At 36.1% G+C, this 144,179-nt stretch overlaps 1 protein-coding gene across 1 annotated transcript; it reads right to left on the bottom strand.

Annotated features, from left to right (window-relative positions):
* Positions 1 to 136,654: 136,654 nt before the first annotated feature.
* Positions 136,655 to 141,104, bottom strand: LOC149261543 (beta-glucosidase 13-like). Its single transcript, XM_089422369.1, has 13 exons — positions 140,621 to 141,104; positions 140,438 to 140,504; positions 140,273 to 140,331; positions 140,118 to 140,193; positions 139,955 to 140,035; positions 139,782 to 139,869; positions 138,166 to 138,418; positions 137,961 to 138,076; positions 137,607 to 137,827; positions 137,453 to 137,484; positions 137,237 to 137,339; positions 137,035 to 137,143; positions 136,655 to 136,937 (listed from the first exon to the last, which is right to left on the bottom strand). Exons 1-13 carry the CDS (start codon positions 140,768 to 140,770, stop codon positions 136,769 to 136,771), a joined length of 1,524 nt encoding a protein of 507 aa, XP_089278495.1. The 5' UTR covers positions 140,771 to 141,104; the 3' UTR covers positions 136,655 to 136,768.
* Positions 141,105 to 144,179: the final 3,075 nt, after the last annotated feature.

Raw genomic sequence — 144,179 nt, forward strand, 5'->3', positions numbered from 1 at the left:
AAAAGGAAAAAGGAAAAAAAAATCTTGAAACCTTTGTCACTAGAAATGCTTATCGGCTACTATAATCAGACCTCCCAAGTGATTATGAGGATGTGGAGGCCTATATAACATGTAGGTATGTCTTATTCCTAAGTGTCACCATCTTAAAGGAAAAAGAAAACTACTTCAAGTAGGCTCTTCAAAATTTACAGGTTTTCTGGGTAAAAACATTTATCATTAATTTTTAGTCCTAAGCAACACTAAGGACAACTTTAACTCGGCTCACTGAAGTCTTTTCTATATGAGAAAAATATGCAATATCCATGAGCCACATTACCTCTTAAATTAAAGAGCACTAACAAGTGGGAACATCTTCCAAAACTTTCTTCTATTGTGCAGTATAGAGTCTGAATATATGGTGGTTAAAGTTTGTAACCTTACACACTTGGATTGAGTCATAGACATGGCTCCCTATTCCATCTCAGACAAACATACTAAATGTTGGATTAGATATGTTTTTCTATTCATAGATGGCTCTTCTAAGCATTGGATTAGATATGCCTCTGGATGGTTTCATTGTTCAATGCATTTAATTTACAATTTAGATTCAATGCACAATACTTGAGGTATAGAATGCACCAAGTTTTCTCTTTGAGCCATCTTGCAAGTTTCAACAATGGCATTCTCCATTCATGGTTTAACCAAAGATAATTATGATGTTTTTCATGTCTCTAATTCCTTTTTTTATTTTGTTTTCCATATTCGAGCGAAACAATAATTATTGAGATGGAGGAGCCTGTATCATTGACATTTTCACTAAGATACATGAATTAATTCACTAAGGAAACTATGTTATCTAAAATAATTACCACGAGTGTGTCATCGGAATTGCTAGTTGTTTTTTAATACAAAATTGCAGAGATGGGTTATATTAGATTTTACTTGGCCCATCAAATTGAGGAGGAAGCTTATAATAGGAAAATACATTAAAATGATGTATCGTACAAAGATACAACCAAATATCAAAACTCCATACTAGGGCTACCAATAGCACTTTCAAATCAACACATCATTTATTGGATGACAGTTATGGTTAAAAGATTTGAACCACACTTATAAACTAAATTGTAAGTTTGAAATATAAATGTAGATTTATGATTAATTTTGAAAAACTTCCATTTGAAAATTGTATGAGTTCAATTTTCAATCAATCTTCGTTTTTGTAGAGATTTTATTTTTAACAATTTTAGTGGTCCATTCCCTGTCTCCATGAGCAATTTGACAGGTATTTCTTCTCTGTAAGTTACATACAACTTTCTTCGTAGATACATAGATTAAATGACTAATAAATTTTCTGTACTTTTGAGTAGGGGTTGTTTCTAAAAATTCTAAAATATTTTAGGTTTGCTTACAGGCATTTGAAAAATAATAAGTTAAGTGGAGTTGTTGATAATCTAATAGATTTTAATTTGACAGACTTGTAATTTTATTTCCAAGTATTATATTTTTGCCTTTCTAGAAATGTAATTCTCAAATTCTTTTTAAGCTATATCTACTATATCTAAAGATCTCAAAATCAAATATCTATATCTATGGCCTTAAGACATGAGTTGATTCCCATTGTTCCTTGATTATGATGATGTTGCTTAAGCTCAAATGCATTTGTCATAGATCCTAATAGAGGTTTAATCAAGTTATGATAAATGTTGTGATTTCCCAACACATGCAAAGGTTCTTCTTAACATTGCAGAGCATTTTGGCTCTTCCAATGCCTCGCATATAACACAATTACTTCTATTACACACTTTGCATTCACATTTGCATGAGACCTAAATGGTATTTGGGTATAACAACTGCATTATATTTTGTTGATTTAATGTTAATTGTTTTAATGGCAAGGAGTGCATTGTAGACATACAAAGATTGGTAGTTATGTTAAGCAATCTTCATGGAAGTTTACATTTAGGAGTCTCAATAAAATCTCACTATCTTACCAGTTAATGATTTTTGGCTAGAAGTTAATTGAATCTTTAATTCAATTGTACACAATGGCTAGAAAATCAGCTAACCACAATGGAGTTGAAGCACAAGGAAGTTCTAGTCTGGGGAATTTCATTACAAGAGCTAATCAAGGTCTAAATGTTATGCAAATGTTTTGTTCTTGTTTCTAGAGCAGTGAACAAAGTGTTTTTCTTTTCATTAAAATCATTTACAAGGAGGCTTCCTAGTTCCCATATTATTAAGCTACTTATATTTTGAACTCAAAACTTACTTTATGTTTTAAGTCTATTGTTGTTATATATAAGTGTAGATATAATCCTTCTTGTATTTTCAATGCCTTTTATTTAAAGATAATATTATACCACATAATTCATATACCATGTATCATGTTCAATGCTACTTTTTGTGAATATTTATGTGCTAGAAACAATAGATATTGTTGATGTAGGTAAGAAGATCTATTAGAACAAGTATACCCCTATTATATAGGTTGAAAATGCAAACTAGAAAAGTAATTAAGAAACTACGCTTTTATAGTATAGAAGAAATAATGAAAACCATCACCAAAAGTGTTCCACTACATGGACCATATAAACCCAACTACTTCAAAAAGTGGATGCCTAAAGTGTGGCTATAAAACACAAGAAGAAAAATAAATCTATTTTTTGTTTATTCAATGAAAGTGCTATCGATGTACAATGCACAATAATCAAGAAAGGCCGTAGTGCCACAAAATGTGCTTGATGAAGCATATTGTGTGGATGTAAACATGTTCTACTAATTAGAATTGAATCCCTAACACATTTACAAGAAAATGCCTGAAATTGAAATAAAGATGTCTTCTACCCTATGAACACCTATAAGCATTGCATTCACCTTACTAATTGTGCTTGTCTATGGGTTTCAGGGATCACCACTATCCACCAACATCACATCCTTGAAATGAAGGGAGGTGTTAATATAATTAAAGAAAATAACTAATTTTTTACTATTAGCTCTGCTACATGTTGTTGATATTCAGAGGACAAAAGTGGGCTTGGTTCTTGGTTTTGCTCAAAAGAAGCTCATACCGATCACTTTCACCTTCCCCTCCACCTCTTCCATCCTCCTTCCACCTCCATTTCCCGGGGCTTGCTATCAGAAATCATATGAAAACCTTCATCCTTAAGCCCCAAGCGCTAAAGTTAAAATCATATATAACCTGTGCTCATATACTCGCACGCCTTCATAAACCCTCCTTTCATTCCTCCAAAACCCGGCGTAAATCCCTGTTCTTAAAGGCCTAAGCGCTAAGTTTTAAACCCCATAAGACCGCTTCCACACGACCCCACGCTTCCACGACCCTTCATCAGTCTTGAAAAATAGTTAACTCCTTTATTAGGTCCGAGTTTAGTCACCATCGCTGATTGCATCCATGTATAAAGGCTATACCCCTTGACTTCCGCCGATGTGATATTAAAAGCAGTTAGTTCCTTATTGGGTCTAGGTTTAGTCGCTAATCGCAATCACATCCATGTGTGTATAAGGCTCAAACCCCTTGACTTCCAACAATGCGATATTGCGATCTCTCCTCCGCCGTCCGATCAATCCCAACGAGATCCAATGGCCCTCGTCCATCCCAATCCCATATCTCCCGATACCTCCTGCCGAGAGATCTCCGCCATCCATTTATTCGATCGAACAACATTCGCTCGTTCCACTCCCGCAAGCCGCTCACGCGTTAACTCGCGTGAAAAGCAGTTTCTGCCCTATCCCATCTGTCACGTGTCGCCCGATAATCGCATCGCTCGCCCTTATATGATTACCGCTCACTCACCAAAAGCGGTGCGATCAATACCGCCCGCCGCTCAAACCATTTTTCCCAACTGTTAAATCTCTATGCATCTTCCACCCTTGATCATCATTGGATCTGACTGTATGAGATCCAAGGGACCTCATTCATCCTGCCCTCATATCTCCTGATAGCTTCTGCGAACCAATCGCCGTCGTTCATCTGCACAATCCAATGGCCAGCCTCATTCCTCCATTCAGTTTGTCCACCCGCCATGAAGTCCACGCTCCTTAACTGCTCTGTCCACCCAAAGGACGAGCATAATCAGTTTTCGGTACCGTTTGTAGTAGATCCTCAACAACTGCATTCAAGAGATAGAATGGCCGAGAAGTAAAAGGACATGCCTCGAGCAGATCAGAGCATTTATCAGTTATGGAACTTCTTCCATATAACACTCCACCTATTCAGGAAGGACAACCGAGCAGCAGAAAAGATCAAATTCATTTATTAAACCAAGCAGATTGTAGCAGAGACTCCATCAGAGAGTTAAAGCAGTTGGTGGTCCATTATGACCTCTCCACACTTAGAGTAGAAGAATATCTTTGTAATGAAACTCTATATATACCCAAAAAATAGATGTAATCGGGGTTGATGGTTGTAGTTTTGATGTAAGGTTCAACTTCTAGAGACTGTAACTACTTTGATACTTGCAGCGTCTGGTCTTCATTTTCATTTAATACAAGCTTCTTTTGTTGTTAATTGCTCACTTTCCATTTCTACTCTGTTCTAGGTTGTGCCTATTATGCATTTGTTCATGTGCTCTTGATATTTAGCATTAGAGGGGCTGTCATCCCACCTCTGTGTTGAAATCTAGTATGTATCATTGAATGCGTTATGCAAGTTTCTGTTTACTTAGTGCCAGAGAGCTGTCATCCTGTCTGTGCATTAGGAAATAGATTTGCAGACCTCTTTACTGGTTGCAGCTGGCCATCACATAGTCTTGTGCATCTGTTGGTGTAGTTAGTATTCTCAATGTTCACCTAATCCTCAAACTATGAGTAATTGGTGGTCTAAAGCCTTGTAGTCTGGTGGTGTTCACCCATGTTTGGAGTTAAGCATAGTAGAAGTGGTTATCTAGCTTGAACAAGCATCATTCCTTCCATTCATCTGTTTCCAACATTATGTTGAGTTTGTAATATTCCCGAGCATCTCCGAGATACAACCTAGGAGAGTTTCTTGGGGTGATAACAGTTACTAATTATCTTAAAAATATGCATAGTAATCCCTTGAAACATTTCTCTTAATTCTTAAGTGTGTAAAATCGTTGTTAAAATGAAGTTTTGTTCATGAAATGCACGACTGCGTATGTTTTTTTCATGAAGCACAAACATCATATGTCATTCCTCTTTAAGTGTTCCATTACAATTTTTGAGTGCCAAGAACCGCTTTGGATTGACTAATAGTGGATAGCAATACAATGCAAAGAAAATACATCTATTGAGACTAAGAAAGAAGATAAAGGGCAATCGTTGGTAGTCAAAAGTCAAAGCAAATGGTGGAAAAAGGCCTAAACCATTCAAAGGGAGACATGGGAATTGAGTATACAAATTTGGGTGCAACACATTAAGAGAGACAAAGAATATGTGTTTTCAACTGCTAATTCCCATTACTAACCCAAGACTCACTCAATCATGCCCATTATTTCAGTTCTCTATAGTCTCATAAAAAGGTGTTTGAATACAGTATGCAGTTAAGAAGGTAAAAGCAAATAAAGTATGTAGCACAGAATAGATAAGTGTGCTTGCAATGTTTCCATATTCCAACATATTTACTTTAAATATCATATTATTCTGCGCTCATTTAACATTTTTACATTCAATGGTAATGATATAAACTTAAATTGAAGAAATCTTAATGATGTTTCTATTGCAACTTATATTGATGCTTTTTGACTTCCTAGATAAGTATATCCAAGAGAATACAATTTCTTCATGAGCTCACCATAGTCCCTCAATGAGAACATCAAAACATTCACCGCCAAAGGGAAGATTTAACATGTCCATCACTAGAACTTTTACACCTGCAACAAAAGATACCCATCATCACAAGTTTGTAAAGTTTTCCAAACAATGGACCAATATATCTGATCAAGATGTTATACAATAAAACCCATGGCGACTCCAACGGTATTGTGATAAATAAATTATTTAACCGCCATTGGGCAAGGGCAAGGGCGTGGAGTCATAAAGAATTTTGAATAATAACCCATGCAAACATCATGTTTGCCAACTTATTAATTGACCAAGTATCTTGTTGCATTGCAACCTGTTTCAAACTATAATACAATGAATAAATTGTAATGCTCTCACTAGCAGCTTTTGAACGACATTTATGGTCATAGTGACAAGTGCTAACTTACACAAAATTAAATTTTATATATTCAAGTCATACGGAATCCAATGAGTTTAGACATATTAGTTCCACGGTTACCTCGTGTACCGTTTGTCTCACTTGTCTCTTCTAGCCCTCACCATTTCTAAATGAGTATATGAAGTTGAAGCTTGATCTCCTTTTAATATATACATTGTCACACAATGTTAAATTGTCTATAAAAACATATAATTAAATTTACATTGACATTGAGCGACATATCGACTTGTCCATATTAGCATTTCCCTCTCCAATCTCAGTTATTTATAAATATTTAAATTGGAATATTATATATATTCTTTGGCCCTATCATTATACCTATTATTTTATCACGGGAAAACTTGTACTTTTGCTCGCTTTGTTTTATTTAAATATCTTTTTATTAAATATTATTTATTGTGTGATGGAAATTTCAGACAGTTTAGTTTTATTGGGTTGAGAAGCTTTTATAATTTGATAGAAGAGGGATGCATAATATTTATTTATTTTCAATTATATATTTTTTAAAATTAAAATATAACCAAAAAAAGTTGATTATAAAAAAAATAAAAAATAAAAAATACTATACATGTTTGATTTATTTCGCTATTTTTAATTAAATGTGTTATAAGCTAGGACAATCATATTTATATTAATATAAATGTGGTTGATAAACACTGATAAACATATAATATAATAATTTATATTAATATTAATATTAATATTAACATTATTATTAATGTTAATATTATATGAATATTAATCCAAAAGTTAAAATAACTTTAGAAATTAATAATAGCACATATAAGAAAATATTATAAAAAATAATTGAACACAATTTAATAAAACAAAGGATGAAATTAAATAAAACATATTAATAAAAATTAATAACCTAAATATATAACATTATTTATGATAGAAAAATATGATAAAATAAACAATCAAATTAACAATGAAACATTAATAATAAAAATTAACAACCGAAATAGATATACAAAACCATAACATTAACGAATGTGAAATGTTGCTAAAATAATGTTGGTAATTAAAAATATAAAATAATGTTACTAATTAAGTATAAGCATAGGAAAAACTAAATACATTGAAGAGAACATAAATTTTGACATCAACAACAATTGTTGTCAATCACTAACAAGCATTCACGATAGTTAAGAAATGACGATTCTGACAATGTTGCTCACAATGCAACAAAGAAATGAGATGAAATTTTAAACATTACAGGACCAATGACAACAATCCAAAGTTTAGTAACATTGAAAGAAATAATAATAACAATAACACCACATTCGACAACAAAATTCAACTCTCAACACTCGACCACAACACAATTATTTCATAGCAGCCTCTTCCAAAACACACCCAGAGCAGTGGCAAAAGCAACACCAATTCAAATCAACAGGATAATGATCATGATACTTCACGCTTTCAAGCCAGTCCCTTCTCGTCTTCCTCCCTGATTCTCTTTGGTGCAAATGATATAAAGTTTGAACATCTTATTTCATTCCACTCAAAACACAGATATGCTCATCGACAAAATCAGGATGGAAGCCATGTCTTCTATCAAACCTTGCACGAATAAAAGTAACAAAACTAATGGTTTTTGTAATTGAATTAATTGCTTTGATGTAATAATTACCATCAATGTTCTCCATATCTATGAATCATTGACAAAAACATACAATTAAAATCAGTACATTCAAAGAGAACAAATTAACAGAAACAAAACTATACATTTATGATTTTGCTTGTTTCATATTGAAACATAAATATAAAAGGATTCAAAAGAAGGACAGAAAAAATGCAAACAACTACAATTCAAGAAATCAAACAACAATTGCTCTAAAATAGTCTATTTACTTAAAAAATAATTCATAAACACTAAACTGTATTGAAGATAAATACCCCAAAAATGATATTGACTTTAATCGCTCCTCCTCTTTCTTACTAAGTGTAACATATGCACTATATTTCATTTTTGCATAACGTTGAAAAGAAAAAGGCAATGAAATCCGCAAACCATCTATTGATTTCACTCTTGATATAGTTGTAAATGTTAGACCCTGCCTTTCTCTATCTCCAATATCTACAGTGGCTTGTTGCAAAGTCATCCCCTGTGATTTGTGTATTGTCAACGGCCATGCCATTTTCAAAGGAATTTTCCTCATATTCCCCCTAAGAACACATCAAATAGGCACACAAATTGGAAAATACTTATGAAATGGAACAACAAAATACTTTTCAAACATAATTGTAACAAATTATGGAAGTTGTGGCGGCTTTGAACCAGGCACAAAGAAAATATTTTCAATATATCCAAGTGCACCATTAATGAGACCAACTTCAACCCAGAAATTACACTTTAGCATCACGCATTTTCCACGACATAGCAGTACTTCATGCTCAAATATATCATCATCATTATCACATATTTCTTTTCTTCTACTATTTTCTGCAACACATCTCATAATATTTAAGAATTTTTCAATTGTGCAAATTGATGGGATATTTCATCAAAAATAAGTGAACAGAAGAATCAAACAAATTCCTTTGATGTCGATCCAAGCAAGTATCAAGACGGGTCATAAGAAAATCCCAATCAGCAAGAGAAGGCTCTGCATTTCTAATATTGGTTAAAAGATTGTGAAAATATGTTTGCCTTATTACATCTCTTCAACTTGTGTCAAAATTTTTAGAACCTCAGGCTACTCACCTGAATCCATGTTGTTAAAGTGAGAAAAGTGATGAGAGCCTTTCTAAAACTTACATATTTTACAAATTGGGCCCTTGTGCAATCTAACAAATTGTATACCAGGGTAACATTCATTACATACGTGGAACATATGCACAGAAGCCAAACTATGAATCTTCGACCGATACTTTTTACGCACATCAACCATTTGTTCGTTAAAATGATACTAAACACTTCCATTTTCTCTACGAAACACCAACCTAGCTTGGCGATCATGCGAAACAACTCGTGGAACTAGAATAATAGTTATATCATTTCTCTCTATAATAGAATGATAAATCATTCTTCAATAATCATGTGAAACAAATCATGAAATTGGAGTATTGGTTATATCATTTCTTTCTATAACGAAATGGGAAATAATTCTTCTATATTCATTACAGCTGACCAAATTCTGGTTCGAACAAAGAAAACAATGTTTGTAAGCATGAAATATTTACAAAACAAATCAAATTTAGATTAACATAAAATAAATAAATACATTTTATTCATTGTTGCATCATCAATGTGAAAGTGGTCGAACTGATATTGCTTGTGTTGCTTGCAAATTTCTTTGTCAACCACTATTCAGCTGAACAAAATTCTATGAAAAAACATCAACAAAGACATTTGTAAAACAATATAAATTTAACATTGACAACCACTAAACCTTTGAAAATAAATATGCATTAAGCACCTGTGCTCTGTGAAGAGGAAAATGATTCTCGCATTCTTTAGCTTCAAAAATAGTCTCTGTAGAAATACATTGACAAATATTGGTTCCAACATTTCCCAAATCATCAACCATTCCAGCAAGAATATTACTATCACCAAAAACATCTTACGCAACAATTTCTTCTGTAGAATCAGATTCCCTATCTTCCATTATAACATCTGATGCACCATTTCCACGGCCCCAAAGGGTCTAATCTCTATCATGGGTCCCTATGTAAACATAATATTCAAAAACATAGAACATCTAAGAAGTTATACAGAACAAGATCAAAATTTCGAGAGAACCAACAACAAAGCAAACAAAAACACAAACAAAATGTTTTGTTATGTACATATGAAGGTTTCTAAACTTACGATTACTGTTATTGTACATTTCATCATTTCTTGAAGTTTGACAAGTTGGTAATTGACCCTCGCATTCAGGAAGAAACAAAGGTTTGACTACTTACGAAATAATTGCCAGTTACTAATGATTTTGACACTGTTCTGAAAAAAACAATACAGGCAAAAAAAAAACAGTAAAAGGCTCAGATCTAGAAGAAACGAAAATGCAAAAGAAAAGAAAATTTGAACTCCCTACATTGTTCCAATAAGCAAATTACATACAGATTCAGGATGGGTTGCTATATTAACAATATAGTCACTATGAAGAAACTCTTAACCCTCTTCACCAACGTAGTCTCCCAAATTTTCAACCATTTCAGGGAATTCCTCATTCCTACAGTTCTCATGAACTCCAAAAACTGCATTTATTTCATTGTTTTCACAAGAAATTCCCTTGTTGTTAATATGAAGACTCTCTTTCGAAACACAATATTCTGAAAAAAAAAAAAAAAAAAAAGGAAGAGAGAGAGAGAAAAGTTAGTAAACCTTCAAAAAATATAAGTTCTTTTAGATGATAAACATTCAATGAGACGACAATCAAAACAAAATTTTCGCCGCTCTTTCTATACTTACGATTTACAGGTCCTCCTTCTTCATCATTCACTAAAGCTATTTTCTTTTATTGATACACATCTCTTCTCCGTTCTTTAATGACTTCCTTATTCTACTGATACCATTGTCATTGGTATTCACTTAAGCATTGTCATGAATCAGCGGAGGGAGGTTTTTCTGCGCCACTCTTGCTTCTTATTTCACTTAACATCTCTATGATAAAGTTAAATTTAGTTGAAAAGTCGTTTCGCAATTATGTTTCACGCTAATACATACTCTATAATCTTGAAATAACTAAAAACTAAGAAAAGTGTAGAGAAGAAATTTTTGAGAAATTATGTTTCCCATGGAAAACTTGGAATACATATAAAAATGTTCTCCTTACACATAATCGATAGAACAACATGTTGAAGAAATCAAAAACAAAGAAATACGAACCGCATTTGAAATTTACCATACGTATGTCATCAATATAACTTTAAAATCTGAATTACAATGATTTAAAAAAAATAAATAAATTCAAAACATACAAAAGGTTTTCTACATTATCAAAAAACAAACATGTTCAATCCTCAAACACTAAATCAATACATCCACACATAAACATTTCCATTTTCAATGACATCATCAAAATTGTCCACCGTTTGTAGATAGAACCATGAGGCTATCTCCTTAATATAACTTCAAAATATGAATCACAATGATGTTCAAAAAAAATATTTAAAACCAATAAACATAGAGATGGTGTTTAGTAATACACAAAAAATAACATCTTCATGCCTCAAACGCTAATTGAATACATCCACAGATAGTGGAGGTAGGTCAACAATAGAATCTGCATTAAGAATCAATGAAAAAAATATTTCCATTTTCAATGACATCATCAAATTATTCAATTGTTTGTAGATAGAAGCATGATGCTTCTAGCACGGACAATCCATCAAGAATTGATGTTTTTCATATTCCACTCAGTAAATCATACAACTTTAATTGCACTCCAGACCAACCGAGCATAAGGAATTTTTCTCCAACTATGCACAAAAGTACGTAACCTGCACATTTAGCATCTATATCCAAAGAGACAGATTGAAGCAACGACCATCTATGTCCCTAATCATCTTCAAAATATTCTAAACTTTACTCTTTCAATAGTCGATCAAATTCAAAATTTTCTACCTTTTCGATGACCAAACAGATGTTCCACCATTATTAACAACAAAAATAATTTGATTCTTATATAACCCTAATGACATACATTGTATGTCAAGAATAAGAACAAATAAATAACACCAGTTATTTATGTTCAACTCCAACAAGTAGATAGTGTAACCATAAGTATGGTAATCTTCATAATCTCTATCTAGATATACCTAATAAAACTTTTCTTCAAAGAAGATAGCCTCCTTTGGTGGAGTTACACCACCATATGGAAGCTTCGTCCTCTTCCAAACATTGTCAACACTACTGCAAATGAGAAAATGTGAGTCCATGTTTTCACAAACATGTTTCAAAAACACCCATTCATAATTTCCTAGACTGCATTTTTGAAATAAAGAGAAGAATCCTCACTCCCCAACACTAAGAAGTCCAACATTTCTAAATGTCTTCATAAAAGGGTTGACAATGAAATAGTTTTTTGTATGCAAATAACTTGTAGGCATGTTGAAGAGAATCATTGATCCCACTATACATTCAATTCTGTATGTAGAATGAAGAAAAGGAAACACCATAGTCGACAACCGACCACCATTGTTAAGGTATGATGCTAGGAAGCAATCATTGCAAAAACGAGTGGACAAAGAAATAAATCCTAACTCTTTCTCATGACATCGATCACAAGCCGCAAGAAAAAACGAGTTTTCCAAAACAAGACACCATTGTCTACAAACCAACTTAAATTTCATCAATATCGACAAAGGAAGCCAATGAAAGAGAAGCTCAATAATGTCAAAGGGGAGAAATTTCCAAATAGCAGTATCCATACCAAAAGCAACAACCTTTGCTGGCAACAAAGGAAAAGTTTCCTTTTGTACTGCAAAGAAAAGAAGAAAAATGTTAAATGACAATAGGAACAACATTCATTGATTATTTTAATCTGAAAATGGATTAGGAAAACAATCCATTTTCATCTTTACTTGCTTTCTATATACTTCAATATTAGACTAAACAAAATAGTGCAACTTAAAAATCCAAAATTATTGAAATTTATAACCACTGCGCAAGAACGATTTTTTGAAACATTTTTCTCAAAGATGGGCAAGTTAAATATATGATAATTACCGTCATTGTTAATTCAATTATTATATATATATATATATATATATATATATATATATATATATATAAAGGTTCAATATTTCAATATTAAGAAGGACAAACCCCCATAGTAAAAAAATGATTTAGATGAGCACATGATGCAAAACCTTTTCAATATAATATTAAAACGGACATTAATGATAAATTCATATTTGTGAAAGCCTAAGTTTGCAATTTATGAAGTTATCATAAGTTTGACACAAACATAAAAACTTTGTAACTATATTGAAGTTATCATAAGCTCGACACTATACCTTTTAAGTTGGCCTATTTTTTAAATGATAACTACTTATTAATAATCTAATAATACAAAAAGTATGGTTGGTGATTATTTTTCTTTAAAATGTTTGAAAAAATTAAAAGAATTCAACATATTGAGTACACATTTCAAAATGTCTCAGATTTAGTACACCCCTACACATTTCTCTATGCTTCCAAGTAGAACATTTATAAGAGAAATAATTTTATTGCATATTTATTTATATTATTATATTGAAAAGATAAAAATTATATATGTCTTTAAATAAATTTAACATAAAATAAAATAAACAAAATGTCTAAATGAAATACACAACTAAATTAATTTATTTCTAAAAATAACTATAAATTAAAAGTATAAACACTTGCCATTGCATTGCATTTCGTTTTTTCTTAAATTATTACTTAAATTTAAAGTCTCAATCATCCACAACATGAGAAAATTGATTTATCTACTACTATTATTATTACTACTATTATTTTTATTATTATCATTATTTGTAACTGTCATGACCTATTAAAAAATTATCATTAGGTTTTTATGCCACTAAAGTAAAAGGAGTAATTTTTTTAGGTCCATCTGTACAACATGCACCATATTTTATTATATTATATGAGAAGGTAACTTAAGGTATACTTAGGTTTATACAGTATCATGAGTTAAGCTATGGAAAAAAAATCATGGATTAATCATTGTTTATAATATTTTATTTTTTATTTTTAAGGGCTAATTCTAATCCGAAAGTATAATTTTAAAAATCAATAATAAAATTATTCAAATTTCTTTTGAAAAGTGAACTAATGACTTGACCTATTTTAAACTTATCATATGACAAGTTAGTGTCCTTATCACCTTGCAACATGAACTTTCATCTTTCCAATTCACTTCACACAATAATTTGACATCATGTCCAAGCATGAAATTTTTTCCATTGATTTTCGCAAGAACCTATATTCAATAATCCTTATGCATTTCAAAATATAAAAGTCAAAACTCAAAGCATGAAAATTTTTCTATTGATTTTCGCAAGAACCTATATTCAATAATCCTTGCATTTCAAAAAAAAATGAAGAAATTTTTGAAAAATTGAACTAATGACTTGACCTATTTTAAACTTATCATATGACAAGTTAGTGTCGTTATCACCTTGCAACATAAATAATTACCCATAAATTATTTATGGGTTATCATTGTCAGTAAATTATTCCCACACATTAATGTTTAGAAATAGAGTTTAAATGTAAAATAAAATCTGTATTTGCAATTGCTTTAAACTATACTAAAACCATTTAAATTATTATTATTAAATAAATGATGATCCATAAATTATTTACATGTGATCATTGTCATGCACTTTGAATTATTCCCAACCTATTATTACATAGAAAATTTTAAATGTAGAATAAAAGTTTATGACAAGTATTTGTCATGATGATATTTTCTACCATAAATTTTAAGGGTAAGGGATGCCACCTCTCGAGCAGAAATGTATGACAATATATTAGAAGGATCACCATAAAATCATTAAAAAGTGCCCATTATCCAGATCACCATAAAAAGAATCAAAGGTCGTGCTAGGATCTACTGCCATCTGGCTTGGAGTTCTCTTCGAGATTGGAGCAATTTTGGATCTACGACCTTTTGAGCTCAGGGTTCAGATCAACAGTTGAGGTGACAAGAAGGAAGTTTCCAATTGTATCTATGCTCATATAAATTAATGGGAAATCTGAATGCTTGGTAGGTAAGTGGGTTTAGACATCGAGTATGAACGCAAACGAAACCTTATGAAACCTTGGAAGTTAACCCTTAATTAAACCATACTTGTCACATATACGTTAACACCTTGAATAAATCAATAAAAAAAAATATTTTACTTACATGTCACCACTTATCTATTACTCTAAACATTATGATTTGATGTCACAACACAATATTACTATTGACATTATAGTTATGTAAGCCATTTAATTTATTACAACTCAATGGTATGAACCATTGAGCCCAACCATGGAACATTAATATCATGTATCACGGAGTTACGTATAGTGTAAATTCTTTTGAAGAGATTTAATTGCGACATGTATCAGGTCAGGTACCATACATTAGTTTTCGCAGGAAAACATTAAGTATCAGTACTAATTCATATGTTATGGGTGGCTCTCAAAAATTGTGAGGTACCCCTCCAGATGTGCATCAATCTGGAATGCCACATGGCGATCATCCAAGGATTGCCTCACCCGATGCTCATCCTATGGCTGTGATCACTTGTGAACGAATTAGGGTAACTGCCTTGCTAGTTTGCTACAAACATAATTCATTTTTCTCCTTTCCGCCAACTCTGATGGCTCTACATCCCTTATTTTCTAGTTGCTTCTCCCAGGCAAAGGGAGTGCAAAAACCAGGCAAAGTAAATTCTCCTTAGCACTCAAACCCTATTATGCACCAAATCACTCAATAAATATTTAGTTTCTCACTGGTTGGGTTGTTGTTGAATCCATTCGAGCATTATGGTTCTCGCATGGATAATACTCCATCACCACGAGCTCAAGTAAGGTCTACTCTTCTGTTTTATTGTTCGTCAGTTTTTCCTGTTTTTTTATTCTTTGAGTTAAATGCATTCTACCGAATTATTCCTTATAGGCATACTATTCTTGTAGGTGGATAGAACCCTCATTTTCCAGTTGCTTCTCCCAGACAGAGAAAGTGCAAAAACCAGATGAAGTAAATGCTCCTCAACACTCAAACCCTATTCTACACCAAATGACTCAAGAAATCTTTAGTTTCTCACTGGTTGGGTTGTTGTGTCATCCATCCAATCATTTTGCTTCCTACATGGAGAACACTCCCTTGCCACCTACTTAGGTAAGGTTTACTCTTCTATTTTATTGTTCGTCAGTTTTTCCATTTGCTGTAATTTTTGAGCTAAATGCCTTTTGTCGAATTATTCCTAACATGTAAACTATTCCAGCAGGTGGAGAGAACCCTCATTTTCTAGTTACTTCTCCTAGGCAGAGAGAGTGCAGAAACTAGGCGAAGTAAATTCTCCTTAACACTCAAACCCTATTCTGCACTGAATCACTCAGGAAATATTTAGTTTCTCACTAGTTGAGTTGTTGTGCCATCCATCCGAGCATTGTGCTTCCTGCATGGAGAATACTCCCTCACCACCGACTCAGGTAAGGTTTACTCTTATGTTTTATTGTTCGTCATTTTTTCCATTTGTTGTAATTTTGAGCTAAATGCCTTCTACCGAATTATTCCTAACAGGAAGACTATTCCTGCAGGTGGAGAGGACATTTACCAGGGTTGTCGGCTTCATTATGTTACCCAGAAATGTTGGTCGCTCATCTCCAGGTTGGCATTCTAGTAACTCTTGTTTTTATACTTGCCTGTCCTTAGAGGACCATGGGTGGACGAACTGTTTTGGGGAAAACCTTCCAGGTTTTGGTTCCCTCTCGTATGTACAATAATTTCCTTTTTATTTTTTGGGGTTGTTCATACTATCAACATTTGCCTATGAGATACCACAAGGTAGGCTCCAAGCCTTTCCTCAGCCTACTCGCGCTAAGGGTTTGGGCTTCTCAGAATTGATAATCATGTTCGAATTTGTATATTTTGAATGGTTCTGTGTTGATAGTGTTACACAGGTTGTGGCTCTGTTATTGGTTAATGTTATACACATAATGCTTATATAACTACCATAATTTTGTATATGGCTATGTTATTAACTTAGAAAAATATATCTCATTCTCTTTATTAATGAAGTTATTCCACGGAATATCATTCCTCGTGAATGTACAAAATGTTGAATTTAATTACAGGTCCAATCTATTTTTGGTTTATCTTTTCTTCTATAATTTTGTTTGAGATGGGGGCCGACAAGCTGACCTCCGCACATATTTCTTCTTTCCAGGTTTCATAAATTTTGTGTTATTTTCATTACGGTTTCTAGATTTGGTCCCTATAGCTATTTTCTTAGGTTTTTAATTAATGGCTAGGGACAAATTATACATTGCGAGCCCAAATGTGGCCACAAAGTGTTGTTATTTCATTCTTGTATTTTCTGGCACCACCGCAAGTTATTTGAGGTTTGCTGTGACTTGAAGTTATATATATGGATATAGAATGTTTGTTGGTTTAGGTATCCTAACCATCTTGGCTGGGCATAATGGAGTTAATTAAGTTATGGTCCTTTTAAAGTTTGGATGTTAATATATGAAATGTATTGTTATTATATTCCTTTTTTAATTCCCGTGAATGAGGGTTTCACCATTAGAAATGGTTTTCTGTTTTGGTTTTGTATCAATAATCAGTTTTATGTGGCTATTTTGAATATATTACAGATAAGTATAGTTTTCATTTGTTGGTTTTGTTTTGTCTTTGGTACAACCACTATTTTGTTCATTGTCTTTTACTTCTTGTCTTCATTAGGTTCACAATTCATTTATAAGATTCATATTTATGCTTGCTCATCCCTAGGGTATACGTAGTATCAACCCCAGAAACTAATCCGAGGTTGCATTGAACACAGATAGGTCCCCAAGTTGTTGGTTAGTCCAACTCTACGTGGGGACTAAACTAGGCACTAAACGAGATAATTATTTCACATTTTTTATTTATCTGATAATATTTCGACTTACTAAGATTCACTGATTATTTTGGTGTTCTATAAATTACCAAACTATCTGATTCAACTTAACTTATCTCTTAACATAAAAATGAAAAGGTTCCATAGTTGTTTCTTTAATGTGCATGCTTATTTTTTAATGTACATGCTTGTTCCTTTAAAGTAGAGCATACTATTACTTAAATCTTTCCTTTAAAATTTAAATAAATTTGCATATTATTATTATAGACCTCGGGACTACCTTTTCGCTAGGCCACTGCGAGGCTAGGCCAGAGGACTAACCTGGGTTTCTAAGGTACAAACCTATCATATTTTCCTATTAACATGCACAGTAGGCACACTAGGCACATTAGTTGTTTTCATATTAACATCTCTTGCACTAAATAGCTAGATTAACATGCCAATTCATACTTTGAATAGAAAATTTCATTCAATCTTCTTAGTCATTTGAAGATAGAAGATAGATGGCCATTGTAGTATTTTTCTGCAACTATAGTATTCATCTCCAACACCAAGCTTCGGAAGCACACCTCACCCATGCAATTCGCAATTCTATGCTAGTAGCTAAGTCGAACAAAGAAGAACAGAACAACCCAAGCTTCCATAAAATATGAAACTCGGCAAGCATACAAGTGTCTCATCATCCATGATGATGGAAAACGTTTTCCAATCCACCCCCACCCCACGTGTTTTAGCATCCACTTCTATAAAAATAACTAGTAAAGACAGGGAGAAGTAGTCATTAACCAAAGATTTTTTTAAACTTTTACCATACTAAATTATCTTTAATAATTTATTTGTAACATAGTAAACTAATTTGTCGAATGCTCAGTCAACTTAAAGGCAGACTGTACCTCGAATTATTTGCTGAAGGTATTGAGGTTTATTCCACTCTGGTGGAGTAAAATTGTGCGTTTGAATAAGGGAAAAAAAATAACTTCAAATAAGGAAAAAGTTTGTTTATTCCACCTTCGTCATCGAGTTGATGGAAGGAAAATATAGTAAGACAATAACATTTAACTTTAACATATTCTTTTAACAACAACATACATTTAATTAAAATCATTATAACAACATACATTAACAACATACAAGGTAGTTTTCGTGTATTCATGAACTAAGTTTGTTTATTTCATCCACTTCATGGAAGCCAAATATAGTAAGACAGTAAGATTTAACTTTAACTTTAACTTTAACGTGTTCTTTTAACAACAATTATAACTTTAAATTTAACTTTAACGTGTTCTTTTAACAACAACTATATTAATATTAACTTTTTCCTATATTAATGAACTAACTTTCAGAACGTGTTAATGCAATCGCCAACACTTCCACACTAAATCTTGCCACGTGTTTGGATGTTCTCTTTTTCTTTTTCACATTCATGGATTAAACACTCAAACGAAGAATATGTTGGGCATATTCACTCTTCATCAAATATGTCTGTCGATTATCAAAAAAGAAAAAAAAAAACCTACCCTCTTCCATGGAAATTTCACATATATACGCCTATCCGCTAAATATCAATAATCTCATTTATTTTTTACTTGCAGTTATAAATTCAATGTTCATGTAAAGTAACAAAGTTTTATGTCAAATTTAAAGTGAAACAAAGAAATAAAATGTAAAAAAACACAAAAAGAACAATTATATTTTCACTTTTAAATGTGAGGAAAATGTATAACTCTTAATAAGAATAATAAGAGGGAAAAGAGTAATTTACTTAATTTTCAATATAAAATTAATCTGACATTTAAAAAAAATACTAATAATAAAGAAAAATTAATGTGAGTCATAACTAAATTGAAAGTAGGAAAAAAGTAAAAAATAAAATTTGATTACCTCTAAATAAGAGTAATAAGAGGGAAAAGAATAATTTATTTAATTTTTAATATAAAATTAATATGTGACATTTAAAAAAAAAATAGTAATAATAAAAAGTAATATGGGCCATAACTAAATATTTCAATATATATGGTTAAGTAATATTTATGCATTCTTAATTTAGTTTCTCTTTGGTACTTGGGAGGTGTTGTGGCTCCTAGAGACAACCCCCATGTTGAGGAGAAGGGTCAACACCTATGACATCGTAGTGTATCTCAAGGATAGATCTACTATGCTAAAGAATTATATATAAAACTAATAAATATGGTTCAATTACCATATTTAGAGGAAAATATAATTTACACATGGATGATATTTCATTCCCAAGACTTAATGTTCAGTTATGTTGGCCTATACACAGAGAGTGCAATTTCATTGATTGTCGTAGCATAGATGAAAGAGGAAATAGAAGAGGAGAAACCTAGTGCATAGGGCTGGAGGGAGACAATCCTATGCACTAAATCCCAATAGAATCATGAACAAGATAAAGAAAATGAGGTTCAGAAACCATGGAGCGCATTTTAAGGCCTTCAACCCCACACATTACAGCTACCATTTTCCATAGAATAACATAGGTAAATCTGCTATACAAAATTGAATTCCAGCAACTACAATTACACAATTTGTGAGAGGAAAGAAACACATATGAAATAACAAGTATAGAGGGAATTACATACTACACATCTCAATGCTTAGAATCACCAAAAATGTCTTGATTAATATTCAAGAATAACGTAGATATAATAAGCTCCATAACTTGAAAAGCTTGGAGAAAAAATATGGCCTTTGGGATAGAAAATTCAACCTTTTATAATGAGATATTCCTCCCTTTTATAAGGAGAGACAAGACACGAAAAGTTAAAAAAAATATGTAATGCTACAATTGTCTAAACTACACAACTGCCTGAGCATACGACTAGCCTAGTTGTCCTAATTATTACCTAACAAATTTTATTCCTTTCTTGAAAATGAAATATTAAGAAAATTTTCAAAATGACATGAATATGTCATGATTGCCCAAATAAAATATCTCCATTTCAAACTCTTTTGATCTCCTGAGGTGGACCCAATCTCCATTAATTAGGTTCTTGGTGAGCCAGTGAACTAGCCACGCTTCTACCATTATATTCCTTCCACGGTTGCCTATCATTTTACTTGTCATTTTCACCCCCTAACTAGTTAAATTGACCCTTTTGGAGTTGGCCCCTCCTGTATGACATTTTCTTTCACCCATCAGGATAAAAATCCCTTTTAAAGTCACAATGGAGAGGTTTTACCATAAACGACCATAAAACAGCCCCGTAGTCTCTTTACACTTTGTAATTTAACAGATCTCGGGAATGAAAAGTTTCTTCCATCACCATCTCTTGGTGTTCCCTGGTCCCCTCGTATTTTTGAAATGCAATTAGAAATATCTATGGGATTTCAACATTCTGGGATTTCTCCATAGCTATGCCCCGCTCTGCACAACCTTACGCCACTTTAGAATTAACAAACGTTTATGGGGTTTTGACCCTCTAGGGTCTGTTGTTAGGGTGACATCATGTTGATGTCAACCAAGCCACATGTCAACCTATGATTGGTTCAGGTGTCATCCATATATGGGCCTTCTGGGTACCCGAAAACACCAAAATTGCTTGCGACGTGTCCACCTCCCAATGGGCTATTGTTGATGTCACTAATAACCAATGATATGTTTACACCTATTTGGTCATATGAGAGAGAAAGGGTCCCTTGATCCTTGGTTTTGTGAGGGATTTCCTTTGTAAATGGATCAAAGTGACCTACTCCCAAACTAATACTCGAAGCCCTCAATCCCAACACTTCTAAGAAATTCATTTAACAAAGGATACGAGGTTCGAGGGTTGTGAGGTTCAGACATCCAATTTACATTACAAGGTTTCGTCAACAGATGGCCCTTTCTTCGACAATTCATTGATCCCTAGTCCCCTCGTCCCCAGAGATTTTGGGAATTGTCAATTTACAAAGGTTACAAGGGTCCAGGGCCCAGGGGTTTTCACCCGGTACTATAAATTCCTTCTCCTTGATTTGTTTAGTGTTGGTTATGTTTCCCCCACTATGTTTATTGATATACTTCTTCCAGAAGCAGAATATGGCTAAGTGTTAGGATTTATTAGTCTAGTCTTGACTCATGTACTTCAACTCCTTTTGGTCGTTTTCTCTCCTCTTGGTTGGTTTGACTACCCCTATAGTTTGATTTAGGAGGCCATTTGTAGACTTCTATATACTGTTGGAAAGCTCTTCTAGAGGGATTTTTTATTGAGTGGATTTGATGGGCTCTTTGAACTCATATCCTACCTCGAAAATTGCTTCAAGCTTTGTTATTCTTTTCTCCTTGACCCTTTTGTTATATGAGAAATGAAAGGAAGGATGAGGTGATATGGAAGAGACACGTGGCAGAATCAGATTGTGTGGAAAGTAAGGAAGGAGGGTGATGCATCAAATGGTTTCACGCTAACCTTCCACACTCTCTTGGTGGTGGTCCTAATTACTGACGTAGTCACCACGATGGCCCAACAAGTGGCACGCCCATCTATCTTGCTTCGACAGGGTGCTTGGGCAGGCTGGGAGACGAGGCTCAACCCGCCCCTAGAAACCATCGTAGTCATTGATCTATCAAGTGTGACCTTTTGACCTTGAATGTCCAGTGAAAAGCGTTTCCTTTAACTATCATTCTTGTTACCCCTTAAGAGTTTCTTCAGGGGTGAGGCCAGTACAGGATGGATGGGGATCTACCCGATGAGTCACCAATGTTTAACCATGAAAATTTAAAGCGGGTGGAGGCCCATGTTCCATCATTTTCTGTGAGTTTTCTTCTTTTCCTTTCTTCTTCATTTTTTAAGTTGAAGCCTCAAATATTCATTGAGTTCATGCACCAAAACCCTCCACAGTACAACAATTTTAGGAAACCTGTAGACTAGTATCCTTGTTGGGCATGGAGTCAAAAATATATCAAATCTATGAAACCAGAAAATCTTCCTGAAACTTTATTTGTTGGAAATATACTCCTTATAAACACTGAAATCCAAAACTATAACTTCTAAAAATTGGAAATTAAATGCTCACATAGTGAGCTTATTTATGTACAACTACTATTTTTCTTGCTTACGTATAAGGCTTAATTTGCTCGAGTGAAGTCAACCTTACAATTATACCATCTCAACATGTGAGTATTAGATATTAAGCCACTATTCTCTTGAAATTTAGCAATTAAAATAGGCATGCACCACATGGAAACTTCAGACAAAACATTTGACACATACCTCAGAATTGATGTATGTTGTTTACCAAAGAAATATTCCATATAGTCAGTTATTGGGTCCTAAAATGAATGTGAGAAAAAATTGGTTGCTTCATTTTCTTGAACAATTCCCTGGCACGAATCTTTTTGCATAAGACAACCACAATCATTGCTTGGCTCTTCAACTTTGGGTTCATGTTGGAAATATTGTTGTTTTTCATCTTATTCCCACTTGCCTATAAGCAAGTCCTTTTGTACATCCTCCAGAGATATAAACAACGCACCTGCTACATTTCCTTCCCTAGAGTAGGCCCCATCAAAATATATTTCCAAACACAGTCAAGTTTCATTTCCTACTTGCTCATCTTATAGTCAACTGCGGGATCATAAAATTGATGAGATAAATTCACAACTGCTTCATTTTCTTGAACAATGTTCTGACATGAATGTTTTTACGTAAGGAAATCAAAGTTACTGCTTCGATCTTCAACTTTGGGTTCTTTCTTAAAAGATTTTTGTTGGTCATCTTCTTCCCACATGTCTATAAGAAAATCCTTTTGAAAATCTACAACAATCTTGTCCTCCTCTGAATCATATGAATAATAAATAGAAGAATATTCATCAACTTTATTACCAGATCCCTGAACTTCAAAAACAAAGACAGGTATAGACATGAGCAAGCAAAACTGGTTGGAAACTGCTAATATATACCCAGAAGAAGAATTTGTCTTCATTTGTTGGGAATCATTTCTACTTGTGGTTGTCTTTGGCTTATGATCATACCTTGTTCTCCATATGAAGGATGTAAGTCATAAATTGGAGCCTCTTTGTTAACCCCATTTCCAGCTTCCTCTTTTTGTATGACTTCCCATGATTGTGACTGTTGTTGTTCTAGAGCACCCAACTTCCTATCTGAGTCATACAAATGATAAAAGGGAGAACCATCAAGTTCATCATAATTAACTCTCTGAGCATTTTATGACATCATAAGAATGTCTACTTTTCCATTTTATTGATTTTTGGGAAACACTTCCTGATGTGGGCATTTGTTTTCTTGGGGTCAGGCTCCACAAATATCTTCAACAACATCATCAGTCTTAGAAAGATTTTCAACATTAAAATGTTCACAACATTCTTCAAACAAAGAATCCAGTGGAAATAAACGTTTGAAAAAGTATTTAAATGCTATGTGAAATCTCTTTAAAGAAGATATGTTGTCATGAGGTAGGGTTTTGTACCAAGCCCTAGTATCTTTATCCAAATAATACATCAACAACTTCATTTTCACATCTTCATGCACAATACCCTGTTGCTCCATGCATTCATGAAAGTCCTTAAGGTACTGGGTTGGGATTTCTTTTGTGCTCCCAATTAATGTAGGAAAATAGATATACCATTCTTGTATTAGAGGACATGATGAGGACAACCAATAACAGAAGAAAAATCTAGGGGGGCAATTTATTGGCCATGAATGTAGGAAGAGCCATTTTGAAAACCCCTTTAAGTGAGAGATCTCAACCCATACTTCCTTTGCTCACCAAACAAAGGAATGCACAAATTCATACCCAACAAAATATATTCTGATTCATTCCCCAACAACGACGCCAAAAGATGTTGCAGCTCCTAGAGAAAATCCCCTGGTTGAGGAGAAGGGTTTGTGACTATGACATATTAATGTATCTCAAGGATAGATCTACTATGCTCAATAATTAGATATAAAATGAATAAATATAGTTCAATTACCCTATTTAGAGGAAAAAGCAATTGACACATGGATGGAATTTCATTCCCAAGACTTAATATTCAGCTATGGTGTCCTATACACAAAGAGTGAAATTTCATTGGTCGTTGTAGCATAGGTGAAAGAGGAAATACAAGAGGAGACACCTAATGCAGAGGGTTAGAAGGACACATAATCCTATGCACAAATCCCTGTAGAACCATGAACAAGATAAAGGAAATGAGGTTCAAAAACCATGGCGTGCATTTTAAGGCCTCCAATCCCACACATTACAACTGCCATTTTCTATAGCATAACATAGGTAAATCTGTTATACAGGATTGAATTCAAACAGCTACAATTACACAATTTCTGAGAGGAAAGAAACACATATGAAGTAAAAAATAGAGAGGTAATTACATGCTACACATCTCAGTGCTCATAATCACCAAAAACTTCTTCATTAATCTTCAAGAATAACATACATCTAATAAGCTCTAGAACATGAAAAACTTGTAGAAAAACTACAACCTATGGGATAGAAAATCTAACCTTTTTTAATGGGATATTCCTCCATTTTATAGGGAGAGACAAGATAAGAATAGTTTAAAAAAATACGAAATTCTACAATTGTTTGAGCTACACAGCTACCTAAGCATATCACTAGCCTAGTTGTTCTAATTATTACTTAATAGGCTTGATTTCTTTCTTGAAATGAAACATTAACAAAATTGTAGAAATGAAATGAATGTGTCATGATTTTCCAAACAAAATATCTCCATTGTCCACACTTTTGATCTCCTGAGGTGGACCGAAGCTCCATTATATGGGTTCATGGTGGGTTAATGAACTGGCCACTCTTCTGCCAGTATATTCCTTCCAGGGTTTCCTATTATTTTACCTGGAGTTTTCTCCCCTTAACTACTTAAATTGACCATTTTCAAGTTGGCCCCTCTTGTATGGCACTTCCTTTTAGCCATCATGATCAAAATCCCTTCTAAAGTTGCAACAAAGAGGTTTTAGCACAGTGGAGGACTTACACTAGAAATGGTCGTAAAACAACCTTGTGGTCTCTTTAAACTTTGTCATTTAACAGATCTTGGGAATAAGAATTTTCTTTCGTCGCCATATTTTGGTGTTCCCTAGTCCCCTAGTTTTTTTTGAAATGTAATTAGAAATATCTACAGGATTCTGAGATTCTGTGATTCTAGGATTTATCCGCTATTGTTCCCTGCTCCCCGCAACCTTGTGCCCTAGCAAATTAACAAACTTTTATGGGGTTTCGACCCTCCATGGTATGTTGATGGGGTGATGTCAGGTTAATTTCAACCAAGCCATGTGTCAACCTATGATTTTTCCAAGTGTCATCCATATATGGGCCTTCTGGGTACCTGAAAACACCAAAATTTCTTGCCACGTGTCCACCTCCCAATGGGTGATTGTTGATGTCACTGATAACCGATGATATGTTTCCACCTATCTGGTCAGAGCAGAGAGAAAGGGTCCATTGATACTTAGTTTTGTGAGGGATTTCATTTGTAAATGGCTCGAAGTGACCTTATGCCAAACTAATGCTCGAAGCCCTCAATCACGACACTTCTACAAAATTCATTTAACAAAGGTTATGAGGTTACGGGGTTATGGGGTTCACGCCTATAATTTCTATTATAGGGTTTCATCGATACATGTCCCTTGCTCCTTGATGGGGCCAGCCCACATGGTCCCGCCGTCAATGCGCTGATGATGTTCAGTACCAGCAATGAATATAATAATAATAGGGATTTCAGATATATGTGTCGGTTGATTTTTAATCTGTGCTGTATTGATTTGAGTTACGGTGATTGTACCCTGGTTGCTTGCCTCATGGACATCTGTCCCTCCTCGGGATTCCACGAACCCGCCTTGGTTTGGGGTTTTACACCTTCGCGCTCATTTGGTTCTCGATGTTTCTCCCGATCATTTGCTCTGCGAGCTCTCGGTGATCCCTTGCAGCTTCTGTGGTTTTCTTTGGATTTTTCCTGAGGCTTGTCTGCCTGGTTTACTAGTTATGTGCTCCTGGTTGCTTTCTCGGCCTTAGTCATTTAGGCCTCGGCCTGGAATGCTTTTGTTCTTTCGGCGATTTATTAAAACTCTAGTAAGTTTTGCATAACTCTATTCTTCGGCTTGCATGTTGGTTGTTACTGTGAATTGGGGTTTTACTTTAATGGGTCCCCGCCTCTGTGCGTTGCTGTCTATGTCTCGTGAGAGGTTACAGTTGCTCTGCTTTGGTGGGCCTCCGCCTCCATGCGTCGCTATCTGTGTTTTATGAGGGTTTAAGTTATGTGATAGCTGTTTAATTCTTGGTGGTATTTCTTTTAGTACTGGTTCAGCTTCTCCACAGACTTCGGCAGTCCTGTAGCAGCGTTCTCCATTGGGTTCTCTGCCAACTCGTCTGGTAAGTCTCTGTTTTATGTCGGATATTTGCAATTCTCTTTTACCTGTATCTTATGTCTCGGCTCCTTCGTGAGCAGGAGGGTCACTTTGTGGTAGAATCGTGGCTATGGTTCGCCGGACAGGTACTGTGACACTGTGGTTCATTTCTCGTTCTTTTCCATTCCTTTTCACTTTTTTGGTATTGTTTCTTGGAGCCTAACCACTTTTGGTTGTTCTCTTGCAGGTGAAACCGCTCGAGGGTTTCGGTGTTTGATCTCTCAGCTATTTGAGCAAACACGGGTAGCTTCTCTGTTCGTCTGGTAGCTTTCTTGTATAGATGTTTCAATTTTATTGGGCTAAAATTTCTTTGCTGGCCTTAGGATGCTCTTTATCTGTACTTAACTCTCTGGTCGTTGGGCACGACGTTGGCTATGAATTGGGTCCTACGGGAATTGGCTTCTGTTTGCTTTTAGGGTTGATTACCCACGACTGTGAACTGAGTTCAGTCTTCTACTTTGGACAGTATGTAAATGTATGATGAATTTGGGTGGTTGTATTTTTGTAACCTTATGAACTTAATAATGGAATAGATTGGTCTTGCGTTCGTAATTTCACATACCTGTTACGAGGTCTTTTAATTATCTGGTTATATTGATTCGTGCTGTTACTTTTCGTCCTACTTGTCTATCTTCTTCTCCTGGTCCAGAACATGTAGCAGTACATTGACAGTATTCACATAATAAAATATTAACAAAAGTTACATAGCCATTGAGGACGTTGTAGGATTGTGTGTGCACAAAATAATAATTATATTTCTCTCTTTGTTTCTTTTCTTACACAGTCGAACCCTGTAATGTGCCTGTTTCCCTCCTTTAATAGCACTATTTTCAAACGGTTTTTTTAACTGCTGTTGGTTTGTTTTGTTGGTTACATCAGTTGTTCCTTATGTGGAACTTTTCATAGTTGGCTAGTACATTTTCTTTTCATGCTTTTACAACAGTAATGTAACTGTCTGGAAACAACGACTCTAACTAATTACTACTGCTCCTAATTAAAATTCATTACATTATTCTTAGGCAACTTTAATTTAAAAAAAAAAAAGGTAAAATAAAAAAAAAATAGATATACTATCCATCCAGCGAACTGTTTTCTCCATCCTCTTCATAAACCATGTCATCCTTGCTTCTGTCTTTTCCCTGTCAGCCAGATGCTCCTGCATCAGGCTCCCGGGGTAAAAGAAAATCATGGCTCCGTTCCATGAGTTCCTCCACCGAATAGCCAGCCTTCTGTATCTGCGCCGCGTCGAGCCACGAGTTGTCCTCCATTGGACGGTCTCTCCACTTGACGAGATATCGTAGATATTCTTTCCTATGTGTCTTCTTGGCTACCTGGGTACTGAGGATCCCTTCAATCTCATGGGACTGAGCCAAAGGCAAATGCTTCTTCCAAGAACTGTCTCCAATTTGGGTGTCCCGTTCTGGCCGCACCACACTGTCGTCCTCTGCTTGGGCATTATATGGGAACAGATCCGCCACATTGAAAATAGGTGATATGCCTATATCAGGTGGCAGCTGAATCTCGTAAGCGTTGGTGGAAAATTTACATAAGATCTTACATGGACCAATTTTCTTATATTTTAGTTTATTATACGTGCCCTTAGGAAACCGTTCCTTGCGCAGGTGTGCGAGAACCTCATCTCCAACATTAAATTGCACTTCTCTTCGCTTTGAATCTACTTGTTGCTTATACTTCTGTACGTTGTCCTGCAATTTTAATTTGACCCTTTCATGAAGTTCGCTCATTGCTTCGGCAAAGTCTTCCCCATCCGCGCTTCTCCGTTCCAACATTCCCAAATCTCGCAATTCATGTATTCCCCGAGGATGCATGCCGTACAAAATCTGGAATGGGCAGTGTCCGTTGCTATGATTGGGCGAATCATTATAAGCGAATTTTGCCTGAGCGAGAGCTCGATCCCATAACCGTGAATTTTCTCCAGTTAGACTCCGTAATAAATTCCCCAAGCTCCTGTTCACCACCTCCGTTTGTCCATCAGTCTGCGGATGATACGCAGAGCTGAAATTCAATTGTGTGCCCAACTTTTTCCACAGGGTGCGCCAAAAGTGTCCTGTGAATTTTACATCCCTGTCTGAAATGATAAATCTGGGTAGGCCATGTAGTCTAACAACCTCCGTGAAAAACAGGTGAGCCACGTACGTGGCATCACTAGTTTTCTGGCAAGGAATAAAATGAGCCATTTCTGAAAATCTATCTACCACCACCATTACCGAATCATATCCCCGCTGCGTTCTAGGCAGTCCTAAGACAAAGTCAATGCTGACTGAGTCCCATGGTCTGCTTGGAACAGGTAGTGGTGTGTAAAGTCCAGTATTCTGACTGTGTCCTTTTTCCAGTTGGCAGACTTTACACCTGTTCACATATCTTTATACATCCCTGCTCATTTTAGGCCAATAATAAAAATGTCCGAGTTGCTCCAAAGTTTTGTTGATGCCAAAATGTCCCGCTAGTCCACCACTATGCTTCTCCCGTACAATATTTTCCCTCATCGAACAGTCCAGGATACATAACTGCCCACCTCTGAACAATAATCCTTCCTGCAAATTATAGTCTAACCATGGGCTTGCATTCCTCAACACGGGATTTTGGCAGGCTTCAAAAGCTTCTTTGAAATCTGTGTCGGTTTGGTACAAATCCTTCAGATGTTCGAATCCCATCACCTGTATGCTACTTTCCTGTAAGAGAAAAGCTCTTCTGCTCAAGGCATCTGCCACTTTATTGGCTTGCCCACTTATGTGTTTTAACAAGAAAGTGAAACTCTACAAGTATTCTACCCATTTGGCGTGCTTATGGTTTAACTTGTGCTGCTGCATTACATATTGTAATGCCGAATTATCAGAAAATAATACGAACTCATTGCCCAGCAGGTAGTGCCTCCAATGTTTTAAAGCTTGGACCACGACATAAAATTCCTTGTCATACGAGGAGTATTTCTGCTGGCTCTCATTTAATTTTTCACTAAAGAATGCCACTGGTCTGTCTTCCTGACTGAGCACAGCGCCAATAGCTGTTCCACTTGCGTCACACTGAACCTGAAAGAGTTTATTAAAATCGGGCAGCCTCAAGATTAGCCTCTTCGTAATCTTCCGCTTCAAGAGCTGAAAACTGTCTTCTGCCACTCTGGTCCAACAAAAAGGCTGACTAGCCTTTTTTATGGTCTCTAGCATCAGCGTGCAGATTTCACTGAAATTCCTAATAAATTTCCAATAAAAACTTGCTACGTACCTCAGATAGGCTCTTCGGTGACGTCCAATTTATGATTGTTGCAATCTTTTCTGGGTCCATTTTCAATTCATTTTCTGCAACTACAAACCCCAGATAGACCAGCTCCTTCTGCAGGAAAGTGCATTTCTTTAAGTTTATCAGCAGTTTGTTCTGATGTAACTTTTCTAACACCCTTCGAACATGTTGAATATGTTCTCCTTTCGTTCTGCTAAAAATCAAGATATCATCAAGGTAAACTATCACAAACTTGCCAATAAATTCGTTTAACATCTCATTCATCAATCTCATAAAAGTACTAGGAGCATTGCTTAATCCAAATGGCATGACCAGCCATTCGTACAGCCCTTCATTGGTCTTGAAAGTTGTCTTCCACTCATCTCCTTCTCTAATCCTGATCTGATGATAACCACTCTTCAGATCAATCTTCATGAAATAAGCTACCCCGCTAAGACAATCCATCATGTCATCCATTCTGGGTAAGGGAAATCTATACCGAATAGTGATTTTATTAATAGCTCGCGAATCTGTACACATTCACCATTCTCCACCCTTCTTGGGTACGAGTACTGTTGGTACCTCACAAGGGCTCAAACTTTCTCTGATTAGTCCCTTATCCAGCAACCCCTGCACTTGTTTACGAATCTCTTCGTTGTCTTTCGGACTCATTCTATACGCTGCCTTGTTCGGTAAGCTTGCTCCAGGTATAAAATCAATATGATGGCTCATGCTCCTCTTGGGAGGCAACTTATCTGGTAGATCGTCAACTACAATGTCTTTAAATTCTTTTAACAGCTCCTGAATCTCTGCAGGCAATTCTGACTTTTCTGTGTTCAGCAACATCGTTTTTGTCCTCCTTACAATCGCATAATTGACCTCATTTTCCTCAATCTGCTTCACAAACTGTTTTCCTCCTATTGACAATGCTTTTGTTCCACTTTGTTCTGCTGCATCCTTCTCTTTTATGGGTACAAGCGTATGTTTGATCCCATCTTTCACAAATTTATAACAATTCGTCTTCTCATCGTGCATCACCTTCCGATCATACTGCCACGGTCTTCCTAGCAGTATATGGCATACGTCCATTAGCATAATATCGCAGACCACCGTGTCTTGGTATTTGCCAATGTGAAATTCAACCTCGCACTGTTCATCAACTAATAGTTGGTGGCCTTTCTGTAGCCACGACACCTTGTAAGGTGTGTGATGCTTAAGCTGCTTCAATCCTAGATTTTCCACCATTTCAGTGGCAACTAAATTGTCTGTACTTCCACTGTCTATGATCAATTTACAACATTTTCCATGTGATTTTCAAACTGTTCGAAACAGCGCCTTTTGCTAGGTCTGTTCAACCATCTCCTTGGCTGGCTTCAACAACACTTTGTTCAAAACTAAAGCCTCTCCTGTTTCTGACACGTTTTCTATCTCCCGGGGCTGTGCTTCAGATTCCTCAGGCTGCGCAACAAATGCTCCCCTCTGGCCAGTTTGCTCAGCTTCCGGGCATTCGAAGGATCTGTGCCCCCACTTATGGCACCTGTAGCACTGGACATTAGTCCCCCTTCCACGATCATTTCCTCTTCCCCGCTGATATGGCCGACCTCCTCTGGTGCTATCTCCCTTCTCTGCTGTCCCTGAAGCTCTGGAACTACTACCTTCTTCGCTGTTAGTGGCAGTTCTCCCTCTACCATAGGACTGTCCTCATCCTCTGCCATTTCCTCGCCCTCTCCTATTATTCTGTTTCCTGTTAATTTTTTCTTCAGCCTTTACAGCACCCTGAAAGGCCTCTTCTATATTTCGTGGAGAGAGAATACTGATCTCGTCTACTATTTCCAGTCTCAAGCCATTCAAGTACCTCGCTATTTTTTCTGGGGTATCATCCGTATATCCAGCCCGCAAATTTACACGGTAAAACTCCTCTGTGTATTCCTTCACAGTCATACCTTTCTGCCTTAAATTTTACACTCGTCGATAAAGTTCAACCTGGTAGTCTTTAGGCAAAAATTTGCCCTTCAGTTTGGCCACCATCCTTGGCCACTTTCTTATAGGTAACTTGTTCATTCGTCTCCTGTCCGCTTGGACACTATCCCACCATAAGGCGGCGTGTCCTTTTAACTTAGTCGCAGCAAATATAACTCTTTTGTCCTCACTGATCTCTTCATTTTCAAAATACTTATCTAATTCGCTTACCCAATCCAGCAAAACATCTGCGGATAGACTGCCATCATAGTTAGGGATCTCAAGTTTGGGTTTACTACTAGCTAACAGTACCGATCTCAACAGTCTCAACTCCGGGGCTTCTTCATCTGACCCATCTGTAGCAGTTGCTGCCTCTTCTTCACTATCATCCCCAAGTTCTGGGTCTCTTCGCCTACCTGCCTCTACTACTTCCAAGCGAGCAGTAAGGATCCTCAACTGTTCTCTCAAGCCCTCGTCTGCTACTCTGCGTGCACCTCTTCCACGTCCTCGTCTTTGTACTTCCATCTTCCTCTGTTTCCTTAAAATTCTGCTCTGATACCACTTGATGGGGCCAGCCCACGTGGTCCCGCCGTTAATGCGCTGATGATGTTAAGTACCAGCAATGAATATAATAATAATAGGGATTTTGGATATATGTGTTGGTTGATTTTTAATCTATGCTGTATTGATTTGAGTTACGGTGATTATACCCTGGTTGCTTGCCTGATGGACATCTGTCCCTCCTCGGGATTCCACGAACCCGCCTTGGTTTGGGGTTTTACACCTTCGCGCTCATTTGGTTCTCGATGTTTCTCCCGGTCATTTGATCTGCGTGCTCTCGGATTTCCCTTGCAGCTTCTGTGTTTTTCTTTGGATTTTTCCTGAGGCTTGTTTACCTAGTTAACTGGTTATGTGCTCCTGGTTGCCTTCTCGGCCTCGGTCATTTAGGCCTCGGCCTGGAATGCTTCTGTTCTTCTGGCGATTTATTAAAACTCTGGTAAGTTTTGCATAACTCTATTCTTCGGCTTGCATGTTGGCTGTTACTGTGAATTGGGGTTTTACTTTAATGGGTCCCCGCCTCTGTGCGTTACTGTCTATGTCTCGTGAGCAATTACAGTTGCTCTGCTTCAGTGGGCCTCCGCCTCCATGCGTCATTGTCTGTGTTTTATGAGGGTTTAAGTTATGTGATAGCTGTGTAATTCTTGGTGGTATTTCTTTTAGTACTGGTTCAGCTTCTCCACAGAATTTGGCAGTCTTGTAGTGGCGTTCTCCATTGGGTTCTCTGCCAACTCGTCCGGTAAGTCTCTGTTCTATGCCAGATATTTGCAATTCTCTTTTACCTGTATCTTATGTCTCGGCTCCTTCATGAGCAGGAGGGTCACTTTGTGGTAGAATCGTGGCTATGGTTCGTCAGACAGGTACTGTGACACTGTGGTTCGTTTCTCGTTCTTTTCCATTCCTTTTCGCTTTGTTGGTATTGTTTCTTGGAGCCTAACCACTTTTGGTCATTCTGTTGCAGGTGAAACCACTCGAGGGTTTCGGTGTTTGAGCTCTCAGCTATTCGAGCAAACACGGGTATCTTTTATGTTCGTCTAGTAGCTTGCTTGTATAGATGTTTCGATTTTATTGGGCTGAAATTTCTTTGCTGGCCTTAGGCTGCTCTCTGTCTGTACTTAACTCTCTGGTCGTTGGGCATGACGTTGGCTATGAATTGGGTCCTACGGGAATTGGCTTCTGTTTGCTTTTAGGTTTGATTACCCACGACTGTGAACTAAGTTCAGTCTTCTACTTTGGACAGTATGTAAATGTATGATGAATTTGGGCGGCTGTATTTTTGTAACCTTATGAACTTAATAATGGAATAGATTGGTCTTGCGTTCGTAATTTCACATACCTGTTACGAGGTCTTTTAATTGTCTGGTTATATTGATTCGTGCTGTTACTTTTCGTCCTACTTGTCTATCTTCTTCTCCTGGTCTAAAACCTATAGCAATACATTGACAGTATTCAGATAATAAAATATTAACAAAAGTTACACAACCATTGAGGACGCTGTAGGATTGTGTGTGCACAGAATAATAATTATATTTCTCTCTCTGTTTCTTTTCTTACACAGTCGAACCCTGTAATGTGCCTATTTCGCTCCTTTAATAGCACTGTTTTCAAACGGTTTTTTTAACTGCTGTTGGTTTGTTTTGTTGGTTACATCAGTTGTTCCTTATGTGGAACTTTTCATAGTTGGCTAGTACATTTTCTTTTCATGCTTTTACAACAGTAATGTAACTATCTAGAAACAACGACTCTAACTAATTACTACTGCTCCTAATTAAAAGTCATTACATTATTCTTAGGCAACTTTAATTTTAAAAAAAAGTAAAAAAAAAAAAAAACAGATATACTATCCATCCAACGAACTGTTTTCTCCGTCCTCTTCAGAAACCATGTCAACCTTGCTTCTGTCTTTGCCCTGTCAGCCAGATGCTCCTGCATCACCCCGACACTTGACAGATCCCTGCTCCCCTAGTCCCCTAAAAGTTATTTATGTATAACTTCTAATTCTCCTACTCACATATAGGGATTAATTTTATCGAGTGAAGTCAACCTTCAAATGATATTATCCCAATATATGAGTTGTTATGAAACCAGCTTACAAAAGGATAGAAAAGATAGATGAATGCCTTAGAAATAAGCCTCTTCGAGGGGCCAAACTCCTTTACATTACACAAATGAAAAATTCTTCGATGATGCAAATGATAAGACCTCCTTTCTATATATAGGAGTCTACGGGGTCATTATATAATTAGAGCCGACATAACAATAATAATGTAAGGGCACAATAATAACAATAATAATGAAAGGGCACAATAATAACAATAGTGGGCTTCTATGGGGCAAAATAATAACAATATGGGGACTACATGGGCACAACAATATAATAAGGGGATTGTTCTAATAACAATAAGGGGTTACACTAGTAGTATAGGGAGCTAACATGCCCCTCTCCTTCAAAAATTGTTGTCCTTAATGCTTGAGTAGTTCTTGATGCTTCTGTATAAATTCTTTTTCTCCCATGTGGAATCTTCAGTGGGTAAGCTATTCCACATGAAGAGATACTCTGAAATTGATCTATTTCATAGCTTTCGATTTCTCGATTCTGTGACTGCTTCAGGGTCCAATATGATTTTTCCTTCCATGTCAAGTTCTTGCAATACTGTTTGAACTGGGATCTTCTGCAATTTTTGAATGAGTTCCCACTCCTTTGGGCATATGGATATTTGTAAGGCTTGTTGTTTGGAGGAACACTTCCTAGAACCAAATGAATAGCATGATCATGATCACAAATAGGTGGGAGGCCTTTGGGAGTCTCAAATGCCTTGGAATGATTGTCCAAAACGTTTTGGAGATCTGGAGAAATACATGATTTCGATGTGGGATCCTCTAGTGAGCATAATTGTGCAATTACGCCTTATTCTTATTTATTTAGAAGCTTTCTCATGCGGTTAGAGTTGATTATCTTTCCTAGTTTCCCTTCAATACCCCTCAATTCAACTTCCTTTCCTTCCCAAAAAAATTTCAAGAAAAGTTCTTGAAAATTAAAAGCTATCGTACCCAAAGATTGTAGTCATTGGACTCCTAGTAAAACATCAGCACCACCCATTGGAATGGAAAGCATTAGGCTATTCAATACATATTCTCCCATGGACTTGATATTATGGCACTTTCTAGAGGAATTTATGGTTCCTCCACTTGCAACCATCACTTGACACTCTCGTGCTGGATATAGGAAGAAATTCAAATCCTTGGCTATCTTACAATGAATAAAATTATGGGTACTTCATGAATCAATCAACACTATTACCTTTTTATTCTTGATATGTCCTTCTATCTTCATAATTTGAGGAGTGGTAATTTATTCCAATGCATTACAAGATATACTCGGATTCATTTCTTGATGATCGATGTGATCTTTCACTTCTTGAACATTTTTCTTCTTGGTATGCCCTTCTATATTGATAGTTTGAGGAGTGGTAATTCTGTCCAATGCATTACAATATTTGACCACCTCTTCTTTCACTTACAAATTCTTATCAGCTTCCTTCATTACTTAGCAATTCTACCCACATCCTCTGTGGAATTGCCTTTGTGAGTTGCAACAAAACCCCTGGAGTAACAAGTCTCCTTCTTGCTACATATGCCTCATTAAGCTTCTCTCCTATGAGCTCAGTCTGTTAGCATTTCTCTAGCTCTTTCCTCTCGAACCAATTGAGCACTCCTTGCTCTAGGTTGTTGCATTCTTCTCACCTTCTTATGCTACTACCTGTGCATCAATATAAAGACCACAAACTCTTGAATCTTCAAATCAAATCAAAACAAAACACATCATCTCACCTTCAAGGCCTCTGCATGATCTCGTTCTACCATTCACCTGCACTTTTAATGGATTGTCCTCTATTTCCTTGTATCTACAAGTTCTGCTACACATTATCTCTGTGTGCCTATTGTTTTTCAGATTAGAATCTAATCTCCTATTTCCTGGATACGCACCTTAAAACATAACTTTGTTCTAAATTTTCTCAAATATTTTTTACGTAGAATTCCCTTATTCCATTATGAGATCAATTGTTTCAACCACAATTCTGTTCTGATACCAAAATGATGCCAGCCTAAGCCGAATTTACCCACAGTATGCATATAAAATGCATAATCTCATTTGTCCCGGGAATTTCAATTACCCTGCCTAGTCAAACCTTCATAAATTCAGGTTTAAGGCCCCTTAATTAAATCTAATGCAGACATGTTTTAATTGACTGTCCATAGTCTTACCTTAATTAATCCTTTTGAGCGGAACTTTATTCAACCCTTCTTAACCTTTGTTTAATTCTTAATATCTTCGCGTCTTAACCATACCATGGTTAGACTTTGGTAAAACCTGACTTAAACCATAATACCCTTGACTATGCTATTTCTATTATAACCCTAGTATAATAGAAATATTAAACTACTTTAAACCTTACCTTTTTACCATTCCACGGCCTTGCACATTTTCCAACGCTCACCTTTATCAGGTTCAATCCTCCACCATTGATTTCACTCCATCATATCAACGGTTGTCACGTCGTATCACAACTTAAACCCATTCACCCACCGGAAATCAAATCACTTAACTCCCATTGATAAATTTCTCGGGTCCGCTCAGGCTCAAGCTTTATTGGCTTCAATCTCCACCATTGATCTCATCATTTAATCCGACAGTTGATGGTACACCCGATCAACCAACCTAATCGCCGATCCTCCACCGTTTGATCAAGGCACACTTGATCCAATGGTCAGCAATGATATTGGATGAGTCACTTGCATGACGTTTACCCGCCCTTACGGAGCCGATAAGGAATATAAATCCTTGATCTATAAATTTTCAGGTCCGATTTCGAAATTAAAGTTCGATCACTTTATGACCCAATATCCATTGGATATACGAGGCCATCAAATTTACGGTTTGTGTGACTTCAACTAGCACACGAATTAAAATGGTGTTAACCCCTGTAGTTGACTATGACCTAAGAGGTTGAATATGAGATCGACGGCTAGGAGTGAGTGCGGGACTTCAGCCATGATCAAGAAAATATGTACTCTCCTACTCCTGCAATTACTGTTTACCATCGATCTAACAGATCTATCGATCTGACGATCTAGATCTATTCCTCCACCATTCTTCTTTTTCCATTAATATCTATCGATCTAAATGATCCGACAGCTCCTATGCACGTTTTACTTCCTTCCTTTGTGCCTTTACTTTCTTCTTCTTTACATGGTTTCCCAAAGTTCTCTATGGTTTCAGGTTCCTCTGGGGTTTCTGGTCTTTGATTGTTCTGCAACATAACTCCCTCTTCATTTAACTCTGCGTACTCCTAGACACTGTCCCTCTTGAACTTCACATTGATCCTTCAATTAGATTCAACGATCCGACATGATCCTTCATCCTCACTTCTTCTCTATGTTCTGCCGAACTCCACCTGCATACATATACTATGAAGAACCTCTACTTCACACACAATTTATCATTCAATTACTCAAACCACACACTTACACAATTTAGGAATTGAATCTCTCTCTCTGTCTCTCTCTCTATATATATATATATATATAAACAAAAGATTACATAATTAGAATCTCTGTCTCTCTGGCCTTATTTTCTAATCAGTGGCCTTTGTCTTCCTACATGTTGTAGGCTTAAAATAAAACTTATCTAACTCTCGACCTGACTGACTAACCAAATAACCCTTGACTATGCCTTTTAGGCTTACATTTATACAAAAGGATTCTACAACCAATTCCTGGTTTAGATCCATAACTTTCTCAACAAAATCCTAAAATCTCTTCCTTATCTCTAAGGATCCTCTCTAATCCACGAAATCATGAACTAACTCCTAATCTAAGTTTTACAATTAATTCTCAAATCTCTCAATCTCTCAACTATCTTGATTCTCTCATGTTCTCCTACATTTGAGAACATTTACAAATATGCCTCACTATACTTAATTAAATCCCTATTCCAACTTCCCTCATTAAAATCACAATGATATTGTTGAGATGAATGCTCCTACATCAGAAGTCATGGCCACAACCTTCTTCTTTCCCCGAGGACAAATCATAAGGAAAATAAATTCCCTAGTCTGGGAAATGATCTTACTACAATGCTTTGTAGTGATCAAAGAGATGGTGGTAGGTGGGGCTACCTCTAGCATCCTGTAATACTTATTTCCCAAAGTAAAAATTAGAGAGCGAGATCTAGAATCATATACAACTTGTCACTTCCACAAGTATGGTTTTCCTAATAATACATCACAGACTTTAAGAGGATCAACATCACACATTACCTCATTCTTGAAGGCCTTGATGTTGTAGGGAAGGTGACACTATTGGCTGATGTGGAGATCTCGTCCTTGATGAAGGCATCCGATGGTGTACACACTAGTACAAAATAGCTAATTATTTACTAAAAAAAACGACAAAAATTTTCATATAAACGACCATTTTTCAGTTGATGATCAGTGGTAGCTAATTTACAGTATCTTATAATGCGACCCACTTTTATTCATTTGTAACTTAGTCATTAATTGGTTGTCTCAATTTTATCGTCTAGTAGTATATTTAGTCATAAATTTGGTCATTAATTTAGTCATTAATTGTCACAATTAATGACCAAATATATAAAAAAATATATTACTATATGATCATCTGAGAAAACTATTTAATGACTAAACAAATAAGACCAAAATGTTGGTCATGTTATAAGGTATTGTAAATTAGCTACTATAGTCATATATATGCAAATGTTAGTCATCGTTTGAAACTAATTAATGACCATAGAAATATGACTACTTTTTGGTCGTGTTATAAGATACTATAAATTAGATACTAATAGTCGTATATATGAAAAATTTAGTCATCATTTGTAATCACAAATTTATCATTTGTAGTATTCATTTTTTTGTAGTTTCATATTCATTATAGAAACAACCAATTTAGTATTTTATATTCATTTCACTTACTTTCATTAATAATTATTATAAACGACTAATTTAGTCGTATTTTCATTTTATTTGTGTTCATCATTAATCAATATGAAATATTAATCTAGTAGTTTTAGATTCATTTTATGTGTTCATTATTAGTCAACATAAATTAATTAGTATGATTTTGTGACTAAATTAAAAAAATATCATACAATGCACATGTTCATCTAATGTGAAAACACAAAGTTAAATATGTTTATTACAATACTAAATAATATCAAATACAAATATAAACAATTTCAACCATGTAAATTATATTATATGAAATTTCAAGTATTACAATACGAGTTTTCAACTTAATATTGGTTGGACTACAATTCACATGTGAAATAGTGTTTCATCACTTCAAAACATTATCATTATTTTGCCAAGGCATTGTAGGTGAATTTACCAATTCTAAAGACTTCACCATCAGTCTATATGTGTGTGTATCATGTGATATATTGGCTTTAAAGGCATCTACACTGGTTCTCTTCTCTGTCTTTCTATTTTTTTCACACCAGTGATATAGTTCTCTTTCTTCAATTCCTGCTTCTTACCATCAATATTGAGTTCATCTTCTGAAAATGAAAGAAGATACAATGCAGAGTATAATACATCAAAGATGATGAACATTAGAATATAAATTAAAATAGACTATAAAGTATTTATACAACATATACCTCAACATAAGCAATGCTACTGCCATTTTTCCCTAAGAAAGTAAGAAACTCAAACAAGTTTTCTTCAGTTGGGAAATACTTTTTAGTTGGGTGATAGTGGCCACTATGCAACTATATGACCTATATAAACAAAGTAAATAAAACGTTACCATATAAAATAACACCTTAGGAACTTAGTATTCAACCTTCAAGAAAAGATTAGGCACAATCATACCAAACAAGTTACATGTTAAGAATAGCATATAGTATATAACTTGTGAAAACAATTGTAAAAAAAAAAATCAACGTAAAAAATCTCCTTATTGCTTGTCCTAAAAGTGTCATGTTCCTTAAATTTGTAGATGCTTTGGCCCACGGTAAAATTTCCTGGCTATTATGACATATGTTTTTACGATCATGAGATTGATCCAACATCATATTGTATTGTGGGATAAAATGATTCAACTTTCCAAGACAAGTACCTCACTTGGTTGAATGAAGGTGCTAGGTGTGAGCAGTGTCAAAACATTAGGGAAGCAAAACACTAAAGCCCATGAAAATATATCACCATGGTCCACTAAAATAAAAAATTTCAATCCCACAATGGCCTTTGGTAGTACATTTCATTGAATGGATATCACACTCTGAGATATTATTGTCCAATACAATCAGAAGTGTACATATATTGTCACAATGCCCCTCATAGTCAGACCCTATAGTCGTGTCCTATAATATTAATCATATTATACTATATAATTATAAAATTATGACTATCATCTCATTATTAGTTTGAATAATTAGTCTGAAATTGTGTTTTGAGTATTTATGTATGCAAGAAAATATTTGAAAAAATACTTTTTGTGACTAGTTAATTTTGAGTGAATCTAAATACGCAAGAAATTATGGTGCCTCGGTGTTTCTCTAGCGGTTATCCACTCATTGTACCAATTTCTCCCATGTCTTCTACTACTTTTGGTGAAGTCCTCTTTGATGATTTCCAATGTCAATGCAATGCACATTTATCCTCGATGTTTTTTTTAACCAAAGGGAAGCTCCACAAGTAACAACCAATAAGTAAACTCAAGTATATTATTTGGGGCCAAAATGTAGTAATTATATGACAATCAAAGAAACACTGCACGTTAATCATCTTCCCTTTAATATTGATTAATAATTTCTTTGCATGATCATGTAATACTAGAGTGTCAAGTAGGGACATTTAAAGTTAGTCATCCATCAATATCACCTTTGAGAGTGCTTAATAGTTAATACTTCCTATTACACACACAGTAGATCACCAAATTCAAGGAGAACAATATAAACATGACACAAATGAAATTAAAAGGAATGCTAGGAATTCAAATGTGACTAATCTTAAGTTAAGAAAATACCAAGCCCTTCACATTAGCAAGGAATTCTTAGGAACTAAAATAGAAAATCCTTGCATTGCATCATTTTCACCTTTTCTTTATTTTCCTTAATTGAGAACACAACTTTCAGAAAATAAATAAATAAATAATAATTAAAAAAAAAACCATTGAAAAAGGTCTCAAAATCCTAAAAAATGTTGGAGTGATTGTCGTATCAATTAAACAAAAAGGAAATTGTTCAATATGCTTTTAACTTGTGAAAGAGATTGAATAATATGAAGCTTTCTCATCCCTTGGTCCTAATCAAATTGTAATATGTGCGTTCCAATAAAGTAATCACTTTCCCTCCAAGATTGTTAAGAGAGCACTTTGGAGAAGGGCTTCTAGAAGCACTAGGATATTAGAAATGGGATTAACTAGGAGGAAAATAAAGCACTATAGTGGGTGCTCCAAAATATTTGAAGGCAACTAAAAATGATTTTATACTCCCTCCGCATATTTTAAAACAGAAACCCTTCAGCTACATCTCATGTATTTTCCACCTTTCTATAATCTGTAATTCTTTGAGAAAGAATAGAGCATTCATAAATATTCTAATGAAAGAGGACTCTTCATAATCCTAATTAGTTTGGCTCTAACAAATCAACAATTTGATGTATTGAAGAAATTTTACATGGTAGATTCCAGTGATTGAAATGAAAACTTTATTCTTAATCTCATTACAACAACAACAAAAGAATTCAACCCTAACTAGTTGGGATCTATCAAATCAAGAATTTCATGTAGTAAAGAAAACTTACATGGTAGATCTTAATTCTTTCCAATGAAAACTTTATTCTTGATCTTATTACAAGAGTGCATACATATTTCCTTATGTGAGACAAACTTTGAATACATTCTAAGATTTCATAGAAAATATAATGATATGATTTACTCATAGGACATGAGAAAGCTATCTACATCTACCACTCGACTTTGGACAATAGTGTTATTGAGAGACCATAGCATGGTATTAGCATTATGTAGATATATAGTGCTATAGAGAGACCTTTCAACACCTATTAAACACTACCTTCAAGCTTCAAACTTATCAATTGATTTACTTCAGTAGAAAATTCTAGTGAGATCTCATTAAATACAACTCGACCAAATTCATTTATGATAGTTTTCGTTGCCTTCTCTAGATCTATCCCCCTCTGGAAATAGAATAATTGACCTTCCAAAATTTTTGAGGTACTTGCTTCATGTCCAACATAGGTTATTGGGTTATTCACCTGGAAAAAGTTGCAAATATTAGATGCATAATCGAAACAAGCATGCAATTCAAGATCGCTGCTAAAGTCTCTTGCATGAATTATAAAACGCCATCTAGTGAAAGCATGATAAATGGTAGTAACAGAAATGTTACCAATATCCCACTTAAGAATCCAAAATGTTCCAGAAAGGAGATTCCTTAAACAATACTGACTATTTAATTGCATAATCACACTAAACTAGACAAACCTTTAAAATATTGAAAAGTGTGAAAAAAAAGGAGTTGGAATATTATATTTATGTCAAGGTAGATATAGTTACCTTGCATAATCACACTAAAATACAGAAACCTTTAAAATGTTGAAAAGTGTCAAAAAAATGGAGTTGGAATATTATAGTTGCGTCAGGGTAGATATAGCTACCTAAAATGTAACTTCTATATAACATTCGAACTAGCCTTTTTCACTAATCTAAGAGACTAACCTTTTTTGTCTTGGGTTAATAACTTAATACTCCACCAAAAATAACAACAGTTCTAAATTTGTTCTATTCACCAACCAAGGGGAAATTTTAAACCAGCTTGAAAATGCTTACTCATTCCCCTACCATATTTTTTATATTTGATTTGTGTGTGGATCTAAGCTACATGTAAAGTAACGTCTACATATTTGACAATTATAAATGTAAAAAATTACCCACACTAAAGTTGTACGATTAACATATGCATAATAAGATACAATATGCATCAGTTGTAAGTAATATGAAGTTTACATGTTATATTAAGACAAACAAAATCTCATCTAAGCTACGTGTAATGTAACTTCTACATATTTGACAATTTTAAATGTAAAAAATTACCCACACTGAAGTTATACGATTAACATATGCACAATAAGATACAATATGCATCAATTGTAAGTAATATGAAGTTTACATGTTATATTAAAACAAACGTTTTTTAGAAGATATAGTATGCATCAGCTGTAAGTAATATGAAGCTTACATGTTATATTAAGACAAGCGTTTTCTCATATAAGCTACGTGTAATGTAGCTTCTACATATTTGACAATTTTAAATGTAAAAAGTTACCGAGACTGAAGTTATACAATTAACATATGCACAATAAGATACAATAGTACCAACTGTAAGTAATATGAACTTTACATGTTATATTAAGACAATTGTTTTCTCATCTAAGCTACGTGTAAAGTAACTTCTACATATTTGAAAATTTTAAATGTAAAAAATTACCCAGACTAAAGTTATACAATTAACATATGTATAGGAACTTGAAACCTTAACCAAAGCACTTACCAAAACTCCACATGATTTCACCTATTTAATCCATCGTCATTCAAATCAATCTGAGTGCCCACTTCTTCTGGTTGAATGGACCAAATTTTATAAAGGCATAGAGTTAACCATAGATCTGCGACTAAAAAGGGTGATCTATCAAAAGGCATAGATAACCATAGATCTGCAACTACAAATGTGTAATCTACCAAAATGGAAATATTCACACTAAATGAGACCCATCTCTCCACACATAAATTTGTCAAGACCACTACAACAAGAAAATTCCATATTTTGAGAGAGATATCCAACGTAGGGAGGAAGCCTCCAAGAAAGGAATTCATCGAATTCCGCTCCATACTGCCTTTATACCGCCCCTGCTGATCTATCTCCAGATATCCACATAGTTTGGAATTTAGTGGCCTTCCACCAATTACCCCATTATCAGAAATCCCACCCCTGCAGATCTATCTCCAAAACTATCTCTAGATATCCACATAGTCTAGGCTTTAGTGGCCTTCCACCAATTACCCCATGATAGAAAATTTATTTGTAGCTCCCAAAATTTGTGAACATTTGAACCCTGTCAAGATACTTCCTAACCAGATCAAGATAGTCATAACTTGTGAACATTTTATTTGAACCCAACGTTGAACTTGAAATGAAAAAGAAAAGATGTTTTTATTCTAGCATTTCCACGCAGATATCAAGAAGGCAGAGCAAAATGCAGTGCTAAAATGTGATGTCGTAACTTGTGAACATTTTATTTGAACCCAGCGCTAAACTTGAAATGAAAAGGAAAATAAATATTTATAATAGGAAAAATAAAAGAAGTATTTATAATAGAAAAATAAAATATATAAATTGTAATTGGGTTAAATGATTTATTTTTAATAAGAAAATTGTATTTTTGTGTTATAGGCTAAACTAAAGAGAAGAAGAAGAAGTTAAAAGTGATATTGGGGATGAGTGTAAACATTTGAATATTGGCTCAATTAATAATAAAAAGTTAAATTAATAAAAATAATAAAATTCAATTTGTTATATTTTGATTTTGTTCTTAACTTGTGAATAGGCTTTCTTATAATACCATGGGCCAATACCATGGCTTATCAATACCACAAACCCAAAAAACGTAACTTATTTCATAACAAAAATATCTTATAACAATATGAGAATATTCTTAATCATGGATATTCACCCCCGCATTACCGTGGATATTATAACTTGTAAAAATAGGCTTTTTTACAATACCATGGATTATCAATACCACATGCCCAAAAAACATAAATTGTTTCACAATCAAAATATTTTATAACAATATGACAATATTCTTAACCATGGATATTCACCCCCACTTTTCCATTGATATTATGAGCTTGTGAATAGGCTTTGTTGCAATGTCATAGGTTATCAGTGCCACATGCCCAAAAATCATAATGTGTTTTACAATAAAAATATTTTATAACAATATGACAAGATTTTTAACCATGGATATTCACCCTCACTTTACCATGGATATTAACTTTTAAATAGGCTTTGTTACAATACCATGGACCAATACCATGGCTTATCAATTGTAGAGTCTCCAAAATATCTTCAAAATATCATCCACTTTCACCTTTATCGCCACCATTTCACTCACATGTCGCAACTCCATAGCCATATAATCTTTCATTAGCCTACATTTTCATGATTACATGGAGTTACCTTTCTGTTTTCCAAAAGTTAATGATTTCTAGTGTTATAAGTGAATTAAATGGTTAAAACTTAGAAAAAATACATATACTTGCTAATACTTAAAAGTGGCTTGAGTTTCATGACATGTGTAGGTCATTTGGAAGCTTCCAATGCAACCTTATGTGGCCTCCAATATTCAAATTCGAATTTCTTCAAGATATGGAAGAAGATTTGGATAAAGGTCAAAGAGGATATGTGTCTCATCATTATCTATTTGAGTTGTAACTCTATGAGATTTTCTAGCGATCTAGGGAGAGAATAATGGACCTCCATTAATGAGATATCTTCTTATGTTTTTGTATAAATAGGAGCACCTCCTCCTTTCAAAGGCATGTGTAAAGTTGGGGAAATGCTCATGTTTTGAATATAGAATTTGGATTTGGCACCATGCTTATGAGTGATATTCACTTTGATTTGGTTATGCTTGTATTTGGAGCCTCTCAACTTTCCATCCCTCATGCTTTTGGATTGTCCATTTATAATGTGTGAGATTTGTTGTTTTTCATAGATTAAGATTTATTGTTTTTCATAGATTAAAATTTATTTCTTTCATATATTTTCCTGTGTGAGAGGATAAGAGTGATTTTTTTTATTTGCTTTCATATCTAGAGGTTAATAAGGGTTGTTTTTGCTTTCATTTCATATCATGTGGTTTTGATTATTCATTTCATAGGATCCTGATATGATAATGCACACATGATCCCTTAGAGTAGATCTCATTTCATGCAATTTCATTTCTGAAAGAGTGGTGTGCTTTTCAATTCTTGCAAGTGTGGTATATTAAGATTTCAATTCCTGCAAGTGTTATAGATTAAGACTTAAATTCCACACATTGTAATATAGTTTCTTTTTAATTGATTGTTGACATAGAATAGGTGAATTTGGTTTGTCGTTATTTGGTTTCGTAGTTAGATTGATCTAAATTGGAAGTTAATTTCTAGCATATACGGTGCTTGCATGCTTCACAAGTTTTACAAAACCCCCGGGTTGACAATTAAACGATAGGTAATTAATTTGCATAGGAAATGGCTTTCATTCTCGAGTTCATTTTTCAATTTTCTCTAGATGCATGATTAAAGCATTTAGATGCATAAATCATTTAGTTGCATATATTTTTTTATAAAAATAAAAAATAAAACCTTCAATCACCTACCACTCCCACTATATCACGTGGTGCAATAAGAGCCACACATCCACATCATGAATTCTTATTTTTGCAGGTAGAAGAGATGACAAAGGAGGATGAAGAAATGGATGGATATCCTTTTGGATTTCTCATTCAAGAAACTGATGTCAATGTTCAAATGAAGAACATCCCTCCATTCGTACTTCCTAACTTCAAAGATATGAGATCAGAAGACCCGGAAACTTTTCTTTTTGAATTTGAAATCATCTGTAGATCTTATGGCTACTCATTACACATTCAAAAATTGAATTTGCTTCCAAAAACATTGAGGGATAAAGCTCTTAGATGGTTCATGACTTTAGGAACAAATTCTATAAGTACATGGGTGATATGAAAAGAGCATTTTTGGAAAAATATAAAAATCATTACAAACATCATGACCTTAGAAATGAATTCTTCAAGATGAATCAAAAAGAGGATGAAAATCTAGAAGACCTACTAGAGAGATTTACTTATAATATCAAAAGATCTAAAATGCATCATTTAGGATCACACATATTAAAAACTCTCCTATTAAATGCTATAAAGGATGAATGGATTGATCTTCTTAACCTGGTGGGAAAAGGAGATGTTTATCAATTGTCATTTCAAAAGATTCGTGAACCATGCAAGAACATATCAAGAGGAAAAGTAAAGTATGGAATATCTCCTCAAGACCTAGTTACAGCAAGGGAAAGTAAGTTGACAATGGTATTGGTAAGTCAAACTGAACTTAACAATTTGCTAAACATTCTTGGTAATTTAAATGAACAAATTGAGATGCTAAGAATGAAAAACAAGAAAAAAGTTGAAAATGTTGCTTTGCATGAATGTCGACTTGATAACATTAAAATTTGTAAAATTTGTGCAAGATCGCATGCTACGAAAGATTGCCCATCATTACCAGTGTTAAAGGAAGTTTATCAAAAGGATAATGGAGTGAATCAAGCTCCAAGAGGACCATGGCAGCCTCATCAACCCAATATGATGCAATATCCTTGTGCACAATTTCAGGGTTATGCACAACATAATTGGCAAACACCTTTGCTTTGGCAACCTTGGCCATCTCAATCCCAATCTCAAAACTAATCTTGGAAGCAAGGTTGGGAAGAGCCTTATAGAGTAAATCCATCATATACTCAATATTTCACTCACTATCCTCAATACCAATATCAATGTTATCCATACCATTCACCTCCACCACAACATCAGTTTCACCCTTAGTTAATCTTAATTCAATCTTTCCCATTACCACACACACAAACACCCCAAAGATCCATTCCCACACCACTACCTACACAACCATTTCGAATCCCCAAAAATAAAACACCTCAATCCACTTACAATGTTGAGGTATTGCAAAATGATTTACCAGCTGCCATTGAAGAGCAACAACTAGAAGAAGAAGATTCAGATAAGTTCCAAGAATCATGGATGCCCGTTGATAAATAACATTTGTTGGAACCTAAAATTGAAAAGTTTCATACATGCCTATCACCAGATTCTATGAATGGAGATCACATATGTGAGGACTTGCATGGCATGATAGAAGGAAGCCAAGGAGGACAAGATTATATTGAATCTTGGTTCAAGACAGTCATTGGATCCCTGTATTCCGTTCTTTAGTATCATCTGACATCATCTCAATAAAGATAATTGGTCTCTCATACACAGGTACGTATTAAGGAATATATTTCAAACTTGCATATGAGTATATCTATCAATTTGTTACATACATGGCTCCATTGGAAACATTCATATACTTAAAAATAGATATAAAAAAATCATGTAGATAAATTAGGAAAAATAAAATCAAGCTTGATTGCATTTTTTTCTTAATTGCATTTTTTTTTAGACTTTAAAATATTTAGGTTTTTATTTATTTTCTTGCATTTTTTTCATTAACATCACAAATATTTTCAATAAAAAAATTCATGTTTTGATTTGAAAAAAAAAAATCATGTTAGATTTTTAATTAAAAATAAAATAAAATCATGTTTTTGAATAAGGGAAACGTAAAGTTTTAATAAAAATTATCAATTCTTAAGAGAATTGAGAAATTAACTATTTAGGCTCTCATGGGCCCTGTATATATATATATATATATATATATATATTCGTTAGCTTGGAATCCAAATCCAAAAATCCATCATAATAAAAAAATATAAAAAATAAAAGTAAAAAAATTCTTGCTTTGAATCTGATCTAATTTGTTGCATATCTAGCATATCAATGATTCAAATGATTCTCATTCTAATTTGTTCTTGCGAAGCTGCAGAAAAGGCTCATTTCTGCAGCCGAGCCTGATTTGATTCATATCACAAGCAATCCATCTTGAGTTAATAACGATGTAGAAAATGGAAAGTCGATGTTTATTCTCATATCCAATAGAGGCTTGAGATCTCATAGCTCTGCTCAATCAGGGGGAGAATCTATAGGTAACTATTCCACCTTATAAACTGGTTTTGAATTCCATGACGAACAGTATACTAAATCAAAAACTAAAGAGAGCTTGTATCCTACAGTAATTGATACCAATCTGGACCGTGACTCTATTTTCCTAGAGCCCATAAGAAAAACTCGTTGAACAGTACCACCCAAGTGTATCTATATATATCCCACTGTGCATATGGGTGATCTAGTATAAAATCCAACTGTTTTCTCATCAGAAACCCATGGAAAAATCAAGCAGCCCAATAGGCATGAAGGGTACAGACTGTATCTTGAAACCCCAAATGAAGTAAACATTACACTCTTCAATGAGGCCACCGAGGAAATTCTTATAAGAATCCCAACAACATTAGAATCTGCTACCTGAAGCAGAGGAAATGCGTATGAGCTTAAAAACCTCAGTTTTAAAACACGATTTCTGGCCAAATGAAAAAAAAAAAAAAAAAAAAAAAAAAAAACGTGGCTTTCTCTCCGAATTGGGTCAGTAATAAACCCTGGGAATGATTTTCTCAAATTTGTAGCCGATTGGGAGATATTTAGGGCTCTCTAGAGCCTTAATTGGCAAATTGCATGAGAAAAAAATGGTTTGCAATTAATTCACAGAGGCAGTTCCGGCCCTCATCTGATCTCCCTGATCTAAAGGAGGTAGATCAGCCATGGAGATGTTGAGCAACACCATATTAATTTTCAACTTGGTGAGCTTGAGAAGGATTGAATTGTATTTGCATCCAGAATAAGAATTGACCAACAATTATGTCTCTTCAAACTCAATGAATTGAGTACAATTGAAGATATTTTATTATTTAGAAAAACGTTATTCTAGTTGATCATTATTGTGTTGAATTTTATTTGCGTCTACTGAATCACATCATGTAGCTATTCAATTGAATTGTATTTTCCTCTAGAAGCGGAATTGTTGAAGGATTATGACTGTTGAATGTTCAAACTCAATGACTTGGGTACATTTGAATGTGCAGACACAATGAGTGGGATAGAGTTGAATTTAAGGCTTCATTGGGATTTACATTTCCAACAATGATAGGAAACCAAAAAATAGTCATGGGTGCAATACATGCAGTTGGGAAATCATTTTCAACTCAGAAAACACAGATTTGATGGAGATTTTATGGTCGGGCCAAAATCAATACCATTTATCCAATGTTATTCCTTCAACAATCAACTCCTAAAGGGATTACGATTTTCACTCCCAACAGTTATGATTGAATTGAGGTCATGAATCAGATTGCTTTGATGGTGTAATATGGTACAAGGATGACAGAGTGTGGCTGATTTTAAAAAAAATAGAGGTTGTCTGTGGTACAGCCGGTTTTAGGCTCAAGATGACGATATCTAAAGTACATCGGATGGAATTCGGCATTGATCCAACTTCTTTCAGGAATTCTCCTGCTTCACATTTACCTCAGTGGCCATTGATTTTTGGTGTGCCTTGCTTTTCACTCATGGCAAATTTCGTATTAATTTTGATATTATGTGTTTTTCGTATATGTATATTTTGATGTTAGTGGAATGTTGTTTTAATGTTTTATATGTATAATGTTTGTTATGTTTTCTTTTAATGTGCATATATATGTTTTGTATAATATTTTTTTTAAGAAGTGTTTTTTAATAATGTTTGTACTTTTGTTTTATATATGTCATGTTGTATATATATTTCATTTTTTTAATTTTGTAAATATTTCTTTAATTTTTTTTTTATTGTATATTTTATTGTTTTTCAAGAAAATTTGTTGGGTCCCTATAATACTAGTGATTACCCCATTACTATTGTAGTTATACCCCTTATTTATATTTTTGTGCCCCTATTACCCCCATATTGTTATTTCTGTGCCCCATAGAATCCCTCTATTGTTATTTTTGTGGCTTTATATTATTATTGTTAGGTCGGCTGGATTATATTGTGACTCCTTAGACTCCTATATATAGAAAGGAGGTTTTGTCATTTGTATCATCCAAGAATTGTTCATTTATGTAATGTAAAGGAGGTTTCCCCCTCGAAGAGGCTGAATTCTAAGGCGTTGATCTATCTTTTCTTGAGCTGGTTTCATAACATTTGGTATCAGAGCTTGGATTCTAGGGTTTCGCTGCTCCAAACAGGTCATCGTGGAATTTTCGCTATAACTTTTTTTCTGTGATGTTTCAGAAGTCGCAAAAAAAACCCATTTGAGAAGAATTGGCGCTGAACCTTGGGTCCAAATTTCAGAGCTTTTTGCGTGATATTTTCGGAGATATGATCTGAGGAAGTTGGCCTTTTTGCAGACTCCTGAATTACATTCAAAACAGGTGACCTGGGGAAAATCGTCATAACTCTCTCTCTGAGGATCGGATTGAAATTTCGTAAAAAGGTACAGAAAGAGGACGGACTGTAGTTTTTTGTATATGTGTTTCAGATTCAAAGGTTGAAACAGTGACTCGTGGCACGTCGTACAAGTTCGCTCTACTGAACCAGTCTAAAAGCAAGTCACTGTGGGAGATTTCACATAACTCTTACTTGGAGAATCCAATTTGGCTCAGACTTGTGGCATTGGAAAGAGGACGCAGAAGGCTACTACAGGTAGCAATTTCAGAACTGGATGATCCGAAATTACAGAGATACATCAGATTCAATATCAGGCTTCTATAAAGTGAAAAAAGGTGTGTAGTTTTTTTTTTTAATTTTTTATCTAAGCTTGGTTTAACGGAATTCAAAGGGCATAGTAAAGCATTATTATCGGTAACTGATGCCCCGAGGAAAGAAAATGCAAACACCTAGTAAGGAACCTGAAAGCTCTAGCATGACTCATGAAGAAGAGGAAGAAATGCTACATGATATATCAAAATTACAAGAACAAGTGCAACAAATGTCACGCTCACAAAAGCTAACAGAAGCTAAGATAAGTGGCATGGAATCTAGGATAAATGGCGTGGAATCTAAGATAAATGGCGTGGAAGCTAAGATGGAGGATTCGATGGTAAATTTGAAGATAGATTTGAAGACAGACATGGAAGAATTGAAGAACTTGCTACAAGAAAGGGTCACTAATGGTGAAAAGGTAGTAAAGGAAACTCATGATGAGAACAAAAGAAATGTTAATCATGATTCCATAGACTCTAATGTTGGATCGAAGACTCACCATGTTCCAAAAATCGATATGAGGAAGTTTGATGGCAAGGATCCCGCCACATGGATATTACAGATGGAGCAATTCTTCGATCTCAATAATGTGCAAAACACACAAAAGGTACGTATGGCAACTTTATATTTGGAACCAAATCAGTTTGTATGGTATCAATGGCTTTGTTCTCGTAAACAATTTATCACTTGGGCAATTTTTACGGAAGAATTGATAGCACATTATGAGGATACAAAAAGCAACACTTTTTTTAGCCAATTGATAAGTCTCAAACAAAAGGGTTCAATAATGGAGCACATTGAGGAGTTCCAAAAATTGAACATAAGGGTAAAAGATATTCCAGAGGAGCATAGGATTGATGTGTTCATAGGGTCTTTAAAGGATAATATCCAACATGATGTGCGCCTTTGGGAACCTGATTCATTAGAGAAGGCATTCAGGTTAGCAAGAAAAATGGAAAGCAAAATTATGGCAACTAGGAAGCATACCATTCACAACTATAAAGACGGAAGTGTTGTTGCCCATAGTCTTCCACAACCTACAAGGTTGACACCACAACAATTGGAAGAAAAAAGAGCAAAAGGGCTTTGTTACAATTGTGATAGCAAATACACAAAAGGTCATAAGTGTGCTGAGAAGAAATTATTCTACATAGATTGTGAAGAGGAAGAAGAAAAGGAGCAAGAAAGGTCAAAAGAAGAGGATATATTCCAGGAACAAAGCCTAGATGAAGAACAAATAAATCCGACCATATCTTGTAATGCATTGGCGGGAATTACCACTCCTCAAACCATCAAGATAGAAGGACAAATCAAGAAGAAAAAGGTAATAGTGTTGATTGATTCAGGAAGCACCCACAATTTTATTCATTGTAGGGTAGCAAAAGAATTGAATTGCTTCCTATATCCAGCACCAGAGTGTCAAGTGATGATTGCAAATGGAGGAACAATAAATTGCTCTGGAAAGTGCCATAATATCAAGCTATCCATGGGAGAATATGTATTGACTAGCCCAATGCTTTCCATTCCAATGGGAGGTGCTGATGTTGTACTAGGAGTCCAATGGCTACAATCCTTGGGTACAATAGCTTTTAATTTTCAAGAACTTTTCATCAAATTTTCTTCGGAAGGAAAGGAAGTTGAATTAAGGGGTATTGCAGGGAAACCAGGAAAGATAATCAGCTCTAATGGTATGACAAAGCTTCTAAAAAAGGAGCAAAGAGGTGTAATTGCACAATTATGTTCGCTAGATGTTTCCACATTGGAATCATCTATTTCTCCAGATCTCCAAAAAGTCTTGGACAATCATTCCAAGGTATTTGAGACTCCCAAAGGTCTCCCACCTATGCGTGATCATGATCATGCTATTCATCTGATTCCAGGAAGTGTTCCTCCAAACATCAGGCCGTACAGATATCCCTATGTCCAAAAAAGTGAAATTGAACGTATGGTTGCAGAAATGCTAGAGGCTGGTATAATTCAACCGAGTCAAAGTTCTTTCTCAGCTCCAGTAGTATTGGTGCACAAGAAGGATGGATCATGGCGCATGTGTCCAGATTATAGGGAGCTCAACAAGCTCACTATTAAAGATAAGTTCCCCATTCCTGTTATTGATGAATTACTGGATGAATTGCATGGATCAATTTACTTCACCAAGTTGGATCTTCGTTCGGGATATCATCAAATCAGAATGAAGATTGAAGACATTCCAAAAACGGCATTTAGAACTCATGAGGGTCATTATGAATTTTTGGTCATGCCTTTTGGCCTTACCAATGCACCTTCAACATTTCAAGGTTTGATGAATTCAATTTTCAAACCATTCCTTAGAAAATTTGTGTTAGTATTTTTTGATGATATACTAATCTACAGCAAGTCTTGGAAGGATCATGTTGAACATGTTGACAGGGTGCTACAACTATTGGAGGAGAAACAATTATATGCAAAAAGATCCAAATGTTTCTTTGGAGTCCAGGAGGTGGAATATTTGGGTCATATTGTATCTCATGAAGGAGTTAAGGTAGACCCTAGCAAAATTAAAGCCATTAAGGAATGGAAAATCCCCACATCCATAAAGCATCTGCGAGGATTTCTTGGGTTGACAGGGTATTATCGCAAGTTTGTTAAGAATTATGGGAGAATAGCAGCACCTCTAACAACATTATTGAAGAAAGATTCATTTTCATGGACTTCGGAAGCAACAAAGGCCTTTGAACATCTTAAAGAGGCAATGTGCCAAGCACCGGTCTTAGCTACACCGGACTTCACAAAAACCTTTATTGTGGAATGTGATGCTTCAGGAAATGGAATTGGTGCTGTTCTAATGCAAGATGAAAGACCCATTGCTTTTGAAAGTCGTCCAATCAAGGGAAAGTTTTTAAGCAAAGCTATTTATGAGAAGGAAATGTTGGCAATACTCCATGCACTTAAGAAATGGCGACCCTACCTAATGGGAAGACACTTCAAGGTAAAAACGGATCATGATAGCCTTAAATACTTTTTAGAACAAAGATTATCCTCTGAAGAGCAACAAAAGTGGGTCACAAAGATGTTGGGTTATGACTTTGAAATCATCTACAAAAAAGGGAAGCAAAATGTGGTGGCAGATGCACTCTCAAGAAAGGATGAGGATGTGGAAGCATTGTTGTGTGCCATTTCTATTATCCAACCAGATTGGATAAACGAAGCAAGGGAGGAATGGAAGAATGACGAAGAAGTGTGGGCACTTATTCGAAAGCTACAACAAGATTCCAGTACTTCTGATACATTTAGCTGGCAAAATGATTCGTTATGGTACAAAGATCGCTTATACCTCTGTAAGAATTCCCAGCTAAAACAAAAGATTCTTATGGAATTGCACACTTCTCCCTTAGGAGGGCACTCAGGATTTTTAAAAACTTACCACAGGGTTAAGAAGGAATTTTTTTGGGATGGCCTTAAATCAGATATTCAAAAGTTTGTGGCGGAATGTTTGGTTTGCCAACAAAATAAAGTTGAAACAATTAAGACACCGGGTCTATTACAACCTTTATCCATTCCAAGCCAACGTTGGGAGGAGGTTTCAATGGATTTTATCACAGGTTTACCCAAGTCTGAGGGAAAGAGTGTCATCATGGTGGTAGTTGACAGACTTACCAAGTATGCACACTTTTGTGCATTATCACATCCATTTAAAGCCAGTACAGTTTCTACTGCATTTATGGAAACAGTTCAAAAGCTACATGGAAACCCAAAGATTATTGTAAGTGACAGAGATCCCATTTTCACTGGAAATTTTTGGACAGAATTATTTTCTTGTCTTGGTACTCAGTTAGCTCATAGCTCATCTTATCATCCTCAATCTGATGGGCAAACTGAGATAGTAAACAAATGTTTGGAAGGATATCTTCGTTGCTTTGTATCTGATAAACAGACACAATGGGTCAAATGGTTGCCTCTGGCTGAATGGTGGTATAACACTTCCTTCCATACAGCAACAAAAATGACCCCATTTATGGCACTTTATGGGTATCAACCACCATCCATCACATCATATTTAAGAGAAAATTCTAAGGTTCAGGCAGTGGAACATCACATCGAACATCAACAACAAGTCCTCCAACTCTTAAAGGATAACCTCGTGTTGGCACAAAATAGAATGAAACAACAGGCAGATCAACATCGCAGTGAAAGAAGTTTTGATGTAGGTGATTGGGTATTCCTACGGCTACAACCATATAAGCAAATGTCCCTAAAGCAAGCTAAGAAGGATAATAAATTATCACCAAAGTATTATGGTCCGTACAAGGTGTTGCAAAAGATTGGTACTATGGCATACAAATTGGAGCTTCCTGCAGCTTCTCGATTGCACCCAGTTTTCCATGTTTCATGTTTAAAGAAGGTTATAGGTGACAAGCTCCCAATTCAAACAATATTGCCAGAACTTGACGAGGAAGGAAAAATTATATTGGAACCGGAAGCAGTCACAGAAACAAGAACTCGACAGCTACGAAATCGATCAATTTCAGAGTATCTTATCAAGTGGAAGAACTTATCCGCTGAAGATTCCACATGGGAGGATGAGAATTTTATGCAGAAGTATCCAGAACTACTCAAGCGTTGAGGACAACACTTTTTTGAAGGAGAGGGGCATGTTGGGTCCCTATAATACTAGTGATTACCCCATTACTATTGTAGTTATACCCCTTATTTATATTGTTGTGCCCCTATTACCCCCATATTGTTATTTCTGTGCCCCATAGAATCCCTCTATTGTTATTTTTGTGGCTTTATATTATTATTGTTAGGTCGGCTGGATTATATTGTGACTCCTTAGACTCCTATATATAGAAAGGAGGTTTTGTCATTTGTATCATCCAAGAATTGTTCATTTATGTAATGTAAAGGAGGTTGCCCCCTCGAAGAGGCTGAATTCTAAGGCGTTGATCTATCTTTTCTTGAGCTGGTTTCATAACAAAATTGCCATGAGAAAAATTGTCAAAAAATTTTGATGCAGAATCTGGAGAAAATTGAGAAAAATATTGTTGTGATGGTCCACTCAAACACACATGTCAAAACAAGAAATAAAAATAAAAAAATTTGTTCTATTTGCTAATTTTTCTAGAAGAGGTATTGATCAATTTGAAAATTAGACTGGTTATTTGTCCATAATAAAAATGCATAGTTGTGTGTACTTAACTGTATGTTCAAGATTTTAGCTACAGAAACTGCACAATTCTGCAACTATGTATTTAACTCAATGATCTATTTGTCAACAATGCATTCTAATCAAAAAATCATGATCAAAATTCATTGGTTTTGTCTAATGTTGTTTTCAAGCATGATGTAGGAAAGAAGAAGAACTATGAATGCACTTTATATGCAAGATCGATTGACAAGTTTTTGATTGAAGAAATTGTTTTCTTTTAGAAATTGGATTTATTATCGCAATTGTGAAATTGGACTAACCATTTGAAAATAAGACACGTCATGAACCTGTCAATTATGCAAATTTTGCGTATGTACCTAGAGAAATTGATCACTCCTCCTTGAACACACTTATGTTTGTTGCACTGTTAGTGGCATATTTGTTTTCAGGTTCCAGGACAATCAGAGAATTGGAGGCCAATTTGTGCATGACTGGTTTTCTACGACCAATTTCAAGAAACATGAACCAATTGAATCCATTTCTATCATCCATAAATGCCATCATTTTCCCTCTCCAAACTCACATGTTATCCAAGCATTTTCACGAAACATCGTCATCACCATTTTTCTTGCAAGAGTCGCATATTTCCATTTACATTTTCCATTCACATTTTCCATAATTTCCATTCATTAACCCATTAATAGAGACATTCAGCTCGCTTACATGTTGATTTGTCATTTTCCTTTCCATTAAATAAACCTTGATCCACTGAAAAAAATTTCATTCATAGTTCTTCCGAAATCATCATTTCATACTCGCGTTAGATGATGGAGGATTCATTAAGGCGTCCCTTCTAACAAGTCTTGGCCCATCGACATCAGCACATTATCTGGGTTCAAGGCTTGAGTTCTTATTAGTACCTTGAGGCTTGTATGCATCAATGATAAGTTCTCTTGCCGACAATCATGGGAATACATTAATGTCCCTTGATCGTTGGATCTTGCAAGTGGCTCGACATCAACTCATCTATTCACACTTTGCAAGATGTACTTAGGTACCCTGGCACTCGTTGACATTAATAGCGAGTTTGCCTCGCATTGGTTAATGGCACCCATCAATGACCGGTAATCCAATGACTTCTCTTCTTGCTCGGCAACAACACATTTATTTGCATGACTACAATTATACCATCGGGTTTTGTAGCAGGTGAAGACTATATCATTTCAACATTTTGCAGCAAATCCAACATATTTAGCAGCAGCAATAAAGACTCCACTTTCACCACCTCATCCACCATTTATGAAACCAAGAAGCAGAAGAAATTCTATGTTCTATTCCATGATCCAGCAACAGCTACAACTTCTCTACATATGCACAGTTTGTCCAATTCCTAGGTAAGTAAAGGTATGTTATTTTCTAGCTTTTAATCATAGAATTCCTCGAACACTGAAGTTATAATTTTTGGAAAATACTTCACCATATTTCCTTTCTCATTTATAAAAAACTGTAAACACCTTTAGTTGTGGGGATGGGACATCCATTTATTATCACATCCATATCACTTCATTTCATCCTAACATACTTGTCCTAATCAATTATGATTTCATTATGGTTCAAAAGTTATGTGATTTGCAAATAAATGCTTAAATGATGATAATATTGTATGGCTAATCTAAAGATGCATTCTTAAATATGTTCAATGAATCTTGCAGCAACAAAAAGAAACAAGGGTATTGAAACACAAGAACCAATACCAATTAAGATTTGGTTGTCACACAATAAACCAACTAAACATCTTGCAATTTAATCTATGAAAAGGAATACTTTGCAAAAAGAAATGAAATTGTCAAATGCAAATTTTAAGGACAATTGATATAAGCCAAGCTCATTCAAAAGAAAATTGTGATTAAACAATGCAATAGATTGCATGAGGACATGCAATAACGTCAGTTGGGGGGTATGTAGATTCTCCAAAATGTCTCCTTTATCGCCACCATTTCACTCACATGTTGCAACTACATAGCCATATAATCTTTCATTAGCCTCCATTTTCATGATTACATTGGTTTACCTCTGTGTTTTCCAAAAGTTAATGATATCTAGTATTATAAGTGAATTAAATGTTTAAAACTTAGAAAAAAGACATATACTTGCTAATACTTAAAAGTGGCTTGAGTTTCATGACATGTGTAGGTCATTTGGAAGCTTCCAAGGCACCCTTATGTGGCTTCCAATACTCAAATTCGAATTATCTTCAAGATATGGAAGAAGATTTAGATAAAGGTCAAAGAGGATATGTGTCTCATCAATATCTATTTGAGTTGTAACTCTACGAGATTTTCTAGGGATCTAGGGAGAGAATAATGGACCTCCATCAATGAGGTATCTTCGTATGTTTTTGTATAAATAGGAGAGCCTCCTCCTTTCAAAGGCATGTGTAAAGTTGGGGAAATGATCATGTTTTGAATATAGAATTTGGATTTGCCACCATGCTCATGAGTGATGTTCACTTTGATTTGGTTATGCTTGTATTTGGAGCCTCTCAACTTTCCATCCCTAATGGTTTTGGATTGGCCATCTATAATGTGTGAGATTTGTTGTTTTTCATAGATTAATATTTATTGTTTTTCATAGATTAAGATTTACTTCTTTCATATCTTTTCCTGTGTGAGAGGTTAAGAGTGATTGTTTTTATTTTCTTTCATATCTAGAGGTTAAGAAGGATTGATTTTTCTTTCATTCCATATCATGTGGTTTTGATTATTCATTTCATAGGATCCTGATATGATAATTCACACATGATCCCTTGGAGTAGATCTCATTTCATGCAATTTCATTTCTGAAAGAGTGGTGTGCTTTTCAATTATTGCAATTGTGGTAGATTAAGATTTCAATTCCTGCAAGTGTGATAGATTAAGATTTCAATTCCACATATTGTACTATAGTTTCTTTTGAATTGATTGTAGAATTAGAATAGGTGAATTTGGTTTTTCGTTATTTGGTTTCGTAGTTAGATTGATCTAAATTGGAAGTTAATTTCTAACATATACAGTGCACACATGCTTCGCAAGTTTTACGAAACCCCCGGGTTGAAAATTAAATGATAGGTAATTAATTTGCCTCGACATCAATACCACATGCCAAAAAAGCATAACTTATTTCATAGTAAAAATATTTTATTTTAATTTAATTGAATAACAGTTTTCTAATTGAATCTAAAAGGGAAAATGTTACAATTTGAGATATATCTAAACCTTCTATCCTTACTATTGTTAGCACTGCTACATGTTGTTGATTTTTCAGGAGAAGGAATAAGTTTGGTCCATGTTTGCTGACTCATAGATGGTTTATAATGGTTATCATTGTCTCTCCCTATTTTCCCCGCTACCTCCATTTCCTCCTTCCGCTTTCATTCTCCTTATTCTCTTTAAACCCCTATATCCTTGTTTTCCTCCCAAAACCCCGCCTAAACCCTTTTTTACCAATTCCCAGGCATATTTTCGTTTTAACACTATTAAACTACATAAACCTTTTTTAAAAAGGATTTTTGGGCATTTTTGTTGTTTTAACATGATAAACCCCGATAACCTTTATAACCCTGCACATATAATAAAATAAAGCCTAGGCCCGCCCCTCGCCTGTCACATCACCCCAAAACATGTGCATTAAATCCTGTCCATCCAATCCTCCACCTCAGGATCTGACGCTATACGCTACCTCCACTCCCATAACTTGCTCATCTGTTAACCTGCGGGGGCGGTGGTTTCTCGCTGCCACGCGTCTTATTCCTATTGCATCGCTCCTCCTTGTACGTAAACCACCATTCCCGAAGAGCGGTGTGGGGAAACCGCTTACCGCCCTTCCGGTATGACTCCCCGCTCGTTAACCCGTGCTCACCTCTGCCGCCCGTCAGTCGTCCGATCGTCCATCCCGCGATCGGACGGCCCACGATCCTCCTTTTCGCCTACCCGCCTGATAGCCTCTCAGATCGAATCTCCACCGTTCATTTAAGCGATCCGACGGCTGATATTGTCCCGGTGTTGTCTATGCCTCCCGTCAACAGATCTCGATCATCCATGTGATCCATCCAACGGCCAGCGTTCTTTCTCGGCTCCTGTTCGTTTTCAATGTATTTTTTAGTGTTTTCGGCCTGTTTTATGCACGCGAAGAAGGAAGAGATGATTCGGTACTCAGCGCATTAAATCCTCAGCTACCTGCATTCATGTAACAGCACGGCCAAGGACGAGAAGGACGATCCTTGAGCAGTTCAAGGATTGCAGCAGTTATTGAAATTCATGCAAATAATATTTCACCTGTTCAGGAAGGACATCAAAGTACCAAAAGGCTGATTTTGTTCATTTAAAACACTCAGCTTGCAGCAGAAACCCATATCTAATTGTAAATACGGTTGATGGCCAGTTATGACCCCTCCACGCATAGGCTAGTAGAGATTTTTTGTAAACAAACTCTATATATACCAAAAAACAGAATGTAATCATGTTGATGAGTGTTATTTTGTTGTAAGTTTCAACTTCTGGAGATTGTAACTGATGTGATACTTGCATCGTCTAGTCTTCATTTTCAACTAATGCAAGCTTCTTTTGTTGTTAATTACTCACTGTCCACTTCTTCTTGTTGTTCCAGGCTGTGCCTGTTTTGCATTTATTCATGTGCTGTTAATGTTTGGCATTAGAGGGGCTGTCATCCCACCTCTGTGTTAGGATTTAGTATGTATCATTGAATTTGTTTGCAGGTTTCTGTTATTTTAATGCCGGAGAGTTGTCATCCTGTCTGTGTATTAGAAAACAGATTTACAAACCTTTTAACTCGTTACAGCGGGCCATCACAAGGTCCTGTGCATCTGCTGGTGTGATCAATCTTCTCCATCATCACTTTTCTTTAAAGCTGTGAGTAATTGATGGTCTAAAGCCTAGTAGTCTAGGGGTGTTCACCCATGTCTGGGGTTAAACATAGTAGAAGTGGTTATCTGGCTTTAATATGCAGTATTTATTTCATTCATCTACCATTTATCCAACATTTTGCTAAGTTTGTAATGTTCCCGAGCATCTCTGATATACAACCTAGGAGTGTTTCTTGGGGTGATAACATTAATTGGCATCATTGCCGGGGAGAGGAGAATTGAAGCTCAGCTTCGCTGGGAGAACGACACAGCTTCAAGCTTTGATGATAGACAAGGTTTGAACACAGTTTTTGGTTGTAATCATCTATCTAGCGACTCCGTTGGAGGAAGACCATCATTTGGTGACTCCACATTGAAGTTCTGGCTCAGTTTGTGAGACATACTCAAAGAAATCCTCATAAATTACCAGCTAAACTAGTGCCTGAACTTGAGAGGACTGTTAAATCGAAGAAACCTTCACAGAAAGGGGCATCAGGATCAGGTAAGCCTAAGAAGTCTCATGCATCTCTGAAAGATAAAGTTGTTGCTGAAGATTTACAGTTTGAAGATTTAGAAATCAGCATTGTTAATAAAGAAATTCCTTGAGAGATTAGTCCAGCCCCTTGTTCAGTTAGTTCCCCTTTGAATCTCAGTCCAATGAAAGCTTCCCATTCAGTTCAAAACATCCCTTTATCTCTGCCTTCCATTACATTACTTCCTACCATTCAATCTGCTAGTATTCTTCCACCTATCCCAATTATGGTAGGCCAGCAAGCACCTACAAGGATAGAAAGAATTGTAGCTGCCAGATATGGACCATTGGTATTGCATGTGCCTTTAAATCCTATGCCTATGGGAGAGTATCAAAAATATATGCCTCAATTCACTGGTACAGAGGGAGTGGCAGCAGAAGAACATCTTGAATCTTTTTACAGTTATGCTGATAATTTAGATATAAGTGAAAATGATGTGTGGATGAGAGTTTTTGTCTAGAGCCTTGATGGAGAGGCCAGGAAGTGGTTTAGAGAATTTCCCCAAAGATCTATAACAGATATTGAAGCATTAGATGATGCATTTTTTAAGAAATGGGGAGATAAAAAGGACTTGTTGTATTATCATACTGAGTTTGGTAATTTTAAGAGGGAAAATGGGGAATCATTGCCTGATTTCAATAAGAGATTTAACCGTATGTATAGTAAGATAAAAGCTGAGGTAAAGCCTACTCCTACCTCTTCCAAGCTCACTTATGCCAATGCTTTTGACTCTGATTTCTACTTGTTATTGAGAGAAAGGAGATGTGCCACTCTAGCTGATATGCAGGATGCAGCACTGGAGGTGGAATCCAATATTATGGCTGCAGAAAAGCTTAAAAATCAGGCTGACAGAAGGAGGCAGAGAGGTCAGGCTTCTACTTCTTCTACATCATCTGTAGAGCCCAAATTAGATAAAATGACTAAGATGATAGAGTCATTGGCTGCTGAAATTTGTAAGCTAAAGGTTGAGCAGAATTCAGCAAAAACAAGGAAGCAAAACACATTTGCTCCAAGAAATCAGAATCCATTCAGAAGAGCAAATGAGCAGTTACAAATAATGTAGCGGGGTGAAGAAACAAAGGAAGAACAGAAAGTAAAAGCTCCTTTCCAAAATGTAGTCATGGAGGAGGAACAATTTGAAGAAGATGAGGATGAAATTCACTTCATGGAAGATAAAGGCAGTGCTGCATTTTTTACTCTGGCTGCTTATGAAGAATCATTGTTGCAAGAAAAAAATAGTCAGGAGTGGAATAGAGAAGCTATCCTGCAAGCTGAACAACAACAGATATATAACCTAAGGTCGAACGTAAAAAACGTCAAAGAAAATTCTGCCCAAAGAGCTGCTGTCCAAACAGAGTCTTAGAATAGCAGGCAGAGAATACCAGCAGTTGATCCAGTCATCCTCAAAGCTCCAGTTCAAGAGGTAAAAAGTTCTGATAAGTCATCTTCTTCTTTCAATTTTGAGTCAGAAGTTCAAAAATTGAAAATATCTATGCCTCTGGTTGAGTTGGTGAAGAGTAAAGTATTTAGGAAGCCTATCCTTGAAGCCCTTGAGCTAGAAACCAAACAAACCTCCACTGACTCTGTTAATTTGCAAGATGAAAAGCCTGCCATTGTGCTCAACCCCATGATTGAACCTGTTGATAATAATTATCCATCCTTTTATGTCCCCTTGACCATTCATGACAAAGTCCTCCACAATTGCCTGCTAGATACAGGGGCCAGCCACAATCTGATGCCTAAAGCTGTCATGGAAGAGTTAGGCCTTGATATCACTAGACCCTATCATGATTTATTTTCTTTTGATTCAAGGAAGGTGAAATGTCTTGGATTGATTAAGGATCTGGCCATTACCTTAACTCAGCTGCCCATGAAGAGTATGATGATGGACACTGTGGTAGCAGATGTCCCTCCTAAGTTTGGCATGTTGCTGTCCAGAGGGTGGATTAAGAGACTAGGTGGGACACTACAAAATGATCTATCTTATGCCACTATCCCAGTTTTTGGAGGAGAAAGCAGGAGGTTATATAGAGAAGCACAGTTGGCATATATCATCAGTGATGAGAAGAATCCTACAAATCATACCATATATGCAGTGGACACTGATTTTGGAGCATGTATTCTCCAAATAGAAGAATCTCACAAGGCCTCAATGCAGATCAGGAAACCAATAGTTCAGGTCGAGGAAAAGTAAGGAAGTCAGGTTTAGGAGATGTTCTTTGATGTAGCATGTTCCAGAGAAACTGCAGGAGCAGGGGTGGTGCTAGTATCTCCAAATAAAGAGAGCATTCAGCTATCTTTTAAGCTGGTTTTTCAAGTGACAAACAATATAGCAGAATATGAAGCACTCTTGTTGGGCCTTAATGCAGCGAAAGACAAAGGGATCAAGAATATGAAGGTGTTTGGAGATGTTGATCTGATTATTCAGCAAGTAAATAAGACATTTCAAACTAAGCACCCAAGGTTAAAATAATGCAGAGATGAGGTATGGAGAATCAGATATTCTTTTCATTATTTCTGTATTTCATACATTCCTAGAGCCCAAAATCAACTTGTTGATTCCCTTGCTGTTTCTGCTAGTCTATTTGTACCTCCCATGCCTCCCAGATTAGTTTATGAAGTCCAAATAAAGTATAGACCTTCCTTGCCTAATAATGTCCACCATTGGAAAGTTTTTGATGATGATGATGAGATAAAGAGGTTCCTTCAAGTCATTGATGACTTCTCTGAAATGCAAATCGACCAAGAAAATGAGGTCTTGTTAGAAAACCCCCAGTCCCAGCTTAGAAATAAAATTGGTAAAAACAACATTGTCCAGCTTCCTAGTAACCATATTCCAAAGGGTCTAAGTCCTCTTGAAATATTGTTTGATCAAAATGATGTGCCTTACAAAACTGCCCAAAAAGAAGACCAATCTACAATCTGTAAGCATGATATAGGAAGTCCAAGTCAGCCTAAATATGTAAATTTGTCCACTCATTTGTCAGCTGATCAAAGTGTTGAATACTGCAATTTAATGAGGCAGTTTGCAGATGTGTTTTCCTGGGAGTATAGTGATCTGAAAACGTATGATAAGAATATAATTCAACATAAAATCCCTCTGGAGAAAGACACTATTCCTTTCAAACAAATTCTGAGACTAATAAATCTTATGCTTCTTCCTTCAATTGAAAAGGAAATTAAAAAGTTGTTGGCTGCAAAGATCATTGTTCCTCTTAGATATTCTAAATGGGTAGCCAATTTGGTGGTTATAAGGAAGAAAATTGGAGAAATCAGACTATGTGTTGATTTCAGAAATTTAAAGAAATGCTCCAAGAAAGACAACTATCATCTGCCAAAGATGGAACATTTGTTGCAAAAGGTCTCAGGAGCTAAATTGATGTCATTTTTGGATGGATTTTCAAGCTTTAATCAGATTGCTGTGCACCCAGATGATCAAGAAAAGACTGCATTTACCACTCATTGGGGCACTTTTATGTATGCTAAGATGCCTTTTGGATTGATGAATGCTGGAGCAACCTTTCAGAGAGCTATGGATATAGAATTTGTGGCGGAGAAGGATAGATTTTTCCTCCTATACCTTGATGATATAACAGTTTACTCCAGCAGCCATCAAAATCATTTACAACATTTGAAAAAAGTGTTTCTGAAGTGCAGGAGGTTTGGAATATCAGTCAATCCCAAAAAATCTCAATTTGCTTTAAATGAAGGCAATCTATTAGGACATATTGTGTCTGCTGCAGGTGTTCAGATAGACCTAGAAAGAGTCAAAGCAATTCAGACTTTGTCTGTCCCTAGATCAAAGAAGGATATTCAGTCTTTTTAGGCAAAATAAATTTTGTAAGGAGGTTTATTCCAAATTTTGTTGAATATTTGAAGCACATTACTTCCATGTTGAAGAAAGGGGCAGAAATCAAATGGACTCATACAGCAAGAAAATCATTTGATTCCATCAAAAAAGCTATTATGGAGGCTCCCAAATTAATAAGTCCAGATTACAGCAAGGAGTTCCATAATTTCTCATTTGCCTCTGAAGACATCATTGCAGTTGTTTTATTGCAGGCAGATGAAGAAGGTTCAGAACATCCAGTGGCATTTTTCAACAAGAATTTGAGGGATGCTGAACTAAGGTATGATATTATTGAGAAACATGCATATGCTCTTATCAAATCCTTAAAAGCTTTCAGAGTTTATATCTTGCATTCAAAGATAGTTGCATATGTACCCTCTGCTACAATTAAAGATGTCTTGACACAACCTGATGTTGATGGAAGAAGGGCGAAATGGATTGCAAAAATGATAGAATTTAATATAGAGCTGAAGCCCACCAAGCTGATCAGAGGTCAGGGACTTTCCAAGTTATTAGCTGAAGAAGATTGCAGGTCTTTAGATATTGATTTCTTGTGCACAACTGCATAAAATAGTTAGGCAAAAGAAGAGGAAACAGCTGAAACAGAGAGAAAGCAGTTAGTGGCCGAAAATCTAGCTTCATGTAACTGGTATGCTGAAATAACTAATTTCTTGCTGAAGCTAGAAATCCCTTTAGGATTTACTCAAAGTCAAGCCCGAATTTTAAAACTTAGAGCAGCAAAATTTTGCATTATGGAAAATCTGCTCTATTGGAGGGATCCATCTGGAATATTTTTAAGGTGTCTGGACAAAGAACAGTCAACAGAAGTTATGCAGTAGTTTCATAACAGCATGTGTGGAGGGCACCATTATTAGAAAACCACAGCACATAAAATTCTCAGAGCTAGGTAGTATTGGCCCACTTTATTTTCTGATGTATTTGTTTTTGTTAAATCTTGTGACAGGTGCCAAAGATTTGAAAGAAAACAACAGTTGAAATCCCTGCCCCTAAAACCAATAATTGAAAAAGGACTTTTTCAGCAGTGGAGCTTAGATTTTATTGGAGAAATCAATCCACATTCCAGTGGCCAGCATAGATGGATATTAGTAGCCACTGATTATTTCACTAAGTGGATTGAAGTAGTCCCTACCAAGAAGGTTGATAATAAGGTGTTCATGAAATTTTTAATTGAAAATATCTTCAGCAGATTTGGTTGTCCACATAAACTAATCACGGATAATGCAGCAGCTTTCAGGACAAAACAACTGGTGGAAATTTGTGATTCAATGGGTATTAAACTTGTTCATTCCACCTCATATTATCCTCAAGGAAATGGTCTGGCATAATCCTCTAATAAAAGTATGACTAGGACAATTAAAAAAATATTAGAGGACAATAAAAAGAATTGGGATTCAAAGCTCAAGTATGCACTGTGCGCTGACAGGATGACCATTAAAAAATCCACAGGCAATTCTCATTTCAAGATGGTATATGGCACTGAGGTTGTATTCCCAATTCAATTAACTCTCTCCGTGGCAAAATTCTTTCAAGAAGAGTAGGATGAGGAAGAAGATATGGAAAAGAGGATCATTGATTTGGCAGAGTTACATCAGATTAGATAATATCTTGTTGAAAAGGTTGCAGCACATCAGAAAAAGATTAAGGAAGCCTTTGACAAGAAGGTAAAAACAAATAATTTTCAGATTGGAGACTTGGTTTTGAAGTGGGATGCATTAAAGGAAAAGAAAGGCAACCATGGGAAAATTGATGCTTTCTAGATAGGGCCTTTCATCATTTCACAGGTTCAAGGGAACAACACCTTCATACTGAAAAGTATGGGAGGAGAGACAGTTTTCGATGGCCCTGTTAATGGGCGGTTTTTGAAAGTTTATGTTGTTTAAGGTCTTTGGCCTTAAAGGATGTAAATATTTTGTTTTTATCAGTTTTGTGCAGGCGAAGTAGACTCCATGCCCAATGGAACACTAAGAATTTTGGCTAATTTTTAATAGTTGGAAAGGCATTGATCTGTAGGTTCTTAAGACCTCACAGGGAGGATCTCATCCCCAGAAGGAGCCAGTGTTAGCTCTGCTACATGCTGCTGATTTTCCAGCAGAAGGAATAAGTTTGGTCCATGGTTACTAGCTCAAAGATGGTTTATAATGGTTATCATTGTCTCTCCCTATTTTCCCCGCTACCTCCATTTCCTCCTTCCGCTTTCATTCTCCTTATTCTCTTTAAACCCCTTTATCCTTGTTTTCCTCCCAAAACCCCGCCTAAACCCTTTTTTACCAATTCCTAGGCATATTTTGGTTTTAACACTATTAAACCGCATAAACCTTTTTTAAAAATTCTTTTTGGGCATTTTTGTTGTTTTGATATGATAAACCCCGATAACCTTTATAACCCCGCGCATATAATAAAATAAAGCCCAGGCCCGCCCCTCTCCTATCACATCACCCCGAAACATGTGCGTGAAATCATGTCCATCCAATCCTCCACCTCGAGATCTGACATTGTACGCTACATCCGCTCCCATAACTTTCTCATCTGTTAACTTGCGGGGGCGGTGGTTTCCCGCTGCCACGCGTCTTATTCCTATTGCATCGCTCCTCCTTGTACGTAAACCACCATTCCCGAAGAGCGGTGTGGGGAAACCGCTTACCGCCCTTCCGGTATGGCTCCCCGCTCGTTAACCCATGCACACCTCCGTCGCCTGTCAGCCATCCGATCATCCATCCCGCAATCGGACAGCCCACGATCCTCCTTTCCACCTACCCGTCCGATAGCCTCTTAGATCGAATCTCCACCATTCATTTAAGAAATCAAATGGCTGATATTGTCCCGATGTTGTCTATACCTCCCGTCAAAAGATCTCGATCGTCCGTGTGATCCATCCAATGGCCAACGTTCTTTCTCAGCTCCTGTTCAGTTTCAATGTATTTTTCAGTGTTTTCGGCCTGTTTTATGCGCGCAAAGAAGGAAGAGATGATCCAGTACTCAGCACGTTAAATCCTTAGCTACCTGCATTCATGTAACAACACAGCGAAGGACGAGAAGGACGATCTTTGAGTAGTTCAAGGATTGCAGCAGTTATTGAAATTCATGTGAATAATATTTCAGTTGTTCAGGAAGGACATCAAAGTACCAAAAGGCCGATTTTGTTCATTTAAAGCACTCAACTTGCAGCAAAAACTCATATCTAATTGTAAATGCGGTTGGTGGCCAGTTATGACCCCTCCATGCATGGGCTAGCAGAGATTTTTGTAAACAAACTCTATATATACCAAAAAACAGAATGTAATCAGGTTTATGAGTGTTATTATGCTGTAAGGTTCAACTTCTGGAGATTGTAACTACTGTGATACTGCAGCATCTGGTCTTCATTTTCATCTAATGCAAGCTTCTTTTGCTATTAATTGCTCACTATCCACTTCTTCTTCTTGTTCCAGGTTGTGCCTGTTTTTCATTTATTCATGTGTTGTTAATGTTTAGCATTAGAGGGGCTGTCATCCCACCTCTGTGTTAGGATTTAGCATGTATCACTGAATTTGTTTGCAGGTTTATGTTATTTTAATGCTAGAGAGCTATCACCCTATCTGTGTATTAGAAAACAGATTTACATACCTTTTAACTGGTTGCAGTTGACCATCACATGGTCTTGTGCATTCGCTGGTGTGATCAGTCTTCTCCATCATCACTTTTCTTTAAAACTGTGAGTAATTGGTGGTCTAAAGCCTTGTAGTCTGGGGGTGTTCACCCATGTCTAGGGTTAAACATAGTAGAAGTGGTTATCTGGCTTGAATATGCAGCATTTCTTTTATTCATCCACCATTTATCCAACATTTTGTTGAGTTTGTAATGTTCCCGAGCATCTCTGATATACAACCTAGGAGAGTTTCTTTGGGTGATAACAACTACTACTAAAAATATTTCCATAGAAATTAAATTAAGGTTTTAATAAAATTAAGTTGATATAGTGCATGATTTTTTAAGTTTTTCATTATTTTATTTTCTTTGACATGATTGATCCAAAATATAGGGTTAATATTTTACAAAAAATTAAGTTTTTTTTTATTTAGATAATTTCTTAAACAAAATACAATGTGATCAAATTTAATAGAAAGTTGGGGGTTGGGGGGAGCGGGGGACAGGGAGGGAGATAGTGAAAAAGTTGGAGAGGGAGAGAGAGAGAGAGGGTGATGGGGGGGAGTGAGAGTGAGGTGGGAAAGAGGGAGTGAGAGGAAGGAAGAGAGAGAAGGATAGAGGGAGAGACACAAAGAGAAATATGGAGTTTGAGGGGGGAGAGAGAGGGAGGAAAGAACAAAGACACATAGAGATAGAGGTGGATATAGAGAGAGAGGGAATGAGAAGGGAGAGATGGAGAGAGAGGAGAGATATAGGGAGATAAGGGGAAGGGAGAGAGATGGAGGCATAGAGATGCAGGGGAGAGAGAGAAGGAGAGGGGGATGGAGACAATGGTAGAGTTGGACATAAAGGAGAGAGAGAGAGAGAAATGGAGAGTGATTGGAGGGAGATATAAAGGGAGGTGGGAGAGAAGGGAGAGAGAGTAAGGAAGAGGGATATGAGGAGATCGAGATGGAATTGAAGGGGGGAGGAGAGGGAGGGAACAAGAAAAACATAGAGGGAGAAAGGTGGAGAGAGAGGGGGTGAAAAGGGATCCATGGAGACAGAATGAGGGAGAGAGGAGAGCAGGAGGAGAGAGAGAGAGAGAGAGAGAGAGAGAGGGGAAGAGAGGGAGGGCAGAGTGTGTATGTTTGGGGTGGGAGAGAGAGACATGTAATAAAAAAGAGACACAACTACAAATATAGATATTATGTAGTATTATATAACCAACGTAGATCCATATTAACCCCAGATCTATGAAGTGCTGATAGGGATCCAATCTCTTGAGGTGCAAACCTTCCCTAAATTTTTGCACTAAAAAACTAAATTTGCACCTCGAGAGATTTGATCCCTCTTTGCACTTGATAGATCCGGGTTTAAGATGGATCTAGGTTGGTTAATATGAAATTATAGTTTATATTTGATATTGTAGCCTTAAAAATTAAAATTTCTCTTCGAATTGGAAGTAGATCTAATTAGATTCAATGAATAGATTTTTAAAAAACACATAAAATAATTATTTTTTATTAAAAAATATATTTCTAAAACTACAAATTATTAGAGATAAATAATGCAAAGTTGGCTTAGCTATACACCATGTGAGGATGAAGAAGTGTTTAAGGACTGATAACATTTCAGTCAATCTTTAATAGCCTTTCAATCCTCTATCACTTGTAACTTTAGATTGATTGACACAATTAGAATGCCTAACATAAAAAACAGATTCATATTATTGTAGTACTTGTTAGGTAGTCGTATTTTTGTTCCTAGACTAAATTAGTCATTCATGTTAGTCATTTTTAGTTGTATTTCTTATTATCTAGTCATATATTTTAACCCGTGACTAAATTAGTGATTTATGTTAGTCGTTTTTAGTTGAGTCACTTAAGATTGGTCATTTTTGTAGTATTTCACTTGGAAAAGTTGTGGTGACTAACAATTTTAGTCACCTAGTGACTAATTTCTCATTTTCTAATAGTGACAGCTACAGATGTGATGTCATCGATAGGCCTAGTTGCTTCATGACCTCTACTAAAATGAGGTTCTTTTATCTCCTTTTATCGATAATTAACTACAGTAGAGAACCCTTCACCCACATCTATGAGTGGAAGAGCCGTTCCCCCTCCTCTAGATCTTCAAGTTCATTATTCTAAATCTTGGTGGTGGCCATGGTGGCAAGTGGGTTCCGTGTTAATGATCTACTTCCCTTTTTCATTCCCATTGTTAGATTCTAACTTAGAGTCGGAACATGCATCTGATTCGGAAGCCTTCAGCTCGATCAACAGTCACTGCTTGGCTTGACACTCACTTGTGTTGTGAATGGAGCTCTTATGGAACTCACACAATTTTCTTGTGTCCTTCTTTGTCTTTAGGGTGTTTCTCTTTACTTGTAGCTTCGGTGGGTTATCATGGGTTTCCCCACCTTGGATTTGGCCTTTTATTTGTGGTTTGGGGTTGCCTTTTCCTTAGTTCAGATTCATAGATCCAAAGTCTCACTTCTTCTATTTAAACTTCTACTCAATCTTCAGATCATTTCAGTATGTTGTGTTGAGCAAGTCAATTTCCAAGAACTCCATCTCGTCCTACATATAATTGTGCAGGCAGTCATGGTACTTGAGTACCAAATTGTGCTCAGAATTCTTGATACACAATTTTGTGTGGAGGGTATGGAAAACATTTGTGAACTCTGGCACATCTTGGTCCCTTCCCTACTGTAGCATGGTCCACTTTGTGTTTTTATCTTCATAGCTCCCGATAGGGTGGTATAGTTCCTTGTTGTCATCTCAGAAAGAATCCCAAGTGGGTGCAGCTGAAAAACAGTGAGGATTCCCTCTCATCCTTTTGTTTGTAGTAGGTTTCCCACTAGTCCTTGAAGTGTGGGGCGGCTTTAAGAAGTGAAAAAGTAATATTTTCTTGATTGGAAAATTCATGAATTGAAAAGTACCCTTCCAATAGAATCAACCAATTATCTATGGCGTTTGCATCTATATATCCCTCAAATATTGGAATGTCAAAGTTATCTTGTACCTTAAAGGAAGTGCCCCCTTGAGAGTGGCTACTGGATGAAGATGTGTCGCATGTGGGTAGCTGTCAAAGGATTTGGGCAAAGTTATCCATCTCCACATTCCTTTGTCACTCAATGTCTTCCTCGAGAAATATTTTGATAGGATCTCCTACCCCCTCATATTTCTTTTCTTCCATCATGGGAGGTCATCAAGGTTTGTGAGGCTGGTTTTGCAAAGGGTCAACCAGATCGAGCCCTAACTCCTTATATCTTGACCTCGTTGGGGACATGCAAAGAAAAATGGAGAAAGAGAAGACTTCTCTAATACCACTAATCTGAACTTAAACAAGAATCCAACAAATTACAAATATAACCATAAATAAAGAGACGCAACAGAAATAACGTTTCACTTCATTAATATCAGAATACTGAAATATGCTTACAAATAGAATGGAAATAAAGTAGCTTGGGCAATGGTAGCTTATCTCTGAGAAGAGATGCGGCGGCTACCTCAACTATGTTACAAAGAGGCTCAAAGGCCTATTTATTATTGAACAACAAGGTAAAACCATAAAAAACAAAAACCCTAACCCTAGGAGATGGAATGCCAAGAGTTTGTGGACCCCTTTAGGGTTAGTTGGGCAGCCAACTTCCTGAGGTCGTAATTTGGTCATATTATCTTTGTTTTGCGTGTACGATACCTTGTTGGAAATGTCTCTCTGAGTACTACATGATTTGCAGTAGGCCCCCCCCATGGCTATGGGCCTATTAAAGACCTCAAAAAAAAGTTGCTTCGGGGATCAAAACTGCTCCGGAAGTTCAGGATCAAAAAAACTACTAAAAATAGTAAACGCTGAAAGAAATAATCAAAACTGACTAGAAGTCTAGGTGGAATAGGCGGGTGGCCACCAATATCCACCTGGATCATCGAACACGTTCATTCAAGGGAAGGTAATATGTAGAGCTTATAGATCCATCCTTGGCTCTTATTTTTGTAGGTCAGTGCCATTATAACCAAGCCCTTATCCAGGTTCTTGACTTTTCTATTGTTTTCTTAGATTATTAGTTACCCTAGGGTTATAGGGAGTTTGAACAGTTTTGAGGGCCACTGTGCCTTCTAAAAATTGTAGTCGAGTTAACGTTTTTCGACCATATTTTTATGGTACTTGTAAAGGAACTCTCATTCCTATCATGTTTGAATTATAACTATTTTGTTGTAAAAAATATATAACATGACTTCCAGCCATAATTGGAAATAATTCTTTCTTTGAAATTTGTATATCTTTTGTTAATAGATTGGTACTCGTCCATAAACCCTAGCTGACAACTTATAATGATGGTTTGTGTACTATTTAATTTTTCCATTATGAATGTTCCTCTCGCATGCACTTATTACTAGTTAAGTAAATTGTATTTTTGTTTTCATCAAAAGTTTCTAATTCATACTCTATCAAAACTTAATGTTTCTCCTCATCTATATATTTCTTTTGAGTTTTATTTTTGAAAGAATTAGGAAGTAGTAATTCTAGCTTGGGTTACAGTTGGTATTTAATATGCATGAGATCTTATATAAACCTTTTATAACATGTCCATATTATTTCTGTTGTATTTCAACGATTCTGTGTGCCTTATGGTATTTGTTTCTATCACACAATATCGACTATTATATGGTGATTTATGAGAGTTTTCATTAGCCATAATCAAGCTTATTGTTCTTAATTGGTTGTAATTATTAATTGCAAGTAGTTCACAATACTTGGTTATTGGTTTTAAAAAGATTATATTCATGCCCAATCTTTGTGTTTATTTAAATATGGTTGGCATGGACTATTCTAGGCTAGTTGGCCCAAGCTTACTTTGGCTTGGAACTAACCCTTATACAAAATTTTATTTTTAATGCAACATTGATTGTGTTATGCTAACTGGCCCAAGTCAAGTTCCAGTCTTCTAACTGACCCTTTTGCATGGGTACAATTTACTCAAATATATAACAGAATATAAAGTTCTTTGTTTCCTTGCAAACCTTAAATAATGTAACTTACATAACATTATTTCTCACATTTTCCACTGCAATGTCATATAGAAACCATTTAGAAATCATACTAAAAGTAAATAATATTTTATAACAGTAAGTTCCACTTATCTATTTTTTTATTTTCGACTAGATAAATCAACCACGAAACTATAGGGCTTACAATGTTCCTGCCAACATGAGTATGAGCACCTCTACTGAAACGCCCCCCAAGCCAACTTCATATCCAGAACAATTTCAAATCAGTAACCTTCACAGGTTCACCCAAGACCACCTAATCCCAACCAACTTCAGTCTAGGGTTTCAGATAAAGTTCCACTAGCCAACCAACTCAAGAACTTTATAGTTGATAGCGTCCTATCTCCCTCTACAACATCCTATTAGAGGTTCAATTTCACAATCTCACTGCTCAAGAGTGCATCAGGTAATGTCTATCCCCTCTTGGCTTCTTTTTTCCCATTTGAGATGTTTTATATTTAGGGAGAGGAGTTTTGGCAATCAATTTCCTCTGTCTATAACTATCTTCAACTATTTTGGAATATGAAACTCACTACAACGTTACTTTCCCTGTAATTTATGCCCGCCTATTTAATTTGTTTTAATATAATTAAAACATTTATGTTCGTAACTTATTCTCATATGACCCTTTAGCATGGTCCATATTCTACCAAGTAACTCTATAGAGTAACTCAAGTGTTTAAACCTTTACCAAGGGGTATTACATCTTGCCCCCTTGAGCGAAACACCATCCCCGATGTTTCCTAGCCTTTGGAACAAACTGGGATATGTTTCTCATGTGCAATGCTCATCTTCCCATGTAGCTTCTTTCGGGATATAATTATTTCATTGAATCTTATCATGGGTAATACTTCACTCTAATAACATTATTTATTTTCCAGACAAACATGCACATATTCTCAACCACGAGTACACTTGTCCCATTCATCCTACATCCAAAATTGTCATGGTTGTCATTAGTTTTCATCAATAATTCTTTAAGCAAGATATATATATATATATATATATATATCACTTCATGTTTTATTATAGGAATCATAAATAATATTTATGTACCCCGCAAGAGTCACTAACATGCATCACAACTAATCAAGTGTTAACAACCTACACTCCATGAGAGTTAGAAGCATCTCTGTAATCTTATCAAAAATAGATATAAATCATTTTTACTTACTGAGTGACTATGCCATTTTACAAGATCCCACCATGTGGTGCTACTATAATTCCATACCATGGAAGTAATAATTCCATTTGCACTATTTACATACAAGTAATAATATTTCATAAACCATTTATTGTTCTCATCTTTTATGATAGATTGCAACTAGTGTACTGTCATACTTGGTATAATTATCATGTTTCCATTCTAACTTCAAATGTTACATATATATTCATCACGCTTAAGTAAGTTTAGAGTAACTTCCTTTTGTATGCCTTGTCCAAGGCATCTACATTGTTGTCTATTTGTCTGAGTAAACTTGGTTAGGTCCATGTTGGGCTATTTTCTATATCTTTTAGCACAAAACCTCGTGTTCACCTTGAAACATTATTTTTATTTTATCCTTTTTCAGCCTTCTTCACAGGTTTGTTTATGAGATTTATACACAATTTTATTCCTAAGCACAACCATGAAAATTTTCCTTTTATGCTCATAGGCGTCTTGACTATCTCACACCCACTATGTTACTATAGGATAGTTCTTTCCTGCATATCAGTTCACAACTTGTTATTCACTCTTTCAACAGCAGGGTACCTTAATACATTTGACATGTAAGGTCTTGTAAACTTCAATAATAACAATTTTATCCCAATATGAGAATAACAAAATATCTTATCATACCAATTAGATAGTAATCTCCTTCTTCTTCTTCTTTTTATTTATTTATTTAAGCTCAAGGAATATTTTCTTACCTTGTCCACCATATGGCTCACAAACCAATAATATATTCTTCAGATACCATCATATATTCATGATATCGAACATGAAACACAACTTACCATTTCCACGACAATATTATCTTTGACATTGTTCAACTTGTTCTAATCTTGTCCACGTTAGTTACCTTCCGATATTATCATGTAAAATATTAATCAGGGTTTCTTAATTCAGTCAGTTTTTCCTTATTTAATCCCTTTCCTTCTATTTGTTTCCCCAATAAACCATCGAGGTTTAAAGCACAAATTGTTACCAAAATAACTATTATGACAATGCAAGGGCACAACCTAGAGTAATACGGGCGCGTTTAAAATCAATAAAAGAAAACATGAGTTTTACATCACCAACCTTACAATGATGTTTGACACACCTTACCTATGATTCTTGAGGTTGATATCCCTTTCTATTATGTAAACTATTGATTAAGGTGTCTGGAGGTTACATGGGGTCCTTTCCCATTGCATCTTCCGCACATGTTAATTACCTTAGCACATAATATTAGTGTGGTGATCTTAACATAATGACTTTATAACCATGATTTCCCACTAACCAATTATTTAACGACAATTAATTTGTGTCTTCTTAATGGTGTTGTACCCACCAACATTTAGGGGATCACCCTGGTATGAAGTCCCAACTAGACCTCACACCGTTTGGTGTGGGAGTCCCATCCAGGATGATGGCTCGGTTTCCATTATCTTAAATGTTTGCCTCGACTCTTGCTTGTCAGCACATGAGAGTGGTCTGCTTTGTCTTCAAGTAGCAAGGTTCGTGTGCCTAGTGATTGATAGTGTTACTTTTATCAAGGTTCTTTCACAGAAGAGAGGAAGGGTCGGAGTGAGTCCCAAGTCGGATGGGGGGAAACCCAAATTTGTTAGGAACACACAACACAATAGGACATGCACAGCTTCCGGAGGAGAAATCCACACGAATGAGGCAGCCACAACACACAAGGGAAGATAGCACATACAACGCTGAGTTGGTAATCCACACGAGTGCGACTATCATTATAGCAAGTTTAAGTGAAATATTTTGTCTCATGTCTGGGAGGTGACCAACATGGGTAGGACAACATTAACAGAATATACAACACATTTTCATTAATATATATGTATTATAACAGTTGAATGAATCCAAGTGTTAAACATAGGTTAAAACAATATGCATTACAAGTGTTCAAGACGAATCTTACAAACAATTACAACACACGTGTGAAAACGTGTTGGCCTATTAGAAGGCTTATGAATTAAACAAAAGTTCCAAGACACATCGATACACCATACATCACTAATGTCATGAGTGTGGCTTTGAAGCCACTTCTTACTCCTCAAAGAAAATATTACAGACTCTCAAGGCTATGTTGGAGGAGCCAAGCTGAAAAATTCCTTTGCATGTACAAATGAGGGGGTATTTATAGCCAAGGGTGAAACTGACCCTTATGACTGTTTGACTTCCCTCATAACTGTTTGACCTCCATGAAATTTCAACTTTACATGACTCTTCATATGACAAGTGGGTCTCTTGGACTTCCACGTTACATTACATTGATTAACAATATGGCTCACAGTAGACATATAAACGGCATGACTCATGACAAGACTCGACAAGACAATGCTGGTACGTTCATGTTGCTTTTGGTGTGCATGTAAAGTTGCAGTGTTGTTGGGTGATGGATATCCTCATGGTGTGTCACAACCTCACCTCCGCATGGAAAGGTGTGCGGAGTCTCCGATGGTCGTTAGGTTCGCTTGATGTTGCATTGGCATGTTACTCCTTGCTTTTATGTTGGCATTCTTGACATGTTCATCTATTCACAAAAAGTGCATGTTCATCCATCTGTCCATCCACAAACACATATTTGCATGTTTGTTCATCCGTCTATCCGCAAACACATCTTTGCATGATCTTCCATTCACGAGCACATCTCTTTTCATGCATCATTTGTTTGTCCATTCGCGAACATGTCCTTCTGCATGTACTCCCTTTGTTCATCCCATACGTCGTCGCACCATGTTTGTTTATGTACCTGTATCTATAGTCACTCATGATGAGACAAAATCAAATCCATAAACCTCCTATTCTACCATGATTCATGATCATTTCGAATGTAAGCAACCGGGAGAGAATACAAGGTTACGAAACTGCCTAAGGAAGGCTTTGAGTAGGATGGAGGCTCCAGGCACTACTGGTGAAAATTTCATAGAAGTCACTAGGAGATGGTGACAGGCAATCCGGATTGATAGTGACTCTCTATGGGGTCTAGCTCGGCTGTAGGACAAATATGCACAATTTTTGGGAGGAGCAGTCTGGGCTACAGGAAGGTTGGGCAAACAAAATCTATACAATTTTTGGAAGGAGCGGGCAATGGGAGCTTGGCAGAAAAACCGTGCAATTCCTGGAGGGAACTGGAAGCAGGCTACCAGGAGCTTGGCAGCAAAAACTGCGCATTTCCTAGAGGGAACTAGCAGCGGGATGTTGGGAATTTATACTGGGAAAAATTGCACTAATATTGGGAGGTTGGCCTACTGATCACCTTTGCGTAGTTTCTGAGCTGAGAAGACTACTACGCAGCAGAGGGCTTGCTCATGAAATCTGCCTAGTTTTCTGTGTGAACAGTCAGTTGCCTAACTGGTTGGATGGTTGGAAAAACTGCACAATTTTCTGAGGGAGACAGGGACGAGCACTGGGTGTCTGTTTGGCCTATATATGCAATTTTCTCAGTCAGTGGAGTGGGCATGGTCTGCAGCCTCTACGCAATTTTTGAGGGGATTCAGTCTTGGGGTGACTGATGGGTCAAACTCTCCGTTTACCAACATGAGGATTGATTGATCAGTTTGCAGGCAGCGCAACTTGAAATGACTTGTTGGGTGCTTCTGCGTTGTTCTGGGTGATAGTCAATCAAGTTGATGGTGAGGTGAAGGTTTGGCTATTAGAGGTTGATCTGGTCGTCAAAACTTAAGTGAAATGACTAAGTGTGTGAGCAAGTGAAAAGGCGCATACGCAAACTTGCAGACACAAACTTACATGACTTGACGCAGATACAATTCAAACCATTCGGACACACATACTCAACATGATTGACCGACGGTGCAAGTTGATAAGCACGACGCTTTTGATTGATCATTGGATGACCGCGACGATGCTTGCGAGACAGTGTATACGACTCCTTGTGTGAGTGCGACGGATTTTTACATAGAGAACACAACATGTATACATGAAGCGGAGCCCTTGTGCATGACAAGAACATGGTCGCAAGCGAGACATTATTACCAACATGAAAAAACTGCCTGTTGAATGCTTAAGTGAGGTGGGTGTAAGGACTCACACGAGCTCACAGGGTGAACCCGAGTGCATGCAAACATCAAGTAAAACTCTCAAAGGAGGCTCTAAAATTGGACGTGGGCCAAAATTTTGGAGAGTGTTGCAGCCACTATAACACTTGGTGACACACTAGTAGAACTCCATCTTCTATGTTTTGGTTCATTGACACCATAGGGCTTTGGTCTTTTGGGGAGTATTGAATTGGTGTGCAATTTATTTCATATTCCTCACTTAACCCATGGATAGACAAGGTTCACCTTTTGCAAACTCAGTCAAACACAACAAAAGTTCAGCTTGATCACAAAGCTTCAAAATCGGGAAGGGTAGTTTGGCTGGGTAGTTTGGCTAACGAGTTGAAGATTTTTAGAGTAAAAGTTTTCATCTATAGTATTGCTCCACTGCCAGCAAACCTAGATAGTACCCGGTAGAGTCATCCAAGAACACACACATTGCTCCACTGCCAATGAGCCTAATCAATACCCCAGTGGAGTTGCATGCTTCACCTCTTGGCATAGGAAGCCTTTCTCTTCTTTCACCTTTGTATTTTTTAAGAGATCAGTGCATAGGCACTTATTTACTTTTGGGGTAAAAGAGGGATCTCGACTTATTGAGAGAAGAATAGGTTGTTCCTTCAGAGAAGCATGTAATACCTCTAACATAGGTTTTCTCATTTATATTTTCTACTTCTCCATTTCTACTAGTTGGGTTAGCTTGAACACATAGAGCTGAAGGATGAGTATAGGCATGGGGCTTCCTAGTGTGGACACAGGTTCATGGTTGGACCAAAAATCCCCTTGCAGATGGCTCGTATTTTCCATCAAGACTTCATCGGCCGAAGGTTATAACCAAGTATAGAGAAGATGGACACAAGACTGGCCAAGTGCTGCAGTGTCACAAGTCTCTTCATATCTCAGCCACATACTCATTCAAAAGCCAAAACTCAGTAGATGGCAGCACTTATTTCCAGAAAACAAAAATAGTAAGGTATTAAGCAAACCAAACAAAACGAAAACAAAAATAGTAAGCAAAGCAAACAAAGTGAAAACAACAAGAAGCAAGCAGACTATGTACATGGCATGGGGCATGGCCCGACCTATTGGAAATAGTGTTTGAGATCTTGTTCGTTGACAGGAAGGTTGTCAATCTTCCTGTCAAGTGATTACAGATGGTACGTGTGGGCCAAGCTTCTGAAGGAATGTGTACAGACCAATCCCCAGGGACTGGAACTTTGTATGCTTGTCTTTGTCTTCATGGGATTTATCCCATTTCAAGACCAAGTCACCAACATCGAAGTTAGCTTTCCCTGCAGACTTCTTATCGAACCATCTGATCTTGATACAGTTTTGGTGGTGTAAATATTTTTTTCCTTTCATCCTCTTTTCCTGAAGCTTGTGGAGTGTACCCATCCTATGTTGGACTAGCTATAAAGGCTTGCCTTGGGATTCTTGGGATAGCTGAAATGCCAGAAAGTAGATATTTGGTGGTAGGATGGGCTCTTTTCCATAGACTAGGAAATATGGTGAGGTATTCAGAGAGGGTTTGGGTGTTACACAGTCAGCCCATAATGCATTCGTCAAGGCGGAATGCCAGTTGCTCTGCTCAAAGTAAATAGTCTTTTTTATTATGCAAATGAGGTTTTTGTTCATGGATTCTATGAGACCGTTTCCTTGCAAGTAGTAGTTAGATGATTGTTTCAGCACAATACCATTTTGTAATGAAAAATCATAAACTTTCAAAGACAAAAAGTACGTTGCGTTATTAAAAACAAGTGATAGCATAACGCTGAAGCATAAGATGATGCTCTGCTAGAGAAAGCTGATGACCTCCTGGTTGTTCACTTGCTTGAGCGGAATTGCTTCTGTCTACCACGTGAAGTAATCAGTTGCAGCCATAATATAGTGGTGTCTTTTTTACGAATGTGGGAAAATCTCCCCAATGTGTCTACACCCCATTGTTGGAATAGTTTGGTCACTGCAACAGGGTGTAGTGGGGTTGTTGACCTTCGTGTTTTATTGACGCATCACTGACAAACTAGGCACTTGTGGGCATAACCATGTGCATCCTTGAATAATGTGGGCCAGTAGAAACCAACTCACATAACTTTGTGTGCAGCGGTGTTTTTTGCAAAGTGACCCCCAGTAGGTTTGTCATGCAGATCTTGTAGTACCTTCTCTCATTCATACACCTCCAAGAACTTGAGAAAAACTTTATTGTTGTGCTTCTTTTAAATCACTTCATGCACCAACTGATATGTTAAAGCTTTGAGGCACAAATCCCTCTTCTGTCTGATGGAAAAGTGAGAGGGTACGGTGTCGTGTTTAAGGTATTGGCACACATATGTGTACTAAAAGGTTTCGTCTTCAATGAGTGTTGCTCACACTACATCATACATTTCAACTTCCTTCTCCCAACTGGTGATCTCTTCTTCCTCCTCCGTTGCATGTACTGCTTCAACTGCAAGTCTGCAGAACCCATGTCCTTTGACAGTATGATCTGGCTTGATGTCAAGATCATATTCTTGCAAGCCTGTCATCCAGTTTGCACATCATTCGCCTAGTTCTTCTTGTACAAGTAGTGTGTGGACTTCTGGGTAACCGACGTAGACTATGCAATGGTTCTTCAACAAGTAGGGCCTGAAGTGTTTCACCACCTTGTAAACTGCATATGCTTGTTTGTCAACAATGGGGTAGTTGAGTTCGGGTCCCTGCATGCTTGTGCTCATGAAGGAGATGGGATGTCCATTGTTCATCTTGTCCTTCTGAGTGAGTATTATAGAGAGAAAATTATCAGAGGCGGAGGTGTATAGCAGGAAATCCTTTGGGAAGTCTAGGTTGTAGAGTGCAGTTGGTTCTGCAATAGCCTACTTGATACAGGTGAATGCATACTTCTTCCTCTTTCCCTAGTTGTATACTGTATCCTTCTTAATCATGTCATGCATGGTGACTATCTACGCATAATCCGAGATGAACTTCCGAAGGAATTTTATCTTGCCCAAGAAGGACTACATGGCTTTCTTGTTAGCTGGGTGAGGGATCTCTGTAATACTCCAGACCCGATCTGGATCAACCTTGATCCCACTTTCGGAAATGATGTGTCCAAGAAGGTTCCCCTCAGACACTGTGAATACGCTCTTTTTGGGATTCAAGGAAATCTCATATTTCTGGCATCACTCAAAAAATTTCTTCAAATGGCATATGTGGTCCTCACATTTCCTTGAGAACACAGTCACATCATCGAGGTATACCACTATGCTCTGTCTGATGAGTCTGTGAAAAGTGATGTCCATGGCATGCTGAAAGGTTGTGCCTGCATTTACAAGCCCAAATGGCATTCATCTGTATGCAAACATACCCGACTTGGTACAGAATATAGTCTTGAGTCTGTCAAGTTCTACCACCAAAACCTACTTGTATCCTAAAAAATCGTCGAGTAGGGAAAAAATTTGTGGTCGAGATATTTTTTGCAAAATGTGGTCCATAGACAACATGGGGTAGTTGTCTTTATCTAAGGCGCAGTTCACATTACAGAAATCAACACATAATTGGATTTCTCTTGACTTCTTGCATACATGAACAGGGTTTGAAACCTACGTGGAATGATGAACTTTGCATATGATCTGTGCATCCAACAACTTGGTGAGCTCTTTTTGTATGAGAGGTTCAAGTGACAAATTTACTCTCCTCAACTTCTATTGATATGGCTTGACCCCTTCTTTGATTGGAATGATGTGTTGGATTACCCATGTGTCATAGGTTTTTAGATCATCGTACATACACTTGAATACATCCCAGTACTATTTGACCAGGCAGACAAATGCTTGCCTCTCTTGCTATGTGCAACATGTACCGAGATTAATGAACTTTGGATCTTGTTCTATTCCCAGGTTGATCAGTTTTTGCATCATGTTGGAACTGTGGGTTTTGTTGTTCCTTGGCCCCTGAAAGCATTCTTGCAAGTAATAGATATTTTCTAGATGCCACTCCCTTAGGGATGAGGTGGCCTTTATTTCTACCAGTTTCTACTTGGAGAGATCGCTCATGCTCGTCTTCGTCTATTGTTGCATCCTTGAAGGTGTCATCGTTGGCCATGAAATGCAGTATCTATTGATCATCATCAAACACACGTAAGTTAGTTATGTTATCTGGGATAGATGGTCTACACAAAATTTCAATAGTAAATCTATCCCTAATCTGTGACATCCTAGAGGTTGCATTTATCAGAGCATTGGTAGCTGCATTACGTGTACGTGGTACAAAAGTGATGTTAAATGCTTGGAAGTTACAGATTAGTCACCATAACTCTTGCTGGTAACTTTTGAGATGTGGTGACAAATAGTGAATGGTGTTACGTACCTGTTGTACTACTATCTCTGAATCACCTACCACTTTGAGCATGACCACGTTGAGGTTGATGGATTGCAAGCCCAACACGAGTGCTTCATACTCGGAAATTTTGTTCGTGCACTCGAACTCCAAGAGACTCAAAACCAGATGCTTCATGATATTTGGGCCGATCAAGACACACCTGACTCCTAAGCCATCATGTGTCTTTGATCCATCGAAATACATGGTCCACAACTCACTTGTACATGGACTGTTTGATGTGCTTGCACTACTGCTACTGTTGTTGCTACTTCTACTACTACTATTGGTACAATGTATTGTACATGCTTCATTTCCATCAGTTGAGCAAGGAAGGAGACCCAACTGCATTTCTGGTGGGGTTGGAGCTAGTCGTGTAGGATAACACCCCAGCATTATTTCCAGGAGGCAGTTGCCAAACATGAGTTCTGAGAAGGCCAACGGTTCATTTTCGCCATTGATGGGAGTGACATTGTGCCTCATACACCTCTCGGATAACACCTATATTTGATTGTTTTTACCCTTGTACAGAAGCCACATGTATGACCAATCTGTAGCAAAATATTCATTCAGCTTGTTGGACCAGTATCTGCTAAGTAGTAAGCCATATGCTTCCCATATGTCCACAACAACAATGTTGATGCATTCGTGGACTCGATCATCATGAGATAAACAGATGATCACATCTCAAAGTTCACCAATGGATGGTACAGATGTTTGATCAAGTTGGATGATTTACTTATATGTCTTGCTCCATTTCGCATTGATCTTCTTGGCAATGGAGAGTGGCATGAGGTTGGCTACCACATTAGAATCAACCAAGCAGTTGTGCACATTACATTTGAAGATATCAAATGAGAGAAGGAATGGGGGAAAACTTGAGTTTTCTTCTTCCATCTGGAGTGTGTTTCGCAGAGTTGAAAGTGATCTGGGTGTTGTGCTTGCTCCTTTGCTGGTAGAGGTAGCATTGTTCGTTGCCGTTTGTCCCAACATAGCAAGATATCCCACTAATTATAGATCTTAGCTAACTTGAACAAACTGATGTTCGCACGAGTTTTCTTCATGCCATCCACAATGTTGTAGTCCAGAGGGGGTAGACTAACCGAGATGTCTAGGGTAAGACTGATGTTCATGTTGTCCGATAGAGTTTCTACAGTTTTCTGCTCATGGACGTACTCTTGTCCCTCGCTGTCTTCCCGGGCTTACTTTGTGTTTTCTTCTTTGGGATGGTAGGTGGATCAGCCTTCCTCATTAGCAGTATTATCTTTTCTTGTGGTTCCCCAAATGTAAGGGGATCCCCTTTACTCCTGAGATTGTAACAGTCATTTTTCTTTTGGGGTTGTTTCTAGGTGTTCGTCTTCAGCGCTACTTGCGAGAACTAATACATGTTTACCACATGCCCAGAACTTGATGCCTCATCAGGTGTAACATCTTCGTCATTATTTGTATCTCCTAGTTGTTCCTACATAATTTTTTCCACATCAAATGTGCAACTGCATACAAAGCGTGTGACTTACTTCTAGTATGAAGAAGAATTCTCTGGGTGGCCATCTTTTTGAAATGAAAAAAATTCAGGATTTGTGCACCAAACGAACTAGAACACAGAGCTCTGTGTAGCTTTTGTAGGGTCCAGATCATTGCTACTTGATGAAATGCTTCCTTGTCTCTGTCTGGGTGAATGGTTTCTTGCAGACGTGTCTTTTTTTCGTTGTTTAAGCTCGGACACTTCTGTTGTTAAGTTCTTGACGAGGCAAGTGAGGGTTTCAATATCGCTTGTTTCCTTGTCTCTACCTTTCCTCACCACCACCTGGGACTTCCTACTCATGTCTTTAGAGTCCTTTGCTGGTTCATCATCCTTGATGACTCCAAATGCGCGTAGGTATTTCTCAACAACAATAGCCTCTTAGAAATTTTCCAGTAATGTTGGTTTCACAACTCGCTTGACAAATTGCGCAATGCTAGTCGACAGTGCGGATGTGTAGTAATCAATAGTTATGGAGTCATGAGGTTTCATGTCCACTGCAAACTTGTTCAATATGCGCGTAAACCTCTAATTGAAGTCTTTTACCTTTTCTTTCCCCTCCATCTTTAGGCTTCCCAATTCTTTTAGTAACATGGCTGGGGTCTTCTCATTAGAAAATTTTTCAAGGAACATGCCTTTGAACACACCCCAATTCTATATGGAGTTAGCCAGAAGGTTGTGATACCATGTAGCTATGCGACCATCCAAGGTACATGGAAACAATATACATGCTACGTCAGTGTACCGTACCTCAAGGGTCTGCAGTTGTAGGTAGAAGTTGCCCAAATGGTCTTTTGCCTTCACTATGCTATCAGGGTTGAACTTGATGCTCATTCTCTCCACCTACTTTTGCATCTTGTACAAATCACTCGGGAGATCCAATGGTCCCTGAGTCATCCATTCTAGATTTTGGTCAGCCATTTCTTCTTCCTCTTTGTCCTGCTCCTCTTCTTCAGAATCTGACAGTTTTAGCTCTAAGTCTGTTGGTTCGTCTCCACCTCTGCCTCCTCTACTGCCTTCCCCTCACCTCCTGTACTGGAGTCTGAGCCCAAGATCATGAGGTTGTCTCTTCTCCCTATCGAAATATCAGAGGCTCCTCTCCATCTTCAACAACTTCTGCCATACCTTCAAGTGTGGCAAGAACTTCTTCTTCCAGTGATGATACAACAACCCCTATGGGAGTGGTTTTTGTCTTCCTTGATGTGTATGGAAGATGTTGTATGCATGGGATTAATCTGACTAATTTCATGAACTGGTGGGTGATAGGATGGACAGAGTGAAGGTGATGATATGGAATTTCATGTTTGGTCCGGGGAGGTGAGAAGTAACCAACTGCAGAGTCGCCCGTAGGTGAGGGGGAGTGCAAGTTACTGCCTTGACCAGATGGTTGATGAATGATTCTGAGAGGATGTTTAGCCATAAACAATTGGTTTCCCTCCTTCTAGCGCCATAAATGTTGGCGATGTTGGACCTCCCAACATTCAAGGGATCACCCCGGCATGAAGTCCCAACTAGGCCTCACACCGTTTAGTGTGGGAGTCTCATCGGTATGATGGCCTGGTTTCCATTATCTTAAATGTTTTCCTCATCTCTTGCTTGTCAGCATAGGATAATGGTATGCTTTGTCTTTGATTAGTGAGGTTCGCATGCCTAGTGATTGATAGTGTTACTTGTGTCAAGGTTCTTTCATCGGAGAGAGGAAGGGTAGGAGTGAGTCCCAAGTTGAATGGGGGGAAACCCAACTCTGTTAGGAACACACAACGCAACAGGACATGCACAGCTTCCGAAGGAGGAATCCACATGTATGCGGTAGTCACAACACACAAGGGAGGATAGCATGTACAACACTCAGTGGACAATATGTACGAGTGCATGGTCATTATAGAAAGTTTACGTGAAATATTTTTTCTCATTTTCGGGAGGTGACCAACATGGGCAAGAGAACGTTAACAGCATATACAACAAATTTTCATTAATATATATGTATCAGAATAGTTGAATGAATCCAAGTGTTAAACACAGATTAAAGAAACATGCATTACAAGTGTTCAAGACAAATCTTATAAACAGTTACAACACATGTGTGAAAACGTTCTAGCCTATTAACAGGCTTCTAAATTAAGCAAAAGTTCCTAGACACATCGATACACCATACATCAGTAACCTCATGGGCGAGGCATTAGAGCCAATACTTACTCCTCAGATAAAATATTACAGACTCTCAAGACTATGTGGGAGGAGCCAAGGTGAAAAATTCCTTTGCATGTACAAATGAGGGGGTATTTATAGCCAAGGGTGACACTGACCCTTGTGGCTATTCGACTTCCATAACCTTTCAACTTTACATGATTGTTCATATGAAAAGTGGGTCTCTTAGACTTCCACATTACATTACATTGATTGACAGTATGGCCCACAATAGACATGTGGACGACATGACTCATGACAAGACTCGACAAGAAAGTGTTGGTACGTTTGTGTCGTTGTTGGTGTGGATGTCGAAATACAATGTTCCTGGGCGATGGATGTCCTCATGGGGTGTAACAGCCTCACCTCCGCATGGCAAGGTGCGTGGAGTCTTCTATGGCCATTGGGTTCGCTTGATGCATGCTTGATGTTGCATTCACACGTTTCTCCTTGCTTGCATGTTGGCATGCTTGATAGGTTCGTCCATTTGCGAAAAGTGCATGTTTGTCCATCCATCCATCCATGAACACATATGTGCATGTTATTCCATCCGTCCATCTGTAAACACATCTTTGCATGATCTTTTGTTCGTGATCACATCTATTTGCATTCGTATTTTGTTTTTCTATTCACGAACATGTCCTTCTGCATGTTCTCCCTTTGTTCATCCCATCCGTCATTGTGCCATGCTTGTTTGTGTACCTGTATCTGCGGTCACTCATGACGAGACGACATCAAATCCATAAACCTCCTAGTCTACCATGATGGATGATCGTTTCGAATGTAGACGACTAGGAGAGAAGACAAGGTTACGAAACTGCACAAGGCAAGCTTCAAGATGGGATGGAGGCTCCGGGCACTGCTGGTGTAAACTGCTAAGAAGTCACTAGGAGATAGTGACAGGAAATTCGGATCGACAGTGACTATCTGTAGGGTCTGGCCCGGATGGAGGACAAATCTGCACAATTTTGGGAGGAGCAATGCGGGCTGCAGGAAGGCTGGGTAGAAAAAATCTGCGTAATTTCTGGAACGGGTGGGGAGCAGGATATTGGCAGAAAAAACAGTGTAATTCCTGGAGGGAACTAGCAGGAAGTTTTCGGGAGCTTGGCAACAACAATTATGAAATTCTTGGAGGGAACTGGTAGCGGGTTGTTGGGAACTGCTGGTGGGGAAAACTACACTGATGCTCAGAGGTTGGCCTGCTGATGACCTCTGTGTAGTTTCTGAGCTAAGAAGACTACTGGGAAGCAGAGGGCTTGCTCATGAAATATGCGCAGTTTTCCGGGTGAGTAGCTGGCGTGCTGATGGTGGGCTGGCTGGAAAAACTGTGCAATTTGTTGAGGGAGATAGGGATGGGCATTGGGTATCTTTCTAGCCTATTTGTGCAATTTTCTCAGTTAGTAGAGTGGGCATGGTCTGCATCCTCTACGTAATTTTTGAGGGGAGTTAGTCTTGAGGTGACTTTCAAGTCAAACTCTCTGGTTGACCAGCAAGAGGATTGATTGATCAGATTGCGGGAAGTGCATCTTGAAATGACTTGTTGAGTGCTTCTACGCTTTTCTGGGTGACAGTCGATCAAGTTGATGGCGGGGTGAAGGTCCGGCTGCTAAAGGGTGACTTGGTCATCAAAACTTCAGTGAAACGACTAAGTGTGTGAGTGAGTGAAAAGGTGCATATGTGAACTTGCAGACACGCATTTAAATGACTTGATGATGAGATGACTCAAAACATCTAGACAAACATACTCAACATGACTGACCGATGGTGCAATTCAACAATCTCAACGCTTGTGATTGATCGTTGGACAACCACGAAGACGCTTGCGAGATAGTGTATACAACTCCGTGTGTGAGCATGACAGATTTTTACACAACGAACACAACATGTACACATGAAGCAAAGACCTTGTGTATGACCAGAACATGGTTGCAAGTGAGACATTGTTACCAACATGCAAAAGCTACTCGTTAAATGGTTAAGCAAGGTGGCTATAAAGACTCACACGAGCTCACTAGGTGAACCTTAGGGCATGCAAACATCAAGTAAAACTGTCAAATGAGGCTCTGAAATTGGAGGTGAGCCAAAATTTTGGAGGGTGTTGCAGCCGCTGCAACATGTCTATATAAAAGTCACTTAAAAGTATTTAAGGTACTTATATAGGGTAATATTTTTTGTGCGAAATTTACAATTGCATAAAAAGGTGAATTCCCTAGACCTAGTGGACTGGTCTAAAACAACAAAAGACAAAGAATATGGAATTTTACTTAAAGAAGTGAGAGAACGGGAAAGAGGACTACCTCGAATCTGTAGCAAGCTTCTCGTTCCTCCTCACTTGTAAGCTTCAAGTGCTATAATTAGAACTCGCACACACAACTGAAGCAAGCAAAAGATCTACAACAACCAAGTAGCATAATCTAACATCTATATTCAATGAATCAGCAAGGCATTTTAATACACGAGTGCAAACATGAAACAACACACATAGGGAAAAAAATACTCTTTGTATTAATAGAACTAATAGAGAGATTACGGTCATAAATAGTAGCTAATCTTATAGAAATCTCCACAAGTTAACTTGTCATTGCTTTCCACAAAGCACATCTAAATATCAACCCTAATGCATGTAGATTATGGCTCCTTTAGGTTCAAGGCAACAACATAATGGCACAAGCAATCTCCAGAATCCAAACCTGATGCTATGGATGGGAGTAAATTTATAGGAGAATGGTGGTAGTTTAGGCTTTACCATTATGGGCTTGAGATCCACGTATGATGGGAGGATGAGCTCAAGGGATAAGTGGTGAAGTATCCAAGGTAATATCAGATATGATTCAAGTTCTTATCCATGGTAAATAGTTAAAACAACCCTTGGAAGCTTTTGGAAGATGAAGCTTCAAAATATTTTTTAATTTTCTTGAATTTCTAGAATCAGTGCACCTGCAAAAAGGAGAAACAAGTGCCAACCAATGCTGGTGCAAAAGGGAGAAACTAGCACTGAAAGAAGGTGGCTAAAGGGACAGGGTGTGTTAGGCCAAAAACATTTATTTTGAAAAAACAATCCTAGAAACTCAGTGTTTTTGGAAATGTCATGCTTAGGGATTTATGAAGGGATGATGAAAACATGTTCACATATGTTGATTCATCCAGTTTGTAAGCCTATTGACCAAATGTGACAAAATGGCCTATAACAGATTGCCTACTAAAGTAAAAATTCTGAAATGAGAGTGTTGGGCCGCCAAATTAACATCAATTTTCACTCCATTTTCACCTTTATCCTCATTTTGTCACCTCATTTCATCATATTATCATTACATAACCCTATATTTACATTACCATATGAGTTTATATTTTCATTTTCCAAAGTTATTAATTTCATGTATTTAGAGTGAATTTATGATTAAAAGATAGAGAAATAACATGTATTTGTTTATACCTAAAAGTGGCTTGAGTTTTATGACGTGTAGATCATTTGGAAGTTTCCAAGGCACCCTTATGTGGCCTCCCAAGATCAAATTCGAATTTCAACTCAAGAGGTGGACCATATTCCAAGGAGAAAGATGATGGAGATTTTGATGTGTCATGGGATTTGTATCTAGTATTTAGGGATAAGTTGAGACAAGTATGGGTCTAGTAGATATTTAAGGGATCTACATTTATTGAGTAGATATCCCTAATTCATGTATAAATAAGAGGAGCATCCTTCAAAGGAAAAGAGGAGGGAGAGAAAACAATTATCAGTTATTCATTAGCACCAAATTTATGATTGTTCATTCAACATGAATAATATCATTTTCCCCAAATCATGAGTTATGAGTGTTGTTTGATTCTTAAGGTGTGATAGTTTTTCATGTGTGCTCATTGAGGAATGGAAGGATCCCCATATTGAGATAAGTACACTTTGTTGTAAAGTAGTGTTGTGAATATACTAATTTTAATTATGATGTTCATCTTATTTCTTTTTTGTAAATACTTGTAGATAATTTTAGTATGAATTCATGTTGTGACCATGTTTTGTTGTGTGAAGGTTGATCTCCTTTCAGTAGCTAGTTTTGATGTGAGAAGGAAAATCAAGTTCCTAAGTTAGGATTCTCTTCTCCATGAGCTAAATTAAATTGAAATAAGATTTACTTTCTCATATGCTTTCCTAGATTAAATTTATGTGAATGTTGATTCCCTTTCATTATATAGTTCTTATGTGAGAAGGGCAATCAAGTCCTCCTAAGTTAGGAGACTCTTCTCCATGAGCTAAGAATTGAATTGAAAACAATATTTACTTGCTTTCATTTATATGCTTTCTTTCTTGCTTTCTTAGGTGTTTGGTAATGTTATTATAGGAAGATTGTAGAAGGACAATCAGGACTCTTGAACAAGAGACTCTTCTCTATCTTCTAAAGTAAAATAATTCCATTGATCAAACATTCTTTTTATGCTTTCATAAAATAGATCTGATAGTTTAGATTTGTAATATGCATTTCCATTCTAAACAAACTTCCTACACCTGTTTCATCTAAGGTCCCATATATTTTGGTTTGCTTCTAAGTTTACGATACCCCGGATTGATAAATTAAATGACAGGGATTTAGCAGACAACTAAATTGCCCAACATTTTGGCGCCGTTGCCGGGGACACAAACTTAGATGTAAGCTAGTTAAGAAGATTGTTTAGGAAGAATTTGTAATTAGGATCATTTAGGGTTAGTTGCATTTAGGAATTTTCATTTAAGTTTATTCTCATATAGAAAACATAGAAATAGAACACAAATAAAAAGAACCCCATTCACTAAAAAAAAAAAAAAAAACACAATAAAAACAATGAGTATAAGCTTGGAACAACTCGCTCAGATCCTAGCAAGTGTTAGGATCTCCTCTTCTTGCGAAGAAGAGATCTTGACAGCAGCCAAAAGCTTAACTACTCCTCTAGAAGAAAACAATGAATTAACATTTGAAGAATCATCCTGTATATCTAATGATGAACAATTATTTGAACAGGAGAATGAGGAGGACGAAGAGAAGTTGCAACATGATCTGAATCAGAGTGGAAATCACGCCTATGAAAGCCTTATCGACAAGTGGTTTTGATGGTTTCAAACAAGTACGAGGTTAGATCGATTTTGTCTTTGTTTCATTAGATCATACTCACAAAAACGAGATTCAATCATCCTTGTATATTTTCATTTTAAAATTGGGAAATTGAAAATGAATATATTTTTACTACTATTGCGTGAATGGTTACACTGGAAATTTAATTACACGTAATAGTTTGTAATCTTCAATTAGCATAGAGTTGGTAGGATCATATTTTATGTTTCGAATAAGTATGCTCTCCTCCTGCGTTTTCACACGATCTCGAGGATCAGAAAGTAGAATGTTTATAAATGTTTTCAGGGTTTGCAATATAGTTGTCTCCATTTGCTAAAAAATTTCATCCTAAATCAATAAATTTTCCGTATTGTTTTAGGATTAGAATAAAATTTAAATTCTTTAAAAGAAATGATTTTAAAACAATATAAAAATTTAAAAAAAAAAAAAAAGATTTTGATTTTAACATAAAAACTCTTAGGAATAAATTCCTTTTTATTTTTATTTATTTATTTAACTTTATTTTGATAGTAACATAAACAAACTAGGAATAGAAATAGTTAACAAAAAAAAAATTGATTTATTTTAGTTTAAAAAATAGAAAATAAATTAATTAAGAAGAAAACAAAATAAATCCATTTTTTTAAGTTAAAAAAAATGAAAATAAAAAAAAAAAATAAATTGGTTTTAAAAAAAAAGCATTTTTAAGTTAGTTTAAAAAAATCATTAGAAAATAATTTCAATTAAAAAAAAAAAACAGTGGGCAGTACCGATACGTTCAAAACAGTGTTATACCTGACCAGTGAGTTCATCGTTATCGCATTATTGCAGTAGCGAGATTGATTCATTTCATTTATAATGATTGCACTCGAGTTCATTTCGACTTGTGGCAGGAGCAAGATTTTGTACCTCACAATTGGGTCATTTCTATGGGGAACTGTTTGGCAGAAACTCTTGTGCGGTAGCAGCAGTCATCTTAGCTCGATCCAAACGGTCCAGTGCAAAGGCAGAATACCGAGCAATGGCCTCCACAACTTGTGAACAACTATTGATGAAAGATCTTTTCTGTGATTTGATTTCACCACGCAGCTATCAATTTAATTGCAGCGCATAACCAAAATTGTGTCACCGTCAAAGTCTATACTGACATTCATAGAGAGAATGTGAAAATTCCGTTAGATTGTTAGTCACACCATCATCTAAGGGAACCTCACATCAAGTTAATCAAGAAGATTATGACAAAAAAAGGGGGTTTAAATTCAAACAAATCAAAACCAACTGCTATCATTCTGTTGCGGCTTATTTTGATCCAAAACTTTGATTTCTCCAACATGAGAAATCTCCAGCTCCAGAATTCATTGAAAAATCGGCAATGTAGGTGAAGAGATCCGGCTACCGCAAATTCTTTTATGAAGGTTTCAACTGCCCACGATTTTTCACGCGGTTTTCGTTATTCCGCGATTTTGGTGACTGGTTTCAAGATCATCGGAAACCCTAAACCCGAGGATGAAGTATTTGTCACGACGGCAGCAGGAGCAGTGGGAATGGTTGTTGGGAAGCTTGCCAAAATCCAATGTTGTAGTGTTGCTAGTAGCGCAGGTAGCGACCAGAAGGTTCTGAAGCAATGGCCGTGGAAATTTATAATGATGAGGATGCAAGGAGTGTAACTGACGACGAAGGGTATTCTACAACTCCTAGTCTTGTTTCTGCTCCCGATGAACCCCTGCTGAAAAGGCCGTATTTTCAACAGCTTGCTGACGATGCGAATCGAACATGCGACCTGGCTTGAACGATGGCCATGTCTGAGAGAGTTGAAGTAAAAGATTTAAAGAACGACATTCTCAGGTATTGCAGGCTGCATTTGCCTTCTTACCGTGTCTGGTGTGTTCGAATTGAGATGGAACTGACTGGAATTTTGCCTGATCAATATCGGCATCGCCATGGACATGTGTTTGAGGCACTTGGATTTTCATTCGCCACGCCGCTGCTGATTGAACTGAACTTTGACTCCTGGAACATGGAAAAGGACTCCAGAAGCGGGGAATCTTTAGGGAACGCCCTGCAAGGAGTCTCGGCATGTCATGAAGGCGTGGATTCCAAGGAGGGAGGGATCCAGATAATGATAATGATGAATTATTGGCGTGCGAGGACAACATTTTCGTGAGGCTTTTGCTATTTATTGGAAGTCGTCTAAACTCGTTGCTAAAACGGTGTATTGTCTGCAACAAAGAGCTCCCATTCGCCATGTCCAAGCTCTGTAGTTGCTCTGGTGAATTATGGCAGGTTTCATATTCCATTTTATGCAGGAATAAGATTTAGTTTAATCTTTATCAAGTTTTTATCGATATTTTGGCTCACAGTGCGAGTAAATTGCAAGGATACAAAACCAGATCGTCCAAATTAGATTTAATTATGTTTTGAAAAAGAAAAAAATATCAAATCTTTGGTGGTTAACAGTGGGAGCCAGTTGTAAATATAGCAACGAGATTTGTAAAGATGGTAGGAAGATTTGAGAAAGGAATCGATAGTTTGGTTGGGAGTGGAGTCAATTGTAAAGATATAAAGATTACAGATAGTATAAATTAGAGTTAGAGTTAAATATGTTTGAAAAAAGTATCAAACCTAATTGTAAAGATGGCAACCCGATTTGAGAAAGGAATTGATCTTGATTTCAAACCTGCTTTTTCCATGACTCCCTCCTCTTAATTGAAACAATAGATCGAACCAGAACATGCTCATAGTTTGCCGCTACTTCTAGTTCAATAAAAGAAAAAAATAGTTTTAAATTTTAGTTTTATGAAAAAAAAAAAAAAAAAATCAAAACAATTAAAAAAAATCAAAAACAGATTAAAAAAAATCAAAATAATTAAAAAAAAAATTCAAAATATATATATATATATATATATATATATATATATATAATTTCAAAACAATAAAAAAAAAAACAAAAACAAAAAACAAACCAAAACAATTAAAAAAATTGCAAATGGACATTTCATAAGAGCTGAAAACATTTTATGATAACTTGTCTTGTTGGAGTTGGGAACAAGCGCGCAAAGGCAACAGGTAAAAAAAAAAAAAACATTTCATTTTATTTTGGTTGCTAAGCATTCATACTCATCCTTGCATTCTATATCTTTCAAAAATCTCTTACAGTTTTCATGCAGGATATGTATTAATGTTTTACAGGTGCGCGATGATCCAAGTCCATGCAGATGTGATCCCTCGAAATCACATTCATTATTGAAAGCTTGAAGGAGTTAATTACATATGTCGTGACATTTGTCGCTACAGAGAAATTATTTACATCATGATATGTTAACCACACTTCTCCTTCAAAGCCTCACCAGCCATCCATGTTAAAGTACATTGATTCATTGCCTTATCCATCATGACTTCATACATGTCTACTTTTCTGAGTCAAATACATTTTTACCTATCTTTCAATTCATATTTTTGCCTCATGAATAAACCATCCATCTCTCTTCATTGCCTTGCATTCCTTGCCATAAAAATTGTTTGACCATAACATCTTGTATCTATAGTCCTACCAATCATTTGTAAGAACTCGCGTTGACTGATGTGGGATTCCCTAAGGCCCACCTTTCAATAAGTCTTGACCCATCGACCTCAACACCTTATCTGGGATAAAGACTAGAGTCATTATTAGTACCTTGAGGCTTGCGTGCCCTAATGGCAAGTCTTCTTGCCAATGAACAATGGGAATACATTAATGTCTCTTGTTTGTTGGATCTTGCAAGTGGCTCGACATCAGCTCATTCATTCGCGCTCCGCAAGATGTACTTGGGTACCTTGGCACTCATTAACATTAATGGTGAGTTTGCTTCGCATTGGTTAATGACATTCATCATTGGTCGCTAATCCAATGACTTCTTTCCATGTTCAACATCGACACATTCATTCACATGGAAAGAATTGTGCCACGATATGGGACGAGATGAAGACTATATGATTCAGGAGCAGATTATTTTATACTTTGGAACAGATTCAGTAGCAGTAATAAAGGATCCACATTCGCGACTTCATCCATCATATATGCAACCAAGACACATATCACATTCTTGTATTCTTCATTCCATGATTCAACAGCAGAAGCTACACTTTTCTACATATACAAAGTTTGTCCACTCAGGTAAGTAAAGGTATGTTCTTTTCTAACTTTTTATCATACAATTCCTTTAATACTAAAATTTATAATTTTTGGGAAATGTTTCACCATGTTCATATTCACATTCATACTCCATTATCACCTTCCATATGTCATATATGTCCTTTCTACACATATCATCCTAACCAACATACTTTTTCCAAACATCTACTATTACATTATGATTCAAATGTTACATGTTTTGCAAATAATGATCAAAGAAAGAATGGTTGATTAAATGTTTTCAAAGTCTTTTAATGCAACCCAAAAACAATGAAAGTATTGTTACACAAGAACCAATACTAATCAAATTTTGGTTGTCACACAAGAACCAACCAAAATAATATGTTGCAATCAAATGTTTTTAAGAGAGAAGACTTTGCAAAAGAGAACAAATTTGTCAAAAAGAAAATTGTGTGAAGTTAAAAAAATCGATATCAGCCAAAGTTCATGTAAAAGCAAGACAATTCAAAAGATCAAATCATGATCAATGTAATAAATTGCATGAGGACATGCAATAACTTAAGTTGGGGGGTATGTTGGGCTGCCAAATTAACATCAATTTTCACTCCATTTTCACCTTTATCCTCATTTTGTCACCTCATTTCATCATATTATCATTACATAACCCTATATTTCCATTACCATATGAGTTTATATTTTCATTTTCCAAAGTTATTAATTTCATGTACTTAGAGTGAATTTATGATTAAAAGATAGAGAAATAACAAGTATTTGCTTATACCTAAAAGTGGCTTGAGTTTTATGACATGTGTAGATCATTTGGAAGTTTCCAAGGCACCCTTATGTGGCCTCCCAAGATCAAATTCGAATTTCAACTCAATAGGTGGACCATATTCCAAGGAGAAAGATCATGGAGATTTTGATGTGTCATGGGATTTGTATCTAGTATTTAGGGATAAGTTGAGACAATTATGGGTCTAGTAGATATTTAAGGGATCTACATTTATTGAGTAGATATCCCTAATTCATGTATAAATAAGAGGAGCATCCTTCAAAGGAAAAGAGGAGGGAGAGAAAACAATTATCAGTTATTCATTAGCACCAAATTTATGATTGTTCATTCAACATGAATAATATCATTTTCCCCAAATCATGAGTTATGATTGTTGTTTGATTCTTAAGGTGTGATAGTTTTTCATGTGTGCTCATTGAGGAATGGAAGGATCCCCATACTGAGATAAGTACACTTTGTTGTAAAGTAATGTTGTGAATATACTAATTTTAATTATGATGTTCATCTTATTTCTTTTTTGTAAATACTTGTAGATAATTTTAGTATGAATTCATGTTGTGACCATGTTTTGTTGTGTGAAGGTTGATCTCCTTTCAGTAGCTAGTTTTGATGTGAGAAGGAAAATCAAGTTCCTAAGTTAGGAGTCTCTTCTCCATGAACTAGATTAAATTGAAATAATATTTACTTTCTCATATGCTTTCCTAGATTACATTTATGTGAATGTTGATTCCCTTTCATTATATAGTTCTTATGTGAGAAGGGCAATCAAGTCCTCCTAAGTTAGGAGACTCTTCTCCATGAGCTAAGAATTGAATTGAAAACAATATTTACTTGCTTTCATTTATATGCTTTCTTTCTTGCTTTCTTAGGTGTTTGGTAATGTTATTATAGGAAGATTGTAGAAGGACAATCAGGACTATTGAACAAGAGACTCTTCTCTATCTTCTAAAGTAAAATAATTCCATTGATCAAACATTTTTTTTTATGCTTTCATAAAATAGATCTGATAGTTTAGATTTGTAATATGCGTTTCCATTCTAAACAAACTTCCTACACCTATTTCATCTAAGGTCCCATATATTTTGGTTTGCTTCTAAGTTTACGATACCTCGGATTGATAAATTAAATGACAGGGATTTAGCAGACAACTAAATCGCCCAACAAAGAGTTGATGACTGAAGTGATTTACCTTGTGATAAGTCTAGATCAAGAACAACTGATTGAGATCACCATTTGTTACAATACATTTTAATCATGATATGTATGTTGAGGGAGGCATACCCATGCTGAGCATATAAGCTAACATTACATGTATAATGATAAAAAATATCATCCATAGATGATACAGAGTGGACCCATGTTTGGATGATTATCCATATGATCATGGCCATCATGCTTTGTAATCTTGCATTAATCCTGAAATTTTAGTCCATATGGATGGAACTAGATCTGGGGTCTTCTATCTCATTCGCTTGATAATCCAATTCACGTGCCTAACCATGCAAATAAAGGAGCTAGAATCGGAAATGGTAGACAGTATTTGATTACCGACCAATGATGTAAGTCGTTAAAAAATGTGAGAGAAACCACCGATGATGTTAATGGATCTTAAGGTACTATAGTAAAAAATGTATGGTGTGAATGAATGAATTGAAGTCGAACACCACACAGAATCTTCCAGTCAAAGGCCAATGATGGAAACTTGTTGTCAAGAGCAAGGAAACTTGACATTCATGTATGCAAGCTCTAAGGTGCCAAATGGAGTTCTAAGTCAACTTCCTGGATAATGATTTGATGTCGACATGAGGCAACCAGAGGGCCTTGATTTATCCCCCATCAACGTCACAAAATGGGTATCAAAATTTGAGACGGAATGATGTTGATGTGGAACTGGTTTAAGAATGACATACACGAATCAAGGATTAGGAGTATCGTGGCATATATAAGTTAAAGGAATTTTCCTGAACAGATCGGTGACACGTAATGGAGTTGGCAAAATTGACCCAAAAACAAATACGGAGGCTTTAATATGGTGTGATGAACCAAAATTCAAGCATATCTCCCAACCCAACAGTGATGGAGATGAAGTGAGAGAGTGTCATGTTGAAGAGAAACTCACTACCATTAATAGGTTAAGTACCCTATTTTCCCAATTTCCCCAACCATTTCTGGTTAGTACGTCTTTATTTTTTGACAAGCTTGAGTAGGATATCATATGCTTGATTTGTAAATTCATCCTTTAGATGGATTCCTGTGGATATATTTAACAAACCCTGAGAAGGAGTGGTTAAGTCATTTCATGTTCTATGATTCCATCATTGTTTAATGCTCTTATGTGTCCAGCAAAGCCATAAATCAACTCCTTTTTCATGTTTACAGAGTTTGAAAAAGAGGCGAAAAGGAAAACTCCAAATTTTCATTTTCGTAAATAGTCTCTTGAGTCTGAAAAGGTAGAAAACGATACTCAGGAGAACCTCTTAACCATGTTCGACTAAGTTATTCCTTTTTCATAAATAGTTTATCCCATCCCAGAAAAGGGTTAAACTTATATTGAGTATACATATGTTCATTTACTTTAACGAGTTCAAAAAGACAAGTCCTCGACAATATTTTCATGTTTAGGGAGTCTGAAAAGAGCTGAAAGAGAACTCTAGGGGGTTCCTTTTTTGTGAATTTACAAAGCCTGAAAAAGTGATAAAAGTGTGCTCTATAGTAAAAATGATTTGTTTTAACTCAAAAATTTCATTAGTTCCTTTAAACCATTGTTAACCTACTCAGTACATCACCAAAATATTAGAAATATATGATACATGGTAAAATTAGGTTAAATTTATATCAAAATAATAAAATATAATAAAATATTCATGAAAATGACCGTAAATTTGTGAAAAGTAACTTCATTTTTTCCATTTCACATTTTACCTCTTAGTGAGTGAGCTCTAAGTACATTTTTCCCCGAATCTTCACCAGTTGATTTCGGCCAATCTGGTTGACCATTTTTAGCGTCGTCACTTCCAAGTAATAGATCTTACCTTCCTCTTTCTTTTTACAGTTCCAGTTTTTCATTTTATGTAAAATTTTCAAGTTTTGAGTGACTTAGGGCTTTAATTTTTCCTTAGCTCTATCACACCCCAACAATGTCGAAAATTGCATTGGGCTAGAAAAAAATTAACTATGGAGTGCACTGCATTGCACTATCTCCCTTTATTAGGGTACATTGTGCGCATTTGAAAAAAAAAATTGCTCCTTTCACTCAAATTTCTCTAAGATGTTTGGGTGGGATTTATTCTAATTATTTCTTTTGTCATGTTTCAGGTATCCATCAGAACAAAATCACTTTAATTTGGCGAGAAATAGAACATGGAGTCCAAGACATGGATGTCGCCAATGATCTAGCAACCATCTAGGCATTCAGAAACTGTGGGCTTCTCAAGTCCTTTTGGCTTCCTAGGATGAGACAACAGATAGAACTATTTGGGTATCTTATCAGTGCATGGAATGTGTAGGCACAATCCTTCAGGCTTGGATCACACATGCTTAGCATACAAGTGGAAGACATATATTTCTTGGTAGACTTATCAAGGAGAGGTGCTTCTATCTTGCTATCTGGTTCGAGAAGGGGTGGAAAAACTGTCAAGGATTATATTGTTGCACAATGTAGACCTCGATCCCAACCAACAAAAGATGAGAAAATTGAGATAGAGGATGCGGTACATTTTCCTCTCAAGACAATACTTTTCATCATTTCTATATTGGCTGACAGTGCTACCTTACATAAGGTTAACAAGTCCCAAATGTAATACACATTAGAATGTATAGAGATGACAGTGTTCAAATGGAGCAAGTGGGTATTAGCAAATATGAACGACCATATCACCAAAGAAAAATATGGGTGATTGAAAGACTTTGGGTATGGTTCCATTTTGATCTCATTCGCTTTGGAGAGGATTCCATTACTCTATCCACAACATATCTCACTTGAGCTTCCAGATCCTAGAGCTCCACGAATGAGACGATGGGTAGACCTCATGTCTAGTAATATTGGTCCATCTTCCATGAGTTTCACACTTTTGTTCTTTCAATGACTATGTATGCAGCTCATTATGATTGAAGACTATCCATATTATGGGATGGACTACCGTGGAGATCCAGAGCTAGTGCTAGCTGAAGGAAACCAATGGAATTCTATAGGTAAAACAAGATAATTTTGTTATTTTTTTTTTTTGAGTTTTACAATTTGTTTTTTTTTATTTTCATGTATCCAAGACTAACTATTGATTTTTACATGCAGATATTGGACCCGTTCGACCAATGGGTTCATCTTATCTTCAGCGCCCTAGAGACCCACAACAGGCACAGGTTGGAGTACAGGTTGTTGCAAGGCCACGAGAGGTCTTACAAGATCTCATTGTGGTTGAGATTCTTGCACAATTCAAGTGACATGTCGAGGGATTGACCTAGGGCATTCCATAGAATATGGTCAATTAAATTCCTAGGAGACTGCATCGGCATACTATCGGGGTTCCTGATGTATTAGTCAGCGATTGTGCAAAGTAGCTCATGCAGATGTTTGTTACCATGAGAACCATCAGGATTAGTCTACTAGGAGGCTATAGAGCCATATTTTTACATGTATTTTTGATATGATAGGTCATGTGGCCATATGTGTCTCGAGCACATTTTTTTGTAAAACAAAATACGCACACACACACACAAATATATATATATATATATCTATATATATATATATATATATATATATATATATATATATATATATATATATATATATATATATATATATATATATATATATATATAGATATAGATATATCAGTGTTTTTCATGTGTTCTATTATATTGTTCAATGTATGTGATGCAAATTTAATTTAATTTACACATGTCACAAATGTCTGTCTAAAACATGATTTTCCAATGCATATGTCAATGTGTTTAAACGTCTAGGAATGTGTTGATATTGAATATAATCAAAATGTCTTGCCAGAAGCTAGACCCTTAAAAAGATGCAAAGCATAGTTGCACTTCTAACTGAATAGATATTAGTTAAGTGTAGTACTACAAGTTGTGAGTTGAGTCTGACAACTATACGATGGATACCATGAGAAATAACATCACATAATAGCTAGATCGTTGTGCTATACTCAATGATGATATTGGTAGAGCAACTGATACAAATCCCTTGTAAACTCAATAACTCACCATTTGGAACATTGATAGTGCACGTTAAGCAGGAAAGGTTCTTATTACTACGACTAGTACCATCAGCATAACCAACATATGGTTGAAGAGATGCCAACATCTGCAATCCAAATGTAAAGCAAGATTAACAAAAATGGTAGGAAACTCTAAAGGAAACACACTATAAACACACTCAACACACCAATAGACAATATGTACACAGTGAACTACGAAAAAATGACTTAAGCGTAGTATTTTTTAGGTACAACCCTTTTTTGGGATACGCCAACTCAGCTCCATCAAAATCAATTATCTCATAGGACCCTTTAGTAAGAACACATTTAATAATGTATGGGCATACAAAAATTGGCTCGAACTCCCTAGAACCTAGTTCATCAGACTTGTTATCATATAACAGGACAAGGCCACCTTCTGAGAAGGTATGAGGCTTAACATTCTTATCATATTGCGCCTTAATGCGTTTCTTATGGGCCTCATTGGCCATCACGCTGGGTTGTATGTAAGCATGACAAATGTAAAAGACACTCTTCTTCTGCGGAAGTGGTAGGGAGGAGTTCGACAACAAGTTTCAGAGATGGAATTTTGCACTCGATAGGAAGGATTTCTTCCAGGCCATACACCAATTGAAACGACATGAATCTGGTAGCAGTCTGAACAGAGGTTCGATATGCCCACAAGGTTGCATAAAGGATAAGATTCCAATCCAATTTATGGATCCCTATCATGCGCTGAAGCATTATTTTCAAAACTTTATTGATCGCTCTAACTTTCCCATTCACTTGTGGGTAGTAGGGAGATGAGCTCATGGTGAAGGCCCAACTTGTCATTTAGTTCATACCTCATCTGATTACGGAAATGCTTCCCATGGTCTGTAACTATAGCATGTGGTATACTAAACCTTGCAATGACATGATTGAAGAGAAAGAGAGTAGTTGTTTCGTCGATGTTATTATATGTAGGCATCGCCTCTCCCCCCTTGTTAAAGTAGTTTACCACCACAATAATGTATCTATACCCCCCGACTGAGTGAGGGTTACATGTCATAAAGTCAATGCCCCATTTCATGAAAGTTCCAATGATGAAAACAAGGTGTAAAGCGCTTGGTGGAGCACAGGTTTTACGATCATATACCTAGCAAGCATCACACTTTTGGACTACGGGGATACAATTGTGAAACATAGCACACTAAAAGTAGCTAGCACACAAAATATTATGTGCGGTGGCACAAATAGACATATGTCCACCACATGCCCCATCATGGCATTCGTTTAGAGCTTTATCGACCTCCTCATGAGTGAGGCACTGCCTTAAAATAGTATCGATACCATGATGATGATGGGTGTCACCAATTATTATATAATTTTTATCCTGGTATCAGATACGTCGTTGGTCAAAGCTAAAGGTATCGGGATGGAAAGTTTAGGTTTGGAGATATATGATGATGTATCCATACCATGGATTAGATGAATCTATCAGGAAAAATGATTCGTCTAGAGTAGAATCAACATATTCCATTTCAGTTTTGGAAGTGGGAAGTTCGCAGACCAGTTCGGAAAAGACTATATATTTCTTGGATTTGGATTTTATGAACTCCAAATCGTATTTCTGGGAGGATGAAAATCAATTTGGAATATTTTTCCTTGAGCAATTGTCATGAAAATATTTACATCATAAGTTGCAATAAAAAAAAACCTTAGTCTTTCGAAGAAGGATATAATGGTGAAACCTTTGGAAAACTTGGACAACCGCCAAAGCTAACTTTTCTACATGAGAATATTTAATCTTGGTATCATTTAAGTTATTACTCAAATAATAAATGGGATGTTCATCCCCTACGTCTTCCTCTTGGACCAAACCATAGTGATGGTAGTAATTGCAACAGTCAGGTATAGCAAGTAAACACATTGATAATCTAATGGGTACAACAGTAATGCCTAAACCAGAACATATTTCAAAGCATCAAACACCTTTTGGGTAGTTTTTTCACAATGAAAGGGAACCTCTTTCTTCAACAATTAAGTAAATCTTTTGGTCAATTCGACATAATTGGGAACAAATCTCCGTAGAAGGTTAGCCTTCCTTGGTGTCATTGTAGCTGAACAAGAGAGGAAGGAGCAAGCAGATCTAGGATAGCCTAGAATTTAAAAGGATCATTATGAATTCCTTGCTTCAAGATAACGAAGCCGAGAAGTCGTCCAGATTGGATGCAAAACACACACTTGTGTGGATTGAGCCTGATGTTATATTTCGACAACATAGAAATATAGCCCTGAGATGCACGAGATGATCTTCATGATCTTTCAAGTAGGTAGGTAGGTCATCCCAATATGGTTATATAATGTTCTTAATGTCATGTAAGGCACAATTCATTTCCCTCTGAAAATTTTCCCCAACATTTTTCAATCTGAAAGGGAGCTTTTGATATGAAAATGTGCCCCGTGGACAAATCAATGTGGTTTTATGTTTGTACATAAAAAACCATCCATAAATGAAAATATTTCACTTCCAGCAAAATCATCAAAAATCTAATCAATAAACAAAGTAGGATACTTGTCCTTAGGACAAGCACGATTTATGTCCTGGTGAATAACAAACACATGTATTATTCCTTGTTTCTTCATGACAGGAACAATGTTCGACACCCAATCAGTGAGAGGTATTGGGTAGATGAAACCAACACAAAGAAGTTTTTCAACTTCAGCCTTAAGAGCAACAACCTTCTTAGGATGAAGTGGACGTATGCACTGCTGAATAGGCTTAGCATCGGGATATGTTCTGATTTCATGTGCAACAATTTTCGAATCTATACCTAGCATCTCTTCATATGACCAGGAAAAAATGTCTTGAAATTCCTGGAAAAGGGCTTTATAGGTATTGATCTCATCGATAGAGAAAGACACATCAATATGTACATTCTTGACAATTTCAAGTTTGATCAAAATATCGAGAGGGATAGTCTCTTCAATATTCAATAAATTCTTCTTTGAATCGATATCGTGGATAGATACGGAATTCACAAATATCTCAATGACATTGGGTGAATATATATTACTAATATTATCCTTGGAGGAATATGGAAAGGAGGAATGATGATGATTCTCTTCCCAAGGTGCATCATCTAACATCATGACCTCCATGATGCTTTCATCAGTAGACAATGTATTGAAGAAAGGATCAGAAGATGTACTATAATCTAAGGGATAATCGACCCAATTGATTAAAGAGAAATAATCAGAGGGTGTCAAAAAAGACAAATAGATGGCTTTGTATTCAATTTTGATAGGACTTAGTGACATGTGATCACCAAATGTATCAATATTATATGCATCTGGTACAGTTATCCAATGATCATATGGAGTAGTATAAGAAGATATCATCTTTACGTAGGAAACTGGTTTCAAGTTTTTGGGAAAGGAATAAGGAAGAGGAGGGGGAAATGAAAAGGTTCACATAAGAGAAGAATCCTTAAGCAATCCCACCCTGACACACTGATATGGATGTGGGGTTTATCCCATAAGAGGGATTCTTCTAGTAACTTGATAATTATTGGAAAATAAGGTGAGTTGATCAATGGCCACTATGCCCCTTGGTGAGGGAAAGCTATCATTCTGAAATAAGTTGAAACAACAACAGCCATAACATAAACCCATGCGTGAACCAATAGAAGGTTATAATATAATGGTCCATTAATAACTTCAACTTCTACTGACATCGTATTTCCACCTAATTCAATTTTTGTAATGAACTTAAAATTCCATAAGGTTTGAAGCCTCTTCCATCAAAGTTCTTTAGAGTAGTTGGTGACTGATTCAAGTGAGGAGAGCCAATGGCCTTCCACCAAGAAAGCAACATGATGAATGTGGAATCTCCTTCATCCACAATAGTTCGATGGATAGTCTTACTTCACATAATAACCTGAACCATGAAAGCTAATTTTGCTGGAAGTCTGGGTGTGTGAGTCTCATGATTAAAAACTATGAGGTTAGAATCCAAAGGATCAACAGCTCCAATCACGACAAGTAAATCCTTCTTCCAGGTGGGACAAGTTTGCAACTCCTCGAGATTCGACATAGCTAAAGGAGCTTGAGACAGATCCTAAACTATGTTATTATTTTTTGCAAGTGTTTCACAAGGGTTGAATGCATATTTATGAATAACTCCCTTATGACATTTAATTATTAATTCAGGAGGAAACAAATTTGAAGCAGGATCCGAAGTAGATGAGGTATAACTAGCAATTTGATCAGTAGCCTAACCAGTAGAGGGATTCAAACTACCATAGTCCTTATTCCTCATTGCCACCATAACTTCATTTTTTGGCTTGGTGGAGGAAAGAATCTTAACTAAAGAAGAGGAAGCAGGGTCCGAAGCAACCATGTTAGTCTCTTGATTAGGAAATGGATATGTCAACATAGCAAGTGTGGTAGATGATTTAAGAAATTGATTTACTTCTGCTCAATGTGGATAGTCACAAGTGAAATGCTCCTCATTACAAATTAAGTAAGGATAACGAGGTTTCCATTTTTCTTCAGAAGACTGGTTATTTTGTTTATCCTACAGAGGATTATTTTTCTTCTTTTTACCTTTGGCTTTCTTCTTACTTCCTAGCTGTTGAGATTTTTCTTTCATGGATTGGACGACATTGATCTCAGAAGTAGAATCTACAAGAGTGGTGGAGGACGGGTTTTGGGAAACCACAGTAGTTGAACCAGATGGTTTACTCATTGATTGATGGATAGTAGAATCAATCATACTGCCGGCGACATGTGATTCTTTACTGGGAGGTTTTGGAATAGTATTCAAAGGTCATGGAGCATTTGGAATTTTATCATAGAGCATGCAAGATTGAGTATAAATAAGATCCAAATACTGGACATGAGAAATTACTTTCTCTTTGTTCACAACTCCGCCTTTAGAAACGTATTTCGTTATGGATGGTAACAGAGATTTAATAAACCATTCAACTAATAATTGGTCAAGAATGAAGGTTTTTACTAAACGATGGTGACGTCACCACTCATGAATATGATCATAAATATGAGAGGAATTATATTTTTTGAAAGAATTCAAAAGTTTAGTTCTAGTCTCATAGTGAATGGACAACTGAAAATGAGTTAAGAACGTGGTTGCTAAGGTGTTGAAATTTTCAAACGAGGCTCGTTGAAATTCAATATATGTTATGAAACCAGTTCAAGAAAAGATATAAAAGATAGATCAACGCCTTAGAATTCAGCCTCTTCGAGGGGGCAACCTCCTTTACATTACATAAATGAACAATTCTTCGATGATTCAAATGAAAAAACCTCCTTTCTATATATAGGAGTCTAAGGAGTCACAATATAATCCAGCCGACCTAACAATAATAATATAAAGTCACAAAAATAACAGTAGAGGGATTCCATGGGGCACAAAAATAACAACATGGGGGTAATAGGGGCACAACAATATAAATAAGGGGTATAGCTACAATAGTAATGGGGTTATCACTAGTATTATAGGGACCCAACATGCCCCTCTCCTTCAAAAAAATGTTGTCCTCAACGATTGAGTAGGTTTGGATACTTCTGCATAAAATTCTCATCCTCTCATGTGGAATCTTCAGCGGATAAGTTCTTCCACTTGATAAGATACTCTAAAATTGATCGATTTCGTAGCTGTCGAGTTCTTGTTTCTGTGACTGCTTCCGGTTCCAATATAATTTTTCCTTCCTCGACAAGTTCTGACAATATTGTTTGAATTGGGAGCTTGTCGCCTATAACCTTCTTTAAACATGAAACATGGAAAACTGGGTGCAATCGAGAAGCTGCAGGAAGCTACAATTTGTATGCCATAGTACCAATCTTTTTCAAACCTTGTACGGACCATAATACTTTGGTGATAATTTATTATCCTTCTTAGCTTGCTTTAGGGACATTTGCTTGTATGGTTGTAGCCGTAGGAACACCCAATCACCTACATCAAAACTTCTTTCACTGTGATGTTGATCTACCTGTTGTTTCATTCTATTTTGTGCCAACACGAGGTTATCCTTTAAGAGTTGGAGGACTTGTTGTTGATGTTCAATGTGATGTTCCACTGCCTGAACCTTAGAATTTTCTCTTAAATGTGATGTGATGGATGGTGGTTGATACCCATAAAGTGCCATAAATGGGGTCATTTTTGTTGTTGTATGGAAGGAAGTGTTATACCACCATTCAGCCAGAGGCAACCATTTGACCCATTGTGTCAGTTTATCAGATACAAAGCAATGAAGATATCCTTCCAAACATTTGTTTACTATCTCAGTTTTCCCATCAGATTGAGGATGATAAGATGAGCTATGAGCTAACTGAGTACCAAGACAAGAAAATAATTTTGTCCAAAAATTTCCAATGAAAATGGGATCTCTGTCACTTACAATAATCTTTGGGTTCCATGTAGCTTTTGAATTGTTTCCATAAATGCAGTAAAAACTGTATTGGCTTTAAATGGATGTGATAATGCACAAAAGTGTGCATACTTGGTAAGTCTGTCAACTACCACCATGATTACACTCTTTCCCTCAGACTTGGGTAAACCTGTGATAAAATCCATTGAAACCTCCTCCCAACATTGGATTGGAATGGATAAAGGTTGTAACAGACCCGATGTCTTAATTGTTTCAACTTTATTTTGTTGGCAAACCAAACATTCCGCCACAAACTTTTGAATATCTGATTTAAGGCCATCCCAAAAAAATTCCTTCTTAACCCTGTGGTAAGATCTTAAAAATCCTGAGTGCCCTCCTAAGGGAGAAGTGTGCAATTCCATAAGAATCTTTTGTTTTAGCTGGGAATTCTTACAGAGATATAAGCGATCTTTGTACCATAACGAATCATTTTTCCAGCTAAATGTATCAGACGTACTGGAATCTTGTTGTAGCTTTCGAATAAGTGCCCACACTTCTTCATCATTCTTCCATTCCTCCCTTGCTTCGTTTATCCAATCTGGTTGGATAATAGAAATGGCGCACAACAATGCTTCCACATCCTCATCCTTTCTTGAGAGTGCATCTGCCACCACATTTTGCTTCCCTTTTTTGTAGATGATTTCAAAGTCATAACCCAACATCTTTGTGACCCACTTTTGTTGCTCTTCAGAGGATAATCTTTGTTCTAAAAAGTATTTAAGGCTATCATGATCCGTTTTTACCTTGAAGTGTCTTCCCATTAGGTAGGGTCGCCATTTCTTAAGTGCATGGAGTATTGCCAACATTTCCTTCTCATAAATAGCTTTGCTTAAAAACTTTCCCTTGATTAGATGACTTTCAAAAGCAATGGGTCTTTCATCTTGCATTAGAACAGCACCAATTCCATTTCCTGAAGCATCACATTCCACAATAAAGGTTTTTGTGAAGTCCGGTGTAGCTAAGACCGGTGCTTGGCACATTGCCTCTTTAAGATGTTCAAAGGCCTTTGTTGCTTCCGGAGTCCATGAAAATGCATCTTTCTTCAATAATGTTGTTAGAGGTGTTGCTATTCTCCCATAATTCATAACAAATTTGTGATAATACCCTATCAACCCAAGAAATCCTCGCAGATGCTTTATGGATGTGGGGATTTACCATTCCTTGATGGCTTTAATTTTGATAGGGTCTACCTTAACTCCTTCATGAGATACAATATAACCCAAATATTCCACCTCCTGGACTCCAAAGAAACATTTGGATCTTTTTGCATATAATTGTTTCTCCTCCAATAGCTGTAGCACCTTGTCAACATGTTCAACATGATCCTTCCAAGACTTGCTGTAGATTAGTATATCATAAAAAAATACTAACACAATTTTTCTAAGGAATGGTTTGAAATTGAATTCATCAAACCTTGAAATGTTGAAGGTGCATTGGTAAGGCCAAAAGGCATGACCAAAAATTCATAATGACCCTCATGAGTTCTAAATGTCGTTTTCGGAATGTCTTCAATCTTCATTCTAATTTGATGATATCCCGAACGAAGATCCAACTTGGTGAAGTAAATTGATCCATGCAATTCATCAAGTAATTCATCAATGGCAGGAATGGGGAACTTATCTTTAATAGTGAGTTTTTTTAGCTCCCTATAATCCGGACACATGCGCCATGATCCATCCTTCTTGTGCACCAATACTACTGGAGCAGAGAAAGAACTTTGACTTGGTTGAATTATACCAGCCTCTAGCATTTCTGCAACCATACGTTCAATTTCACTTTTTTGGACATAGGGATATCTGTACGGCCTGATGTTTGGAGGAACACTTCCTGGAATCAGATGGATAACATGATCATGATCACGCATAGGTGGAAGACCTTTGGGAGTCTCAAATACCTTGGAATGATTGTCCGAGACTTTTTGGAGATCTGGAGAAATATATGATTCCAATGTGGAAACATCTAGCGAACATAATTGTGCAATTACACCTCTTTGCTCCTTTTTTAGAATCTTTGTCATACCATTAGAGCTAATTATCTTTCCTGGTTTCCCTGCAATACCCTTAATTCAACTTCCTTTCCTTCCATAGAAAATTTGATGAAAATTTCTTGAAAATTAAAAGCTATTGTACCCAAGGATTGTAGCCATTGGACTCCTAGTACAACATCAGCACATCCCATTGGAATGGAAAGCATTGGGCTAGTCAATACATATTCTCCCATGGATAGCTTGATATTATGGCACCTTCCAGAGAAATTTATTGTTCCTCCATTTGCAATCATCACTTGACACTCTGGTGCTGGATATAGGAAGCAATTCAATTCTGTTGCTACCCTACAATGAATAAAATTGTGGGTGCTTCCTGAATCAATCAACACTATTACCTTTTTCTTCTTGATTTGTCCTTCTATCTTGATGGTTTTAGGAGTGGTAATTCCCGCCAATGCATTACAAGATATGGTCGGATTTATTTTTTCTTCATCTAGGCTTTGTTCCTGGAGTATATCTTCTTCTTTTGACCTTTCTTGCTCCTTTTCTTCTTCCTCTTCACAATCTATGTAGAATAATTTCTTCTTAGCACACTTATGACCTTTAGTGTATTTGCTATCACAACTGTAACAAAGCCCTTTTGCTCTTTTTTCTTCCAATTGTTGTGGTGACAACCTTATAGGTTGTGGAAGACTAGGGGCAACAACACTTCCATCTTTATAGTTGTGAGTTGTATGCTTCCTGGTTGCCATAATTTTGCTTTCCATTTTTCTTGCTAACTTGAATGCCTTCTCTAATGAATCAGGTTCCCAAAGGCGAACATCATGTTGGATATTATCCTTTAAAGACCCTATGAACACATCAATCTGATGCTCCTCTGGAATATCTTTTACCCTTATGTTCAATTTTTGGAACTCCTCAATGTGCTCCATTACTGAACCCTTTTGTTTGAGACTTATCAATTGGCTAAAAAAGTGTTGCTTTTTGTATCTTCATAATGTGTTATCAATTCTTCCGTAAAAATTGCCCAAGTAATAAATTTTTTACGAAAGCAAAGCCATTGATACCATACAAAATGATTTGGTTCCAAATATACAGTTGCCATACGTACCTTTTGTGTGTTTTGCACATTATTGAGATCGAAGAACTGCTCCATCTGTAATATCCATGTGGCGGGATCCTTGCCATCAAACTTCCTCATATCGATTTTTGGAATATGGTGGGTCTTCGATCCAACATTAGAGTCTATGGAATCATGATTAACATTACTTTTTTTCACATCATGAGTTTCCTTTACAACCTTTTCACCATTAGTAAGTATTTCTTGTAGAAAATTTGTCAAATCTGTCTTCAAATCTGCCATGTCTGTCTTCAAATCTGTCTTCAAATCTGCCATGTCTCTCTTCAAATCTGTCTTCGAATCATCCATATTAGCTTCCATGCCCTTTATCTTAGATTCCACACCATTTATCTTAGATTCCACGCCATTTATCTTAGCTTCTGTTAGCTTTTGTGAGCGTGACATTTGTTGCACTTGTTCTTGTAATTTTGATATATCATGTAGCATTTCTTTCTCTTCTTCATGAGTCATGCTAGAGCTTTCAGGTTCCTTACTAGGTGTTTACATTTTCTTTTCTCGGGGCATCAGTTACCGATAATAATGCTTTACTATGCCCTTTGAATTCCGTTAAACCAAGCTTACGCAAAAATTTTAAAAAAACTACACACCTTTTTTCACTTTGTAGAAGCCTGATATTGAATCTGATGTATCTCTGTAATTTTGGATCATCCAGTTCTGAAATTGCGAACTATAGTAGCCTTCTGCGTCCTCTTTCCAATGCCACAACTCTAACCCAAATTGGATTCTCCAAGGAAGAGTTATGTGAAATCTCCCACAGTGACTTGCTTCTAGACTAGTTCCGTAGAGCGAACTTGTACGACGTGCCACGAGTCACTGTTTCAACCTTTGGATCTGAAACACGCAGACAAGAAAATACAGTCCGTCCTCCTTCTGTACCTTCTTACGAAATTTCAATCAGATCCCTAGAGAGAAAGTTATGACGATTTTCCCCAGGTCACCTGTTTTGAATGTAATTCAGGAGTCTGCAAAAAGACCAACTTCCTGAGATCATATATCCGCAAATATCGCGCGAAAAGCTCTGAAATTCGGACCCAAGGTTCAGTGTGATTTCTTCTCAAATGAGTTCTTTGCGACTTCTGAAATGTCACAAAAAAAGATTTATAGCGAAAATTCCACAATGACCTGTTTGGAGCAGCGAAACCCTAGAATCCAAAGCTCTGATACCAAATGTTATGAAACCAGTTCAAGAAAAGATAGAAAAGATAGATCAACGCCTTAGAATTTAGCCTCTTCGAGGGGGAAACCTCCTTTACATTACATAAATGAACAATTCTTTGATGATTCAAATGAAAAAACCTCCTTTCTATATGTAGGAGTCTAAGGAGTCACAATATAATCCAGTCGACCTAACAATAATAATATAAAGCCACAAAAATAAAAATAGAGGGATTCCATGGGGCACAGAAATAACAACATGGGGGTAATAGGGGCACAAAAATATAAATAAGGGGTATAGCTACAATAGTAATGGGGTTATCACTAGTATTATAGGGACCCAACAATATACCTCTTTTCTACCATACTGGTAAGTGTCCATTGGAAAAGATGCAATCGAATAGTCATGATTTAAATAGTTCGAAGAACACCATAAATGATATGTCATAACGTGAGTAGACGGGTCTTCTCTAGGATTTCCATTGAAAATTGGGATATCATTAGGAAATTTTGTAGGAATAACTGACCACATGGGAGAGTGACAAATGGGATCATTTATAAGTCGGGTGGAGGGTATCATGGGTAGGATTGAGCAACAGGTATTTGCACTCCTGGATAAGGAGGATTCTGATAACCTGGATAAGCATAACTCTCCTACGCAAAGGTTGAAATGGTTGGGTTTATATTTACTGACTTTGGTAAGGCATTTAAGGAATATGCATCATCCCTATGTAAGGTGGGATAGGGTGTGTCTCTGCTATTACATATACAGGTTGACCCATTTGTATTTGAGGAATAGTCTGACCAAGTGGTGGAGGTTGTAAGGCACCTTGAAGAGGCTTGGTAAGTGGGATTTGGGAAAACCCTAGATGTCGGTGGAAAAGGTTGAGTTAAAGGTGCAGCCTGGAAAGGTTGACTTACAAGAACTGTAGCTTGAACAGGTTAAGAATATAGGTTGACAAATAGGAATTTGAGATGTATGTAGAATAAGCTGAGAGGTTTGAATTTGATTCACAACTGAGCCAAGTTATACGGGAAATGTAGGTTTCCAAGAATTGATAGTCATTCATGGATATGATAACTCGAAATAAGGTTGAGAACTAGTTTGTGGTACTTGATTAGGGGATGGGAACATTCATACAATAGGTTGCACTCCTACAAGAAGAGGAGGAGAATACGAAGACAACTTCCCCCCATGAGGAGGGTTGCCAATATGAGGTGGATTGGCTTGTTGTAGGTGTCCATACCCACTAGCATGAGGACTAGATTTATGCTCTATTGAGGGGTGAGAGAGACGAGGAGGAGGAAATTGTGTAGCACTCATCAAAATAGTGCCAGATGGGATTTCAAAAGAACATAACATGGGAGAAGTTCATGGACTGGATGTTACACCAGAAAAGGGACCATATAACGATTTTTAACTAGGCGAGACAACCAAACCACCATATAAATGGGTATCTGGTGATGTTGCAAAGATAGAAGAAGCTAAAACATGAGTTTCCTCGATCACAATAGTAGATACAAGCCGAGAAAACATAACAGACTCAGACATAGTTAAATTTTTGAAAGAGGATCACCGAGGGAAATTCAAGGGTGAGTTGAAAGGACATGAACTAGAAAAAGGATATTGTGACAGAGTATGAGAAGAATGAAAAGGATCAGCCTGGTAAATCTAAGTCCCCCTCAAATGTATAGGAGAGGAAGGTCAAGGCTCTTGTTGACAAATATCCTTAATTCTCACAAGACTAGGTGGAAGTGATTCATCACTGGGTCCGAGATTTATAGGTTGAGTTTGGGTCTGATACATAGGAAGAGAAGTGGAAGTGACTAAAGTAACAAATGTAGTTAACTGAGGTGCCTCAAGTTGTATAACCTCAGGTTGAAATGTTTCTTATTCAAGATATTCAGGTTCAATAACCTCAGATAATGAATTCTCATGTGATTTTGTTTCGATTGTGTCAGACTCACCAGCTAGCAGAGAAGTAATCTTCGGTTCAGTACTCACAGGAAAAGAGGATTTTGGTGGATCAATTTCAGATGGATTAGCATAAGGAGTAGCACCTAAAGTACCAGATTTGTTATTCTATGTCTTTTTGTTCCTTTGACGATATCCAAGAGTTGCCTCAAGTGCAAGAGGAGGCAATACTTGCGTCGTACACAATCGACATGGTTGAGGGGTTTTTTCTTCCACGTTGGTTTAATAATTTTTAGAAATTAACAACAAAAAATAAATTAAAAAAGGGGTAACTAGGAAAAAGGGGTTTACCAAGCAACTACGAACTGTAATATACAACCTTGGAGAACCCACGATCTATGTATGGGTAGGAAATCTCCCTAAATGTTGTATTCAGTGTATCATAGTGTATAAGGCGGTTGACTCAGTTACCTAAGACGAGGATAGCAACCTAGTGTGGACTTCAAAAATATACCTGAAGGTACGTGGAAGTGCAGTCTGTGTTAGTGTTATCTAATGTGTAACCGTACAATGAGAGTGTTCCCCTATATTTTTCATGCATGGATTTCCATCTGATATACTTGAAGGTAGGTGGACAATGGTCTGATACACTTACATACATGGAACGAGATATCACCCCCGGAATGCAACGCTGGAAAAAAAATTATAACTCTTATGTTTAAAGATGTTAAAACACGTATCTAGCCTAGACATCTAAATGTTTGTGTTAATGTTTCAAATTATCCTCAATATTAATTCAATAAATTTTAAATTTTACCGTGAATTAAGTTTCAGTTTTCAAGAATCACCACGAATTTCACCTGAATATCCTAAAGAAGAAAACTAGCATGATAAAATTAAGTATTTTATTTTGAATGAATCTAGAGATTTTGGGTTCGATCCCCAAGTGGATACATGAATTTGTTATGTTGAATTTACGATTGCGGACAAAGGTGAATTACCTACACCTAGTGGACTGGTCTAGAACAATAGAATAAAAGGAATATAGAATTTCCCTTAGAGAAGTTAGAGAATGGGGAAGAGGTCTACCTTGAATCTGTAACAAGCTTCCGTTCCTCCTCTCTTGTAAGCTCCTATCGTAGCTCCAAGTGCGATAATTAGAACCCACACACATGAGTGAAGCAAGAAAAGGATCTACAAGAACCAAGTAGCATAATCTAACATCTTTATTCAATAAATAAACAAGGCATTGCAACATGATGCAACACATATAGGAAAACAAGATACTCTTTGTATTAATAGAAATAGTAGAGAGTTTACAACCATAAATAGTAATTGGTCTTGTATAAATATCCCCAAGTTGACTTGTCGTTCCTTGCGACAAAGAACACATCAATATCAACCCTAATGCATGAAGATGATGACTCCTTTAGGTTCAAGGCAGTAGCATAAGGGCACAATCAATCTCCAAAAATCCAACCCTAATGCCATGGACAGTAGTAAATTTATAGGAGAAGGATGGTAGTTTAGGATTTACCATTATTCGATTGAGATCCACATATGATGGGAGGATGAGCTCAAGGGATAAGAGGTGAAGTCTCTAAGGTAGGATCAGATATGATTCAAGTTGGTATCCATGGTAAATAGTTAAAACAACCCTTCGAAGCTTCTGAAAGAGGAAGCTTCGGAATATTTTTTGATTTTCCCATATTTCTAGAATCAACACACCTGCAGAAAAGGAGAAAAAATTGTTGAACAACACTGGTGCATAAGGGAGAAACTAGCATTGAAAACAGGTGGCTAAAGGGACAGGGTGCGTTGGGGCCAAAAACATTGATTTTGAGCAATTAATCGTAGAAAATCTAACTTTTTGGAAAGGTCATGCTTAGGGCTTTGTGAAGGGATGATGACCATTAGGGAAATTTTGAGGTCTAAAATGGGCCTCCTAAGGAAGTTATAAAATAATAGTGGAAATAATTAAATAAGATTAGATTCTATCACCAAATTTTAGAGGGAAAAAAGAAAAAAACTAATTTTTCAACTCGTATTTTAAACTTATATCCCTATGGATTTACTCAAATTTTGAATGAAAATGCTCATTGGATGAAAAATTTTAGTCCTCGTCCAAGGAGTACCCATGTTGCATACTTTTGATGGACCCTACTGCACAAAAAATGATAAATACATGACAAACATGGTTGTAATCATGTTTTTTCATGTATTTCTCATTTTTCATATAGCAGGGTCTATCAAAAGTATGCAATATGGGTACTCTTTGGATGAGGAATAAAATGTTTCATCCAACGAGTACTCCTGCTCGAAATTTGAATAAAGCCTTAGGGAGATAAGTTGAAAAAGTAGTTTTATTATTTTATTATCTTTTAATATTTTTACTTTTTTACTCCAAAACTGGTGAGTCATCCCCCATGGTTTACATCATCATCTTGAATCCTATTGGTTCTTTCAAAGTTTATTTTGGTTGTACATTTTTCTTAGGAAGCGCATTTAAGACCTCAAAATTCCCCTAATGAACATGTTCACGGATGTTGATTGATCTGGTTTGTAGACCTAATGACCAAATGTGACAAAATGGCCTATAACAATATTGACTGATGGCATGCTTCCCTTCCCATGTTAATAGAAATAGGTAATTTTTCTGCCAATTGGCTACCAACGTTTATCATATTTTTGAATTTTCCTATGCCACATTTCCTTAGTTACTTACTCAGCCATCTGTCTATTTCTAATCATATTTTTTTTTCCTACTTATATCCAATGTTAATCCTTCCATTTACATTAGGTAGAGACTCTTCATAGTATTAATATACACATTCATTGTCATGTGTATCTTATTTCATACATATATGTATACATATTTTCCTAAACTTTTCCTTTTCCATATTATGCTATCTTCCAGAACTTTAAAGAGAAAGCATCAGACTGACAATGAGCGAGTTAAGAGTTTTATCTTGTAGCTTATGGCTATATAATTTGACCTTAACACACACACACACACACATATATACATATACATATATTCTGCAATTCTATTATATTGCTTATGGAATCTAGCTTGCATCTATTCATGTTTATATTGTTGTCCCATCTGAGATTAAACCTTTATTGGAAGTGCACTTAATAATTATTTTAATCAATCATAATTGTTTTTTCGTTGTGATTTCCATGAGATTTAACCCTTATGATTGTGAGGTATTTATAAAATAAACCAATTAGCAAATTACTCCATGATTTAGTATCATGAGTCTATAACTCACAATAATCTTGAAACTCTATGTCCTGCATGTACATGAAATTCAAAAGATATATAAATTCCTTTCCTATATTTGGGGCCATCACATTTCCCTCCTAATGGACCCCCATATTCTTTAAAATGGCTTTAATATTGCTTACTTTGTACTTACTAAATTTGGTGTAAAGTTGATATCTTTACGAGTATCAACAACATTGTTCAAGGCACCTCAATGTTTATTTAGTACCTTTAGGTAACTCAGATACTTTTATCATGTCTTTCTTAACCTAAAGTATCAAATATGTTGTTCACTTCACTATTGTGAGACTAATCCTCTTTCCATCACAAGTTACTATGATAGCTTATCACAACTTACCTTCATTTAGCTAGTTTCTTAACAAGAACCAACTCCCAATTATTTGACTTTGGCAAACCTCCATGCAGGTGGTTTGCACCAATTATTCTACTATTGTAACCAATTTTCAGTGACTCCCTTAATGAAAATACTTTTAGGTAAGAAGGTTCTTTATTTTACAACTTCCCCAGTAGTCCTAAAATCCAAGCTTACTCGTACCGGCTGGATATTACTAGATTGAACTTGTTCATAGTTGAATTACATTGTTGACATTTAATTTTCTTTTATATGTATGTGTGTGTGTATATATATATATATATATATATATATATATATATATATATATATATATATATATATATATATATATAATTGTTACCTTACGGGTACCATGTTGTGTACTCCATACAATGTATATCGTTAACACTGTCAAAATTCATCATTGCACTTACCAGTGCTTAATTGGTAAAAATGATCCTAACCATTTATACCATTCACTCAATACAACCCTAATTGACCCCTATTTATACATTATATTGTAATTATAATCTTTTTGTATCTCCATTCAAAACTTACAAAAGTTAAATACGCCCAGTCAGTCTCCTTGGGTATACCACTACACCATATATTTTCTTTATGTAATACAGGGTCGTCAGCCTCGTTTTATTCCCTTTCCTAATTCCTATATACACTTTATTGTGTGTATATTATCTTTTTTATTATTGTTTAGTTTGCATTAGCTTTCCAATATGTTCTTTTAATGTGCAATGCACTCATTATTGTGAGTATTTCACCTTGTTTCTATAGTCTCCTTTCTTTTCCAACTTGCTTCCCATACCCAAGTGAGATTACTCTTTTGTTAAGGTTCATAAATTTATTTACTACTAATTTTTCTCCTTCACTAGATTCTTGGTCAACATCCTGTATGTGTGAGGAGGTAGTTTATACCAATCCAATGATTACTTTCCAACTTTATCTAGTGTAATAATTAAGTATTATTCACCTTGGCACCAATAGTATCCTTTACCCCTTTTAATACCTGTCTCTACTCTCAACAATCTATATTAGATTTTTAATTTAAACATCTTTATGATTATTAATCTTATGAATTATGTGTAAAAACATAATTTTACAAATTAACAAAAGGATCTTGCATCTGGAAATAGGTAATTATCATGTAGATAATCCCAACTTTTCAGGGTTATTTCACATACAACACTCCCACACACCTATAGTATAGGAAATGTCATTTTACTAGTTTACTCATGTACACGTCTTCTAATTCGTCTGTGCATATGCTTCCTCATCGTTCGAGATCATGAACTTCTCTCATTATACAATAGTGATGAGATATAATCTACTTAATTATCATTTGTTATTAATAAATCCTCCAAACAATAGTTTTTTCTCATAAGCATCTAATATATCAATTCTTGTAGGTAAAGATGGCCTCAATAATGCATTGATTAGTATTTAGATAACTTATCTCATGTAATGGAATTACTTCGATGTTCCCATGATAATAGTTTTCACTTCTTTTGTCTTGGTTTGATAATATAGAAATTTATTTGGTTTATTATTCATTTTCATCTCTTAATTGGTGATTTGTGCTCTCTATTCTGCATTGTTTTAAAACAACATAGTGGATATGGATCAGTGTTCATCATTTAGTTGCACCAAAAATTTCAAGATTTGATTTAAGGGTGCATAACATGGTTGTACAAACGGGGTTGTTACCACATTTCTAATTCTTCTTTTCTATGAAACATAACACAGCCTTGTTATTATTTTCCCTTAAATAGGAAACCGTGTTGAACTGTTCAACTCTGATACCACTTGTAACATCTCCCCTAACTTCAAATTACCAACATAAAAATAGAAAAATAAATTGTTTTTACTTTAACCTAGAACTGATTTATTATTAACATTTCAACATTAATGTGGATTAAATCATCCCATGTGCAAACACATCAAAACAGGTCCAAGTAATATATATTATTATCATTTTTTGGCACTAGTTCCAGCTTACTTACATTTATAAATTTATCATTCCATGGGTACAAGCTACTCTTGGGCTTATCTTTGTTTCATTGTCGAAAGTATGATCCTTACCAATATGCATATATATTGTTAGAATCGAAGTTTGTGCATCGGTGTGGGATATGATTTTCTTTTGGAATCACACAATTATTTACTAGATTAATAGAATACTTCTCTCATGGTATAGTTTGGGAATTCAATTAATGATGGGTTATACACTATAGTTCATATGTGAGTTTGTTGGAACATTCTCAATGTCTAGTTGTTGAATTATGGATGTGGCTGATGTACTATGGTCCTTGGACTATGCATTGGTTGACCCAACGACATAGGATCTAGGGTTTAGATCGAACGATGTTGTTGAGAGGAGTTATGAAGGAAACTACCTCACTCCTTTTTGCACTACTCTAGTTCATTTGCAACTTCAATTTCGAAAGGAAAATCACTCTACAACTATGAGGATTCCCTTCCAACAAGTTCTTAATCGTTACACTGCCATGTGCAATTTTTAACAATTTAAATGATTCTCTTACCTTTTTTATTTTATCTCCAACACTATTGCATGTGCTTATGAGTTATTTTACCTATTGTAGATCAAAAACCTTTCTGAGTTCTTTGTTCAGACTATTCTTCTATCTTGGGAAAAGTTGTAGTCTAGAGGGTAACTTGTTGTAAACCTTAACACCAAGTTTGGAACCACGATGTAACCAATCGTAAGTTAGACTCTCTATGATTCCTTTTCATGATGAATAATAGCAATACCTTCCTTCTTATTCTAGTTTAATGTCGAATTGGGTTATGCGTAGGGTTTCTAAGGGATGGGGGCATTCACCGCTACTCACAGGTAATTCTACAACCTTGTTTTGAATTATTGTAGCTATAGAATTCTCCAAAAGTCCGACTCTACTCTCAATGGAAGATTTACATCCTCCTGGCATACATTACTTCCACAGTTGGGAATATGCAAAATGTATAACTACGTCCTTGGCTCTTGTTTTTACAGACCAGTGTGATAACAACCAAGCCCTTATGTAGGTTCTCGACTTTTTTGTTGTTTGCTTAAATTATTAGTTACTCTAGGGTTATAGGGAGTGAATAGTTTTGAAGGCCCTCGTGGCTTTTAAAAATTACAGCCAGGTTAATGTTTGTCGACTATATTTTCATAGGGTTTGTAAAGGAACTCTAGTTCTTGTCAAGTTTGACTTATAACTATTTTTTTGTAAAAACTATTTAACATGACTTGGGACTGGGTTTGTAAACCCTAGCTGAAAACTTATAATGGGGATTTGTGTGTTGTTTATTTTTTCCATTACGAATGTTCCTCTTGCATGCTCATATTACTAATTAAGTGAATTTTATTTTTGTTTCATTCAGAAGTTTCTAAGTCATACTCTTCAAAAATGTAATGTTTCTCCTCGTATATATCTTTCTTTCAAGTCTTTTTTTTAAAGAATCAGGAAGTAGTAATTCTAGCTTGGGTTACAATTGGTATATAATTATGCATGCGGTCTTATACCAAATTTTTGTAACAGTTCCATATTAGTTCTCATGTATTTCAATGATTATGCGTACCTTATGGTATTTGTTTCAATCACACAATATCAACTATTATATGGTGATTTATGATAGTTTCCATTAGCCATAATCAGGCTTATTTTTCTTAATTGGTTAATTGCAATTAGTTGGAAGTACTTTCTTTTCGGTTTGACAGAGATTATATTTATGCCCAAAATTTTTGTTTATTTAAATAGGGTTAACAAGGATTGTTCTAGGCTAGCTTGGCCCAAGACGACTTCGTCTTGGAACTAACCCTTATACATAATTTTTATTTTTAAGGCAACAGGAATCGTGCTACGATAACTCGCCGAATTCGATTCTAGTCTTGGAATTGACCCTGTTGCATAGGTACAATTTTACTAAAAAAATAACAGAATATGAAACTAATTTGTTTCCTTGACAGCCTTAAATAATGTAACTTACATAAAATTATTTCTCGCCATTTTCCATCGCACGGTCATATAGAAACCATTTAGAAATAATAACAAAAGTAAATAACATTTTAGAATGTTAAGTTATACGTATCGATTTTTTTCTTTTTAATTAGATAAGTCAGTCATAAAACTACATGGCTTAGAATGTTCCTCCCAACCGTGAGTATCAATAACTCTATTGAAGCTCCCCCAAGCCAGCTTCATATCTAGAACAATTTCAAATCAGTGATCTCACAGGTTCGTGCAAGGCCACCTTATCCCAACCAGCTTCAATCTAGGGTTTCAGATAAAGTTCCACTTGTCAACCAACTCAAGAACTTTATATCCAACAGTGTCATGCATCCTATACAACGTCCTGTTAGAGGTCCCGTTTTACAATCTCACTCCTCAAAGGTTGCCTGAGGTAATGTTTATCCCCTATTGGCTTCCTTTTTCCCATCTGAGATGTAAAATCTCTAAGGAGAGGAGTTGGGTAGGCAACTACCTCTTCCTATAACTATATTCAACTATTATGGAATATGAAACTCACTAAAACATTAATTTCCCCATAATTTATGGTTGACTATTTTTTTTTAATAGAATTAAAACATTATGTTCATAACTTATTCCCTTATGAGCTTTTAACAAGATCCATAGTCTTCCAAGTAACTCTATAGAGTAAATCAAGTGTTTACACATTTATCAAGGGGTATTTCATGTTTTGAGTGTATAAATCAGTAAAATGTGCTTTGAGTGTATAAATAAATAAGGGTTTTGAAAAATCATTTGATAGATTATATCATTAAAAATTATGATTCCAAAAAAAATGAACCAAGAAACATCTAACATTTAAACTAATGTCATAATGTAATGTTGTGAACCATTTGACCAAACCATGGTTGAAAAAGTTCCAACAATTAAACAACTGCCATAATGTAATGTTGTGAAGGTCTAACTAAACCATGGTTGAAAAAGTGCCAAATTATTGGCTCTAAATAGCTCACGCCATTGTCTTCCTTTTAATCACATCCCTAGTGACAAATAGAGTACTCTCATAGTTTGGCTCTTTAACTTACGTCATTAGCTACATTTTAATCATATCCTTAGTGACAAATAGTGTAATGTCACTACTAGCAACTATATGCTCTTTTTTTATGGCATGATGAAAGGAATATTCTATATTTATTTTTGTACAGCTATTAAATTAATCTATCAAAGTAGACGTACTAGCTCATCATTTGCCGATGAGGGTGTTCTTTTTACTGCAAAACATCGGCGAACTCAGGATGGCGTTTTTCTAGCGAACGGGCAATAGAATGATCATGAGTGACATGAAATGCATTTGGGTGGCGAAGGTGGAGGTAACCCTAGAGGAGTGTGCCAAGCCACCCACTTAGTGTAAAGTCCCCGACGCATGGAGGAGGAAAAAGGTGTCATCCGAGGATGTCCTATGGTGGATTATTTGTGGCATTTATTTCACAAGGTTGTGGTACAAGGAAGTTGGTTCTAAGAACACCATCAAGCATTCAGTTGAGGTTTTTGAAGCAAGAATGGAGGAACAAGCTTGTGGGAGATTATAGGTTGAGTGGATTTTCCCTGACAAGCGATCATCCTGCATTTATGATAGAAAAATTATGGGTGTTTTTTGGCATGAGAAACATAGTCTAAGGTTTAACACTTGGCATCTGGAAAATGTACGGCATAGGCCTTATTCCAATTCATGGATTAACCAAACCTCGTTGGCATTATTATACACAGACTCTACTGTTAATGTAGGTTTGCAAAGAGAACCAACATCTCTAGGGTAGTGCCATATTGTTCTAACTCTTTCAAGGCATGTGTTAGCGAATTGTGTCTTTCATTGTCAATTTCTTTCACAAGTTGCTCTCATCTCCATCTTCAAACCAAGGATTTTGGTGAGCTAACAACCTAATCACCTTGGTCCAGCTACCTTTAAGTCAAAAAAGTGTTGTGTATCAATTCTCTTTGCGCCTAGTATCTAGCAATTATTTGTCAATCTATTTGGGCCTGGGGTGGTCATGCAGTCAGTCTAGGTCATTTAAATGCATATGGTGTAACTTTGGTCTGTGTTCTTTGTTCTACACCCAAGTGCAAGTTCTGTCGTTGGATATATTCATGGGTGGTGGTTACTTTGAACAGATTCCTCTCTGTAATTTTCACTCAAACCTTGTTACTAAAAGAGTTGTGAGGTCAAGGGACAACATCAAATGTATTTTATGTGTTTTATGCACTATTCCTCGTCTGGGCCTTCTTTTTATTTGGTTGTAGTACTCTCATCAGATGATTTATAATCTCTCAAACCTTCTGACATATCCTTTAACTGCCCAATATTGGTTGTCAGTGTATGGTTCAATGGTTCATTTTTTATTTGGTTTTAATAGTGTGGGCCTTCGAATTGTCTAGGAGATATTTACGACATCTCAAGAGGTTAATTTGTCTTTAGTTCTAAACCCTAATTTGTGTAGACTCATGTTCGGTCAAAACATTCATTGTTATAGGTGTTTGGATAATGTTTATATTGGGTCCTTCTCACTTCTAGTTTCATCTTGGTTTGTGGTAATTAGGTGATTTGTTCCACAGAATTACCTAGCCATCCATCAAAAATTCTATTGTGCATTGTCCCATAAGTTTATTGTTAAGACTTACTACAAGTTCTCATGTCTAAGGGCACCATGACCACGACTCATCAATCGAAGGGGAGGCTTATCTACGACGTTCTGATCCAGATAATGTCATCTCTTTGGTTGGGAGTTAGTGGCAAATTTTTTTGATGTTGTGCCTCTAAAGGTTCGAAAGGATTCAATCCTTCGAAGCACGAGAATTTGGTGAAAGACTGTACCATTCAAATTCTGAAGCATGTGAAAGGAAAACTAAGTGGGTACCAGACCCAGGTAAACGTAGAAAATGCAAGCTATATTTCCCGCACTCAATATTTTCATACTGACAGATGGACTCTCTGCTCCACATGGTGTTGAGAGACAAACATGTTGATAATTATAAGCTATTTGTGGGTCAAGAGGAAATTCAAAGGACAATGTAAGATATTAGATATGATATGGATGACATTGCAGTTCATCTGAACAAAATTGAGCGCTACATCAATTCAAATTCAGATACTGATTCCATAACACCCCAAAATGGAGAAGCGATCATCAATGCTACACCAACCAATATGGTCAGTGGGAATTCGTCTCCAAACCAACCATTAATCATTCTTGATTAATGATTCCACCTATGTTCTTCTGTTATCCAGAGTTCTTGTTATGTGTTTTCATGTTCTTTTGCTCCTTTATGTCGTCTTTCTTCTATCACCATAGTATTAATGTTTTTGTCAATGGTCATCAATTATATAGTCAATTTCTCAAATTGCCAGTAACTATGGTACTTTTTGTATGTCTAAATAATTGTAGCTCTTAGATTTATGAGGATAATAATTTTAGAAATAGTTAACAAGGTCAACATAATGTTACAAATAACATCAATTGTATTTTTATTTTTTGAATATCAATAAAAATCTTGATTGGATATTACAAAAAAGACGCCACACAAATTTAAAACTTCAAATCCATCTCCTTTATTAATTAAAACTTTCTCACAATAACTAATGTTTTGTTTTTAAATTCATATCTATTTATTATTTATTATTATTATTATCGTTACTATTATTCTTGTTATTGTTATTATTAATATTATTATAACTAATATTATTAATATTATTCTTGTTAATATTATTACTTTTATTATCATTCAAGTGGTTGTTATTATTGAAATTGTTATTATTAGAGTAGATATTATTAAAATTATTATTACTAATATATATATTATTAAACTTAAACAAAGAGTAGTTATTAGAGTTATTAATAAATATATATAAAATAATTTTTAAATTTAAATTATAATAATTATTATCATAATTAAATTATTCTTATTTATAGATTTAATTGTTAACTAATACCAATTTAAAATTTTTATTTAATTTTCAATTATGAAAATAATTTATAATAAACATTAAATTCATATCTATTTATTATTAATATAGTTAATAAAATATAAAATTGATTTGTTCACTTTTAATGCATTTAATTTTTTTTTATTATAAACATAATTATTATTATATATATAGATAGATATAACATTAAATTCAAACATTTCAAAAAGATATACAATAAATTCTTAACATTTCAATTATTAATTTATTTTTAATATTATATAATTCTTAACATGTTAATTATCAATTCATTTTTAATATCATATTTTGCTTAGCTATTAAAATGTCAAAACATGCCAAGAATACCCGAGTATAAGAAATTGAAGTTTAAAGTAGCTCAATAAGTAATCGAATAGTGTAATACTTTCGAGTATAATATTATTATACATTACTTATATTTATATTTAACACAACAAATATTATATTTCTTAATTTCAAATTTTAAATATAATTTAAATATAAATATATTTAATAAAGTTATTTGTCCATTCAAATTCAACACAACATGGCTTCGGATCTTACTTATATAAAGCTGGTGACTGAATATTGGCAATCACACCTGATCAGAGAAAATGAGGACACTACAGAGGGTTTTGTTCGTAATCTAAAAGAGTTAAAGAGCATTTCTAAAGAATGGGCGCACAAGAAAAGGAAGCAAGAGGACTTTATCCTTAGAGAAGCAGAACAAGCCATCACAAATCTTGAAGCAAACACAGATGGGACCTTTACCTCCCAGGATCAAAAAGACCACTTTTCGGGCCTCATCAAACAGAGAGCTCAAATTTTAAAAGACGGGGAGGAAAGTTGGAGGCTTAGAAGCAGGGCAACTTGGTTAAAAGAAGGGGATGACAATACAAAGTTTTACCACAAGTTTGCCAATGGCAGGAAGGCCATAAATACTATTTGGGAGCTCTAGGATGAGCATAGGCGCATTGTTAACACTTATAGAGATTTGGAAAGCTTAGCCACTTCACATTTTAAACATATATACAAGGTCCTCTTGCAAGCAAACATTCTAGAAGTTATGCGAACAGTAGATCTTTTCCCTCGTTTTCTTGATCAAGAGGACAAAGATGATCTCACTGAGGAAGTGACACTGGGGGAACCGGAGGCCACCATCAAATAATTCAACAAGGATAAGAGTCTGGGACCAGATGGCTGGACTATCGAATTCTACATTGCGTTCTTTGATATTCTGGGGAACGACCTTCTTAAAGTAGTGGAGGATTGCAGAAAGACAGGCAGGATGTCCTTAGCCATTAAATCCACCTTTATAGCTCTCATTCCCAAATCTGACAATCCCTCAACCTTCAATGACTTCTGACCTATTTCCTTATGCAATTTTCTATATAAGATCATTGCCAATAGACTCAAACCTGTCCTGTCGGCTCACATATCCCCTGAGCAATTCGCTTTCCTCCATCACTAGAAAATCCATGAAGCCATTGGCACTGCACAAGAATTGATCCACTCAGTTCATCTGAGAAAACTGAAAGGCATGATTTTAAAAGTTGATTTATCAAAGGCTTTTGATAGGGCAAATTGGTTATACATCAGAATGCTCTTAACTCATCTGGGATTCCCCTTTCTATATATCAAATGGATTATGAGCTGCATTACTAATGTCCCATTCAGTGTTCTTCTTAATGGTGCTGCCACTCCATTTTTCTGTGTGGAGAGAGGTCTCAGGCAGGGATGCCCCCTGTCCCCTTTACTGTTCCTTCTCATCATGGAAGGCCTAAGCAGAATAATAAGTGCTGAACATAGAAGAGGAAGAATTGTTGGCATCAAAATCGCAGATACCTGCACCCTAACTCACCTTCTTTTTGTGGATGATGTCCTAATTTTCTTGAATGGGGGCATAGGGGACATATCTGCTCTTCAGAATGCTTTTGACCTCTTTCAGCAGGCCACAGGCATGGTCATCAATGAAAGCAAGTCTACCTTGACTGCTCCCAGATGCTCTCAGCATGAAATCCAATTTGCAATAAGACGGTTTCCATTTTCACTCCTTAATTTAGAAGAGGGTCTAAGATATCTTGGATACAAGCTGAAACCCCAAGGTTACAAAATTGCAGATTGGACCTGGCTGATCTCAAAGGTGGAAAAACGTCTCAATATCTGGTACCATCAGTACCTATCAAGAGCAGGCAGGTTGGTACTTATTAAAGTCGTTCTAGAAGCGACTCCAGTGTACTAGATGACCTTGGCATGGATCCCAAGAGGAATACTGGCTAGGTTACAAAATATTTGCTGCAGGTTTTTGTGGAAGGGAAAGCAGCAAGGGAGATTATTTGCATGGGTTAAATGGGACACTATTGCTAGGCCTAAACGATGGGGAGGATGGGGTATAAAGAGACTGGACATTTTTTCCAAAGCTCTGGCTGCAAAGCTGGGCTGGCAGCTTCTTACATCTCACAGTCTATGGACCAAGGTTGCCTATGCAAAATATATCAGCCTTGCTAATATCATGGACTGGGTCAGGCAGAACCAAAGGAGCAGCAACAACATTTCTATAATTTGGAAGGCAGTGATTAACTCCATCTCTTTTATGCGAGAGGGGTTAACTTGGAGAATTCAAGATGGAAATGCAGTGCGTATTGGAGTAGATCCTTGGATTGGATGTGGAAATGCCCATAGACTTCCTGTAGAACTGATAAGATTCCTTTCCAATCAGGGCATTTCTTATATCAACCATATTGCAGATCACACAAATTCTACTTTTTTCCAACAAGCTTGGAAATCTGCCCTTGAAATTAATCTTCCTGCTCAGTGGCATCAGGAATGGCTTGAATACACTGAAGCTCTTACTCAAGCCCATATCAGGATTACAGATGGAGAGGATGAGATTATATGGGCCTTTGCCTAGCACAGGAAATATTCTCCTAAGGAGGGATATTTGAAGCTGATGGACCTTGCTAAGCCACAGCATATTGAGAACTCTTGGAAAGCACTCTGGAAACTTAAGGTTGCACCTAGGACATGCATGCTCATGTGGACTATCTTGTTTAATAAGATCCCGACTGGACTCAACTTGATGAAAATATCGTTTTATGGTCCATTTTGGTGCCACCTCTGCAGAAGGGATGAAGAGAGCACTGAACATATTTTTCTTGGATGCCCTGTCATTACAGAACAATGGAAACTCATTACTGCACATTACCCTTCTCTCAAATCATGGCAGGGCAGGAACATCACTGAAGCTTGGAACAATTGGTGTAATGGACACAGTGGCAAGGAAAGGAATATGCCATTAATCATGTGCTGGGCTATTTGGATCACTAGAAATCAGACTATCTTCAATCAAAAGGATCTGCATTGGCCTTCCATCTTGTCCAGGGTCATCGTAGATTTTGACCTCCTACCTAAAGAAGACCCTAACCCTTCTACCAAAATCATTCAGCCTAAAGTTATTGATAAATCCATCCCATGGGCTTTCTTTGATGGCTCAACCCAGGAGGATGGTTGTTGGGGGGCGGCGGGCGGCGGGGGGGCGGCGCGCATATTATATATTAATGAAGCTCAATGCTTCAAAATGCAAATTCCATTGGGGAGGGGCACTAATAACTTTGCTGAACTAAGTGCTGCAAAATATCTCATTCAATTTGCACTTGAAAAACATTGCATTCATCTACAACTTTTTGGGGATTCCAAAATAGTATGCAACTGGTTAAATAGAACTTCACATTGCTCTGCATATTCATTGAGGCACATATTGGATGAGGCACACAGACTTATATCAACTTTTGATTCATTTGTCTATCATCACATTTACAGGGAGCACAACACAGGGGCAGACTTCCTCTCAAAGGAGGCAGCGCACAGGCAGGATGATGATTGGTTAATTCAGGAAGAAATCGATGGAGTTTTCTACCAGCATTATCATAGACCCTTCATCGATTTACATGCACAACAGGGGCCATAAGCCCCTCATGTTTTTTTTAACATTTTGTATATAAACATGTTTTTGTTTCTTAAGATGCACATGAACATACAGTACAGTTTTACAGATCTCTCTGCAAAGAGACAGGTTCCATTTTTGGACGTTTACAGTTTATCTTCCTCTCTGTGAGAAGACAGTCACCATTTTTGGGATGGTCTTTACAGTGCTCCCTATGAGGAGTACATGTTTTTTGTATCATTTTTGTATCACTCATCTGACCGGCTATAGCTGCAACATGCATATGCTACGGCATCTACAAAATGTAATTTCTTATTATTAATGGAAATTACAACTTTTTTCCAAGGGAAGTATATATATATATATATATATATATATTATACTTTATTAATTTATTTAGTTGATTGAGTTATTTAAGATTTATTATAAAAAAAAAAAAAAAAATCATTTTCATAAATAAATAAATAATCCTAATTGCTCTTAAAAATATAATCATAATTATCCATTCTTGATTTAATGCATGATGCATAAAACTAGATAATGATTTGTTTAATGCATGATGCATAAAACTAGATAATGATTTGTTTAATGCATTTTTTCTCATTTTTAGTAGATATTGTTTTCATCCCATAGACAAAATGAAAATGGTGTTAAGCAAATAATATCTATCCAATATAGAAAATGAAAATGGTATTAAGCGGATCATTATCTTAATACATAATGCATATAAATAATCAATCAAATCCATCTCACTCAAATCTTTTTATAATATTTAAAGTTTATCTTTAACATTTTATTGCCTAGATATGGATTATATTTTGAAATTAAAAAAAAAATATATATATATATATATTATGATGATAAAATTCAAAATTCCAAAAATTCAACATCATCATTAAAATAATACCTGGTGCATAAAAATAACCAATCAAATCTACTCCATTTTTTTTTTAATTTTTAAATTCACATTTTATTATACTTTTCCAAAAAAAATACATTTTAAAATAAAAAATCCATCACTACAATGACATATAAAAATATTCCTCCAAAGTATTCTTCTTTTATTTATCTATGCGTAATTACTAATAATAAATAATTCATTATTGAGTTTATTTTACACTCATCTTTACACAATTATTAATGTATCTATAGAAAATTAGTTATTATTAAATTATAATTATAATTATAATTATTATTAAATTATAATTATAATTATTAATTACATGTTATAAAATAAAACAATTTTTCTAGTTAAAAAAAAATTAATAATAAAATGTGAAATTCAATTTACTTATGCGATTTAATTACAAAAATAAATTTATTAAAACTTTTATATATATTATTAAAATATAATTAAATATTTATTTTTTAATTTTTTCAAAAACATTATTAATTTGATTGGAAATCTAAAGGCAATCTATTAAAATAAAAATTTAAATTATTAAATATATGCAATCCCATATATCTCAATATTTTTTATAATGTTCATTCCACTTTGGATCGGCCCATGCTCCCTTGCACAGTTTGAATTTGGATTCTTCATTATCCATGAAACAATTTTTTTTTCACGTTTTGGGTCTTTATTTTACCTCTCAAAGAACTTTATATTTAAAAAATTTCCATGCAATCATAATCTTTTGATAATAAATTGACCCTTCATTAATAAAGGTTTAATTAAAAAGATACCTTTCAATCACAAGATGACCATAACTAAATGATTTGTTGAATCATGAAGGTTGTTTTACTCATGGATAAGATCCACAACTCCCAAACCATCCAGATTCCACCTATGAGTTTTTCTCCCAAAAACATGAAACAAAAATTATGGGCAAATCTAGAAATCTATTTTACTCACACCCAACTCATTGTTATTGCAATCAATATGCTCCTATTTCAATATTCTCATATTGGATTTCTATTACATAATTTTAATGTTGTAATTTTCAGTAAAAACAAATAGATTTCTTTCACCAATGTAAACAAGAAAACTTCCCATAAAAAAATTTCCATCTCAAAAACTTTAGAGTTAACCGAAATCTATTCTCAATAGTGCCCATCTTCTCTACCATCATAATCACATAGAATTGAAATAAAGTTTGAATTTTTAGTAAAACTAATACCATATATAAACTTAATTTATTTAAATATAAACAACATAAACTTAATTTATTTAAGTATAAACAAATATTATTGTGTGAATTCCAAATATTACAACCCATAATTATTATCACTCAATGTCATAATCACATAAAATCGAAATAAAGTTTGAGTTTTTAGTAAAACCAATACCATACATAAACTTAATTTATTCATATATAAACAAATATTATATTGTGAATTCCAAATATTATAACGCTTAATTATTGATTACTCAATATAATGTATTACCAGCAAATACGTGCCATCAAATATTCATCGATAACTTTAAATAACATGAACCTAATTTGTTTGAATAAAAACAAATGTTATGACACAAATTCTAAATATTATACCACTTAATTATTGACCAGTCAATAAAATATATTACGAGTAAATGAGAGCGATCAAATTCCACTGCTGCCCATGCATGTTTTCAGCTGTTTGAGAGGGTAGTAATCACGTTTTTCTTAAAAAGTGAACTGTCAAAAATACGTTCTATATATTTTCAAAACCCATCACAAAAATGGTTTTTAACCCAAAAATAAATAAATAAATAAACAAACGTAAAATAGGATCAAAATGCCTTATGAAAGGCATTTTTGCCCGTCAAATTCCAACCCTGAGTCCCCTGTACTCAAGGACATGGTACTCTTTGGATCCGCCCATGCTCCCCTGTACTCAAAGGACATGGTACTCTTTGGATCCGCCCATGCTCCCCTGTACTCAAAGGACATGGTACTCTCTGGGCTCCTGGTGTTGCGGTTGCCATTGGTTAGGCTCTGCCGCGGCTAGCCCTCCTGTCTCTTCCATTCTCTGTGCTGTTCGCTGCTGCAACCGCCCGAAATGGTAGAAACACACTGTATCCCCTGACGAACTCTCCCAACTTAAAACCACATCATGAAAAAATGGGTAATTACAAGATGATTTTTTTTTTATAGAATAGGTCATTTTGAAAATCTATTATTACTATCACATTTGATATTATTATTTTATAAATTTTAAAAATGAGTTAATTATAACATATATTTAGAGAATAGTTATGGAAGATATCTCAGATGGTTGGGAGAGTTTAATGATAACCTCATGGCCTGCGTTCCAGTTTTTTTTCCAAAATTTTTTTTTTTTTTGAAAAATAATTTTCACATTAGATATAATTATTTCATAAATTTCAAAACATATTAAAAAATATTAAAATAATTGAACTCACACATTTCAGAAAACAGATTATTCACTAATTAATTAAAATATTTTAAATTAGTTAAGAAATATAATATTATTTAAATTATAGAACCGAATATTATTAATAATTTTATCGGTGCAGTGATATGAAAGTCGTAGGGCTCGATGATATTTGGAAAATATAAAACATATTAATTATATTGTTGGATTAAATAAGTACATTGGCCTGGTCTTGATCATGAACCACACTTGTTGGTTTGAAACGAGTTGGCCAAAAAATTATATTATGTGATTTCTACCTAAAGACTTTGTTTAATTCATTATGGATCACACAAGCTTGAATACAGAAAATATTTATATTAAATTTATTTTTCAAATTAAATAAAATATTAGTTACTAAAAATGATAAATAATAATGAGCAGTTTAATTTTTTGTAAGTATTGATATTCTATGAGTATTATTTAAGTTTAATTTTGATAGAAATAACTGAAGGTTGGCATGTTTCAGTTTGGGTATTTAGAAGTTTTTTAAAGTGTTGAATTGTATGTTTGATTTTTATAGTTTGTATAATTCAAATATTTAAAAGATTTTTAAGATATTCAATTCATTTATGCATTAAAAAAATATAATTTAATAAACAAAAAAATTCGAATTTCTCAAAAATTTAAATCTTGATTTTAAAAACAAAAAAACAACACATAAAATAGTAAAACAACCCACCACTAACACAAATTTAAATATATATCTTCTTAAACTAGAAAGCAGTTACTACACAAACAAAAATTACATATCTCTTAATTCAAAAGAGACCAAATATATTTGAGAATTTTAAAATAATAATGGTCCAGATAATTCTATTTAGTTATGATACTAACTAAAAGAAACAAACCTATTAAAGCAGCAAATCAGCTAATAAACCTACTCAATCAGCGATGAAACTTACATAGCTAGTCTCATTTTTTTTCAGAGGAAAAAAACAAGATTGTATTATATAAGATATATAAAGAAACAGATTAGTACATTTACATGTAATTTTGTATATGGACAATTTATAGATGAGCCATTAAAAAAACTAGATGAGATAGTCAACATAATCCCAGCAGAAAGACAAGCAGGAAGATGCAAAAATTTTACATTGGTAGCTAGGCTAATTTATACATAGTTTAATTGCCTATGTAGAGCAGCAGCTGCAGATGACCTCGAACGCTACATATACAAATGAAACATCATCGCCTGAGGATGCGTTTAAACCAATGTGCTGATGACCTCGGATATCGTTTTAAATTGTCTTTATAATCCACGTGATATAAACCGAATCGATAATTATAACCGCTCGACCACTCAAAGCTGTCCATCAAAGACCAAATTATATAACCTCGGACATCCGCTCCCTCCCTGACATTGATTTTATTACATTGCAAAGAAATATCAGTAAACCAAATTCTACACAGCAATATACTCGAATAACTACAGAATTCACATGCATACATACTTTATGCCCTGAAGCAGGTGTGACAAATGTTCAGAATGGTACTTCATTCGCCCAGAATCGTTCAATGCCCGTTCAAGCGGGGTTGTGCCATTGTCAAAATCAGCATATCCTGTTGAAAATAGATGGTGTTCTTAATCAACAGATGCATATTTTTGACAAGATGAAAATCCAACTCCATGAATGAACCTTAAAACCTACTTACCAGTCTCAGTGATGTATATGGGGGGATTGTTATAGCGGTGCTTTGTATAGTTTATTACGCCCCTTAGTCCAGCTGGGTAAGACCTGAAATCGCTCACACCTTCCTGCGAAAGTATGTGCAAGCATATATAAATATAAATTCCAGCCAACATGTTTTGCAAAGTCTACGAATCAACTCGAGAAAAATTTACAGGGGAAAAAATCTCAAACCGCATACATCTGATCCAATGTACACTCCATTTACTTGATCTGAAACGAAGAGCAATTACCCAGATGAAATAATTATAATAGGACTGCAAACTTGATGTATCAGATATGGTTCAGTAATTTACCATTAAAAGGGATTTCGATTCAGCGCAAATTATACTTACATGAAACATTACAACGGGCATCTAAGACAAAGTCTGTCTTCAGTGGATTTGGTGGATTGGGATTACTGGTGGTATATTGTGTTGTATAGTAGTTATAACCAAGAAAGTCGAATGAGCCTTTTAGCTCTTTTGCCTCTTTAGCGGTGAACCGTGGTAGCCGTGATTTAACCAACCTTGTTACAGAATCAGGGTACTTCCCTAATACCAGAGGATCCAAAAACCTGTAATCCAAAAAATATTAGTATTCCTATTTCGACATGACAATTTTTGGGGTTGAAATCCAGTAAAGTCGGACTGAACATTTTGTTCATAGATACCCGAATTGACAGTGAAAAACATAAAACCCTTGCATACCATCCTATTCTGAAATCAAATGCTCTGCGGGCAGCCCGTTGATCAAGCTTAGACTTTGAGAATGGTACCACCCAGCTCATTATAAGGACTATGCCTATGGAACCTTTCTGAATCCCCTGCAATTTGTTTTCCGAAATTTACTCCACTAATGTATATTTCTTTCATAAATTTATGTGGCTAGATTTAACATAGGGTATAATCTCACCTGGTATTTGGTCCTGTATAATTTTACAGCGGCACTATGCGCAAGAAGCATATTGTGGGTTACAATATAAGGCTCGGTTGCCGAATTTCCCGCTGTGCAGTTTCCAAATCCAGCTGAACAGCGGCCCGGTGCGTGAATGCCTAAATCATAGCCACCAAGTGAGAAGAGCAGCGGTTCGTTTACAGTTACCCAGTACTTCACACGGTCTCCAAAGGCTCGAAAGCATTCTTCTGCAAATATGCTAAAGTCCTCCCTGAAAAAGTAAACTGTCAGAAGTTTTGCTGGTAAGATTTCAAAACATTCCGGAAATGTGTAATAGAGATAGCCTAAGATTTCAAAATATTCCTGAAATGTGTAACAGAGGTAAGGATGACTAAATTTGAATATTTTTTTTGGGTATGTTTTAGAAGGTGGATGGAAAAAGAAAACTTACCATGAGATTTATTTATAATTAGATTTATTTTTTAAGATGAGGTTGATCATGGCCAGGGGTCGGTCTTATGTCGATTATTGATTTCCCAAATATTGGGATATGGTTGATTCCCGGAATATTCCGACATGGGCATGGTGAATTATTTGCCCATGTCCTTATGTCTTTTTTATTCCAGAATATTCAGGAAATCCGCAAGACTTATTGGATGGAAGAGAAAAAAATAGATATTTTTAATATAATAACTGTATAAATATTTTTTCATGTTTTAGAAAATGGATGGAAAAAGAATAATCAACTCACAATTGAGATTTACCCATAAATAGTGGATGGAAGAAGAATAATCAACTCACAATGAGATTTACCCATAAATAGATTGTTTTTAAGATAAAGCTAACCCTGGGCCAGCCTGAATGGCAAAGAAAAAATTCATCATACTTTCATTAAGAAATAAAAGTAAATAAGCTTTCTGTAATCACAGTAGAACTTCTAAAAATCTAAATCAATCTAACAAATTACTTCTTCTAGTAGGCTTCTTTCACAGCAAAATATAGTTCTACTGAAAATAACACTTTCTTCATGATGACATGAAGGATAACAAAAAAACTAAAACAGACGGAAAGAAATAATTCAGAGAATGACTATTTAGGAGTTTTCAAAATTTTAAACACTCCAAATGGTAGAGAAGGCTGTTGTGAAAGGTTAGTAACTAATCTACAATGAGATGCTTATTATTTAGGATTGTGCAAAGCTCAGTGAAGCTTGAATACTTCTAGACATAATTTTAATGTTAACAAACATACAGTTTGTCTATGGACATTAAATGAGTGGGGTTGTATATGTCTACAGTTGGATACCAAAATCCAACACTGGGCATATACAATCTCAGCTAATTTAATGCCCATTCACAAGCTACTTATTTTCATTTTCAGCATATACAACCCCGGCTCATCGAATGCTCATTCACAACCTCAGTTCATTTAATGCCCATTCACAAGCTACTTATTTTCAGCATATACAAACCCAGCTCATTTAATGCCCATTGAAATACTGCTTATTTTCATATTTTCAGCCAATTTTAATTCCCAAAATGACTTCATCTTCGAGCTCTCCCTACTAAGTTTAAACTTTGAAAATGACTCTGACGAAAGCAAACGTGACAGAGAATTATAACCATGAATCTTACACGATTCTTTTGCTACGGAATCCCCCGTACTCATCCTCCAGAGCTTGTGGCATGTCCCAGTGAAACAGCGTAACAAAAGGTTGTATACCTGCACCAAAACTCAGACCCATGTACAGAAAGGCCACATACATGTAAAGCTTTACACAAGGCTACCAAACCATTTAGTTTAATACCATTCCTGAGCAGCTCGTTGATGAGATTATTGTAATAAATGATTCCCACTTTATTGACTGGTCCGTGTCTTGGCGACCCCTCTGTTGAAAAATGGAAACAAGAGAGTTACAGAAGCTAATGGTCACAGAAAATCATTGTCGATTGATTTATAAGTCAACTTACTAGGAAATATGCGTGACCAGGAGATAGAGAAACGATAGACATCCATTCCCATGTATTTGAGAAGCTGCACATCTTCCTGCATGCAGGTTACAAAATAAATTAATTCCATGAACACTCAAAAGAACTTCAGGTCTTCAAATACTTTTAATTTGTACCTTATAACGGTGGTATTGATCTACTGCAACATCCCCATTCTTTCCATCAGCGATTTTACCTGCATTAACGTTCAAGAACACCAAATAAATGCACATAAGACATCCCACTTAACTAAACTAGCTCTTCATATTAGTAATGGGTCTGCATGTATGGGCCAGTGAAACCTGGAGTGTGGGAGAATGTATCCCAAATGCTGGGGCCTTTCCCACCCTCATGAGCAGCTCCTTCCGCCTGTTACACAAACAGAATTTGTGAAAAACTAAAATATGAAACCAGGCAAGCAGTGGGCTACATAGTGTGTAAATAATGAACATAGGTGTAGGTACTACTAGTGATGAAAGTGGAACCTGATAAGCAGATGACCCTGCACCAAATTTGAAACCCCTTGGGAAGCTGCTTCTACCTAGTCTTGGTGAAGCTACTGCAGCTACAATGTGCAGCAGGTAGACTGAAAGCAAACAGATGCAAAGTGGCCTTAGGACTTGAATTCCTGCCATCACACCAGTTCTTGACCTCGACTTTGAGTTGAAGTATGATGCCCAGCTGCAATTTATAGGCACCAGATTTGTTATGACGAAAGGGTCATTACAAGGTAAATATTAGAGCATGTCATCAGATGGATCTGATCATCTTTTCAACAAGGAGCCGTCGTATTTCATCAGTAGAAAAGACAAATACGAATATGATTTTGCTGAGAGCATCCATGCCGGATCACGCGGGCTGACAATAAAATAAAAAATCAACCATGTGTCAGGCAAAGTAGATATTGTTCGCCAAGATGTCTTTCAAACCGGGGTGGGCTAATTCCTTGTTCGTGCTCAACCGAAGGACCACAATGCCGGCCAATGTGAATAAAAAGAAGATAGCGCCCTCGCAGAACCGGGTGGTCCGACGAACCACAATGCTCGGCCCTATATTATGAAAAGAAAGAACATAGTGCCCGGCCGCTATATTGCATTATCTTTTTTTACCCATCTCATCCATCGCGAATCTTACGGGCCGGGTGCAATTTGCCTGCGACGCTGACACATGAGGCCGGCCTGTGGCCGCAATTGAATAAAATGTATAAAGCATTTACTAAATTCATTTCAACAGTCAAATTTGACTGTTTGGTGGGATTTTGAATGCCAAGACTTATCACAATCATTGTCAAATTAAAACATAGGAAATTTTATATATATATATATATATAATTTAATATAAATGATTTGTAAATGTTAATAGACATAAATCTATGATAAATATTAAAATATTTAACTAAATTAAAAATATTATAAAAATTAATTAAATTACAATTTTATTTTCAGATGTTATTTTTTTTAATCAAGTAAGAGTAGGACTTTTTATTAAGCTAGCCAATAATACATAATTTACATGAAGCCACACCCACTCTATGAGAATTCAACAGTGAGCAGGGTAGGCAGAAACCAAACCACACACCCAAACCCATGAAAAGCCAAAAAAACCCTTGAACTCCTTGAAAGACAAGTCCACCGAACCGAGGCCCACAAAAAGCCACTAGTGGCCCACTGAGGGTCCACAAGAGAACCCACAACAAACCACCCAAAAAACTAACTTACGAACTCCACAAAAACTAGAGGCTTAGCACTCTAAACTTTTTCGGGTCCGAAACATTCAAACAACTTGCACGAACAAATCACCACCGTTGACTACTCAACTTAGATCCAACAACCTTCGTGGATATCGAGTAGATGAGAATCACGAGGGTTAACCACCCAATGGGGGTGGTTTTCTCTCACCTCTTGCCGCAACGTGTCGCACGAAGAGTGGAATCAGGGCCAACTTCAAAAAACCAGAAACCATTCTGACCCCGCCCGATATACCACTTGTGGTTTTGAATCAGTTGTTGCGCAGAAAAGAAATTACGCTCTGCCGCCAAGCGATGACCGTCAGACCAGTGCCACGGGCAATATCTGAGCCTTCCTCCTAGGTTCTCTGTCAAGCACCATCTAAGCAAAATGAAAATGGGCGACCAAATCTGTGGTGCTACCCAAGTCAGTACTTTCACCATCCAACCAAAAGTAATCAGAGCTTTGGAAAGCAGCCAAAACCAAAAATGGTCAGACGGTTTAGGGTTCCACATCCTCCCGTCTGTCTCCTGAATCCCTTTGATCTGTCTTGTTCATCCATAGTTCCATATCTTTGGTCGCCTGACAGAGACAGTGCTCCCGTAGTTTGCCTGTAGGTAACGAATCCCAAGCATACCAAGAATCCCTGTCCCTATTGGTGACTCCTTCGTTCGCCAACCGATCTGCTAACATGTTTGCTTTCTTTTTTACATGGACAAATCTAACAGTTTTAAGGGTTTACAGGTGGGAGTGGATACGGTGAAAGACCTGCAAGAGCTTCCAATGCTTCGACACTTTATTTGGAGAGGTTCGTTTGCATATTTTCTTGGTCGCTCTAATGATCAATTCCGAATTTGCTTCAATGATAACATTATGTGAATTTGAATCCACCAGGATTTCTAAGCATTGCTCTAATGCCATGAGCTCAGCCATATTATTAGTGGCCTTCCCCAAGTGGCCATGGAAGATTTTCTTTATTTGCCCCTGATCATCTCTTATGGCACCCCCAAAGCCAGCGAATCCGAGGTTGCCCTTAGAAGCTCCATCAATGTTAACCTTGAAGAAACCATAAGGAGAGGGCTTCCAAAAGTTGGCACCTGTATTTATTAGGCTCATTCCCTTTATTATTCCTTGAGGACTTATGGACTGGAGACCCAAATGAAGTATAATATTCTCCTCTTGAGGCAGAGGAGGATCCTTAGGAAGTGTCCTCAATAAGCTTCTTACTGTGTCTTTAAGTTGCCTTAGAATTTGATCAATTATGTGTTGGGGCTCGCTTGTTTTGTCTTTGAAGATCCGACTATTGTGCTCTTTCCAAACATTCCAAATGACAAAGCCTGGAACTAGAATCCAAGCTTTATTAATAATCTCATTCCCTGAGAAGTTCTTCCTCCAGTTCTTCAAAGTGTTGGATATGCTAAGACTATCCCTATCAGATTGTCTGAAGATTGAGGCCACCCAGTCCCACACCTTAGATGTGAAAGGGCAAAGGTTGAGAAGGTGTTCAATCGTCTCCTCATGTGAACCACAGAGGTGACATTTGGAAGGACCAATGAAGCCTTTCTTTAGGAGATTCTCCTAAGTTAAGATCTTTCTTTGATGCACTAACCAGATGAATAACTTTATTTTCATCCAGTAGGGGTTTTGCCATAGTTTCTTCCAGACTTGATCAGTATTCACAAAGTTAAATCGTGTAACTTCCTGTTTAGCCTCTTTGAGGTTAAAGTTACCTTCGTTATTCTTTCCCCATCTTAATTGGTCAGGTGAGGAGGAAACCAGAATCCTTCTATGCTCTAGGTCCTGGGTGAGAGTGCCCACCTTGGCCTTTAGAGGACTCTCATCACTGTAACTTAGATCCTTCCAATTCCTCCATTTTTCATTATTCCTTCCCTGGTCCCAGAGATATTTTACCAAAAACAAACCTTTGCTATCTATGTCACTCTTGAGAGCTGCTAATTCATCCCTATACAGGTTGGGTTCCTATTGCCAGTTGTCCTCCCAAAATCGAGCAAGGTCCCCTGCTCGAATTTCCCAGAAACAGTGTTGCTGAACAATGCTTTTATTTTCCCAGGCAAGGTTCCAAATATGGGAGCCCCTGATTTGCCCTGACATTATAATATGATCTTTCTTCTACCAATACTTGGCATACTTTTGTTTCCAAAGCTTAGCCCAGGGGGCATTTGACTCCTTGATCCATCTCCACCAAACCTTAGCTCTTGAAACTTTGCTGAGAGTCTTAGGATCATGAAGCCCCAAGCCACCATGGCTTTTGGGCTTGCAGAGCTTGTCCCAGGCTACTAAAGCCCACTTCTTTTTC

Source organism: Pinus tabuliformis, chromosome 6, assembly GCF_031772625.1.
Source record: "Pinus tabuliformis cultivar Carrire ecotype Pingquan chromosome 6, CPIR1, whole genome shotgun sequence".
NCBI lineage: Eukaryota > Viridiplantae > Streptophyta > Pinopsida > Pinales > Pinaceae > Pinus > Pinus tabuliformis.

Bases quoted from the DNA above. Each gene is read 5' to 3' on its own strand.
- LOC149261543 (XM_089422369.1), bottom strand. From the start codon at position 140,770: ATGGCAGGAATTCAAGTCCTAAGGCCACTTTGCATCTGTTTGCTTTCA. The intron at 140,332-140,437 runs GTTTCACTGGCC...ACGTTAATGCAG, and splicing joins TACATTCTCCCACACTCCAG to GTAAAATCGCTGATGGAAAG. The intron at 138,077-138,165 runs GTGAGATTATAC...AACAAATTGCAG, and splicing joins TATACAGGACCAAATACCAG to GGGATTCAGAAAGGTTCCAT.